A 144179-nucleotide genomic window follows, 5' to 3' on the forward strand; every position below is an offset into this window, starting at 1 on the left:
CAATCAATACTTAACAAAGTTGAATGTTGGGAATGGAGTTTCTATCACTTGCAATGGGTGGAGGAACCTATTTTCTATCGAAGAACCGGTCTATACAGAACTTTGTGTTGAATTCTTTGCAACGGTTAGCTTTGTGGAGTATACAGAGGATCCATAATATGAAAAATTTATTGTATTCCGGCTTGGAGTTAAATACAAGGAATGTATCTTGGTTGAATTGGCTTGGATAATGGGGTTATACAAACGAAATGAAGCCAAGTCACCATAATTCGGCATGTTCTTACCAGAAGGGGCTAGAAACTATTGTGAAGGAGTAAACAATTATGGATTTTGGACCACTATTGCGAGTGGTAACTAAAATCGGGGGAATTATCAAGAAAGTTAAATTCGGTCTTCGATCCATCGCTTTATCCACCATCATGTCACATTTAGCATTGACCATTTAGGGATGTGCGTTTGGACCGAATACCCGAACCGAAACCGAAACCCATATCGGACCCACCCGAATTAGGACCGAATAAGTTATTTGGGTCGGTTCTCAGGTATCTATTTTTGCCCAATTCGGGTTTCGGGTTATTCGGTCCGGGTTACCTGAATAAAGGTCTAATCGACCAAAAAAAGACCGACCTGAAAAGTGAATAGTCACTTGTACCGAATAACCCAAATTAACCGAAATGACCCGAATAACCCAAATAAACCGAAATGGTCCGAACAACCCAAATAAGGAAATTATATATCTAGTTCAAGAAAAAAAATATTAAATTAATTTTTTTTTCTTGAACTAGATATAGAATTTCCTTATTTGGGTTGTTCGGGCCATTTCAGTTTATTTGGGTTATTCGGGTCATTTCGGTTTATTTGGGTTATTCGGTTCAAAAGCATAGTGTAAATGTTTATTTGAGTTATTTCGGCCTTTTCGGGTTAATAACCGAACCGAAACCCGTATTATCTGAACCGAACCGCTCCCGTATTAGTATAATCGGTTCGGGTTTCGATTCCCACTTTTCATCCAATTTGGGTTTCGGGTTATTCGGGTCGGTCCGGCCTGAAGCATATCCTTATTGACCATAAAAAGCATGGGGATAAAGTCACAAGAATTAATTTGTTTTATCTATGGAGTATCTTGACACCGGGGTTTTCTGAAATATTCCCTACTTCCTTGGTAGATTTTTATGGGAAAAAACAGTTAGTTTACGAGCGGGAAGCCCAATGGCGGGTGGGCATTTTGTGATCCGCCTAGCAAGATCATATGGTGTTCTTATTCTGGGCATGGTTCGTTTGTTGACTTGTATTGTGGGTATTGATCTTACCTTGAATTTTTTAGAGACTATGCGGGTGTCGGTGAACATAGGAGGTATATATGGAATACCACCTGATCACCCGAAATTACCAATGGAGGATGTAGAGGAACCGAGACCCCGAGAAAGAAGGAATGTATGACCAAGAGATGGATAACAATCACAACCTCCTCCACAAGATGTATATATAAGAGGAGTCCCGAATGACCCATTTCAAAACCGGTTTGGCACATATTTGGATAATCTTCACATGTGAGTAAACTACCTTGGTCAATCTATGGATACATTATTCACCGATTTCCACATTGAGCGTCCGGAAAATATGCCGCAACGATTACCGTATATTCCAACTTGGGAAGAATTATAGGCGACTATAGATTTTGGAGCTGGGACGAGTGGTGCTCGAGACGAGGAGGACGAGTGATTATCCTTTTTATTATTATTATTTTATTTTTGTGTTTGTTTTTTTAGAGTGTCTAATTTTATTTTGATTTGAACTTGTAATCGAATGATTATGTTTATTGTATGAGTATTATTCTAGTGGTTTTGTTTTATTTTTGTTGTCGCAAAAACTAAAATGATTTTTAAGAGAACCGAAAGTCGTGATCATTTGTAGGTTATAATCGAGAACCATAACTTTCGATAAGTGTGGGGTGCCTATCGAGTGAGGAAGAGATTTAGAGAGCATCTACATAAAACGAGGACTTAGAAAGAGCCCAATGTCATTTAGAAGTGAATTGAAGACATATCAAATAAATGCATTTTGGCACCACCTCTTTCTGAAAAGCACCAGTTTTCACGACGTGACCAACATTATATCACGTCATGGTGATTCATTCCATTGCAAAGCAGTTTTTTAAGCTTACATTCTCATGATGTGGTGACTATTTTGCCACATCGTGAGCATCAATTTATCGTGATTTAGATAATCTCACATGCGATCACACGACATGGTGCTTACTTTCCCACGTTAGAATGAACTGATTATATGTATATGTCAGCTATTTGATCATGATAACTGAGAATGCTATATTTACACTTATATTAATGCATTATTTTAATACGTTTGAGCTATATTTTGGTAAAATGTAAAGATATTTGGTACTTATAATGTTTAAATTCTGTTTTGTAGCCAAAAAGGACATTCCCGAGAAAAAAGGACTAAAATTGAAGAAAGCTGAAAACTTGGAGGATTAGAGCTTAAATTAAGAAGAAAATTAAGCATATTGAAGTTCCCACGACATGGAAAATTACATCCCACGATGTGGCATTTGGAATCTTCTTGATTATTGCATGAAGAGCTTCTCACGACATGAACAACTAGTGGTCACGACGTGACCACGTGTCTAAAATAGAATCTTCTCTGGACATGAATGGAAGCCTTACGCATACATGGTTACCATGTTTCCCACAACATGGCATCTATTTCCCATTTCGTGCGGCCAAAATTAGGCAAGTATATATTTTAGACCTTTTGACGAAATTAGAAGACTTAGAGCAGAGACCTTCGATTAAACGAAAACAATAACCCTTCCAAGAACCCTTGGAAGGAAGAATTCGACTGAAGAACAAGTCTTAGAGAGATTTAAGTGAAGAACTATCATTAATCACTCGTTTCGCTTAGATTTTATGATGTTTAATCTAGTTTTCTATTTGATTATGAGTTTTTCCGATGTAATCATTGGCTAATAACCCTTTACTTTCGTTTATATTAGATGAACTCCTAATACTATGTGTTGATTTCATAATTGATGGATCTATGAAGTTAGTTTTTGCTTTAAATATTGTTTGATAAATCTTAACCTAGCATGTTAAAATTTCTATTTTTATTTCCTTGTCTCAAGTTTTGTGTAGTTAAACTATAGTTGATTGCATGAACTTGGTTTACCTAGTTTTTTATGACCATTAAATTGCTAGAGCTAGAGATTAACCATATCCTACTATAGGTGTTAAAGTTAGATGTTTAACTATGTTAGAGAGTAGTATTTTACCATAATATTTTCTTGATTACTTGACTTGACCATATAATAGTAGTCTGTATATTTTATGAATGAGAGTCCAATTACCTTTAAAATCAATTTAGTGTTCATAAGTTGCATGGTCATTGGGTTTAAATTTCATGAATTGACTTATACTAGTTAGTGTAACCGTGATGACTAGTAATTTTTTATTTGGTAACTAACTGAATTAATCCATTGTCTTGAAATCAACCATAGGAAAAATGATGAATTCGAAGCTAAAAGGAAGTATCTTTTATACTTGGAAATAAATCTTTTTTTCCTAGTTGTTTACATTTTGTTTCGAGTAATTAATTAATTGTTTTAATTTAAGTTTTTCTAAACTTGTAAAATAAGACAAAAAAACCCCTTTAAAGTTTGTTTATTAGGTTTATTATTACTAATATTTTCTAAATTAGAATTTCGTTCCCCGTGTTTGACTCTTACTTACTTTACTTTACTATTACGCGACTAGGTACATTGCATATTGTGTTTTAGATGATTTAAATCATTAATATATAAATCTAAAGTTTTTTAAGTGATTACATAAAACCCATCAATGTTTTTGGCGTCGTTGTCGGGGAACGACTTATTTTAGTTGAAGATAATTGCTTTTAGTTAATCGATCCTTTTATGGGGTTAAAACCAGAAAAAGTTAATTTTTTTCCTTTATTTTGTTTTTCTATGTTTACAGGATCCACGACATGGCACCTTACTTGCCACAACGTGGGAACTGGTAGTTTTTAGTTTTTAGTTTTATTTTGTTTTTGTTCGTTTCATGCATGTTTTCTAGTTTTCTTTTGGTCGTATATGACCATGGGGGCATATCAAGGACGACCATGGAGGAGTACAACAGGAGGATGCATGATGACAATGGGTCGGGTCTTGTACCACGTGGAATTCCAACCAATACAAAGTTTGAGCTTTCGAGGCACATCCTTAGTATGCTAAAAGATATACCATTCTTTGGGAAGGACCACGAGGATGCATACAAGCACATTGACGAGGTGTTGGAAATCGAAAATTACGTTAATGTACCAAATGTTACACGTAATGCGGTATTGTTAATGATGCTTCCAGTTACATTTAAAGGGGAAGAAAAAGATTAGTTGAAACCAATTGTATGTGGAGCTATCATGACATGAGAAAAACTAAGAAACGAGTTTACTAAACAATTTAGTCCACCTACAAAAATTTCCAAGTTAAAGAAAAATATCCAAAACTTCCAACAATATGATGGGGAGTCGTTATACGGAGTATGGGAGCGTTACAAGGGAATGTTATGAAATTTCCCTCAACATATATTGAACATGCAACAGAAAATCACCATTTTTTATGATGGAATCAATATGAGCACCAATAAACTATTAGATTCCCAAGGACCTATGACGAAGAAAGCTCCTGCTACTAACAAAGCTCTTATTGAAGAATTTGCAAAGCATTCGAGAGAGTATCACAACCAAAGGGAGGATATTACTAGAGGAATATCAAATGGAGATGGGTGTCAAGATAGTATTGCTTCTATAATTGAAAAGCTCAATCCCATGAGTAATAGGATTACAAAGATGGGGGAATCAATTCATGCAATACAAGTTGGATGCAAAACTTTTGGCGAACCACATCTTACCAAGAATTGTGAATTGGATGAGAACGAGTACAAGAGGGCTCGAATATGCTATTCAAGTGGTGATATGAGGAAGAAAAGATGGAAACCTGTAGCATTCGGGATTTTCCAGGTATTATTATTGATCATCTTAATTGAAGTATGGAATGGTTTGGTTTGGGCTTTGACCTTTGGGCTTTATTAGTGGGCTGAGGAAGCTTCGTACGCGGGGCGTACATTGCCATGTACGCCCAGCGTACTCGTGAGAGTGAACCGCGGAGGCCATGCACGTATGCCCAACGTACGAGGAGTACGCCCAGCATACGTGTGCAGCTCCTTAAACCCTAAATTTTAGGGTTTACTCCCTATATAATGAACATTACCCCTGTTTGTTCATCCTCCCTTCACCCTTATACAACCTCCACGAAAACCCTAACCTACTTTTGTGTGTTCTTGTGATTTGAGAGCTATTTGAGAGTATTTTGGTGTAGTTTTGGTTCTTTGGAAGAGAAAGGAACTTGAAGAAGGAGCAAGGATCCACCAAGAGCTTGTAGATCCAGAAGATTAGCACCATTTCTGACTTATTTGAGGTATCAAGTTCCAACCTTGTCCATTATATTCTTAGATTTGTTTATGGGGGTGCTTAAGGTTACTTTTGGACTCCATTGTTGAGGCTTCTTGCATCTTAACGATTTCAGACCATAATAGCTGTCCTTTTGGGCTCGTAGAGGCACTAAGAGTCATAAAAATCGGACCTGATGGTTAAGCCTCAACCATGCAAGTGTTAGTGGGTCTTAAAGTTTGTCAAAAGGACCAAAATCATGTTTTAACCCCAACCATGCATGCAAGCACATAAAGTTCCTGACTTTATGGTTTAGGAGGTCTTAAAGGACCTGGATCTGCATTTTGGACGTAAAGAATTAATGGATTAAGTCATGAACGAAGTCCCAAAGAAGCTGGCCAGTACGTTGGGCGTACTCCTTGGTACGCCGCGCGTACCGCGTCAACTCCCCGTTTTGGTCAAGGCCAGCGTACGTTGGGCGTACGTGCCAAGTACGCCGCGCGTACGCATGCAGAATGGATGTTTTGGGATTTTGGGCCTTAAGAGAATGGGCCTGGACTTTTGGACCCCATGGCCCACTGTGAACTGTGAAGTATAAGTTTGGACTTGGGAATCTGGAATTAGAGTATTGGGCCTATTGGGCCATGATTGGACCCCTTTGGAATTATTATATTAGGACTTGGAACTTTTTGGGCCCATTTGGGGGTTAAGGCCCAATTCAGAAATTGGGCTAGTAGTGAGCCCTTAGGGAGTCCTTGATGGGCCGTAGGAGGGCTGGGATTAATAGGCTAGAATTAGGACTTATGAATGTTCCAATTGGACCAAGGGGTAAAATGGTCATTTTACCCTAAGTAGTGTTATAGATTCTGATTGAGTATTATTATGATTATGATAGCCGGGAGTTATCGGAGCAGTTGTTAGAGGTTACTCCCCGTGAGATTCGACACTCAGCTTTACGAGGTGAGTTACCTTCCAGTAGAAGTGGGTCTACGGCCACAATGCCGGCCCACTAGTAGGAGTTTTGCTAGATGATTGTCTTTGTGATAATTATCTAGGTTTGCTACTATCTGATATGCTTTATGTGTCATGATGCTCTATTATATGTGTTAGTAGTAGTAGGGGTGAAATAGTCCCCAGTGGTCGGTTGTGATAAAACCGACGGGTAAGTCAAGCACCCCAGAATGGCTTGACCAGGGTAAGTCAAGCACCCTAGAATGGCTTGACCAGGGTAAGTCAAGCACCCCAGAACAACTTGACGTGGGTAGGTCGGGCACCCCATAATTGCCTAGCAGTATGTATGATTGGTATGTGGTATGATGGGGGAACTCATTAAACTTTGTGCTTACGGTTTTCAGTTTTGGTTCAGGTACCTCTTCGTCGAAGGGGAAGGAGCCGGCACGGTAGCAGCGCATCGCACACACATGATTTCTGCATTTTGAGATCAATGGGATTTGTACTCTGACATTATTACTACTTTCTGTTATGATTTTAGGGACATGTGATGACTTGAAATGATGATGATGTTGTTTTTCAGTAAATGGCTTTATAAGTACTATAATTAAAAATGAAAATTTTTGGTCTTGAAAATTGGGATGTTACAAAACCACATGAATATTAACAACAAAATTGTGACCTTTACCAAACAGAACAAGTCCAATCCGAAAAGATAGTCGATCTTGAATCAATACTAATTAGATTCATGGAAGCTAGTGAGAAAAGACATGACACCACAGATGCAACACTTAGAGATCAACAAGCTTCTCTCCAAAATCAACAAGCATCTATTTTGAGCATCTAAACGCAAGTTGGTCGGTTAACAAGGCTTGTGCAAGAATGATTACCGGACACACTTTCAAGTAGAACCGAGACAGTCCTAAAATCTTATGTCATGGCCATATCCACAAAAGAAGAGGAGAAATTTGAACCTATGGTGGTCCTTGAAATAATAGAAAAGAAGTCCGATCAACCACCTAAAGAGAAAGAAAAGGAAGAAATGAATTGTGATAGTGCCCAAGAGCCACGACGTGGAGGTTACATTGTTACGTCTTGAAATCAACAATATGAAAAAAGAGGAATTCGAAGTTAAACGAAAATATCTTTTGTACTTGGATAAAACTCATTTTTTCTACTCATTTACCTTTTGTTTCGAGTAATTAATTAAGTGTTTTAATTTAAGTTCTTCTGAACTTGTAAAATCATATAAAAACCCCTTTAAAGTTTGTTTCTTAGGTTAATTATTAGTAATATTTACTAAATTAAAATTGTGTTGCCTGTGTTCGACTCTTACTTACTTTACATTACTATTACGTGACTAGCTACACTGCCTATTGTGTTTTAGCTTATTTAAATAAATAAGATATAAATTTAAAGCTTTTAAAGTGATTACATAAAACACATCAATAACCACAATAAAGTCTAACTAAACGAAATTCTATTTCACTTTAAAAATAATGTTTGTTCATAATGTTTTGGAATGTAGTGGTAGGAGAGAACTTAGCAAGAGCTTTATTGAAAGCATGATCGTTCTGAGAGAACAATTCAAAAAACTACAAGTTTCGACTGGATTGATCATTCTACGTGCAAATCCTTAATGAGGTTTTATGACAATTGATTTTAGTGGATTATTTTATTGACATCATACGATATCAATTACATTCTAGATTGATTTATCAATCCTTAGTATAATTATTAACCCTAAATGAATTAACGATTAAGACTAGGATCCATATTCCGCTATGCATTGTGTAAAGAGATGTCGTAAACACACCACCAATTTATTTAGGTAGGTAATGCAATTTACCAGTTTCAATCTTTTGAAACTCGTAGGTCATTTGAGATTCATTGACATTCAATGACATGTTAATCTCAATTGTGGTCATCTCGATTGAATGTCGGGGATGTCGCGGATTATTTATTAGATGGTGAATCAACCATGCAAAAACCATATGACACACTCGATGCGAAATTATTCACAACTTGACGTGTCGCTTAACCATACACACTCTTTCAACAAAATAATCTTACGATTGACACATCATATAAATTTAGATTTTCGCAAACGATGTGCCGGTTAACCACACATGCTCCATCACCAAAATATAAATAATATATGTATTTTCATGGATAATACACGACTCATGTTTTGGACATATAAAGTGAGAATTTTGTTTTATTACTTGATTAATAATTTCAATCTTGAATGACAAAACCCGATCAAATCCTTTTAGTTACTCCTCTCTCAAAATACGAAAGTCGGTGAGGGAGGTACACACGAAGCATATTAAAAACCGCAATCGTTAGAAATTATGGAGACCTCTTTAAACCAATATTAGAGTGGGTGCGCATAATCTTGATTAATAGATAATGTTTTTAATTAACATGTGATGACACATATGGTATAATCGTAATACGTATAGTAAATTATACCATATACTAAATTTAAACATTTTAAATTTATATTATCCTCTTTCTAATTTAATTCTCTAATTATATAAAGTTCAAGATAAATATTGAAATTTAAACTTCAAGTTTAAATAATATTCAAATTTATTTGACTTGATATTCATATTTAATTCATTATTAAATAATATTCAAAAGTTAATCTCTTATTTGAATATTCTGATTTAAACAATTAAAGTAATATTTAAGACAAATATTCAAGTTTTAAATTCAAGTTCATACAACATCCAAAATCAATTAATTTAATATTCATATTTAACCAACAATCAAATAATACTCTAAACTAGTCTCCTTATTCGAATATTCAGTTTTAAATAGTTAAAACTATATTTTAATCAAGAGGTCAATCCAAAAAGTTTTCCAAAAAAATCCGAAAACCTAAAATTTGCCAGATGCGTTGCGCCCAGCAAGGTTGCGCATCGCGCCTGCGATTCGCAGGCTTTTTCAATTTTGCGGTTTTACAAAGTTTTGTGCCAAAAACTAAAACTTATTGGCTCTGATACAATTGTTGGGAATTTATTGCATCAAGTACACAATCAAAAGGTAGCAGAATAATCAAAATATTTACCTAAGTATACATGCATCCTAAGATCTAGGTTTTACTAGTTTTAGCAACATACTTTAAAACCAACCTAAAAGAAAGATATAATACTTACCTCTTGATCCTTAGATTATGTGATGAACATCTCTTGCAAAGGATGAAGAGCCCAAAAGAGAGAACTCCTTTAATGTAGTCAGACCCAAGACTCCAAAAGCAAATAAGGATCAAAACCCTATTAGGGTTTATTCGAAAATCTAAACCATATAGAGAGGTTATAATTTTCGTATATGGAAAGAGAGGGGAGAAAGGAAAGCGAAATTTCAACGGAAAATCATCTAGGATTTGATCCCTAGCTCCCTATTTATATGCAACAGATAAATCATTTAAGGTTTTAAATTCTTGGATTATCCTTTCTTTATCTAAAACGTATCATATCCTTATCCAAGGATATGCAAAAAAAAATCTTCCATATCAAGGAGCTTTTGGAATATTTTAATTAATTTCCTGGATTAATTAATATTCAATCATTTTAATGAATTAAAATTTAATTAATTACCAAAATAATTTCTAATGATATATTAATTCCTTAATAAATTAACAAATTATTTTCTCAATTTATTTAATGTTGTTTGTGTCGTGAGGCCAACACAAAATGACCATGTTATCATTTAGAAATATTACCATATAGTAAATAACATTGGACACCATTTCCAACGGTCTATCCATTACACTCTTGGACATGTTGCATGATGCAAGCCTTCTGACGCCACAATGGTTGTAGGGTTGTGGTGGGATTCTTTGTGGCCGGCTTAAGGTATGTTGTTACTTGGTATCAATATTAGTATCGACCATTGCATTGAGGTGATGGGCCCTCTCCCCATTGTATAGTTTTTTCGGGTTGTTACTATGATATATATATATATATATATATATATATATATATATATATATATATATATATATATATATATATATATAGGTTCCAGTTCCGGTGTGTACTCAAAAAATGGTGGGGACTACGAGAACAATTCTCCACCACCCATTTCGTCAAGGGCACAAATGTCAAACGCAATACTTGGTCGTGGTGCGTTCGCATTCGACCCACGTCCATGGTAAGTAATACGGACTCGAGGATTTAATCACGTGCGACGAACGTTCATGAAACGTCATTTAAGCGAGTTTTATAATTTATTTTTGTTTATTTTTATTTTTATTTATTTTTTTAAAATTAAAATTTTGTTTAAACAAATATATGCTCGGTTTCAAAAATTTTATTTTATTTTTTGTTTATTTTATTTTTTTTGTTTTTTTTTAATTTTTAATTTTTAATTTTTTTGGTTTTTTTTCAAATTTTTTAATATCTTTACTACATACTTGAAGATACTTGTGTTTTTTTTGTTTATTTTTTTTTATCTTTTGATTTTTTTAGTTTTTTTTTATTTTTTAAACTAAATATCGGTTTGAGTTTTTAAAATTTAACAATTTTAAAACATTAAATAAGAAAAATATTAAGGATCACAATATTTCCCGTTCATACTTTTTTTTAATCATATTATTTTTAGATAATAAAATATTGATTCAAATTATTATGAATCATAGTATTTTGAATCAAATCATTTTTGAATCATGTGATTTTGGATCAATAGTATATTCAATTAAATAAAGTTTTTGTTCAAAAAAAATTATGGATTATTATATATTTTGAATTATTTAGTTTTGAATCATAAAAGATATAATTAAGGATTATAAAATATTTGACTCGAAATATTTTTAGATCACAACAAATTAAGGATCATAAACTGGTTGAATCAAAAGTTTTATTGAATCATAAGTATTTTGAATGATCACATTTTGGACCATATATATATATATATATATATATATATATATATATATATATATATATATATATATATATATATATATATATATATATATATATATATATATATATATATATATATATATATTAGAAACTAATAGTTCTTAAAATTAAAAATAAATACTTCAAAAACTTATTTTTGAATTTTTTTTTTACAAAGTCACTAGTATATTGAGTAGAAGTGTCCCTTAAATTTTTATGATTTTTGAAGAAATTTTTTTTCTGGATATTTTTTATAAAAAAAATAAAAAAATAATTGTTTTTTTTTTCATTTTTCATCTTCGTACTCATTTTGTAGAGAATTAAATTTTAAAAACTTTGGTTTTTTCAGATTACAAAGAAAAAAAAGTTATAGCTAAAAAACGAAGTAAATAAAAAAAAACCACCAAATGAGGGCTTGACATGTGACAGAGAAATGAAAAAAAAGATGGAGGGGGGGGAGGGGTGGGGATATATTTTGTTTTTTTTTTCTTTTTCCTTTCAATTTACTTATTTAATCTCCAAATAATTAACTTTTGCCGGAAAATACAAAAATCTCTCACATAATTACAAAGACACCATATTATCTCGCGATTTTGACAATAAATAAAATGAAATTTCCACATTTTATTTTTTCAATCCTGCATGAATGATTTGTCATCGCAGTCCTCACTTATTTTTTAGTACGCACTCGATCCAACTTTTATATATATATATATATATATATATATATATATATATATATATATATATATATATATAGAGAGAGAGAGAGAGAATAATCATAGCCATTTACTTTATAGATAAAAAAAAAACATTTTTAAAATGCAAAATAATTGAAAATTTTCGAATAAAAAAATTCAAATATTATTTTCGTCATTTATATTTTCCAAAAAAAAATAAAAAAATACCAAAAAAAAAAATAAAAAAAATACATTTTTTTACATATTCTAATAGAATATTAGAATATTTTACATATCTGACAAATCTATTAGAATATTCTAACATTCTAAAAATCATATTAGAATATTTACAGTGTAATATTTTATTAAAATATTTCACATATTTAAAAAAATAGGTAATTTTTTTATTTTATTTTTATTTTTTTCTAGGTAATTAAAGTGATGAAAAATAATAATTAAAAAAAGAATTTTCAGATTATTCTTTTTATTTTGCATTTTAAAATTATTTTTAAATTTGGTGTCACGGTCTCACAAAATTAACATGATCTCAAATGAACCTGAACATATATATATATATATATATATATATATATATATATATATATATATATATATATATATATATATATATATATCTTTTTCGTTGTATCTGAAATATACGACTAGTTGATATATATATATATATATATATATATATATATATATATATATATATATATATATATATATATTTCGTTGTATCTGAAATATACGAGTAGTTGATATATTAATTTTATATTATAAATATCTAATGTATTTAGATGTATGTTTCACTTGGAATAAACAACTAGGTGTATTAGATAGGTGTGATATTAAGAAAAAAAGTTTTTGTTAACTAAAAAGTTGAATCGATAATGATATCTATTTGTAGAGGATAAAAATTAATAAGATTACTATACTTTTTAAATTTTTTGACACCAGAACACATTTATAAATTAAAATAACTTAAAAAGGTTATAGTTTAATATATAATAAAACTATTATACAAACACGATTAACATACATTAATGTTGTTACTTTAAATTGATGGTTTGAATAAGTACCAAAATATCTTTAGGGCTTAAAATCCTTATCTAAAACTTCTGAACACGTGATAATATTGCTAATATGATTTAAGATGTATGAAATTTCCTTTAAACATAAGTAATCAAAAACTAATATTTAGCATTTATCATAATTCAATACTTATTTTTCTTATAATATTGAAGCATTATTTTACATATTATTTTATGTCATATTGCATTTATCACATAATTTATTGGCTGTATTTTACCAAGCAATAATTATTGTATTTTACCAAACGATAATTATTATCAAATATAGCTTAAAGACAAAGTGTTTGTAAATAAGAGTAGTTGAGTTGACATCCTAATTAAGTGAAAGATGCAAAACTACGAACAAAAGTCTACAATAGTCTAAAGTAGGATTTTCGACCAAAAATACTTCAAATAAATAATTTCTAAATGGAAAATAAAATAAAAATATATTTCCAAACCTTTTGATAAATCAAATGTCTCAAATTTTGTAAATTACTATCCGAACCAACATTTGAACAACTGGAATCTAAAGTTCGTAAATATGGTATTACAAATGATATAAAATTGGAGTTTTCAAATTCGTATATTTTTCAACACCCTTGCTAACTATCCTCCAAAACACCACAAATACATCATGAAATATCCCCAAACATATTATCTAAGCCAAAAGATTCTATATTTTTAGGGTGGGCTCCTTTCTGATGACATCTCTTTCCTTGGTTTTAATTATAAAAGAACAACATTTTATGAAAAATCTCTGTTAGTCCAAAAAGAGTTGACCTTCTCTATCAACTATCAAATATCATTAAATTCTTTTAAATCATTAGAAAGCATAGGTAACTTTGGGTAATTTATTACAAAAATTAAGTATCATAACTTTGACTTCATATTTTATGTATTTATATATTAGTCCATTGTAATTATTATATGGGTAAATTGTATCTAAAAATGTATCTTTTAGTTAATCTTATTTTGGAATATATATTTTTAAAATTAATAATAAAAAATATCAAGTTAAAATTTTATAAAATAAGAGACTTGATTATTTATGATAAATTTCTTTTGGTAGCCTGGGCCTTCATGCTAGAAAGTAGAAACCATAATTTACTTTTGTAATTTATGTTTTGTGGATTTGCGAGATGTGATTGTTTCAAAATTGAAAATAATGTCTCAGGTTTTATGACTTTGCTTCTTAAAACACCAAAATATATATATATATATATATATATATATATATATATATATATATATATATATATATATATATATATATATACTCGGATGTTGGTTGAATTTTAAATAGTCAAAATTGCCTTGGAATTTAAATTTATTTGTAATTGGGCTGTGGTGTAAATCAAGTAGAATTGGTTTAGAAGAAACAACTCCATTTTATAGAAAGATATAATCCAAAGTTTATTTTAAATACAATTGACTACTAAATTGTCTTCTTTGAAAAAAAAAAGTTGATTAATGTAAATAATAATAAAAACTATGATTCCATATTTATTTTTAAAACCATTCATAGATATGCATAGTTATTCCTGTACTATATATATATATATATATATATATATATATATATATATATATATATATATATATATATATATATATATATATATATATATAGAGGTTATAATCTGGATGAACAATTATTGTGCGGACGTGTGGATAATGTTATTCTATGAGAATTACTAAGATAATAAGTTGTTTAGTCATGCGAATACGTTAAATCTTACAAAAATATCATTATTTTCATGCATTCTCACTAATTCTTATTCATTTTTGTTTTTCAAACATCGTTTTTCACTTATTTTCATTCTGACAGAATACGACTCAATAAACATTCTGACAGAATGTGAATAGTAATAAAAAGTCTATAATAACGTTATAGACGATTTAATTAGTGAGAATGCGTGTTAATGACAATAGTTATGTAAGATTCAACGTATTCAGATTATCAAACAACTTATTTTCTTTGTCATTCTCATAGAATAACATTGTCCACACGACCACACAATAGATGTTAAATCCACATTTGAACCTAGCTATATATATATATATATATATATATATATATATATATATATATATATATGGCTAGGTTATAATGTGGATGAACAACTATTGTGCGGGCGTGTAGACAATGTTATTCAATGAGAATTACTAAGATAATAAGTTGTTTAGTAATGCAAATACGTTCAACCTCACACAACGATCGTCATTTTCATGCATTCTCACTAATTCTTATTCGTTTTTGTTCTCACACATCGTTTTTCACTCATTTCCATTCTTATAGAATACGACTCAATAAACATTTTGACAGAATGAGAATAATAATAATAAATCGATAATAACCTTATAGACGATTTAATTAGTGAGAATGTGTGATAATGACAATAGTTATGTAAGATTGAACATATTCATATTATCAAACAACATATTTTCTTTGTCATTCTCACAGAATAACATTATCCACACGTCTACACAATAGATGTCAATCCACATTTGAACCTAGCTCTCTCTCTCTCTCTCTATATATATATATATATATATATATATATATATATATATATATATATATATATATATTGATAGTGGTGCTGATATGAACTGTATACAAGAAGGTATATTTCCCACTCAATTTTATGAAAAAACTTCTTCTAGGCTTACTGGAGCTGAAGGAACCAGTTTAAAAATAAATTATAAAGTTTCCGATGTTCATATTTGTAACAATCAAGATTATTGTTATAAAACTCATTTAATTTTAGTAAAAAATCTTACTTCTCCTTTAATTTTAGGAACACCTTTTATTACCAAATTATATCCTTTTATGGTTCAAGATGATGGAATTATTACTAAAGTTTTTGGAAAAGAAATTATGTTTAAATTTTGTGAACCTCCGTCTTATTCAACCTTTAAATAAAGTTTTAGATTGGATTAGATATCCTATTCCTAATAAAAGAGATTTATTGAAAAAACTTTATGATTCAAAAATATTTTCAAAATTCGATATGAAATCTGGTTTTTGGCAAATTCAAATTCATGAAGAAGATAAATACAAAACAGGTTTTAATGTTCCTTTTGGACATTATGAGTGGAACGTTATGCCCTTTGGTTTAAAGAATGCTCCTTCTGAATTTCAAAACGTTATGAATGATATTATCATTCCTATAAATAGTTTTTCAATTGTTTATATTGATGATGTTCTTATTTTTTCAAAATCTATTGATCAACATTTCAAACATTTAAATCAGTTTTATGATTTAATTTATAAAAATGGCTTAGCTGTTTCAGCTAAGAAAATGCATTTATTTCAAAATGAAATTAGATTTTTAGGACATAACATTGTTAATAATACTATTAAACCTATTATAAGAAGTTTAGAATTTTCTAATAAATTTCCTGATGAAATTATAGATAAAAAACAACTTCAACGGTTTCTAGGATGTTTAAATTATATTCATGATTTTTTCAAAGATTTAGGAACTCTTTGCAAACCTCTTTATAATAGATTAAAAAACAATCCAGAACCTTGGACTCAAGAAGTAGATAGGAGAACACTTTTCTTAGACATGAACTAAACATTAGAGAGAAATTTAATGAAAGAAATTTTTAGAGAACCTAGAGATGATTCTAATTAAAACATATCTCCTCAATATATAGGAGTCTTGGAGTCTTGAAATATCTTGAAACGGGAAACCGAAGGATTACCGGATCAATCTTGAGAATTATTGAATCAACTTGCATTTGTCGGAGTGTAGATGTGGCAGACAAAACTGTAAAGCTTTTGACAAATTGGCATCATATTTTGTCATTTTTTGATAATGGAAAATCTTCTTTTGCGATAATGGAGCATCTTCTTTCATCTTTGTAAAAGTTGTTTGTTTTCTTGTAATAATTTAACATCTTATCTCTGCAGAGGATTTGATAATATTTTTGATAATTGATGTACTCACACAGTGTATAAATTTGATAACAGTAAATACTAACACACACAGTGTATAAATTTGATAACAGTTGAATAAATACTAAGACAATTATATATATATATATATATATATATATATATATATATATATATATATATATATATAGTGTTGCAGAAGACGCTAATCATTCTCATATCAATTGACTAGCGAGTAAGCAGAAGTCTGATTAGACGGGGAGTATTCAAATTGGGTAAATTATAAAAAAATAATTTTTGAGAAAATTATATATATGATAAATATCATAAGTTAATTAATTTTTATAACAAGTAGACTGAATATTAATAACAATTATAATTTTTTATAAAAAAAAAAAACAAAATTCCTGAGTTTGGTTGATTTAATCGAGATTCACCAAGGTTTTCCGAATTTGACTGAGTTTTTCCGAGTTTAACTAGTTTGACTGTTTCCAGGTTTTTTGTCCGATTTTTAGAAAACCGTCTCGGCATATACACAAGTCCAAGTACTCGGCTAAATACTCAAACTATCTGTTGACCATTTATATGAAATATATTGTAAAATAACCTCATTTAAACTTTTCAGTTTAAAAAAAAAAAAAAAAACTTTCAACTTTTTTAAATAAAATATTACAAGATTAAAATATTTAATTAAAAGAATATTATTAAATAGGGTAAATTACATCATTCGTCCTTCATACACATGTCAGAAAGCGTGTTTAGTCCTTATTTTCAAAAATTAACTCGGACCGTCCCTCTGTTTGTTTTTCCTTACACGCTTAGTCCCTATTGACATGAAATGACTTTTTAACCCTTAATAATTTATTTTTTTCATTTTATTTTGTTTATTTATCAGTTTTAAATTAAAAAAAAAATAAAAAAAATATCCCTACCCATCTATTTTCATTTCCCCATCTCAAGATTTTCCATAAACCACCCCATATAACCGCCAGCACCTCCAGCATCACCACCTACCGCCAACACCTCCGGCACCACCGCTTATCACCGCCAGCACCTCCACACCACCACCTACCACCCCACCATCTCAGTGGGTCCCACCACCTCACATACTCTCCTTTTCATCCTCTGTTTCCTTCTCTTATTCTGTCACCACCACCTCTTACTTATTCCGACAATACCACTGTATACCTATTCCGACACCACCAATCACCTCTAGACCACAATCCAGTAATATATCTTACATTTTATTTGAAACCCTCTCAGATTCGAACCTAGAGCTTCGTTCACTATGGTGGTCTGGTAGCTTTACATGAGTTTTAGCCCTAGAGCTCCAGTAAACACATACATATCAAAATTGGTGTTGAGATCCACACCATAAATTCCAAAATTGAAATCAATTATGAGAGAAAGAAATGGAAAACCACCCCTTGCATCTTTATGAGTTTGAAGTCCGGGAATTGATAAAACAAACAGAAAAGAAAGAAAGAAACTAGCGTTTAGATTTTATCATATCTGAAAGATCTCCACTTGGTGCCGATTTGAACAAATTTAAAATGGTCTTCAGCCCCTTTTAACTCTGTAACCATGTCGCCGGAGATACTGGCCGCCTCTGCCTCCGATTCGAACAAAGAAGAAAGAAAGAGTCTAACAGTTCTTGATTGAGACCGGAGAAGAAAGAGAGAGCGGTCGACGGTTCTTCATTTGGGGTGTCTTGATGCTCACCAGAAGAGATGAAATCGTTGAGGCGATGTTCCTCGACAAAAGATGAATCCAATGAAGTGATGGTGGGGTTTAGTAACCTAGACGAAGGAGGTAGAAGGAATGTAGAAGGAAAGGGGGAAAGGGAACGGGGAGGCTGGGTAGGGTATTTAATTTCTTTTTTTTTTAATATAAAATAATTTATGATTAATGTAATAATAAAATATTAAGGGCAATATAGTTATTTTATAGTTGGAAAGGGATACAACGTGAAAATTTAAATTAATGAGGGACGAAGCATGCAGGTATTAAAATAATAAGGGACGGTCCGAGTTAATTTTTGAAAATAGGGACTAAACACGCTTTCTGGCATGTGTACGAAGGACGAATGACGTAATTTACCCTATTAAATAAGTATTTCTAGAAACAGTATTGTTACAAAAATGCCAAAAATAAAAAATATAATTTTTTCAAGATCTATTTTCCGAACATACTATAGATGATAAAATTTTACATATATATAATTATAAAAAATATAAATATACTATATTATAATTAAAAAAGTAATATTTAATATCAAAGAAAATATCATTTAGTGTAATTTAAAAAGAATTAATTACTTAATAAATAAGAAAAATTAACTATGTTATTCTCCCAAAAACTACATTATATTTAATGGTAAAAAGTTAATTTTATAGTCGATGAGTATTCAACCTGTGGTTAACAACTAAGCCTGAGTTTCTATCCCATAATAAATGAAGATCCATTTTGCCACATGTCAATCTCCCATAAGTTTTGACATTTTTCTTTTTGTGGTATTTTTGAAATAAATAATATCGTAATATCTAACTTCTAGGTTTTTTTAATTTTTAAAATTAAAAAGCCACATAATACATATAACTATTTAAATAAAGTATTAAATGTAATAATTATGATCTTAAATTGTAATAAATAGGTTTTTTCCTTCCTCATTTTAAAATTTAATTTTAAAAAATACTTAATGTTTACATTTTGATATTTTAATTTTTTTTAGTTAACTCATTTAGTATAAGAGTTTCACACCTATTATATATATATATATATATATATATATATATATATATATATATAATAATCCGGCGATTAAAAAAAAGGATTTTTAAAAAAAAAAAAGCATATAAGTAAAAAAATATATATATAATAATAATAATAATAATAATAATAATAATAAATCTACACAACATGCTAGCCAGCTATACTAATTTGGACACGCTACAGAAACCATTCCAGGTGTCAACTGTAATGAAGACTATACGAAGACCGAAAGAGAAGTACAAAAGGTTGACTTTAGGGTAAAAAATGAAAAAGAAAAAAAAAAAGTAGTGGGGAAGTGTAATAAGTTGTAGGGTTATCCGTTTGGGAATTGTAATTTGTAAAATACAATTAAGACTCGTAGGACCAAAATTGATTAGAAAATTTAATGTGGAGGGAGACACGAATCAACGTTACCGACCTCCATGCTTTCTCGCTTGCTTTCTACTACATGGACGGTGTGTACGTTCTTGCTTCTACTTTCTTCTTTTTCAAACATATCTATTATACATAAACAACACATTACGTAATCATTTTACAATCCACCTTAAGGATTGCAATCGAGTATCTTTCAATAGGATATTCGGTTTAAATTTTTATAATCTCTCTCTATATATACATATATTATATATGGGATTTGATACAAAGACAGATATCAAGTACTATAACTTTTTATACCCAATACCAAATTATGGATAAAATGGGTTTTGTCATAATTTTTCATCCCATTAAACCATGAATGAAAAGACATCCATTATCTAATTAAAAAAAAATATTTTTTGAACGGAATTTTTTTTTTTTTTTTATTTCTAAACCACTCCTAAAACCATCTATACTCTTAACGAGACTTGAACCATTGACCTCAAGGAAAAAAGACAATATCAGATACCGTTAGGCTAAAAAACCTTTTGTTAATTTGATTTCATTTGACAAAACAAACATATATTTCCATTCTAATAGACAATTCATTTAGTTTTTTTTCTTTTTTTTAAGGCACAAAACAACTACACCGAGTATGTCGAAAAATAATTTGTACACATATTGAGTTTGACACGAGTGTTTGAGAACTTCTAGTTTCTAGCATTTGACAAAACGTTATGTTTTAAACAAAAAGTCTTGTTTGACACTAAAAGATTTTACCGTTTAGTTTAGACAAAACTGATAAGATTAAAACGATAAGATCGATAGATTTAAAACAGATAAAAGAATCAAACACAAAGAATGGAGATCAAAGTTGTGTTGAATGATTAAAAAGCACTGCCTTAGAAGAGCTCGATGAAGAACTTCTACTGTAAATGCAGTGTAGGGTTACAAGATCATTAATTCAAAACATGATGCATGCATGCACTATTTATACTCTAACCCTAGCACGATAAGGAACCAGGTGGACAGACCCAACCCGTTACAAAAGATTGAATAAATACAACACAATAATTGACATAACACAATATAACCCCAACAATCTCCCCCTTTGTGTCAATAAGGAAGGTATATCTTCATTGTTGTTGGCACTTCTGAACTTTAGACAGCTTCGGCATAATCCCCAGCAGAGTCTTGCGAACCAGGACGTACCAATTGATCATGTTAGAAAAACACTTCTTGTCCGCAACACTGTTCGCTTTATTCTGACTTACAAAATCCACAATATATTCTAGACAGGAGGAGGAGTATAGATGTTTGTCTGGAAAATAGAAGCAGACTCTATGAAAGTTCACATCTTGTTTTTCTCTTATCTGAAAAGCGACACTCCAATCCTTCTTTCGTATCCTCCCCAACTTCATCGTATCAAGATCCTTCCGAGGCTCCTTGGGGAGAATTGTAGGTTTCTTATTCAGAACAGAGGCAATCTCCACGTCCATCTTTCCAACCTCTTGGATGTAACAGACCAACATTCGTTTCAGATGTGCAATATGTGACAACCCGAAATTTCTATTCTGTACAACCACTCAATTCAATAGAAGTCAGAACATTTTCTGCTAACTTTCAAGCTTTTTGGAATAAGTTTGAGTGTTTTTAAGTTAGTACTTCGGGAGGTAACAGGAGAGAGGATGCTCTAGGGTTTATTGTGCAATAATAATGTCCCAAAACTCCAAGAGTTTGGAGTTTACGGCCTAAACAAAGGTGTTTACGGCCGTAAACCCTAAAAGGGGGTATAAATATGACACTTAGTCATTATTTACCACTTTTTCACATTTTCAAGATCCAAACTCAAATCCTCTCAAGTATCATCCAACTTTTCTTCTTGATCTTCAACTTTGTAAGTGTTTCTATCCCTAAAAAGTTGATATCTTACTTAATCTAGTGATCTTACATGATTTCATCCGTGAAATCATTCCAAAAGTGTAGATCTTCAAGTTTCACCAAGAACACCAAGAACACACACTAGTGTTCTTGGACTTTTAGCACCTTTTCAACCTTCTACCTAGTAAGTACTTCTATCCTAGTGTATTATAAGACTTGTTACACTTCTAATCATCAAGAAAACACCCAAGAATCAAAGGATCAAAGGTGTTTACGGTCCAAGAACACCTTGGACCGTAAACCCTAATAAAGGGGCCAAAGTGTGCCCTAGTCCCTACCAAGCCTTGTAAACTAGTTTAGATCTCATCCTTGATGTGCTTAGGACTTAAAAGATCAAAAAGACCATAAACCATAGGGGTTTACGGCCGTAAACACATGGAGAAGTGGTCCATGGGCCATAAACTCCATTTAGGAGTGAAATGATGCCACAAACACTTCCTAAGGCTTATACATGAAGTAGGATGCTTCCTTATGACTTGAAAAGCTTCAAATCGCAAAATGGTATAAGTACCATGAGTTTACGGCCGTAAACTCATGGGTTTACGACCGTAAACTCAAGGGGTGATGGTCACAAAACCGTAAACTCCAATAGAGGGTCCCCTTGAACCCTAAACTCAATAGCCATGTCCTACAACCCTTAGATGCAATCCTTAGGACTTATAGCACTTAAATCAAGTGTTTTACATGTCTTAGGATGTCTTAACTTGGTTAATTAGTTGTTTTATAACTAATTGGGTACATATATGTGTCATTATATGTTAACTAGGATCCTTGTGTGTGCTCAAGTCTTCACTTGACACTTAGCATCCTATATCAATCCGTTCATCCAAACCACTCACTACAGGTGAGTTCATACCCCTTAATTAACCTTTTAAATGTTTTTAAATGCTTTTATGGGGGGGGGGGATACAAGTTGATCTATTATAGCTATTATATCAATCACATGTGATTAATAACTACCAAACACGTGTATTTCTTACTTTTCAAACGGTTTTACAAGCTCTTTTACATATCAAATGGTTTTATTAAACTCTTTTACATATCAAATACTTTGCTTAAACTCTTTTACATATCAAATACTTTACTTAAACTCTTTTACATGCCAAATACTTTTACTTCAAATCTTTTACACTTATATTATGTTAAATGTATATCTTTATAGATATAGTTATATAAGTAGGATTGAAAGGACTTAGAACTGATAACTCACCCTACCTCCTGTTCCTCGTTTGATTGTCGACTTAGGGTATCGGTTATTTGTCCGAAGGTCGTTTGAATCCTAGTTATATATTATGTATATGTATATAGATATAAAAGTTCCTTCTTTCTATTCAAAACCTTTGGGTAGCAAAGGCATACATACATGTTTATACATTCAACTCATACTACTAGTAAGCTACTATAGGTGTAGTTTAGGGAGTTACTAATACTGTTACTAGAACAATGAATCATACAATGAGTCAGTTCATACATGAGTCAATACATAATACATAGTGATGATAAACAAACATAATACATAGTGATGAGAAACAAACATAATACATAGTGATGAGAAACAAACATAATACACAGTGATGAGAAACAAAACATACAGGCTAGACAGAGAAAGAACACACAATACAGCTAGCACATACATATACATATACATATACATATACATTACTTACAGTTATGTGAGCCACTTAACGGGGGCATGACACTACCTGTCATGACCCGTTTTGTATCCAGAATCTCCTTAAATGGGGAGCATATGAGTTTGTGTATAGATCTATACTGGATTGACTATCCTACACCTTGCTGCTCGCTACAGTGGGACTTGCAAGTCTACGGGTGCCAAACGTCATTTCTTACGACGTCTTACATCGTCGTTTTTCTATGAGTCGGTAGCAGGGTACAGGCCGATCACATGGTACTTTAAATAATAATTGGTTTAAGGTAGTCAGTACAACGGTAGTTACTTAATACAACACTACAGTACTATTTCATTTTCCCATTACATTCACTTTGTGAACATTCACACAATGCACTGTAATGTAAAAACTATATATTTTTGGTTAATGATAGTCAGATTTGGGAAAATACATGCTCTTACAAGAGACACACACACAGACACTAGATGCCTTGGTAGAAGGCTACTTTTAGTAGGAAACATAGGGTTTTCTAGGAGAGTTCAAAACGTCTTACAAAACATCTTACAAAACATCTTACAAATACTTTCGTACAAATACAGACACTAATATACTTATGATCTGACCAGCTTTAAAGCTGATAAACTCTTTGAAAATAACTTGTATTCTCAGGTCACTAGTAGACAGGTACCGGAGCCAGGTTTTGAGAAGATGGAGCTCATTCAAGACTCATCTTTCATTTTTGAATTATATTTTGGTGTCTATTAAATTTGGCAAGACATACTTGTATTAAAATTATATTATTAATGCAATGGATGATGTTGTTGCTTGTTTACTACTATTCATTGTTGTGATACTGTACATGACGTCCTCCGCCCCCGATCGTTTCCGCCGTTCTTGGTTTTGGGGTGTGAAAGATTGGTATCAGAGCATTGTTTATAGTGAATTGAGTATATCAACCCATAAAAGATATACAGACTATAAATACAATAGGGATTAAAATACTCTGATAAAGAGTTTATACTTTTAAATAATAAAATATTTAATTAAGTATACATGCCTGCATTCATACTAAAATCAGTGTCACTAGGACAGAACAAAAGTATTACGATTGTTGGCAGCACAAGTAGACTTAGAGACATATAGTCAAAACTGGGAAGATATAGCCTGATCAACTATATTATCCGAGGGTTGACTAGCATGTGCCTAAGTGTGGTTGTGAGGTTGCAACAAGTCTAAAAACTTACCCACAATACCACAATGAGAACAATAGAACATAAACCTAAAATACTATAAGAGTATTTTGTGTGTTACTATAAACTACTTATGTGCTAGATTCTTATATCCATTTTCTCGCGTAGATAACATGGCTGGATTCCATCCCCACGACAACTTGTACTTCCCTAACCAAGGTAATGATGGAAGGTTTGAAGCAGAGCCAGAAAATGATCACCTAATACCTATGGATGGTCACCAGGCTGAAGGCTTTGCAGATGGTTCTGACTCCGAGCCTGAAGTTGAGAACCTACCCCCAATGGCTCTTGTCCCAAATCCTAACCCTCGTCCGACTTTTCAAGGCCCGACGCCTCCGTGGGTGGAAAGCTTGGAAACATGGAGCCAAGGGCAAGATCAGCCCATGCCATTTAATGGAGACCGAAGCTTTTATGACCTGAGCGAAGGGGGCTCATCAGATAGAGTCTTGCCAATCCTGGTCCGCAGAGTGGCCCGAAATGAGATTCAAGGCAGGACAGCTCTCCATCAAATCACGGAAGTTGTCACCAATGCGAGAATGCATACCCTCCGCACCATTCGTCTGGAAGATGCTCGTGACAGATCTAGAGTAGACCATGAGACCCTGCAGCAAGAGCTAGCTGAAACTCGAGCTGAAGTCATAGAGCTCCGAGTACGCCAAAGGGTGTACGAAAGATACTTACTTGATATGGAGCGTCAGCTGGCTGAACTGAGGGTTCACCCAAGGGATAATCATACCCAGTAGGAGATATTCTACCTTGTCTCCCGGGTAGAAAGAATAGTCTTCCTATCTATGCTCCAAGTAGCACTTTTCTATGTAACTAACTTTGTACTGTAAGGGCTTTCTAGTTAGGCCAGTATGCCGTCAAAACTTTTGCTACTTCGGATATGATGTAAGACCTACTCCAAGGTCATTTTTCCCAAATATATTACATTTTAAATATCAATGATATTGTCAGTCGGCTAAATTCTATGCCAATCCCTGTTCAGATACTTTCGTTTTGCTATCGTTAGAATCCTATCTAAACCCTCACTTCGTCGAATTAATGAGCTATGGTGAATTAGCTCAAGGATTCCTTCCAATCCTTGTCAAAGGTTGGATAGCGATCATCTTATAACCATTCTAGGAACTTACTTCTACTCGTTACTAGGATTGCATCATAGGGATGTAGGTCAAAACCCCCGAGAACTTACTCCTACTCTTTATATGAATAGTCGAAATGCATCTAGGTTCAACCACAATCACTCACGAACTCATTTCCCTTTCCATAACAGAATCATGTCGTCACCCAAAAATAACAAGCCGAGCAACGAAACCCCTATCCTTCACATCGACGCCGCTACTTTCCAAGCCGCGGTATCAGCTGCCGTGGCAGCTGTCCTTGCAAACCTCAGCGCTAACAACGCAAGCAAGGCTGACAAAGGGGTGGACGAATCCAATCGTTGTATCAATCCGGGAAACCAACATATGATAACGGTCACAGACTCGCAAAGCAGTAAAACCGAGAAAAGAAAACGAAAGCGCCAAGCCCAAAAGGAGCGCAAGCGATCACAAAGACTTGCCATACAACAACAACAAGTGGCAACCCCTGCCATCCCAGTACCGATCAGACCATACGAGGGAAAGCTTCCAAAGTGTGACAAGTGTAGCTTTCATCATAATGGGGCTTGCCATGAAATGCAATGCTGCAATTGCCACAAAATAGGGCACCATGCTCGTAACTGTGGAGCACCGGCACGACCCATCACTCCAGTCCCTGACATCGGAGTCAGCCAGGCTTGCTATGGTGGCGGTAAAATCGGACACCTTAAGAGGAATTGTTCGAAAAGGAGGAGCAGCGAAAGCAACCGTGTCCACATAACTCTGACCCGACACATCACTCCCACCACCAATGCAGGTGCAAGCCAGATATGTCACCTATATGGTGAGATAGGACACCTCGAGGAGGATTGTCCAATAACAAAGAACTCTGGTGAAGACGAGAAGATACTAAGGATCACAGCCGCAGGAGAGACTACTCCGGACCCACGTTGAAATACTAGGGTGTTTCGTAATAGTAGACTTATAAACTGTTAAAAGCTAGTGCAAATCGAGTCTTATCTTTTGGCGAGACCCCGTTAGTCAAGGGACTCTCGTGCTGCGTATACTTGCTTTTGTAGTATACCCTGTTCGCAGCAGTAGTCTTATAGATAAATCTAAAATACTCAAAATCTGTAGAAGTTGCATTGTGATGTTTTGAAACACTTTTTTTATCCAGTCTAACGCCTTTTATTCCGAGTAGTCCGACATTAACGTTTAACTTGAGTAAATTCGATCCTCGCAATGCCAGTTTCATGCATAGATTCTTTTCTTCGAAATCGCCTTTCTAGCGAAGCCATCATTAACTCCGAGGTACTCATGCAGAGAGTACCTTATGTCTCGTATCCTTCCTGAAGACACTTCAGCAAAACTCCCCGGAGTACCACTCGTACAGTACGTCAAGTTCAACCCGAAGACCCATACGGTTTATCTATCGCTGAAGAAGGTATACGCAAGGGTGGTATAGTATCAAGGTTCTACAGGCTTAGAATTGGTAATTCCGCTTCAACTTCTTTTCCTTGTTTGGATGTGGGCTTGAAGAAGAATTATTTATTCGACTGCCTTTTCAGTCTTAATTATATACGACTCGTATACACGAAACTGTGATTGATGAACCAAATATGACTTTTGATATGAACTTTAGGACGAAGACTGCCCAAGACTACGAGTGATGGTACTGCCATGTGGATAAACTTAGAATCCAATCAAATGCCCTTCTCACCGATCGAGTTAATAGATCCAGATAGAAAAGAAAACCCCCAGGATTACCTCCGCAACGTCAAGTCGAGTTCAGAATCGACTTAGTTCTAGGGGCTACCCCAGTAGCCAAATCGCCCTATCGCCTAAAACCTGCAGAGATGCAAGGACTGTCCTGTAAACTTAACGAACTGCTCAGCAAGGGCTTTATAAGACCAAGCTTCTCACCCTGGGGAGCTCCAGTCTTATTCGTCAATAGGACAGCCTTCCGAACTCGTTACGGACGCAACGGGTTGGTAGTAGTACCATTCAGATTGACTAATGCGCCCGAAGTATTCATAAAGTTAATGAATAGGGTATGCCATCCTTACTTGGATCAGTAGTCATCGTCTTCTTAGATGACAAACTTATCTACTCTCGTAGTAAGAAAGAGCATAGTAAGCATCTACGTCAGGATCAGATAAGATATATATAGGTCTTAAAAAGCTATACTGGTGGCCTATCATGAAAGCAGAGATACTACCTTCGTGAGTAAATGTCCTACTTGCGTCAAGGTCGAGGTCGAATACCAGAAACCCTCAGGACCACTACAACAACCGGAGATACCGGAATGGAAGTGAGAGCGGATCACTATGGATTTCTGAACCAAGTTGCCCAAGACAACGAGTGGACTTGATACCATATGGGTCATCGTCGATAGATTGACCAAGTCCGCACACTTCCTGCCTACCAAAGAAACAGACAAGATGGAGAAGCTTACAAGAAGTTAACTTAACGTGCGAGCTCAGTAACGTACATTCTACTTTCCATGTCTCGAACTTAAAAAAGTGTCTGTCCGATGAGACTCTTGTAATCCCACTCGACGAGATCGAGATCAACGAGAGCCTCAACTCCGTGGAAGAACCTGTAGAGATCATGGACCAGGAGGTCAAGCAAACGAAACAAAGCCGTATCCCGATAGTGAAGGTTCGCTGGAACGCCAAGCGAGGACCTGAGTTCACTTGGGAGCGAGAGGATCAGATGAAACTGAAATATCCTCGTCTTTTTTACTTAGTTATTTGTAACTACTTATTTGCCTAAATTCTAATTTCGGGACGAAATTCCTTCTAACGGGGGGATGATGTGACAACCCGAAATTTCTATTCTGTACAACCACTCAATTCAATAGAAGTCAGAACAGTTTCTGCTAACTTTCAAGCTTTTTGGAATAAGTTTGAGTGTTTTTAAGTTAGTACTTCGAGAGGTAACAGGAGAGAGGATGCTCTAGGGTTTATTGTGCAACAATAATGTCCCAAAACTCCAAGAGTTTGGAGTTTACGGCCTAAACAAAGGTGTTTACGGCCGTAAACCCTAAAAGGGGGTGTAGTGCCTTAGACCCATGGGTATGGTGAGAAGACTCACCTCACAAAGCTGAACCGGCAACTGAATTCAGGTATGTCCTACGCTGCTCCTCCCAAACTGCCTATAACCAATAAATAAATAATCTTAACTCAGCCCCTAAGACTCCTCTGAGTCAAACCTGGTCAAAGTCTAGGTTTGCAGTCAAGGTCAACAGTCCATATTGACCTTGCCTCGTCGAGTGCAATAAGCCACTCATCAGGTTCCCTGCTTAACTCATCGACTCGCCGAGTCATCCGAGAGACTCATCGAGTTCCTTGATGTTTACGGCCGTAAACTCCCAACCGAACACCCTTGATCGTGAACCCTTGGCAGTGAACCCTTGGCCGTGAACCCTTGACCGTGAACGAGGAAACCCTCTCGACTCGCCGAGTCTCTTGCACGACTCGCCGAGTCCTCTTAGTCCATTATGTTTACGGCCTTTTCCAGTGGGACTCAAGGTCCTAAACTTCAGATCTATCCTCTACTAGTGTAGATAACATGTAAAGTTGCAAACTTTACGTGCATGCAAGGCCTCACATGGCCATAACACCAAGACTAACCTTCAAACAAGGTTTTCATGCATGGTGAGGGAATAAGATTAATAAAAGGTGCAAATTTATGATATTTGGGACCTAAGGAGGTACAGATCTGGAATCATATCCTTGTGATAGGTCCAGATCTAAGTTTGCTTCCATCTCCTCAAGGTTGGCCATAACCTCCAAAAAGAAATCAAAGCTTAAGGTAGCAGATTACTACCTCAGACGGATGCCTAACACGAAATAGATGCTTGATCTAATACTTCCCCCTTGATACTTCCTCTTCAAACTTGGAATCCTCCCCAAAATCTCAAAGATAAGCTCCTAATTGTTCTTAGTTCACACACAAGAGGGTTTGTGTCCGTGAACGTTATTCTATGGTGTTAAGGGAGGCTACAAGGGTTTATAACAATGTTTATATAGGGGGCAAACCCCGAAACTAGAGTTTTCTCTAAACAGCTCTGACTCGCCGAGTCAGGCCTTCCGACTCGCCGAGTCAGTTCCGACCCGCGTCCAAGATGCCACGACCCTACTCGACGAGTTGATCTCCCAACTCGCCGAGTCCAAGCATAAATCCTCCCCAAATTGGCAACTTTCTCACCAATACCCGAAACAGGTGTTACAAATCTCCCCCACTTGAACTAGAATTCGTCCTCGAAGTCTGGTGACCCAAATAAATCGGGGTAATGCTTTCGCATCTCCTCTTCCGGTTCCCAAGTCCACTCGAAACCCTTCCGATGCTGCCATTGCACTTTCACTAGTCTTACTTCCTTATTTCGAAGAACCTTTGTCTTCCTATCCAAAATGGCAACGGGCTTCTCAATGTAGTTCAAGCTCTCTTCCACCTGGATATCACCCAGTGAGACAATCGCGGCCTCGTCAACGATACATTTCCGAAGCTGAGAAACGTGGAAGGTGTTGTAAATCTGGTTAAGCTCTTCCGGCAAATCCAAGCGGTAGGCTACCTTGCCCACCCGAACCGAAATCCTGAACGGCCTAATATACCGAGATCCTAGCTTGCCCTTCTTCCGAAACCGGATAATCCCTTTCCAGGGAGACACCTTCAGCAACGCAAAATCCGAAAATGAATGAATTCCTTGCAACCTGATCACACCTGCTCCATCTGAAATCTGAAGTTTCGAGATGGGCTGTCTCCCTGACAGACTGCCCACAACGAATCATCATCAAACTGGTTCCACAAGAAAACCAGTCTAAATAGAATACTTCCCACTCGCAATACCTTGAGGCTTCCTAAAGAACAAAGTCACCGATCAACTGCGGCTAACGAATAACAAGCAAATCCATACACAGACCCCAAATCCCTGAATTCGCTCCTACTCCTCTTGCTGTCATATGACTGCTTTCCTGAAGAACAATCGGGGACCTCCCTGGCCCCAACCTGTCTACCAACTGTCCGGAACACCGTACACCTACCCGATTGCTGAGCCAAACCACAGTCAGCAGTCCCGTGCGACCTCTGAAGGATACCTCGTCTAATCACAACTGCCCTATCTCCTTCCATCCGACTGATCCATCCGATCGTGATAGGCTGACAACCTGTCGCCACTGAATCCGACGCAAAAAGGCGAATACTACCAGAATAGTTGTAGTCTTACATCATACCCCGTCTCCTTCGACCTACCGTTCCCTGATTCCGACATGTCGTGGCTCTATTACAACTAGAGCCACCCGAGACACATCACAATGACTTAAACCACCATCAAACCAACCCGTTCACCAACCTGGAATTCTACCCTCGATGCCCTTGTCATATAGATGCCCCACATCCCATCTCATTGAAACAAAATCCTGCACGAATTCTGATTTGGGTTCCTATCCAAATCCGAATTGTTACTCCGCTCCTATCAAGAGTTCCTCGAATCGGCATTTGCATAATGCCCCATGACTTCCCGTCATCCTTTACTCGACCGGTTAATAAATACCCTTAGCCGATTCCCTGAGACTTCCAGTCTTGCACCCGGTCCAACCACCAGGTTCTTATGAGATCCTATAATAGGGCTACCCAGCCGCAACCCTACAGAAACATGCACTAGTCGACCACAAGATCTTGTATCATAAAGTCCAACCCTTAGCTCAGCGGTCTCTACCGGTTCCAACCTGAACTCACATACACGTCCAGGCTCGCCCCCGGATAACTGATCGATCATTCACCTCCTCTCCTGATCCTAACTAAGTTGTGGCTCTCCCACAACCCTGCGAACTAGCCTACCCTAGTCCAGATCACCTGAAAGAATTCGTGAATGCTACGGCACCCCTACAGTCTTACAACACTCTCTACCGCTAGTGAATGCTATGGCTCCCCTGTAGTCTTACACCACTCTCTACTACTAGTGAATGCTACGGCTCATCCCGTAATCTTACAACACTATACCCTAACCGACCATTAGTGAATGTTACGGCTCCACCCGTAGTCTTACATCACTTTCACCCTTGCTTCTGACCTGGATACCTAGGAGGTTCTCCCCCACTTAGATTCAACTAAGTCCGCTCTGCACACGAAAATTGAAGGATTCCCAATCCTCATTACGTTCCAACGCTCATCTTGCTGACGACCAGTGCTTACCGAAGCTATAACACCATGAATAACCCTTTCAAAACAACACGATTCCCGAAAACCTACTAACACATATTGTGCCCCAACACTGCCAATGACTCTAGCTGTTCACACTGATATCACATTCAGATCTCGGAGTCCAACGGTCGGATGGTCCAATCAAAACTTCAGCAATAACTCTTTCTTCCTTTAACAACCCCAAAATCCTTTCCAAACATAATAACTAAGGTTACTGGAACCAAATCATAATTCCCTTGTACGAACCCTTGAACCAACCCCGACCATACTCAAAATGACACTCAAATGCTGGAAAATCCGCGATATATCAGGAGATTATCCCGTACTATTCCACCCACATTCACAATATGCAGATGGCATATAACTCTTCTTGAAGGTGCGTATAACTCAACCACCACCAGAGATAACAACCAACGATACGCCTATTCATGCTGATGGAAAATAATCGCTACTAAATACAGGTGACGCTGGTGGGGAGGCAAAAAGGGTACATACCTCGCACCCTTGTCTACTGGAGTTCCGATCTCCCTCCCTCTCGTCCAATGGTGATCCTCAAAATAGCCGGAGCGGATGCACTCACCGCCCCTCTCTGATTCTCAAACGGTCGACCACCTTGTCACCCTTCTGATTGCAACAAATATAACGGGCTTGCCCCCTGTGGGCAATCCCTGAAAACGTGACCAAACCTGCTACACCCGTAGCAACTCAGATCACAGAACATAATCCGACAACGACTCAGAGCAAACACGGTATACGCGGATTCCGCTCCGCGTGGTACATTCGTCTAAAGATCTCTCAAAGATTCCTCGACATGCTGAATGACATCTGACAACCCTTGCTATCCCAGACAATAGCAGAAAACCGACCTGAGATCCAACTTATCACGATACCCAAGTGATACAATTACCCAATATCCACCAGAAGTGGCCGAAATAGCATATCCACAACATCCGAAGGAATCCTGACCTCCTCCTCCTGTGATACCTTGACCACCCTGAGAACAAGATGAAACACCTCATTCCAATCCCAATGATAATCTACACCCTTGGAACGAAACTTCATCGCACAGTTCTGGAACCGTTGCACTGGATCCGACCTTGCTGGCCTCTCAAATGCTGATCCAAATCCTTGGGTCTCCGCCCGAGGCCCTCCAATAAATTCACCTGACCTGAACCTCTCTCTTTGAGGTACTCCTAATCAATCTTTCGTCCTCGGTTCTGAGATCCATACCATTCAGGGTCTCGCACCCTGACACCCTCACCAGTTCAATCGCCAACTGCTGAATTACAGTAGCTGGAGCTACCTCTGCTCTAAGCTGGCTATAAACTATTCCCTAGACATAGTTTCAAATCCCAAAACGCAATAAATCGCACGATCAACCCTTGCCGCCTGATACAAGAGATCTAAGGCGAACTCGAAATCCTGGCAGTCCTTCCACTAACTGGCTCACCACCGGAGCTGGGACCAAACCCTGGTCCCATCCCTGTGTGCTCCTCCTCATTCTGCAAAGCAGCTATTCCCACGATCAAGGCTTAACCAAGAATTATCTTTCCCATAAGCTTCTCAGATTCTCCAAGACTCTCACCGTTTCGAGTATAGATCCTGTGCTTTCAGTAGTACGGGCCCAATACTACCTTCCACACCTATCCATACTTTCCTCAGTAATCCTCCTGAATCCTTTGAGTCACTTACTCCTCAGATATACTAAATGTTTGCTAAACAACAAGATGATCTCTACTGCAGCAGCTCCTAGGCTCCCCCTAGGTTTCCAACTTCATCGAACCGCCCCACTGAGCTCACTGGAGCATATCCTAGGCTTTCCTAGGTTCCCAACCTCACCTTGCCCTCAGCTGCTGAAAGATTCCCATTAATGTCAACTAGCTACCTCATGAATATAGTCACATGTAGCAGAAATCAGATAATCCTTCAAGTAAAAGACTCATCCCTAGAACGGTTAGACTCAGACGAGAGCTGCACAATAGGGTTAAGTCCATCACTCTGAGATTATCCAGTCTGTGCTACATATGAATTAGCATATTCACTTAATAGCTAACTCACATTAATAAAAGTCATCCCGCAAGCAGGTAACACATGTCGCTAACCTCATCATAGGCTTCCCCTAGGATAATCTCCGACCCACAAACTATCATAGAACATTCGGCCCACATACCACAACCCATGATGTCCACATCCACCCTCGCTGCCGGCTGCCTTATGCATGCAAATTATACACAGAACATGATCTAATAGACTGTCGAATAATAGACTCTACCCTAAGACCATAGGAAATAAGGTCAAATCAGCTATTCTAAGGCTATAAGATCCTAACCGTATATAATTTTCAAAACATATGCATTGCAGTACAAATACCAACTATCATTCTCATTCCAGCATGACATCCAATATCCTCATGGCTACAAGTACCACATATCAGGCCAACCTATTTCTGACTACCCAGCACTAGCCTGCAAGTCTACCGGCTCATACAACATATACAGGCATCTCCCCTAGCCTTAACTAGCATGCGATTCACAGATTCATAATCAAATCATAACAGATAACAAATATGGGTATTCTGGGGAAACTTACTCGAGCTCGGTTGATTGCATGCACCACACCCTTTCTTGTCTTAAAAATTCTCTACTTAAAACATTTTCCTTTGAATTTTTTTTTGAAACCTTACAGATCCTTAGTTTGAGTTCGGAAACACCCGAAGGTATCCCCGAATCCCTCAAACCAAGGCTCTGATACCATCTTGTAACGACCTAAAAATCAAGGGTAAAAATTTCATTTTTAATATACCTAAAACATTAATACCATTTGTTTCAAACATTTCAATTCATCGATAAGTAAAAAATTTATCAGAGTTCATCCCAAAATCATTCATTGCGGAAATCTTAGGTGTGTGCTCTGCGATCAATCCGAGCTCTTCTTTTCCAAAACGTTGATACCTGAAACCAAAACTGTAAACCGTAAGCACAAAGCTTAGTGAGTCCCCCAGAGCATACCCCACACACAATCCACATAACATATCTTGTTAGCTAATTAAAGCTACATACATATCACATAAGCCATGCATACATAAAACCTGTAAGAATGCCATGGGCTAATCCACATGGTCTTTACCTATGACAACCATGGACTACCCCACATGGTCTTTACCTAGGACAGCCATGGGCTACCCCGCATGGTCTTACATCCAATGCCACGGGCTCCCCCCGAGGTCTTCCATGCAAAACACACATTCACATGACATACCAAAACACCTAATGACTAACACATATATCATAATCACATAATGGACCGGCCTTGGTGCCTCAGACCCATGGGTATGGTGAGAAGACTCACCTCACAAAGCTGAACCGGCAACTGAATTCAGGTATGTCCTACGCTGCTCCTCCCAAACTACCTATAGCCAATAAATAAATAATCTTAACTCAGCCCCTAAGACTCCTCTGAGTCAAACCTGGTCAAAGTCTAGGTCTGCAGTTAAGGTCAACAGTCCATATTGACCTTGCCTCGTCGAGTGCAATCAGCCACTCATCAGGTTCCTTGCTTAACTCATCGACTCGCCGAGTCATCCGAGAGACTCGTCGAGTTCCTTGATGTTTACGGCCGTAAACTCCCAACCGAACACCCTTGACCGTGAACCCTTGGCCACGAACCCTTGACTGTGAACGAGGAAACCCTCTCGACTCGCCGAGTCTCTTGCACGACTCGCCGAGTCCTCTTAGTCCATTATGTTTACGGCCTTTTCCAGTGGGACTCAAGGTCCTACACTTCATATCTATCCTCTACTAGTGTAGATAACACGTAAAGTTGCAAACTTTACGTGCATGCAAGGCCTCACATGGCCATAACACCAAGACTAACCTTCAAACAAGGTTTTCATGCATGGAGAGAGAATAAGCTTAATAAAAGGTGCAACTTTATGATATTTGGGACCTAAGGAGGTCTAGATCTGGAATCATATCCTTGTGATAGGTCCATATCTAAGTTTGCTTCCATCTCCTCAAGGTTGGCCATAACCTCCAAAAATAAATCAAAGCTTAAGGTAGCAGATTAATACCTCAGACGGATGCCCAACGCGAAATAGATGCTTGATCTAATACTTCCCCCTTGATACTTCCTCTTCAAACTTGGAATCCTCCCCAAAATCTCAAAGATAAGCTCCCAATTGTTCTTACTTTACACACAAGAGGGTTTACGGTCGTGAACGTTCTTCTATGGTGTTAAGGGAGGCTACAAGGGTTTATAACAATGTTTATATAGGGGGTAAACCCCGAAACTAGGGTTTTATCTAAACAGCTTTGACTCGCCGAGTCAGTTCTGACCCGTGTCCAAGACGCCACGACCCTACTCGACGAGTTGATCTCCCAACTCGCCGAGTCCAAGCATAAATCCTCCCCAAATTGGCAACTTTCCCAGCAATACCCGAACCAGGTGTTACAAAGGATTTCCAAAAAGAGAAAAGGGTGTGGTGCATGCAATCAGCCGAGCTCAAGTAAGTTCTCCCAAATTACCCATACATGCTTGTATGATATGATTATGAGAACTACATGCTAGATTAGGGCTAAGGATCTAGGAAGGATGCCTTGTATGCCTGTTATATGTGTATGAGAACTGCATGCTAGATTAGGGCTAAGGATCTAGGAAGGATGCCTTGTATGCCTGCTGTATGAGCTTATTGAACTGTATACTAGTACTAATTACATAGTAGTATGATGGCTTGATCAGAATATTCTTGGTTTGGTTTACTCAATTCATGAATGCTGCTTGCTTTGTGCTTTTAGGAGTTCTAGTTACCTTTAACTAACTAGTAAACGAATATGTTAAGATACATATTACGAGGACTAAATAATTTCAGAAGGTTAGGTTTAGCTCTATTTTGCAGCTCTTGTTTGAGTATAACCACTATAGGTAGGACCTATCATTCGAAGACTTATCTGGTCTTAGTGATATGTAATGGTATTTACGAGCTAGTTAGGGAAAGGTAGCAGGGACTTCTTATGCAGCTGATGGCGGAGAGTGGGTCGGAGATTACCCTAGGGCAAGCCTAGGATGAGATTAGCGTGAAGAGCAGTAGTAATAGAAGGGACTTGGTGGAGTCAATTCAATTCTTGGGGAAAGTACATATAGACGTGGAAGGTAGTATGGGCCCGTACTACTGAAAGCAGAGGATCCGTACTCGAATCAAGGAGGGATGAGATGAATCCAGGAACTTGTATTGTGTGTGATCCCTTGAGTTATGATGAGTATTCTGATGTTTGTTATGGTGTATTTTTAGTATGGTGACGCTACGCACTAGACCATTTGGCAATTCAGGTGCCGGTGAGGGATCAGGATCGGGCTCTGGAGCTGGGCAGCTCGATAACCAGATGAGAGAGTTTATTTCATCTGAGGTTGCGTGCAATATTCTTGACCAGACTCCAATGATCTTCGGTATGGTCAAGGAGGGTATTCTGGAGATTCTTGATGATAGGTTGGGTGTATTCCGCACCGAGATGCCGGCCATGATAGGGGCGCGTACGATGAAATTCAGGGAGTTCTGATCTTGTGGAGGTCCAGACTATCATGGGGCTCGGGACCCCATTGCTAGCAGCAGGTGGTTGGCTGATGTCACCAACGCCTTCCGTACGAGTCGATGTCCCAAGGGGGACAAGGTCCGACTTGCTTCCTGCCTTCTGAAGGACATGGCGTGTGATTGGTGGGAGGAGGTTGGACATGCTATTGGAGATGATGCCGCTCTTGATGCGATGACCTGGAGTGATTTATCGGCAAGGTTCAGGGCCGAGTTTGCACCTGTGATTGAGGTGCAACAGCTTGCGAGGGATTTCTAGGATCTCCAGCAGATACTGAGACGGTGACTGAGATCACCGCCATGTTCAGGGAGAGGGCCCTTCTTGTTCCGCAGTACGTGGCGGATGAGGAGATGAAAAAGGCCCTATATCATGAGATGACGAGGATGTACAGAAGACAGCCTTTCAGACTCGATATGGTCATTACGAGTTCGTGGTGATGCCGTTTGGGCTCACCAATGCTCCTATCGCGTTTATGGATCTCATGAACCGCATGTGTAGACCGATGTTGGACCGGTCTGTGATAGTCTTCATCAATGATATCTTGGTTTACTCCAAGACTCAGGAGCAGCACGAGGAGCACCTGAGGGAGGTGCTGGAGACACTGAGGAGGGAGAAAATTTTCACAAAGTTCTCCAAGTGCGAGTTCTAGTTGCGCGAGGTGTAGTTTCTGGGGCACCTTGTCAACCAGAAGGGTATTCTGGTCGACCCGGCCAAGGTAGAGGCTGTGATGTAGTGGGAGGTTCCGAGGTCTCCAACTGAGATTCAGAGTTTTCTTGGTTTAGCAGGTTACTATCGGAGATTCATACAGGATTTCTCCAAGATAGCGGTTCCTTTGACCCGACTAACCAAGAAGTCGATGACATTTTGCTGGGGGCCTGAGCAGCAGGCAACTTTCGAGACTCTCAGACAGCAGTTGTGCGAGGCATCGATTCTGACTTTGCCGGAGGGCGTCGACGATTTAGTGGTTTACTATGACGATTCGATCACGAGCATGGGTGCAGTGATGATGCAGCAGGGTCGCATGATAGCGTACGCTTCGAGGTAGTTGAAGCCTCATGAGGCGAACTATCCGACGCACGATTTGGAGTTGGGAGCTGTGGTTTTCGCCCTCAAGATTTGGTGGAACTACCTCTATGGGGTTCGTTGTACCATATACACGGACCACAAGAGCCTGAGGTATCTGATGGACCATCCAAATTTGAACATGAGACATCGTCGGTGGTTAGATGTGGTGAAGGACTACGATTGTGAGATCCTTTATCACCCAGGGAAGGCCAATGTGGTGGCTGATGCTCTCAGCCGTAATGCGGTTGCAGCTCCGATACGAGATATATGCTAGAGGATGACAGTGATTACTCCGTTGCTGGAACGGATTCGGGAGGCTCAGGTTGAGGGTATGAAGGAAGAGCACCGGAAGTGTGATTGGATCATAGGCCAGGTGACCTCGTTTGATTATGACAGTCGTGGATTGTTGACCCTGCATGGAGGGTCTGCGTTCCTTACCGGGGCGGTGTACGCCAGGTTCTGATGGATGAGGCTCACAAGTCGAGATTCTCCATCTATCCCGGGGCGACGAAGATGTATCGGGATCTTCAGCCTGATTATTGGTGGCCCTGCATGAAGCGGGACATAGCATGGTATGTGGAACAGTGCTTGTCTTACAGGAAAGTCTAGGCCGAGCACCAGCAACCTGACGACAAGATGCAGCCATTGGAGATTCCCGTGTGGAAATGGGAAGACATGACTATGGATTTCATCACGAAGCTTCCCATGACCGCACGTGGAGTGGATTCGATTTGGGCCATCATGGATAGGTTAACCAAGAGTGCTCATTTTATCCCGATCTAGGAGAGTATATCGGCGAAGAAGCTTGCCGAGATCTATGTATGCGAGGTAGTGGCATGTCATGGAGTGACGGTATCGGTTGTGTCAGACCGAGATGTTCGACTCACTTCCAGATTTTGGAAGCGGTTTCATGACGAGATGGGTACTCGTCTTAACTTCAGTACCGATTTTCACCCTCAGACGGATGGGCAGAGTGAGAGGATGATTCAGACTCTGGAGGATATGCTACGCGCATGGGTGTTGGATTTTAGTGGGAGTTGGGATACGTATCTTCCGTTAGCGGAATTTTCGTATAACAACAGTTATCATGCTAGCATAGATCGACCTCCCTTCGAGATGCTCTATGGGAGGAAATGTAGGACCCTAATCTGTTGGGGGCGAGGTAGGCCAGAGAGTCATGGGGAGTACCAAAGTGGTACTCAAGACTACTAAGATGATCCAGCAGGACTGGAGCAGGCTCCAGACTGCTCAGAGTCGGCAAAAGAGTTATGCCGACAAGCGCCGATCGGACTTAGAGTTTTAGGTAGGGGATATGGTTCTCCAGAAGGTGTCACCTTGGAAAGGTGTTTTTCGATTCAGGAAGCGGGGCAAGCTGGCCCCCAAGTACATCAGTCCGTTTAGGGTTTTGGCTCGGGTGGGCCGGTTTGCTTATCGTCTTGATCTTCCAGCCGAGCTTAGTCAGATCCACAGTACATTCCATGTCTCCCAGCTGCGAAAGTGCTTAGTGGATGATTCCACAGTTGTGCCTTTGGAGGATATTCAGGTGGAAGACCGCCTGAATTAAATTTAGAGACCAATAGCCATCCTCGACAGGAAGACGAAAACCTTGAGGAACAAGGTTGTAAAGTTGGTGAAGGTGCAGTGGCAGCACCGTAAGGGCTCGTGTTGAATCATGAAAAGTGACCCTCTTGAACTTCAGCTACCGTAGCCAACAAGCTATTGCAGTCAAGCTCCCTCTTCAGCATCCAAAGTCATCAAAGCCAACCGCAGTCACTCTTGTTACTTAGTTTATTTTGTCTTACTGTAATCCTCTCTATTGTCCAGTATGCCTTGCATGGCTACTCTTAGAGAGTGAATCTAATGTAACTCATTGAGTCTCTATAAATAGAGCTCATTCTCTTGTATTCATTACAGATCTATTATTCTGAACACACATCTCTGAAGTTATCTTTTTCTATCTCTCTATCTAATTACTCATCTCTTCTTACTCACAAATCTTACTAGAACATAACTGATTACAATCTCTCTTCGGAGCAAGTCTTTTGTGACTTAATCACTAAGTTTGATCTCACTTATTAACTTGGCTTGAATGCATTCCTTGTTATGAATCAACTTATGTGTATACTTGATATACCAATTGTTGTCATTTCCATGTCTTTACTTTTCCGCAACTAACTCTCTAACTATCTAACTCTAAATATTATTGTTAAGCTTTTAGATCCTTCGAGATTAACTATTCTGCAATATACTTGTTCTAACGTTTGTTCAAGTGTGTTTCAAAGTTTTTCTCTCAACAATTGGTATCAGAGCCATAGTGGTTGCTTTTTGAAAACGGAACTCTGATTTTCAAAGGGCCTTCTATACCACTAAAGCTCATTTCTTAAAAAAAACTTCAAAAAATATGGCACAATCGTTATCTCTGAATGTTTCCAACAGTGTTGGTGGTTCTAATCGAGCCCCAATACTGGTAGCAAATGAATATCATCACTAGTCCCAAAGAATGGAAAGATACTTAAGGAGACTTGGTAGAGATGTGTGACGAGCCGTAGAAGAAGGACCACATGTCCTAGTCCTTACACCAGTCCAAACTGACGGCGCTACAACCAGACTAGGAGGAGGTCAACCAGTCATGAACCATCCAACCAAGGATGATCTCGATAAAATGGAAAATGATACTGTTGCTTTTTATGAAATCTCCTGTAGAGTTGCTCCTGACAACTTCGATATTATCATAAATTGCAAATCAGCAAAAGAGATCTGGGAAGTTCTCAAGAATTTGTACGAAGGCTCAGAACAAGCACAAGACAAGAAGCTTACTACCGCACTCAATGAGTTCAACAACTTCAAAGCTCATACTGGCGAAAGCTTGGAAGACTCCTTCAAAAGGTTCAACCTGATAGTCACCAAGTTATCCAATGCGGGCACCATCCGCAGTAACCATGAAACAAATCTTCAGTTTCTTAATGGTTTGGGAAGACATTGGACTACGACCAAGATGATAGTCCAAGGCGATAGAAAGATTCATTCTTTGTCACTCTACAAGCTCTATGGAGAACTGCAAGCACAAGAATCCACCGTACTCAAAGACTGTGCTGACTTCGGAGGACCACTTGCTCTCATAGCACAAGCTCCGCATAATCAATCTTACTCTCCCTTGTATGACACACCACCGCAGTCATACGAAGCTGACTCAGAGTATGACGATGAAGAAGAATTTCAGAAGGCTATTGCTCTGGTTAGCCAACAGTTCAACCGTTTACCACCTCCTTCCTTCCGCAAGAATCAACAGTTCAACAAACCTCCATTCAACCGTAACTTCAGTCCCCAGAATAACCATTCTCGATATCCCAAAAGTTCTCATCCACCACCGCAATCTCAAAATAATCAACCAAAGGAGGCACCACAGTCTACTCAAAGCACTGACTCCGGTACTCCCTCAGAAGACAAGACGGATGTTGTAATTTGTCACAAATGCAACAAAGAGAATCACTTTGCAAGAGATTGTAAGGCCAATGTAGTAAAAGACAGAGCATTCTACCTTAGAATGGCTCAAGAATTGGAAGATAAGGAAAAGGCAAGGGCATACGTCGCCCATGTCAAAAGAGACCATCAAGTTTGGTCATCCGGAGACGAAGATGAAGCCATCAGCAGTGTCAAAGGAAAAGGGAAAATCTGCATGCTGGCAACTGCGGATGATGATGGGTCTACAAAGCTGGACAAGAACTACTGCTACATGGTAAAGGATGGAACTCTAAGCATCGTCGAACAGGTAAAACTCATGATCCAAACTCTAAACTATAGCATGCATGACTGTCAACCTTACATAGATGATCTTAATGACACTTGTGCTGCCGTCCTTACAGACTATAACAAAGCCTTAGATGAGAAGAACATTGCGTCCCAAGAGATGTTCTATGTGAAACGACGACTGGATAACAAAAGACTCAAAATGGCTATGTTAGAAAAGGACTTAAAGTTGGAAAAAGATGCAAGAATGTTGAGTGAAACACAATTAGAGATAGCTTTGAACCAGAGAGATTTAGCTCAGAGTGAAATTGTACGCTTAAATCTCTTAATCGAAAAATTGTTTAATGAAAGTGAAGCTATTGAAAATTTGGTAAACAATGGAACCGTGGACAATACATACAATTGGGGTTGGTCAAATGGATATCCTACCGCAGTGGATTCCTCACCCCGGTTCAACAAAGACAGACTGTATGTCCCTCCAGACCGAGAATTTCATTTCCCAGTCAATGACAAGACCTTTCCCGAAGACATCAAAACTCACTTCGGTAGACTGCATAATCTAAGCAATAATTGTGTCATTGAGGAAATTGTGCCTGAGGTTTCGGGTCACACATGTGATCAAATTCCTATCTGTGGCACCATTTACCAAAATTCTCAAACCTCATCCGTAGTTGATGAAGAAATTGTCATTGAGGGCCCCGAAGTCTCGAAAGACTTTCCATCTCTGTCCTCAGACCGTAGTATCTCACATTGTAGTCAAAAGTCCCACAAAAGTCCCACTGAAGTCCCAACTCAGACTTACTCTGCAGTAGTCAAATCATCACTACCGCAGTCATCAGTAAAAGGAACTGTGACTCTTCAGCCAATTCATCATGAATTACCCATAAGAAACTTTGAAGTAGGTCAATGCTCTCAAACCCCTGAATCTTCAAGTTTGGATGACTCAAGCCCACGTTTTCAAAATTTTTCTAAGAATTCCAGGAAACCGCAGTTGAACATCAAGGACTGCGGTTCTCCAAAAAATTTAGCAAAAAAGGCTTTCAAAGAGGAAATTTGCTCCCGAGGCACAAATAGACAAATCTTTTCGAAAAACAAGAAGCATGTCAGACTTCCAAAGTCCAAAAGTCCAGAAAAATTTGTTTTCTCACACTACTTTTTGAAAAACTCTCCCATCAAGAAAACATACAAAAAGGAATGTACAGTTTCAACAGTCATTCCTATTTCATCTGACACAACCCAAAAAGGTGTAAAATCTTTTCGAAACAATGGTTTTCAAATCTATTCCTCACATGATCCGAAATGGAAATGTATTTTACCCACTCCAACACTTTTAAAGTCAAATCAAAATTTTAATAAGTGGAAGGGTATTCTACCAAATCCAACAAAAAGAACACAAAGATCTACACGTGCTAAACCTTTTTCAAAACAAACTTTTCAGAAACCAAACAACACTCCTGTCAGATCTTTTCAACCTCGGACCGGTCACAAGCCCAACTCATCCTTTAGACCGCTGACCAAACGTGGTGTCAAAACAAAAGACAAAATCTCAACCTGCAAATGTCAGTGTAGTTGCCAAAAAGATTCATCATAGGTCAAATCTAGTTGGAGTCAGAAACCTCGTAACTTTTCAAAAACACACAACACTCCAAAAATACACAAACACCGAGGACTAGGATTAAAAGTTGACAAGAAACCTGTCCCTGCAACCTCGGTCCATGCATCATTCAGAAACTCATCTGTTGTCCCAGGCTCCAAACTAGTTTGGATGCCTAAACTAACCGTGTAATTCTCAGGCTTTGTGCAAGGAGGAACAAGAAGAAGAATGGTTAATCGACAGTGCCTGCTCCTTGCACATGACCGGAAGGTTAGAATACCTTCGGGATTTCAGGCCAATTTGCAACGGTGGAAATGTTACATTCGGCAACAATGCGAATGGGATCATCCGAGGTTATGGTGTTCTCACTACGGGGAACTTCTCTATTCAAAAGGTTGCTTATGTAGATAGCCTTAAACACAATCTCATCAGTGTTGGCCAACTATGTAAGGCAGGCCATCGAGTTGAATTTGATGATCAATTTTGTTATGTAATGACAAGTGATAGGAGCACATGTTTGATCAAATCACGATCTGAAGGTACTATGTATCCTCTGGATGTATCTCTAATGATAGGCAAACCGCAGTTATGTTTCCTATCCAAAGCAGTATCCAAAGTCAGCTGGCTATGGCACCGCAAGCTAGCTCATCTCAACTTCAGATACATCAACAATTTGGTCACTGGAGAACTAGTCAGAGGACTCCATATTCTCAAGTTCAGCAATGATACTCTCTGCCCTGCATGTGAATGTGGGACGCAATCCAAAGCAAGTCATCCCATGGTGATTGACTCTTCAATTTCTGAACCACTAGAGCTCCTTCACATTGATCTCTGCGGTCCATCAACCGTAGCCAGTCTCCATCACAAGAAGTACATACTGGTTATAGTAGATGACTTCACACGCTTCACATGGGTTTTCTTCCTCAGACTCAAGTCAGAAACACCGCAGATTCTCATCAATTTCATCAAGGAAATAGAACTTCAGATAAAGCTGCCAGTACGACGCATCCGTAGTGATAATGGCACCGAGTTTACTAATCATCTCCTCAACAGTTTCTTGGTGTCCAAGGGTATCACTCACAACTTCTCAGCTCCCTACACACCGCAGCAAAATGGGGTAGTAGAGAGAAGGAACCGCACTCTAGTAGAAGCAGCCAGATCCATGCTCAACTTCGCACACCTTCCTCCTACTTTGGGTTGAAGCTGTAGCCACCGCTTGCTTTGTTCAAAACCGAAGCATTGTGTGCAAATGTCTCCACAAAACACCGTATGAGGGCCTCAACAACAGAAAGCCAAATGTCCGCTTCTTTCATATCTTTGGGTGTAGATGTTTTGTGATCAACAACCGCGATCATCTTAACAAGTTTGCACTGAAGTCTGATGAAGGCATCTTCCTTGGCTATTCCACTAACAAAGTTGCTTACAGGGTCCTCATCAGACGTACAAGGCTAATCATTGAAAGCTTCGATGTGAAATTTGATGATTCTCACATCCGCAACACCCCTCCATCCACTGAAATCACAGTAATCCTGGAAAGTGATATTCCTGCCTCTTCGGGTCCATTAAATCTTGTTGAAGTCAATTATGATGATCTCTTCGACCCTGTAGAAACAGCCAAGTTATCCGAAGTTCTTTTGTCTCAAGAAGCTCAACAGCAGCACGCTGATGTATCTGGTCCTTCACTATCCGAAGTAGCATCTCTCAATACTTCCACCTCTCCGGTTGAGGGGGAAAGCTCTACTCCGGATCAAGCAACAACCATCGAGGTTCCAGTACTTGATACAACTCTAGTTCCCATCCGTAGAGAATCATTACCATCCATCGTTTCTTCTGACTCGGATGATGAAAACATAGAAAACATCGACACAAGAACAGACTCTAGGATTATCACTCTTCCATCCGCAGTCCAGGGGGAACCTTCTCAGGTTCCAGAGGAACTCCCATCAGCAATCCAGGGGGAACCTCTTCCAACTGCTCAAGAAAATTCCATTCTCGTTCCAACAAACCAAGATGATTCCGCAGGATGTTCTCAAGTCCAGGGGGAACTGCCATCTCCAACCACAGAATCTTCTGATATTGAAGATATTCCTTCTACCGCAGCTGCTGATCATCTACAACCCCGTCTACACGTATGGACGAAGGACCACCCACCAGGTCAAATCATTGGCAACCCATCCGCAGGTATCTAGACTCGATCTTCCAAGGACTTGTCTGATCATTGTCACTACGCAGCCTTTATGTCCTCGGTCGAGCCTCGAACGATCAAAGAAGCATTACTAGAACCTGATTGGATATCCGCAATGCAACAAGAGCTTGAAGAATTCAAAAGAAATAAAGAGTGGAAGCTCATCCCGAAGCCACACGGTCACACCATTGTTGGTACTAGATGGGTATTCAAAAATAAGCTGGATGAATCTGGTGCGGTAGTCAGAAACGAGGCAAGGTTAGTTGCAAAGGGCTACAGTCAACTTGAAGGTGTTGACTATGATGAAACGTATGCTCCGGTGGCACGAATGGAAGCCATCCGAATCTTCTTAGCATACGCAGCCCACAAGAACGTCAAGGTACACCAAATGGAATTCCTAGACCACTGCTACAAACTTCAGCAACCTCCAGGCTTTAAAAGTATTGAATTCCTAGACCACTGCTACAAACTTGAAAAAGCAGTCTACGGTCTGAAACAAGCCCCAAGAGCATGGTACGAGACTCTCTCTAAATTTCTTGTCTCGTCCGGATACAAAAGAGGAGTGATTGATCCCATTTTATTTAGAAAAGCAAATGGTGACAACCTTATGCTTGTACAAATATATGTGGATGATATCATCTTCGGATCGACTGATCAAGGAATGGTGGATAAATTTGCTAAGCTCATGACCAACAAGTTCAAAATGAGTATGAATAGAGAGATTAACTTCTTTCTAGGACTTCAAGTGAAACAAGTTCCGCAAGGGATATTCATTCATCAAGAGAAATACACCACTGAACTGTTAAAGAAATATTCTATGGACAACTGTTCTTCGGCTAAGGTCCCCATGGCCTTCGGATATAAGATCTCTGCTGATCCCTCAGGCGAATCTGTGGATCACAAGACTTATAGAGGTATCATAGGCTCTTTGATGTACCTCACCGCAAGTAGGCCAGACATTGTCTTTGCAACAGGTGTATGCGCAAGGTATCAGGCTGACCCAAAAGTGTCACATATGACCGCAGCCAAACAGATACTACGGTACCTGAAAGGAAGCAAGTGTCTTGGATTATGGTACCCCGCAGGCAATGATTTCAGCCTTCAAGCATTCACAGATGCGGATCATGCCGGATGCAGACTAGATCGAAAAAGCACCTCAGGTGGATGTCAATTTCTGGGTGGAAGACTCGTCAGCTGGTCATCAAGGAAACAAAGTTGTGTATCTCTGTCTACCGCAGAAGCTGAATATGTGGCCGCAGCCAGATATTGTTCACAAGTCCTATGGATGAAGACACAACTTATGGACTACGGATACAGAATGTTGCGGATACCAATTTACTGTGACTCTGAAAGTGCTATAGCAATTTCTCATAATCCTATTCAGCACTCCAAGACCAAACATATTGAACTACGGTATCACTTCATCAAAGACCATATCCTGAAAGGTAACATTGAACTCATATTTGTCCATACTCATGAAGAGATTGCTGATGTATTCACAAAGGCACTTGACTCTTCAAAGCTCAACACTTTCTTACAAATGTTAGGAGTGATGAATCCGGGCCCACAATTTTTATTGAATTGATAGGCACCGCAGACCATCCTTGGTCTCTGTTGCGGTCCTAACTGAAAGTTACTTATGATAGATGGTTTTGGTATATCCTGTGTACCGCAGTCTATGTACCGCAACCATATATCATATTTATCCTTCACTGGTCCTTCTTGTTTGTTATTACTAACTTATTGTACAAGTGCTCTCCTCAGTTCTTCTACCGCAGTCTATGTACCACACATCTACCCATCCGCAATAGCAAAGGATCCATCCGCAATGAAGTTTCTATCCGCAATCACATTGATAATTTCTCAACTGTTTCATTAATCCTTGAATCATGGTGTGCTATTTAATGATCCTTCATTAAATAAAACATTAAATAAAAACATTCCTTGAGAAACTGTCTCATTCTCTTTTTGAATAAACCTTGTGTCAGACCTATTTTAGGCATGATGACAAAAAGAACGTTTTTCCATAAACACATCCTACTGGTTCAGACTCTGCTTCACGTCATCTCACACCTTCGATTGCTTCAAGCAATTTCAGAGCCGTGTTCGAAGATCATTCATCCTACAATGCTCCGATCAAGCTGATGATCAAGTTTCTGAAAAATCACCCCCTGTTTGACCCCTTCGATGCTTTCACAGACGTTGTCCCACTCTCAACCCTATTCAAATGTGCCTTTTCAGCCTATCGACCACTCGAAAATACACAAGAAGTACATCTAAACCTAGTTAACGATTCTTTAGTCATCCTGTCTAAAGAAAAGTTTCTTTCTGCCATTAACCTCCTTGTTCATCCCTCCATCAAGATTTTCACCCCATCCATGGCGGACATCACTTCTGCACTTTACCAAATGGGATATCAGAAGAAGATTAAAGGGATTGGGGAATTCAAGAAAAACCAACTGCCTGCGGTCTGGCAATCGTTTGCCATTTCGTCATCCGCAGTCTATCCGGTAGAACCAGAGGCACGGATAATATGGGACTCAAACTTCTAGAGCTGGTGTGGAGTATCTTCACAGGTCATGACGTGAACTACGGTCAGATTCTATGGGACGACTTTCTGCAATACATTCCCAAGGAGAACCCAAGGGAGAACCCAACCGAACTCACTTTTGCAAGGTTCTGGTCCCTCTGCATTTCAGACCTCCATGCGGATGCAGGGATCAACATGGGCAACGACATCGACTTCTTTGTCACCAAGGATCTCAAAAGGTACAATCCCTCATCTGATCAATCTATCTTTGGACCAATTAGAAGACTTCCTACCTACATTCTCACCACTCTTGGTCTTGAGACTGCTGATGTCTCAGATCATATTGAGGCTACGGAAGGTATTGCCCCATACCTTCCTACCCCGCCTCTTCAAACCCCATCCGCAATCATTACCCCTGGAAGTACTGCAGTCCCTTCCTCCACTACTCTCTCAAATCTTTCTCAAAGAAGAAATAAATTGGCCTCAACTCATCAAGGCCCCCGCAATGTCTCAAAGAAACAAAGAACCCCTAAGAAAGATGCTCCCAAACCAACCGCACCCTCCAAGAAACGCAAAACCAAACCAACCACACATGATAGTGACTCTGATGAGGATGCGCAACCAATTGCCATCCTTAAGAAAAGAAAAACCAATCCCAGTGGCCATATGCGTGACCGGACTGATACCTTAGCCTCTCAAAAGGCTCCGGTAGTCCTTGGGGTGGCCGCAGACCCATTCAACACCACCATCGAATACCACTCAAGCTCAGACAGTGAGTCTGTTTCATCACCTCGTGGAGACTCCCCCCCAGTTCATTCCCAAGAGGATAACACTGGTTCTCGCCCTAAGGTCTCCAGGGCTTCCCGACTGCATTTCTTTTCCCCTGAGGAGTTGAACTCCATCCTCTTGAACGTAACCTATACACTTCAAACACCTTCCCAACCGCAGGGCACTTCTTCCGCCCTAGCCAGAACTGAGCCGAGGCCAAACTTGACTACGGGTCAAGGAGACCAAGGAAGCTCAGGAAATCCTACTCTGCTTACATCTGTAACAGGTGGTTTAGGCACGGTGAGCACAAATGTGCAAGGATCCGTGGACCCGAAGGACACTTCGGTGCGATACCAAGGATTTGACGGTGATAACTCTAATGACTCATGGTTGAACTACACTCCGGTGACTGAGTCAGACATCAAGAAATATGACGCTTTCAGGAGGGCATTCCAAGCACGTAAGGAACAACAGATCAAGCAACAACAACAGAAGGAACAAGAAATCCAATCAGTGGCTATGTATTGGGCAGATGCAATCAATAATGCCAATACCATAGCCACCATACTGAAGGTTCAAGACAGGATGACAGAGATGGCTGAGACAATCCTCAAGGCTCAAGAAGCAACTGCTAATCAAAATGTTTCCAAAGTCCCTCCAACTCCCACTGTCCAAGAATCACAAGACGAAGGAACCGCAGTAGAAGTCAGCTCTGCTCCCACCTTCGGTTTTGATGATGTTGATCTACAAGAGGTAAACAAACCCTCTCCCTCTGATGATGATCTTATGATGTTTGTGTTGGATATAGTGTCTAAGTCCATAACTATATTTGGTATGTACTTGACCCGACCCGGCATGGTCCATTTGGGTTGCACTTCACCCGAACAATTTATGGATAATCGTTTGAGAATAGTATAAGTTATGATTTATTAATATATTATAAGTTCTAATATATTAATATAAAATCATATTATTTAATTAGTGTTGATCTATAATTAATTTAGAATTAATTTAGAGATCAAAAGTATGACTAATTAAATATGGGCTCTTGTATTTATATAGTGTGGGCTAATGCTTATTTGGAATGGGCTAGGCTTGCATGGAAAGTCCATGGATACTCCATGGAGCTTTAACCCATGGATCTCATGGAAATGAAAAGACATGGGTATTAGGGTTTACATGGATGTAACCCTAATCCACCACATTATATAAATGAGGCTTTGGTTATTGAAATTGCACTAGTTGATGTGTGTAAACTAAGAGGGCCGATTTCAAGAAGTTTGTGACTATTCTCTCAAGTTTTCCAAGTTTGTGGTGATTTGTGACTTCCATTTGAGGCATCCACATTATTGGTGCTAGGCTCTCAAACTCCAAGCAATCAACTACTACTACAAGGTAAGTAATTCTACTAGTTTTATTTGATTCAAGTACCCCATGCCATGCTAGTTAGGATAAGAACCTTGGAAAAATAATTATTTGCATGTATCTTAGTCAAACATAGATCCAAGGTTTCTAGGGTTGCATGTACACCATAGGAGTGTTAGAATGCTCAAAACCCATCAGTGGTGTCAGAGCCTGGTTTGGTTATTTGATACTTGATGCAAAAAAAAAAAAAAACTTGAAAATCGAAGTTTTGTTCAAAAGCTCGTATCAAAATTTCAAGTTTTGTATATGTACTTACGATTCTTGAAATTTTTGATATGAACATTCATAAACATATGAGTTTAGAAGATCATAGAAATTATGTGCTAATAATTGATTAGATTAATTCTTGATCTTTATGTGTTTTAATGGAGTCCATAACTAGTTCTTAAGTTATGGATAACCAAAAGTCACATTTATAAATAACCATTAAAAGAACACATAGGTTACAAAAAATGAAGAGTCTTCATTTTTAATAGCCATTAACTCATAAGTTATGAGAAATGAAAAGTTTTGAAAATTTACAAAACTTGCCCTCAAGTTTTGGAACATGTAAAGTCATATTAAAAACTTTAGTTGCAACCCCTAGAATTTTAAAAGTTAAAATTCAACCCTTATACTTTATAATATTATAAGTTTAATAATATTTATATATGTATAAGATCAAGTCGTCTTACCGCTAGTACGCCTCATTCACGAAGCCGGTCTATAAGGGGGGTATAAGGTTGTTGCCTATAAAATGGCAACTTAATGGGTGTCCACTCTCACCCACCGCTTCCTTGATCGGTGGAGGGTCGTTAGCCGAACGGGTAGGACAAGGACTTATAAATTCTCATTAAAAGTATAATGATAATACTAAAGTAACTAAACTTTATTGAATTCCCAATCTTAGTTATTTTAGGAAAATGTGAATAAGGTGTTAATACATGAAATTACACTTTATACTTTGTTCAAGTCGTTAGTGGAGCGTGTGTGGTTAACCGACACACTAACTTGAACTTAACAAGGTAGGTAAAGGGTGACTTAATGTTTATCATAGTATCGATGGAGCGTGTGTGGTTAACCGGCACATCGATTGAGGGGTAATACATTAAGGGTACCAAGTAATTTGCATGGTTACTTCACACCTTGTTTTGTGATCCTCGGCATCCCAGTCACAAAACTTGAAAGGCACACTCGAGATTGAAACATGCCATTGAAGAAAGTTCAATGAATCTCAAAGAATCTAGGAGTTTCTAAACCAACTAAAACCTAATTAAATATTTCGTTTTTCATGGTGGAAATTGGTGAATCGTCATTCACCTACCTTCAAATATCTTATAGCTTAGATTACGGCATCCCTCTTCTAAGTTATAAAATATTGTGTTGGGTCCTAGCCTTAATATTACATTTGGGTGTTTTGTTAAGGACTATCTCTATATCTAATCTAAACTATTCCCTCTTCTTTTCAGATGTCTTCCAATAACAATGCTTCTGGCTCAAACCCTACTAGCTCCTTCTCTCTCATGAATCTTTGTGGGAGAGTCATCTTTGATGGGTCCAACTTTACAGATTGGATCAGAAACATCAGGATGGTCACTCGGTATGAGAACAAAGAATATGTTCTCGACAAGGAGCTGAAGGTACCCGAGCCAACTGCTACTCCTAAAGAGCTTGCTGAATATGAGGTACATGAAAGAGATGCTACAAAAGTGGCATGCATCATGATGGCCACCATGACAGCCGAGCTCCAAAAGTCCTATAAGGACTATTATCCTTTTGAGATGCACTAGGACTTGATGGACCGCTACCATCAAAGTGCTCGTCAAGAGCGATATGAAATAATCTCCTTCATGATTACAACCCGAATGAAGGATGGTGAACCCATCACGGGCCACATGCAGAAAATGCAAAGGTATGTGGACCGTTTACTGAAGCTGAATGTGAACTTCCCTGAGGAGTTAGCAATAGACATCATTTTGCACTCCTTGCCATCGTGTTATGATCAATTCCGCATGACATATCACATTAACAAGGAAGAAGTCACCCTCATCAAACTTCAAGGACTCTTGAAGACCGCCGAAAGTGGTCTAAAGGGTAAGTCGGTTGTTACTACTCCTACTCCTACTCCAACTGCGGCCAATGTCTTGGCAATCAGGCATGGCAAAGGGAAGAAGAGAAAGAACCCTTCTAAGGGTACCAAGGGTAAGACCCTTGAAGGCTCCTCTTCAAGCAAAACCAAGAAAGGTTTTGTCACTCCTTCTGCTAACCCTAATGAGGCTGAATGCTTCTATTGCCATGAAAAGTCGCACTGGAAGCGAAACTGCCCAAAGTACCAGCAAGATTTGAAGGATGGGAAAGTAAAACCCAACCATGCATGTATATACACTATATTGTCTAATAACTCACCTCATTCTAAGTCTTAGGTCCTTGATACAGGTTGTGGTATTCACATATGTTGTGATTTGCAGGGACTAAAAAGAAGTGAGAATGTGGAGCAGGGAAAGATAAACTTGATCATGGGAAACAGGAAAGCTTCACCTGTCACCAAGATAGGAGTTTATTCCTTAGTGCTAAATAGTGGGTTTACATTAGATTTGAATAAATGTTATTATTCGCCAGAAATGGCAAGAAATGTTATTTCCTTTCATGCATTGTATAAACAAGGTTTTACCTTTTATTTTATAATAATAATGGTAGTATTGAGGCTTTCTTTAATAATGTTCTTTATTTTAAAGCATTACATTGTGATGGCGTGTATGAAACTGTATCTGTTGTAGATAATCTAGGAAAGAATGTATTGTGTATTAACTCTTCCACTAGCTTAGATAAAGCATCCTTATGGCATTGTCGTCTTGGACATGTAAGCAAGAAATGCATAGGCCAACTCCAAAAGGATGGAGTCTTGGAGTCATTTGACCTAAAGTCAGATGATAGTTGTGAATCTTGTTTGCTTGGTAAAATGACAAAGTCACCTTTTAATGGCACTTGTGCTAGGGGTGAAGGTTTGTTGGACCTCATACACACAGATGTGCGTGGACCCTTCAGAACCGCCACAAGAGATGCTAATCGGTTCTATGTGACTTTTACTGATGATTTTAGTAGATATGGATATGTCTACCTAATCAAGCATTAGTCAGAAACCTTTGAGAAATTCAAAGAGTTTAAGCAAGAAGTGGAGAATCAGTTGGGCATGAACATTAAGATGCTTCGATCCAATCGTGGTGGTGAGTATCTTAGTACTGAGTTCCTTGACCATCTTAAGGAATGTGGGATTGTCTCACAATTGACACCTCCTAGGACACCACAGTTGAATGGTGTAGCAGAGAGGCACAATCGGACCTTGTTGGACATGGTTCGTTCCATGATGAGTCGAGCTTCGCTATCAATCTCATTTTGGGGGTATGCCTTAGAGACTGCCGCCCATATCCTTAATCTAGTCCCTACAAAAAAGGTTGCCAAAACACCTCACGAGTTGTGGACTGGAAAAGTTCCAAATCTAGACCACATCAAGATTTGGGGTTGCGAGGCTTTCGTGAGACGCGAGACTCACGATAAGCTCGAACCCCGAAGCGAAAGGTGTATTTTCATCGGCTACCCACAGAAATCCTTTGGTTACATCTTCTACAGACCCAGTGATAATGTGGTCTTTGTAGCAAGAAGAGGATTCTTTCGAGAGAGAGAATTCATGAGCCAAGGAGACAGTGGGAGGCAAATTGACCTTGAGGAAATTCAAGAGTCAAGTGGTGAAGGAACCTCAAACCCTAGCCCTCAACCTGAGGAGGAAACTCCTGTTGAGCCGGCTGAAGAATCTATACCTCTGAGGCGTTCCACCAGAGTTAGGAGTGCACCTGAGCATTATTATGGTTTTCATATTAGTGCAGAAGGTGAGACACTTATCAGTGATAACACACTGGTAAATCTGGATGAGCCTAACAGCTACACGGAAGCCATGGCAGGCCCTGAGGCTGCTAAATGGAAAGAGGCTATGGATAGCGAGATACAGTCCATGTATGACAATCAAGTTTGGAACTTGGTTGACAATGTACCTGATCGTAAGATAGTTGGGTGCAAATGGATCTTCAAGAAGAAGACCGACATGGATGGTAATGTACACACTTATAAGGCACGCCTGGTTGCAAAGGGTTATTCTCAAACTCCGGGAGTTGATTATGATGAGACCTTTTCACCAGTGGCCAAGATTAAGTCTATTAGGGTTCTGTTAGCCATTGCTGCATTTCATGATTATGAAATATGGCAAATGGATGTCAAAACCGCTTTCCTTAATGGAAAGTTGGCTGAAGATGTTTACATGGTTCAGCCAGAGGGTTTTGTCAGTACAGAGTACCCCAGTAGAGTGTGTAAGCTCGAGAAATCCATTTATGGATTAAAACAGGCACCTCGCAGATGGAATCTTTTCTTTGATGAGAAAGTCAAAGAATTTAGCTTTTCAAGGAGTGAAGATGAATCTTGTGTCTATCTTAAGGCTAGTGGGAGTATAGTCAGCTTTTTGGTACTGTATGTGGATGACATACTACTCATAGGAAATGACATCCCAACCCTGCAGGAAGTAAAGTCCTGGCTTGGGAAGTGTTTCGCTATGAAGGACCTTGGAGAAGCTGCCTATATCCTAGGGATAAGGATTTTGAGAAACAGGAGTAAAAGACTAATTGGACTTAGTCAAAGCACCTATGTGGACAAAGTGTTGAAAAGGTTCAACATGCATAACTCCAAGAAAGGAGATTTACCCATCTAGAGTAACGCCAGATTGAGTAAGACACAAAGCCCTAGTACTAAGGCTGAGATAGCAGAAATGAGTCGAATACCTTATGCTTCAGCTGTAGGATCGATCATGTATGTTATGACGTGTACTCGACCTGATGTAGCCTTTGCTTTGAGCATGGTTAGCAGGTATCAGGGGAACCCTGGCAAGGCACACTGGACTGCGGTAAAGAATATCCTCAAGTACCTACGGAGGACTAAGGACTGGGTCCTTACCCTCGGTGGAAGTGAGGACTTGAGAGTTGTAGGGTATAGTGATGCTAGCTTTCAGACCGACAGGGATAATTTTCGCTCTCAGTTGGGTTGGGTCTTTACTCTAAACGGAGGGGCAATTACTTGGAAAAGTTCCAAGCAGGAGACAGTGGCTGATTCCACTTGTGAATCAGAGTATATAGCAGCAAGCGAGGCAACAAAGGAGGCTATATGGCTAAAGAACTTCATCGGAGACCTTGGAGTTGTACCAGCTATAAAGGAGCCAATGGAGATTTTCTGTGATAGAAATAGTGCGGTTGCCTTAGCCAAGGAACCAAGAGATCATGGGAGATCCAGACACATTGACAGAAAATATCACTTCATCAGACATCGAATAGAAGAAGGAATCCTCGTGGCAAAGAGGGTATCATCGGATGAGAACCCAGCAGATCCCCTCACGAAGGGACTGACTCGGGCTAAGCATCTCCAGCATGCTCGGAGCATAGGGCTGAAGGATGATATTAGTTTTAGTAGTTAGATAATCTTGAAATTTGTAAAATGTAATTGACATTTGATGATAAATAAAAGCTGTTATTTATGAGTAAAGTGTTGCTATCTCTTGTCAATCGTTTACTATTATTTCTTTTTGCATGTTTTGACTTCCAGAATAATTATGTTATGGTTTATATCATATTATTCAAACTCTCCACAGTCGGTCATATGTTGGAAGTAGATATGAATCAAGACTGTCATGGGTTGGCTTGTAGAGGTCTAAGATGTTAGACAAAGTGGGGCTACAACACTCATGAGTACTCATAAGTTCTGAGTAGTGGATTCAACCCACGCTCACTTGTATCACTTCATGGAATTTATCTCGAGTGATCGTGAGACGGTAATATCATATAAGTCTTCAAACCTAGAGATATGATTTGTTGCTTATGAGTTGGTTATGCATTGATTGCACGAAAACGCATTGGTAACTCGATGTTATAAACCTTGCTTTTGTGTGTAATTCAACAAGTAGTAGAGCAAACATATGAGTCGAAGTTTATCTGTTCCTTCTAGGACTAGAAGCGATATCTGGGCCCCTCGATGATTTTGTTTTGACCTATGTACCGGGCCCGGTCAGAACTAAATTGATGTGTTCAGTTAAGTTCTATGTCAAACAAATCGGAAATCGGGAAACAAATGCTGGACAATAAGCAAGACCATGTTCCATGTATTTGTCTGGCTGATATCTACAACAGAGGATTATATGATCACTTATCTAAAATGGCGCTTCATAGTTCAACAGAGTTTAAAGAGCTACGATTGCTGATCGGTTCCTGAAGTCATACTTGCAACTATAGTTATTAGACTTATCCAAGTGGGAGACTGTTGGATATAGTGTCTAAGTCCATAACTATATTTGGTATGTACTTGACCCGACCCGGCATGGTCCATTTGGGTTGCACTTCACCCGAACAATTTATGGATAATCGTTTGAGAATAGTATAAGTTATGATTTATTAATATATTATAAGTTCTAATATATTAATATAAAATCATATTATTTAATTAGTGTTGATCTATAATTAATTTAGAATTAATTTAGAGATCAAAAGTATGACTAATTAAATATGGGCTCTTGTATTTATATAGTGTGGGCTAATGCTTATTTGGAATGGGCTAGGCTTGCATGGAAAGTCCATGGATACTCCATGGAGCTTTAACCCATGTATCTCATGGAAATGAAAAGACATGGGTATTACGGTTTACATGGATGTAACCCTAATCCACCACACTATATAAAAGAGGCTTTGGTTCTTGAAATTGCACTAGTTGATGTGTGTTAACTAAGAGGGCCGATTTCAAGAAGTTTGTGACTATTCTCTCAAGTTTCCAAGTTTGTGGTGATTTGTGACTTCCATTTGAGGCATCCACATTATTGGTGCTAGGCTCTCAAACTCCAAGCAATCAACTACTACTACAAGGTAAGTAATGTTGGATATAGTGTCTAAGTCCATAACTATATTTGGTATGTACTTGACCCGATCTGGCATGGTCCATTTGGGTTGCATGGCATCATGCACTTGGATAGACTAAATGAGAGAAATAAGACACTTATGGTTTATTAATATATTATAAGTTCTAATATATTAATAATAAGAATAATAATATTTAGTTAGTATTGATCAATAATTAATTTAGAATTAATTATGTGATCAAAAGAAGACTAATTAAATATATGGGTTGCTTGTGTCAATCATCCATAACTTATATAGTGGGCCAAGGCTCCATGGATTATCAAGTTGGGTTAAACCCATAAGATGCTCCATGGATGCTCCATGGGGGTTACATAACCCATGGGTCATGGAAATGAAAGGTCATGAAAATTAGGGTTTACATGGTGTAACCCTAATTGTAACATACTATATAAAGAAGCTATTATTCACCATTTTCGACTACTAGTGTGAATCAAAGAGGGCTAGCCGAAAATCCAAGTGTTCTTATTCTCTTAGAGTTTATTCCAAGTGTACTTGGTGTTGTGTGAAGCATTTGAGGCATCACACTTGAGGTGCTAGGCTCACAAGGTTTCAAGGAATCATAACAACAACAAGGTATGTATTTCTAGCTATCTCTTTTATTATAAAGTTCCCCATGTATGCTAGATAGGTTTATGAACCTTGGAAAAAGTATTTTGCATGTATCTTAGACAAACATAGATCCAAGGTTTTTCTAGGGTTGCATGTTCACTTAGGAGTGTTAGAATTGCTCAAAACCCAACAGTGGTATCAGAGCCTAGGCTTGCTTGTTTGATACTTGATGCAAAATAGTGAAAAAAGTCGATTTTGTGCTGTCTGCATGATGAACTCGCCAAGTCCATGGGGGGACTCGCCGAGTTCATGTGAAAACTCATCCTACTCGTCGAGTAGGTTCGTGCACTCGACGAGTAGGAGCCTCAGAATGCAGTTTTTCGACTTTTGCTGCTGGAAATGGACTAGAAACATTACCCTAAACTGTTTTGGTGTTATTAAACTTGTTTTAGATGGTGTAATGGTTGTTCTAATCTATTTACAATGGCCAATATCAAAATTCCATGATGTTATGATTCTTGAAATTCTTGATAATCATGTTCTTGAACTTATGAATTTAGATGATCATAGAAATTATTTGTAACCTCCATGTTAGTTAATTCTTGATCATTATGTGTTTTAATGGAGTCCATAACTTGTCCTCAAGTTATGGAAAACCAAGAGTCACACTTGAATTAAAACCATTAAAAGAACACAAGAGTTATGAAAATGAAGAGTCTTTATTTTAATACACTAATAAAATCATAAGTTATGAGAAATGAAAAGTTTTGAAAGTTTACAAAACTTGCCCTCAAGTTTTGGAACAAGTAAAGTCATAATTAAAACTTTAGTTCCAACCCTTAGAATTTTAAATATTAAAATTCAACCCTTATACTTTATAATATTATAAGTGAATAATAATTATATATGTATAAGATAAAAGTCGTTTTACCATTAGTAGGCCTCATTCACGAAGCCGGTCTATAAGGGGGGTATAAGGTTGTTGCCTATAAAATGGCAGCTTAATGGGTGTCCATTCTCACCCACCGCTTCCTTGATCGGTGGAGGGTCGTTAGCCGAAAAGGTAGAACAAGGACTTATAAATTCTCATAATAAGTATTATGAATATACTAAAGTAACTAAACATTTATAAATTCCCAATCTTAGTTACTTTAGGAAAATGTGAATAAGGTGCTAATCCATGAAATTACACTTTACACTTTGTTTAAGTCGTTAGTGGAGCGTGTGTGGTTAACCGGCACACTAACTTGAACTTAACAAGGTAGGTAAAGGGTGACTTAATGTTTATCATAGTATCGATGGAGCGTGTGTGGTTAACCGGCACATCGATTGAGGGGTAATACATTAAGGGTACCAAGTAATTTGCATGGTTACTTCACACCTTGTTTTGTGATCCTCGGCATCCCAGTCACAAAACTTGAAGGGCACACTCGAGATTGAAACATGCCATTGAAAAGTTCAATGAATCTCAAAGAACCTAGGAATTTCTAAACCAATTAAAACCTAATAAGATTTATTCCGTTTTATGGTGGAAATCGGTGAATCGTCATTCACCTACCTTCAAATATTTTATAGCTTGGATTACGTCATCCCTCTTCTAAGTTATAAAATATTGTGTTGGGTCCTAGCCTTAATATAGCATTTGGGTGCTTTATTAAGGACTTTCCTGAAATCTAATCTAAACTTATTCTTTCATTTCAGATGTCTTCCAAAAACAATCCTTCTGGCTCAAACCCTACTGGCTCCTTCTCTCTCATGAACCTTTGTGGGAGAGTCATCTTTGATGGATCCAATTTTATGGATTGGATCAGAAACATCAGGATGGTCACTCGCTATGAGGACAAAGAATATGTCCTTGATAAGGAGCTGAAGGAGATTGATGAGTCAACTGCTACCCCAGAGGAGATTGCTGCATTTCAGGCACATGAAAGGGATGCTACCAAAGTAGCATGTATCATGACTGCCACAATGACAGCTGGCCTCCAAAAGTCCTATGAGGACTATTACCCTTTTGAGATGCACATGGACTTGATGGAGCGATACCATCAAAGTGCTCGTCAAGAGAGGTATGAAATAATCTCCTCCATGATAACCACCCAAATGAAGGACAATGAGTCCCTCACGACCCACATGCAGAAAATGCAAAGATCTGTGGATCGCTTGAAGAAACTGAATGTTGACTTTCCTGAGGAGCTAGCAATAGATATCATTTTGCACCCCTTACCTTCATGTTATGATCAATTTAGAATGACATGCCACATGAATAAGGAAGAAGTTACACTTAGTAAACTTCAAGGACTCTTAAAGACTACATAAAGTAGTCTTAAGGGTAAGTCGGGTGTTACTACTCCTCCTACTCCTACTGCGGCTAATGTCTTGGCAATCGGGCATGGCAAAGGTAAGAAGAGAAAGAACCCTTCTAAGGGTACCAAGGGTAAGACCCTTGAAGGCTCCTCTTCAAGCAAAACCAAGAAAGGTTTTTTCACTCCTTCTGCTAACCCTAATGAGGCTGAATGCTTCTATTGCCATGAAAAGTCGCACTGGAAGCGAAACTGCCCTAAATACCAGCAAGATCTTAAGGATGGGAAAGTAAAACCCAACCATGCAGGTATATACACAATATTGTCTAATAACTCACCTCATTCTAAGTCTTGGGTCCTTGATACAGGTTGTGGAATTCACATATGTTCTGATCTGCAGGGACTAAGAAGAAGTGAGGATTTGGAGCATGGAAAGATAAACCTCATCATGGCGAACAGGAAAGTTTCACCTGTCACCAAGATTGGAGTTTATTCCTTGTTACTAGATAGTGGGTTTACATTAGACTTGAATAAATGTTGTTATTCGCCAGAAATGGCAAGAAATGTTATTTCCTTTCATGCATTGTATAAACAAGGTTTCACCTTTTATTTTGATAATAAAAGTGGTGGTATTGATGCTTTCTATAATAGTGTTCTTTATTTTAAAGCATTACCTTGTGATGGTGTGTATGAAACTGTATCTGTTGAAGATAACTTAGGAAATAATGTATTGTGTATTGATTCTTCCACTAGCTTAGATAAAGCATCTTTATGGCATTGTCGTCTTGGACATGTAAGCAAGAAACGCATAGGACAACTCCAAAAGGATGGAGTCTTGGAATCATTTGACCTAAAGTCGGATGATAGTTGTGAATCTTGTCTACTTGGAAAAATGACAAAGTCACCTTTTACTGGCACTTGTGCTAGGGGTGAAGGTGTGTTGGATCTCATACACACAGATGTGTGTGGACCCTTCAGAACCGCCACTAGAGATGCTAATCGCTTTTAGGTGACTTTTATTGATGATTTTAGTAGATATGGATATGTCTACTTAATCAAACATAAGTCGGAAACCTTTGATAAATTCAAAGAGTTTAAGCAAGAAGTGGAAAATCAGTTGGGCAGGAACATTAAGATGCTTCGATACGATCGAGGTGGTGAGTATCTTAGTACCGAGTTCCTTGAATATCTTAAGGAATGTGGGATAGTCTCACAATTGACACCTCCCAGAACACCACAGTTGAATGGTGTAGATGAGAGGCGCAATCGAACCTTGTTGGACATGGTTCGTTCCATGATGAGTCGAGTTTCGCTACCAATCTCATTTTGGGGGTATGCCTTAGAAACTGCCGCCCATATCCTTAATCTAGTCCTTACAAAGAAGGTTGCCAAAACACCTCACGAGATTTGGACTGGAAAAGTTCCAAATCTAGACCACATCAAGGTTTGGGGTTGTGAGGCTTTCGTGAGACGCGAGACTCACGACAAACTCGAACCTCGAAGTGAGAGGTGTATTTTCATCGGCTACCCACAGAAATCCTTTGGTTATATCTTCTACAGACCCAGTGACAATGTGGTCTTTGTAGCAAGAAGAGGAGTATTTCGAGAGAGAGAGAACTCATAAGCCAAGGAGACAGTGGGAGGCAAGTTGACCTTGAAGAAATTCAAGAGTCAAGCGGTGAAGGAACCTCAAACCCTAGCCCTCAACCTGAGGAGGAAACTCCTGTTGAGCCGACTGAAGAGTCCATACCTCTGAGGCGTTCCACCAGAGTTAGGAATGCACCTGAACATTATTATGGTTTCCATATTACTGCAGAAGGTGATACCCTTATCAGTGATAATACACTGATAAATCTGGAAGAGCCTAATAGCTACACGGAAGCCATGGTAGGCCCTGAGTCTGCTAAATGGAAAGAGGCTATGGATAGCGAGATACAATCCATGTATGACAATCAAGTTTGGAACTTGGTTGACAATGTACCAGGTTGTAAGACAGTAGGGTGCAAATGGATCTTCAAGAAGAAGACCGACATGGATGGTAATGTACACACTTATAAGGCACGACTGGTGGCAAAGGGTTATTCTCAAACTCCGGGAGTTGATTATGATGAGACCTTTGCACCAGTGGCCAAGATTAAGTCTATTAGGGTTCTGTTAGCCATTGCTGCATTTCATGATTATGAAATATGGCAAATGGATGTCAAAACCACTTTCCTTAATGGAAAGTTGGCTGAGGATGTTTACATGGTTCAGCCAGAGGGTTTTGTAAGTACAGAATACCCTAATAAAGTGTGTAATCTTGAAAAATCCATATATGGATTGAAACAAGCACCTCGCAGATGGAATCTTTGCTTCAATGAGAAAGTCAAAGAGTTTGGCTTTTCGAGATGTGAAGATGAATCATGTATTTATGTCAAGGCTAGTGGGAGTATAGTTAGCTTTTTGGTACTTTATGTGGATGACATACTGCTCATAGGAAATGACATCCCAAACTTGCAGGAAGTGAAATCCTGGCTTGGGAAGTGTTTCGCTATGAAAGACCTAGGAGAAGCTGCCTATATCCTCGGGATAAAGATTTTGAGAAACAGGAGTAAAAGACTAATTGGACTTAGTCAGAGTGCCTACTTGGACAAAGTGCTGAAGAGGTTCAGTATGGAAAATTCCAAGAAAGGAGATTTACCTATTCAGTGTAATGCCAGACTGAGTAAAACTCAAAGCCCGAGTACAGATGAAGAGATAGCTGAGATGAATCGAGTCCCATATGCTTCCGCTGTAGGCTCGATCATGTATGCTATGACTTGTACTCGTCCTGATGTTGCTTTTGCTTTAAGCATGGTTAGCAGATATCAGAGTAATCCTGGCAAAGCTCACTGGACTGCAGTAAAGAATATTCTCAAGTACCTGCGAAGGACTAAGGACTGGGTCCTTACCCTTGGTGGGAGTGATGACTTGAAAGTAGCAGGGTATAGTGATGCTAGCTTTGAGACTGATAGGGATAATTTTCGCTCTCAGTCGGGCTGGGTCTTTACTCTAAATGGAGGGGAAATTACTTGGAAAAGTTCCAAGCAAGATACAGTGGCTGATTCCACTTGTGAATTAGAGTATATAGCAACAAGTGAAGCAGCAAAGGAGGCTATATGGCTAAGGAACTTCATCGGAGACCTTGGAGTTGTACCAGCTATTAAGGAGCCCATGGAAATTTTCTGTGATAGTGAAAGTGCAGTTGCCTTAGCAAAGGAACCAAGGGATCACGGGAGATCCAGGCACATCGACAGAAAATATCATTTCATCAGACATCGAATAGAAGAAGGAATCCTCGTGGCAAAGAGGGTATCATCAGATGAGAACCCGACAGATCCCCTCATGAAAGGACTGAGTAGGGTTAAGCATCTTCAGCATGCTAGGTGCATAGGGCTAAGAGATGATATTAGTTTTTTAGAAGTTAGATAATTTTGAAATATGTAAAATGTAATTGACATTTGATGATAAATAAAAGTTGTTATTTATGAGTAAAGTGTTGCTATCTCTTGTCAATCATTTACTAGTATTTTTTTTTTTGCATGTTTTGACTTCCAGAATAATTATGTTATGGTATATTTCATATTATTCAAATTCTCCACAGTCAATCATATGTTGGAAGTACATATGAATCGAGACTGTCATGGGTTGGTTTGTAGAGCTCCAAGATGTTGGGCAAAGGGGGCTACAACACTCATGAGTGCTCATAAGTTCTGAGTATTGGATTCAACCCACGCTCACTGGTATCACTTCATGGAATTTATCTCGAGTGATCGTGAGACGGTAATATCATATAAGTCTTCAAACCTAGACATATGATTTGTTACCTATGAGTTGGTTATGCATTGATTGTACGAAAACGCATTGGTAACTCGATGTTATAAAACGTACCTTTGTGTGTAATTCAACAAGTAGTAGAGCAAACATATGAGTCGAAGTTTATCTGTGCCTTCTTGGATTAGAAGCGATATCTGGGCCCCTCGATGATTTTGTTTTGACCCATGTACCGGGCCCGGTCAGAACTAAATTGATGTGTTCAATTAAGTTCTACGTCAAACAAATCGAAATCGGGAAACAACTGCTAGACAATAGAAAGACATTGTTCCATGTGTTTGTCCGGCTGATATCTAGAATAGAGGATTATATGATCACTTATCTAAAATGGCACACCATCATCTTCTCAGTTCCGAGAGACCTTGAAAGAGCTACGATTGCTGATCGGTTCCTGAAGTCATACTTGCAACTATAGTTATTAGACTTATCCAAGTGGGAGACTGTTGGATATAGTGTCTAAGTCCATAACTATATTTGGTATGTACTTAACCCGACCCGGCATGGTCCATTTGGGTTGCATGGCATCATGCACTTGGATAGACTAAATGAGAGAAATAAGACACTTATGGTTTATTAATATATTATAAGTTCTAATATATTAATAATAAGAATAATAATATTTAGTTAGTATTGATCAATAATTAATTTAGAATTAATTATGTGATCAAAAGAAGACTAATTAAATATATGGGTTGATTGTGTCAATCATCCATAACTTATATAGTGGGCCAAGGCTCCATGGATTATCAAGTTGGGATAAACCCATAAGATGCTCCATGGATGCTCCATGGGGGTTACATAACCCATGGGTCATGGAAATGAAAGGTCATGAAAATTAGGGTTTACATGGTGTAACCCTAATTGTAACATATTATATAAAGAAGCTATTATTCACCATTTTCGACTACTAGTGTGAATCAAAGAGGGCTAGCCGAAAATCCAAGTGTTCTTATTCTCTTAGAGTTTATTCCAAGTGTACTTGGTGTTGTGTGAAGCATTTGAGGCATCACACTTGAGGTGCTAGGCTCACAAGGTTTCAAGGAATCATAACAACAACAAGGTATGTATTTCTAGCTATCTCTTTTATTATAAAGTTCCCCATGTATGCTAGATAGGTTTATGAACCTTGGAAAAAGTATTTTGCATGTATCTTAGACAAACATAGATCCAAGGTTTTTCTAGGGTTGCATGTACACTTAGGAGTGTTAGAATTGCTCAAAACCCAACAGTGGTATCAGAGCCTAGGCTTGCTTGTTTGATACTTGATGCAAAATAGTGAAAAAAGTCGATTTTGTGCTGTCTGCATGATGAACTCGCCGAGTCCATGGGGGGACTCGCCGAGTTCATGTGAAAACTCATCCTACTCGTCGAGTAGGTTCGTGCACTCGACGAGTAGGAGCCTCAGAATGCAGTTTTTCGACTTTTGCTGCTGGAAATGGACTAGAAACATTACGCTAAACTGTTTTGGTGTTATTAAACTTGTTTTAGATGGTGTAATGGTTGTTCTAATCTATTTACAATGGCCAATATCAAAATTCCATGATGTTATGATTCTTGAAATTCTTGATAATCATGTTCTTGAACTTATGAATTTAGATGATCATAGAAATTATTTGTAACCTCCATGTTAGTTAATTCTTGATCATTATGTGTTTTAATGGAGTCCATAACTTGTCCTCAAGTTATGGAAAACCAAGAGTCACACTTGAATTAAAACCATTAAAAGAACACAAGAGTTATGAAAATGAAGAGTCTTTATTTTAATACACTAATAAAATCATAAGTTATGAGAAATGAAAAGTTTTGAAAGTTTACAAAACTTGCCCTCAAGTTTTGGTACAAGTAAAGTCATAATTAAAACTTTAGTTCCAACCCTTAGAATTTTAAATATTAAAATTCAACCCTTATACTTTATAATATTATAAGTGAATAATAATTATATATGTATAAGATAAAAGTCGTTTTACCATTAGTAGGCCTCATTCACGAAGCCGGTCTATAAGGGGGGTATAAGGTTGTTGCCTATAAAATGGCAGCTTAATGGGTGTCCATTCTCACCCACCGCTTCCTTGATCGGTGGAGGGTCGTTAGCCGAAAAGGTAGAACAAGGACTTATAAATTCTCATAATAAGTATTATGAATATACTAAAGTAACTAAACATTTATAAATTCCCAATCTTAGTTACTTTAGGAAAATGTGAATAAGGTGCTAATCCATGAAATTACACTTTACACTTTGTTTAAGTCGTTAGTGGAGCGTGTGTGGTTAACCGGCACACTAACTTGAACTTAACAAGGTAGGTAAAGGGTGACTTAATGTTTATCATAGTATCGATGGAGCGTGTGTGGTTAACTGGCACATCGATTGAGGGGTAATACATTAAGGGTACCAAGTAATTTGCATGGTTACTTCACACCTTGTTTTGTGATCCTCGGCATCCCAGTCACAAAACTTGAAGGGCACACTCGAGATTGAAACATGCCATTGAAAAGTTCAATGAATCTCAAAGAACCTAGGAATTTCTAAACCAATTAAAACCTAATAAGATTTATTCCGTTTTATGGTGGAAATCGGTGAATCGTCATTCACATACCTTCAAATATTTTATAGCTTGGATTACGTCATCCCTCTTCTAAGTTATAAAATATTGTGTTGGGTCCTAGCCTTAATATAGCATTTGGGTGCTTTATTAAGGACTTTCCTGAAATCTAATCTAAACTTATTCTTTCATTTCAGATGTCTTCCAAAAACAATCCTTCTGGCTCAAACCCTACTGGCTCCTTCTCTCTCATGAACCTTTGTGGGAGAGTCATCTTTGATGGATCCAATTTTATGGATTGGATCAGAAACATCAGGATGGTCACTATTCTCTCAAGTTTCCAAGTTTGTGGTGATTTGTGACTTCCATTTGAGGCATCCACATTATTGGTGCTAGGCTCTCAAACTCCAAGCAATCAACTACTACTACAAGGTAAGTAATGTTGGATATAGTGTCTAAGTCCATAACTATATTTGGTATGTACTTGACCCGATCTGGCATGGTCCATTTGGGTTGCATGGCATCATGCACTTGGATAGACTAAATGAGAGAAATAAGACACTTATGGTTTATTAATATATTATAAGTTCTAATATATTAATAATAAGAATAATAATATTTAGTTAGTATTGATCAATAATTAATTTAGAATTAATTATGTGATCAAAAGAAGACTAATTAAATATATGGGTTGATTGTGTCAATCATCCATAACTTATATAGTGGGCCAAGGCTCCATGGATTATCAAGTTGGGTTAAACCCATAAGATGCTCCATGGATGCTCCATGGGGGTTACATAACCCATGGGTCATGGACATGAAAGGTCATGACAATTAGGGTTTACATGGTGTAACCCTAATTGTAACATACTATATAAAGAAGCTATTATTCACCATTTTCGACTACTAGTGTGAATCAAAGAGGGCTAGCCGAAAATCCAAGTGTTCTTATTCTCTTAGAGTTTATTCCAAGTATACTTGGTGTTGTGTGAAGCATTTGAGGAATCACACTTGAGGTGCTAGGCTCACAAGGTTTCAAGGAATCATAACAACAACAAGGTATGTATTTCTAGCTATCTCGTTTATTATAAAGTTCCCCATGTATGCTAGATAGGTTTATGAACCTTGGAAAAAGTATTTTGCATGTATCTTAGACAAACATAGATCCAAGGTTTTTCTAGGTTTGTATGTACACTTAGGAGTGTTAGAATTGCTCAAAACCCAACAAGTAATTCTACTAGTTTTATTTGATTCAGGTACCCCATGCCATGCTAGTTAGGATAAGAACCTTGGAAAAATAATTATTTGCATGTATCTTAGTCAAACATAGATCCAAGGTTTCTAGGGTTGCATGTACACAATAGGAGTGTTAGAATGCTCAAAACCCATCAGTTTGATGAAGAAGAAGAATCCAGCGGCTCTCACCATTCATCTTCTAAGCCCAAAGAGAAGAAGAAAAAGAAGAAGAATGCTGTCACACGGAAATAATTTTTGAGCCTGCAAGCAAAGGTTGATCAAATTCTCGCTGCGGTCAAGCCAACTCAACTGCAACCAGAAGACATGCCCGTACCGCAGTCCCTAATCGAAAGGATCGAAAGATTGGAAACGCGTGAGCGCTTGGCTGCTGAGAGAATTTCTCTCAAAGTCGAAATGGGAATCCGGTCCCTGGACAACAATCGCCAAGCAGATCAAAAGGCATTCATGGCCACTGCGGAACGCCTCATCTCTGAGGTGACCGCAATCAAGACAGATCTGCAAGCAGCAATTGCGGACCAAGCCACTCAGTCTCAAAAACTGATAGCTGAGACTTACACTGCGTATGAGTCCACTATCTCAGTTCTTCAAGCCACAATCCATCGACTGCAATGATCCCTATCCTCCAACTTCCACGGTCCTGAAATTCTTTAACTCACTAAGGATATTCACAGGCTGCTCTTCAACTCCACCATCCCCAACAATCAACAACTGGCAGATGCCCTTAAAGCTCAATTTCAAGAAGTTTTTGCCAAAGTTGATGGCCTTCGAAAATGGCTTGAGGAAGCTCCGGGGTTGCATTCCTCAAGAGGGGGAAGTGAAGAAGAAGTCCATCACTCCAATCACTCCATCTCACAACATCAAAGCCCCTCCATCATTACAGAAAAAATTCCTACACCACAAACCTCACCGCAACCATCTCATCATACTCCACCTCATCATACTCCACCTCATAACACTCCACCGCAAAAGGAGATCACTCCTGAGAAAGCAGAGACTCCCCCTCACTTCAAAAATCTGGTGGAGCACATGTCCTCTCCAAGCTCAAACGACTCCCCTGCCACTACCCAAATGCAAAAAGATTGGAAAGCAGCTAAACTTGCTGAGCTTATATGGAGAGAATGCGGTTTTGACACTATCATGGATGAATCCTTGATAAACTCCTGGATCAATCCTCACCGTAGACTGCTGGATGATGACTAGAAGCCATACCTCACATATGCTGAACCCCCCTCGGATGGCTACTAGGATGTTCCAATCTCCCCAAATGCTAAATACTTCACAGTATTTGAGCCATTTGACCGCAGCCTTCCAGACCACAAAAGACTGCCAATGGAATTTGAGAGACCTAACCATTTTTATGCTAAACGTTCCTCTTCCATTGAGAAAATCTGGTCTAACGACAGACCATCCGCAGTCAAAAACTACAAGCCTTAGAAGTTCATGAAGGCTGACTTCATCCAATACACTCTCACTAGAAGGGAACACGACTATGTCCGCACCCAAGCTGACTTCCCCTGCATGAATCCTGAAGAAGTCTTTCTCATAGGAAAGGTGTTCCAGAACAAGTCGGAGAAACACCCGAAGATGAAGATAGCTCTTGAAAGAGCTAGCATGTTTTTGAAAGAGACTGTTTGTGATTTTGCTAAAATCGACGCAGCCATTTACCCCACCATTGCCAAGAAGTTTGATCTACCACCACTCGATCCTGCACCAATGCCTACCGAAGGTTATCAAGAAAGATCCTTAGGTGCAACCAACTTCCCTGAACTCGGAGTCATTTTCAAAAGGTAGATCGATAAAGTCAAATACTTTATTCCTATGACTGCCATGAATCACCTCACCATGAAGCAACTTGAAATCTGCCAAACCGTAGTCGAAAGATCAAAGCATACAACTGCCGAAGTCAAGTTCGAGATTTTAAGGAGAATCACTTGGTTGTAAAACGTCAGGAAGTTTTGGTGGATCCTGATCAAGTTTCTTAGACTTGATAGCTGAACAAAAAGTTAAAGAGGTCACTTAGGGGGAAATTGTTGAATCATGAAAAGTGACCCTCTTGAACTTCAGCTACCGCAGTCAAGCTCCCTCTTCAGCATCCGAAGTCATCAAATCCAATCGCAGTCACTCTTTGTTACTTAGTTTATTTTGTCTTACTGTAATCCTCTCTATTGTCCAGTATGCCTTGCATGGCTACTCTTAGAGAGTGAATCTAATGTAACTCCTTGAGTCTCTATAAATAGAGCTCATTCTCTTGTATTCATTACGGATCTATTATTCTGAACACACATCTATGAAGTTATCTTTTCTATCTCTCTATCTAATTACTCATCTCTTCTTACTCATAAATCTTACTAGAACATAACTGATTACAATCTCTCTTCGGAGCAAGTCTTTTGTGACTTAATCACTAAGTTTGATCTCACTTATTAACTTGGCTTGAATGCATTCCTTGTTATGAATCAACTTATATGTATACTTGATATAACAATTGTTGTCATTTCCATTTCTTTACTTTTCCGCAACTAACTCTCTAACTATCTAACTCTAAATATTATTGTTGAGCTTTTAGATCCTTCGAGATTAACTATTCCGCAATATACTTGTTCTAACGTTTGTTCAAGTGTGTCTCAAAGTTTTTCTCTCAACAGCTCGGAATGGACTTGGGAGCCAGAGGAGGAGATGAGGGAACATTATCCAAAGTTATTTGAGGTAGCAGACTTCGAGGACGAAGTCTGAGACAAGTGGAGGAGAAATGTAACGCCAGGTTCCTGGTACGTATTTAATCTATTAATTATTCAATTTATGAGAGCAAATCGACGAGTTGGAAGCCCCAAACTCGTCGAGTAGAGATCATATGGGCCACGTGATTTAAGTAACCTACTCGACGAGTTGAGAGGCCTCACCTCGACGAGTAGGCTGGCATATATGAAACCCTAATTTCCGAGGTTTTCACCCTATTTAAACGTCTTAAACCTTTCATGTTGGCCTCATTTCCAGCCTCCCAGTCCCAAAGCCTAAATCTCGAAGCCCTAATGCTATTGTGAGTGTTTGTGAGCTATTTCAAGTGATTTAGTGTAACACCTGTTTTACGTATTATTTAATTGTATAAGCTTTTAGGGTTTTGTACTGGGACTCGGCGAGTTGGGGAGCTCCAACTCGTTGAGTAGAGATCATTATGAGGATGCAGATTTTAAATCCTACTCGGCGAGTCGGAAGGCCCCGACTCGACGCGTAGGCCCTGTAAAGGAAAACCCTAATTTTTAGGGTTTGAACCCTATTTAATGGACTTAATCCGCATCTTGTGGCCTCCTTTACCACTTCACTACCCAGAGAAGAAACCCTAGCCGTTTCTTGCTATTTCCTTGAGATTGAGAAGCTAAAAGAGAGTTTTGGTGCACTTAGTTGAAGGAATTTTAAGATTGAGAAGCTTGGAGCAGGAAGGAGACTCTAGATCCAACATCTACAATGTTTGGATATCCTTTTAAAGGTAACAAGTTGTTACCTTGATCATTCTAGCATTAGATCCCCTTTTCTTGAACTTTTGGGTCATTTCTTGTATATTGGTGGAGCATTTTGGGTGTTGGGTAAGACCTGGAGTTGCAACTCCATATCTGGACTCCTTTAAGCCCTTAGAGTCATAAAGTTACAGAAAGCATCAAGCTTTGGCCCTTCTCTTTGGTTTAAACCCCTCCTTTAGCTTGGTATTGGCATTAAGAGCTGCATGCACGTAAAGTTTGCAACTTTACGTGGAAAGCATGCCTTAGGAGGCTAGATCTGCAATCTGGAGCTTTGGGGTAGCTTAAAAACGTCGGATCACATGAAGGACTGAAGGAACTCGTCGAGTCCCTTAGTTGACTCGACGAGTCGGGTAGGGTTTACCTGTTTTCAAGATTCTGAATGAGTGCAGTGAAGGATTAGGGTCTTGGGACTGCATGAACTTTTAGTTTTCTGGACATTTGATGAACCCAGCGAGTTACTTAGGTGACTCAGCGAGTTGACATGGGATTCCATGGAATGGAATCGGGAGGAACTCGACGAGTTGCTAGGATACACTCGACGAGTTGAGGTCAACATGGATTGTTGACCTTGACTGCTGACCTTGACGTTGACCAGGGTTGACTTTGAGGGTATTTATGGGATTGTGACAAGTTAATCACATGTTGATTATAGGAAGCTGAGTTGGAGCAGTGTGTGGGATATATCTGATCTTAGCTTGTCAGTTCAGCTTTCGAGAGGTGAGTCTTCTCACCATACCAATGGGTCTAAGGCACCAAGGTCGGCCCATTTTATTATATGTGGATTGTCGATTGATTATGTGTTATGTTAGTATGACATTTGCATGGAAGACCCCGGGGGGTTCCCGTGGAAGTAGACTGAGACCACGTGGGGGTTCCCGTGGCATTTGGTATAAGACCTTGGAGGGTTTCCATGGCATCTTAGTATATTTTCATGTTTAGTTTGTATAGTATTTGTTTGGTAATGAAGACCTTGTGGGGGTTCCCATGGCAGTTAGAGAAGACCATATGGGGGTTCCCATGGCAGGAAGACCAAGTGGGGGTTCCCATGACAGGTAATTAAGACCACGTGGGGGTGCCATTGGCACTAGGTGTAAGACCTTGGAGAGTTTCCATGGCTTCCTTATATGTTGTATGCATGGCTTATGTGATATATGTAGCTTTTATAGCTAATATGATATACGTTATGTGGATTGTGTGTGGGGTATGCTCTGGGGGACTCACTAAGCATTAGCTTACTGTTTGTGGATTTGTTTCAGGTACATCTGAGCCCAAGGGCAAGGGAAAGGCTTGATGGTGCGGCGTGCACTCTCTCTCAAGCGTTTTTATGGGACACTCTGATGATTTCGAATAAAATTGTATTTGATATGAATTTTGAAAACAATTGTATTTGGGATTTCATGGTTTGTGGAAAGTATTTTGGTTCATCAAAAATGAAAAAAAATCTTTTGAAAATTGGGTCATTACAAGTTGGTATCAGAGCCTTGGTTTGAGGGATTCGGGCACACTCTCGGGTGTGTCAGGACTCAAACTAAGGAAATGGTAAAAATGTTTTCAAAAATAAAATAAAAGTTAAAACATTTAAAGAATGGAAAAGAGGAGAGTGCAACGCGTGTTATCGGCCGAGCCAAGTAAGTAGTTCCCCAATATGTTAGCCATGTATTACTGATATTTGAGCTATGATAATCGTATGGATCTTGCTATGTGTATGCTTTTAAAATTGTATACAATTAGGAGCTTATAGCCTTAGAATGATTGATTTGGCCTTATTTCCTGTTCCTTGTCTGGTTGTGGTCCTAGGGTAGAATCTCTTATTCGAAAGTCTGTTTGATCCTTTTCTATGTATAATTTGCATGCATAAAGGAAACCTGTTATGATTGGTCTGATTGATGTGGGTAAAGCAAATCTTAGGACAACCTAGGATTTGAGATATGCGGTAGTCTGTGAGATATGATTTATTTTGGGACGAATTGGAGTTATGAGGTAGAGCCTTGGGGAAGGTACAGGTAGGTGTGGAAGGTAGTATTGGGCCCGTACTACTGAAAGCACAGGACCTGTACCCGAACCAATGTTAGATATGAAAGCTCTAAGGAGGACATGTGTGGGAAGATCCCCTACACGGATATCCTGATCATTATGATTTATGACATTTCAGTTCAGCATGGTGGTGACACGATTGGGAGCAGGGGGATCAGGATCGGGATCTGGATCCGGGACGGGCATCGATACTGAGCCCGTTGATGAGAGGCTACGCGAGCTCATTGCAACCGAGGTGACGAGGGGCATCCTTGACGCTACCACAATGATCTTTAGGACGGTCACGGAGGGTATGATGGAGATTATAGAGGAGAGGCTCAGGTCATTCAGAGTCGAGATTGTTGCGGGCCAGGTCGGGGCCCGAACTCCCTCGTTCCGGGAGTTCAAGGCGTGCGGGGCACCAGAGTTTTTTGGGGTCAGGGACCCCATTGTTAGCCGACGCTGGGTGGCGGATATAAAGAACGCCCAGCGCACGAGTTCTTGCCCTGACGCGACAAATGTGGGATTTGCTTCATGTATGCTGGGAGACAGAGCCCGAGACTGGTGGGGAGAGGTGACTAGTCAGGTGGGAGCATCCGGTGTGGCTGAGATGACCTGGGCCGAGCTTGTCTGACGATTTGATTTGGAGTTTGCACCAGCTATTGAGGTGCAACGGTTGGTGAGGGAGTTCCAGGAGCTCCAGCAGATCACCGAGACTGTGGCGGAGATCACCGCCAAGTTTTGCGAATGAGCATTGTTGATCCCACAGTATGCTACCGATGAGGATATGAGGAGGACGAGGTATCATTCCATGCTGAGGGATGATATCCGGGAGTTTGTAAGCTTCACATGGTGCAAAAACCTGAATGAGATGGTGGAGAAGGCCCGTGAGCGGGAGATGGAGTTGGACTTCCGCACCAAGAGGAAGCCTGAGCAGGCACAGACAACAATAGGTCAGGCTAAAAAGCCTAAGAACTCGGATTCATCTAGTAGGGGCCAGCAGGGCCGTGGCCGGTGTGCCAAGTGTGGGAGATCTCATGGTGGAGTTTGTTGGGGGACGGGCCTGGTATGTTATACGTGTGGTCAGTAGGGCCACGTGAGCACGGATTGCCCCTAGAGGGGCTTGCTTTGTTTCCCCTGCAACCATACTGGCCATAAAAAGGTCGATTGTCCGAGGTTATAGGGAGGGGGAGGAGTAGTGGCGGCGAATGTGCCCGCCATAATGAGGATTACTGATGGCCGCCCCGCTAAGGCGGATGCTCCAGCGGTGAAAAGTCGCGCATTTCAGTTGACTATCGAGGAGGCTCGGGCAGCGCCAGACGTTGTGGCTAGTACGTGTTTATTCTTTCCTACTCTAGATTTATTGCATTGCTTATGTGTATATTGTGCTTGTGTATAGGAACCTTTTTGGTCAATGGTATGTCTGCTCACGTTTGTTCGATTCGGGAGCTACACGATCGTTTGTGTCTCTTGCGCTTAGAAAGAAGTTTCGGGATGCGCTAGGAACTTTGGATTTCCCGCTTGAGGTGGAGATTGCGGACGATCGCATCGTGAGTGCTGTGAGGGTGTATCGGGACTGTGTCCTGAATGTTCTTAGGGAGAGGTTTCGTGTTGATCTAGTCCCGACACCGTTACGAGGGTTGAAGGTGATTATCGGGATGGACTGGTTGGGGCCAAAGGGGCCATGATCGATTGCGAGTGCTAGTTGATGAGGGTTCGAACCGCAAGTGGGGGAGAACTAGTTATTCATGGTGAGAGGGCCTAGCAGGGGCCAACCCTATGTTCAGCTGCGATAGCTAGGAGATTTCTGCAGCAGGGTTGTACGCGATTTCTGGCATATATCTCGGATACGAGGGTTGAGACCATGGCGAATGTGGGAAGTGTGCCGGTGGTACAGGAGTTTCGGGATGTCTTTCCAGAGGAGTTACCGGGAGTGCCTCCGGAGAGGCAAGTGGAGTTTTACATTGATTTGGTGTCGGGTGCCGCTCCGATAGCGAAGGCACCGTACCGGCTAGCACCGCCCGAGATGCAGGAGCTATCTACGCAACTTCAGGAGCTGCTAGACCGAGGGTTTATCTGTCCGAGTAGTTCCCCGTGGGGAGCTCCGATCCTGTTCGTGAAAAAAGAAGGCTGGATCACACAGGATGTGCATTGATTATCGAGAGCTGAACAAACTAACAACATAGAACCGTTATCCGTTACCGAGGATCGATGATTTGTTCGATCAGCTGCAGGGTGCATCTTGGTTTTCCAAGATTGATCTTCAATTGGGATACCATCAGATGAGGATTCGGGATGAGGATATACCGAAGACAGCTTTCAGGAATCGGTATGGGCACTATGAGTTTGTGGTTATGCGATTCGGGCTCACTAATGCCCCAGCAGCATTCATGGATCTCATGAACAGAGTGCGCAGACCGATGCTGGATCGGTCGGTGAACGTTTTTATTGATGATATCCTGGTCCATTCTAAAACCAAGGAGCAACATGAGCAGCATCTGAGGGAGGTATTGGAGACACTAAGGGTGGAGAGACTGTATGCTAAGTTCTCCAAGTGTGATTTCTGGCTGCGAGAGGTGCAATTTTTGGGGCACATCATCAACCAGGAGGGCATTTTGGTTGATCCAGCCAAGGTTGAGGCAGTGATGCGGTGGGAAGTACCGAAGAACGCATCCGATATCCGTAGCTTTTAAGGTTTAACGGGCTATTATCGGAGATTCATCCAGGATTTCTCCAAGATTACTGTGCCTTTGACCCGCTTGACCAAGAAGAATGTGACATTTCGATGGGGGCACAGATCAGCAGTTGGCTTTTGAGACCCTGAGACGGAGGTTATGCGAGGCTCCGATTCTAGTACTACCTGAGGGGTTAGATGATTCGGTGGTGTACTGTGATGCATCGATCTCAGGGTTAAGCACGGTTCTAATGCAGAGGGGGCATGTGATAGCTTACGCCTCGAGGCAATTGAAGCCTCATGAGGCGAATTACCTCACTCACGACCTGTAATTTGAAGCAGTGGTGTTTGCCCTCAACATTTGGAGGCACTACTTGTATGGAGTACGGTGCACGATTTATACTGATCACAAGAGTTTGAAGTATTTGATGGATCAGCAGAACCTCAACATACGGTAGATGAGGTGGTTGGACGTGCTGAAGGACTATGACTGTGAGATCTTATACCATCCAGGGAAGGCCAACGTGGTGGCCGGTGCTTTTAGCCGCAAGATGGCAGGTTCCCTGATTGGGAACGTTTGTTTAAGGATGACATTGTTCTCTCCATTGTTGGAGATGATCGAGGAGGCACATGTCGAGGGTGTGAAGAAAGAGAATTGGAAGATAGAGCGGATTCGGGGTCAGTATCCCTTGTTTGTTAGGGATAGCCGAGGTCTTCTGACACAGTGTGGCTGGGTATCGGTACCGGTGACTGGAGGAGTGAGACCGAAGATATTGGAGGAGGCACACACGTCTAAGTTCTCTATACATCCGGGGGCTACGAAAATGTATAGGGATCTGAGACTGAGCTATGGGTGGCCCTGCATGAAGCGAGAGATCGCCTGGTTTGTGGAGCGGTGCTTGACCTGCAGGAAGGTTAAGGCTGAGCATCAACAACCTCATGGAAAGGTTCAGCCGCTACCCATTCCCATGTGGAAGTGGGAAGAGATCACTATGGACTTCATCACGAAGTTACCGAGGACAACGAGAGGTGTGGACGCCATATGGGTGGTTGTGGACAGGTTGACTAAGAGTTCCCACTTTATTCCGATCTCTGAGAGTATATCCGCTGAGAAATTGGCGGATATTTATGTGCGAGAGGTGGTGGCTAGACATGGGGTTCTAGTGTTAGTAGTCTCTGACAGAGATGTTCGATTTACATCTAGATTATGGAAGAAGTTCCACGAGGAACTGGGCACTCAGTTGCATTTTAGCATGACGTACCACCCCTAGACAGATGGCCAGAGTGAGAGGACGATCCAGACAATTAAGGATATGCTTCGGGCATGTGTGTTGGATTTTAGAGGGAGTTGGGATACATACCTCCCATTGGTGGAGTTTTCTTACAACAACAGTTACCATGCTAGTATTGACCGACCACCGTTTGAGATGTTGTATGGTCGGAGGTGTAGGACACATGTCTGTTGGGGCGAGGTAGGGCACCGGGTCATAGGGAGCACCGAGGTGGCGCTCATGACGACCGAGTTGATTCAGCAGTTGCATGACAGGCTACGAGTCGCGCAGAGCCGTCAGAAAAGCTATGCTAACCGGCGGCGATCAGATATTGAGTTCCAGGTAGGGGACTTTGTGTTGCTAAAGGTGTCGCCATGGAAGGGAGTCATCAGGTTTTGGAGGAGAGGCAAGTTGGGGCCACGATATATTGGCTCATTCAGGATTTCGGTCCGAGTAGGCAAGGTAGCCTATCGTTTGGATCTGCCGGATGAGCTTAGCCAGATTCACAACACCATCCATGTGTTACAGCTTCGGAAGTGTGTCACCGACGAGGCCGTGGTCGTTTCTTTGGACGACATTCAGGTGGATGAGTGTCTGAACTATATTGAGAGGCATGTTGCGATTTTAGATAGAAAGACCAAGGTTCTTCGAAACAAGGAGGTGAAGCTAGTGAAGGTGCAATGGCAGCACCGAAGGGGCTCCGAATGGACATGGGAGCCGGAAGATGAGATGCGAGATCACTATCCGGACTTGTTTGGAATAGCAGACTTCGAGGACCAAGTCTAGTTCAAGTGGGGGAGATTTGTAACACCTATTCCAGGTATTATTTAATTGTATAAGTTTTTAGGGTTTTATACTTGGACTCGGCGAGTTGGGGAGATCCAACTCGTCGAGTAGAGATCATTATGAGGACGCGGATTTTAAATCCTAATCGACGAGTCGGAAGGCCCCGACTCGACGAGAACGCGTTGTAAAGGAAAACCCTAATTTTTAGGGTTTGCACCCTATTTAATGGACTTAATCCGCCTCTTGTGGCCTCCTTTACCACTTCACTACCCAGAGAAGAAACCCTAGCCGTTCCTTTCTATTTCCTTGAGATTGAGAGGCTAAGAGAGAGTTTTGGTGCACTTAGTTGAATGAATTTGAAGATTGAGAAGCTTGGAGCAGGAAGGAGACTGTAGATCCAACATCTACAATGTTTGAACATCCTTTTGAAGGTAACAAGTTGTTACCTTGATCATTCTAGAATTAGATCCCCTTTTCTTGAACTTTTGGGCCATTTCTTGTATATTGGTGGAGCATTTTAGGTGTTGGGTAAGATCTGGAGTTGCAACTCCAGATCTAGACTTCTTTAAGCCCTTAGAGTTTATAAAGTTACAGAAAGCATCAAGCTTTGGCCCTTCTCTTTGGTTTAAACCCCTCCCTTAGCTTGGTATTGGCATTAAGAACTTGCATGCGCGTAAAGTTTGCAACTTTACGTGGAAACCATGCCTTATAAGGCTAGATATGCAATCTGGAGCTTTGGGGTAGCTTACAAACATCGGATCACGTGAAGGACTGAAGGAACTCGTCGAGTCACTTAGTTGACTCGACGAGTCGGGTAGGGTTTACCTGTTTTCGAGATTTTGAATGAGTGGAGTGAAGGATTAGGGTCTTGGGTCTGCATGAACTTTTAGTTTTCTGGACATTTGATGAACTTGACGAGTCACTTAGGTGACTCGGCGAGTTGACATGGGATTCAGTGGAATGGACTCGGGAGGAACTCGATGAGTTGCTAGGATGCACTCGACGAGTTGAGGTCAACATGGACTCTTGACCTTGACTGTTGACCTTGACTTTGACCAGGGTTGACTTTGAGGGTATTTATGGGATTGTGACAAGTTAATCACATGTTGATTATAGGAAGTTGAGTTGGAGCAGTGCGTGTGATATATCTGATCTTAGCTTTTCAGTTCAACATTCGAGAGGTGAGTCTTCTCACCATACCAATGGGTCTAAGGCACCAAGGCCGGCCCATTTTATGATGTGGATTGTCGATTGATTATGCGTTATGTTAGTATGACATTTGCATGGAAGACCTCGGGGGGGGGGGGGTTCCCTTGGCAGTAGACTGAGACCACGTGGGGGTTCCCGTGGCATTTGGTATAAGACCTTGGAGGGTTTCCATGGCATCCTAGTATATTTCCATGTTTAGTTTGTATGGTATTTGTTGGGTAATGAAGACCATGTGGGGGTTCCCATGGCTGTTAGAGAAGACCATCTGGAGTTCCAATGGCAGGAAGACCATGTGGGGGTTCCCATGGCAGGTAATTAAGACCACGTGGAGTTCCAGTGGCACTAGGTGTAAAACACTGAAGGGTTTCCATGGCTTCCTTATATGTTGTATGCATGGCTTATGTGATATGTGTAGCTTTTATAACTAATATGATATACGTTATGTGCACTCTCTCTCAAGCGTTTTTATGGGACACTCTAATCATTTGGAATAAAATTTGATATGAATTTTGAAAACAATTGTATTTGAGATTTCATGTTTTGTGGAAAGTATTTTGGTTCATCAAAAATGAAATGTTTTTTTGAAAATTAGGTCGTTACATTTAGTGTGTGTTTTGAAGCTATTGGAAGAAGGAGAAGCTTGAGGACGCAAGAAGGAGTTTATAGATCCAGAACCCTTGTTTCATCCACGACATTTTGCTGGTATAAAGCTTGAACCTTGCTTTGTAGTTATTTAGATCTTCTTTTGGGGTGGTTTTGCTTAGTTTGGTTCAAATGACATGGTTTTTGGGAATTCGACGTCCCAAATGCATTTACACTTCAGATCTAAGGTCTTGAGGGGTTTTCATGGCATAAAGGTGCCAACTTTATGGCCATGGAAGTCCCATCCAATCTCTAAGCTTTTATTTTGGCCTTTCTAGCTCCAAATGGCCATGCATGTGGATAAAGTTTGAAGCTTTACATGATCTTGCTGTCCCTAGATTCCGGATCTATGATCTCAGGGTCTATCTCTTAGTTTTGATGGTGTTTGGATTAAGACCTTGACCTTTTTAGGTTAGGGATTGAGCTTAATTCATTTAGGAAATGTATCAAAGGGTAAAGTGGGAAACTTTACCCTTCTAGAGACATTTTTAGTCGAGATCTGAAGTTTAGGGTTCAGATCTGAAGGACAATGGCTTAATGAGTTAAGAAGGGGTTAACAGACTGAGGAAATCGACGACTTCAAGGATGGACTTGACGAGTTGAAGTGAAGTGTCCCGATTCGATTGAAAGGAAGAACTCGACGAGTTCAATCACGAAATCATGATTTTTTCATTCATAGGAACTCGACGAGTTGAAGGATAAACTCGACAAGTTGGGTCAACTCGGAGCGTTGACTTTGACTTTGACCATAGTTGACCCAAAAAGGGGCATGAGTATAGATGGTATCTAAGGGGTTGTTTGGATTCAGGGAGTGTGTAGAGCTGATTTCGAGACAGAGACGTTTCAGCTATCATTCAACATTGGAGGTGAGTTTCCTCCAGTATAAACGGGTCGAAGGCACCAATGGCCGCCCGTATATGTATGTTAGTATGTACCGGACTAAGGTCCGATGTCGGGCAATGCCCGATGTAGGTTTATCTGTTTCCGGATTACGATCTGATGCGGGACGGTGCCCGAGGAATGTTTGCATGCTTGATGTCTTCGTGATTCTTGCATGTGCCTGTATTGTATGTTCCGGATTACGGTCCAATGTCGGGCAATGCCTAAGGAATGTTAGTATGTTTCCGGATTTCGTTCTGATGCCGGGCGGGACCCGAGGAATTTTTATATGTTTATGTTTATGCTATGTGAATATTTTATGTGTATTTGTTGATATGTTTATATATATACCGAGCTTGCTCGATGCCGGGCGGGACCCGATGCCGGACTCTGTCCGATGCCAAGCGGCGCTCGATGACGAGCGGGGCTCGATGTCGGGTGGGGCCCGATGAAGCGGGCGGGGCCCATGATATGTTATTATGTGATTATGTGATATGTGTATGGTATGTGGTCGTTTAGGGAGACTAAGTAAGCTTAGTGCTTACAGTTTTCAGTTTTGGTTTCAGGTACTTCTGGTAGCAAAGGGAAGAGCTCGGGATAACTGCATTGCACACACCATGATGTTTAGACTGGAATGTTTTACTCTGATATATTGACATGTGTTTTTGATATGATGTTTTGAGATACTATGACTTATATTTTGATGGGATGATTTTGATAACTATGGTTTATTTAGAGATTTAAAAACGAAATTTTTGGACCGTATTTTATGGGTGTTTCACCTTAGTAAGTGTTTCAAGGAAGGATTTGACAGAGGCCTAGGAGTATTCATTACTTGTAGAGTCTTTGGTGAAATCAAGTAAAGAATACGAGTCGGAATTCAGTGCCTTGAACTACTTTGTGGTTATAGGAGCATCATCTTCGTCACTCTCTGGTTGGATATTAAAAGGACTATAATGAAAATCCTCAAAAGTGTGCCGATCATCACCAAATACAGTATCTGGATCATCTTGACGAAGTGGTGAGATGGAAGTGGACTTTGTACCAACAGAAATACCAGAAGCCCTTGTCCTCGTATCAGATACGTTGGCAATGACTGGTGGCGAAGGTGTGGTTGTTGTTGAGTCCGTGAACAGTGGAGTAGTGTGAGTAGTGGAAATCTGTGGTTGCGAAATTCCAACAAATACAAGTGGACATGGAGCGATTGTGATAGGTGTTGTAGTAGAAGGAGGAGGAGAAAGTGGAGCAAAATCCTGGAAAAAATTATCTGTAATTGGAACAGAAGTTGGAATAGAGATTGATACCTCAGGATTGGTTTGAGTAGGAGTGGGCTGCGAGTCGATAGGTTGCGAAGTCACTGCAGTTTCCTCATGTTCGTGCTGGTCCTGGTCTGGTATGCGAACGTCATAGATGGTATGGGATTGCGAATCCTCCTTATCACTCGGAGTGGGAGTTCTTGGCCTGCGAGCGGCTCGGTTAATTTTCTTCTTCTTTGGAGTCTGAGCAGGTTCGGAGGGTCCAACCTTCGCTTTTCGCTTACCCCTTTCTTAGTGTTGTCTGCTTCTTCTAAAGCCTTTTGCATCTCCGCGGTTAAAGGACGAGGACCGGATGCTGGTCGTCTGCGATATTCAACGATAATTTCACTGCTTGCTGGAATATTGCGAATCATGGTCTCTGGAATAGAACTGATGAAGGTGAATCTTGAACTGTCAGACACTATAACATTTGAAGTTTGAAACATAGGAATTGCTGCAACCGCTGAGCCCTCAATCACCGAAATGTTGTGACGATTGATTGCTCGCTGAACGATAATGGCCCAAAAACGAGCACATGATATCTCGTTGTGCCTTGTAACAGAGAGAGTGCTCTGAACAAGTTGAGCCCAAAGCACTGACCCATAATCCAAATTTACCCCAGAATAGACACCGTACATAATCGTAAGAAAGAGCTTACTTGCACAATCAGATCTAGTCACTCTCTCTGAGCAGCTCTTGAAAAGCAGGCTAAACAGACCATTCCACATAGGAGGAAGGTTAGCCTTCTTGAACTTAGATAAAATTGCAAGATGTTCTTTGTAGCCCATTCGGTAGGACATCTCTAGAATTGCTGAAGAGGAGATAGATTCAGGATCGACTAAATAATGAGAATCAGAAAGTCCTAGCAACCAACTAAAACGGGCCTTGGTGATGGTGGTTTTGACAGAACCAACCTCAAACATAATAATCGGTCCACTTTCTTCATAACGAGTAGTAGAGTAAGCTTTGGATAGAAGAGCCAAAGGAACGTTCTCTGTCTTCGATAGAACACTAACCAGAGGAGAATATCGTATGGATTCAATCAGTGGTTGGAGAAAAGCATCATACTTGGATGGATCAAGTTGCAAGATGAGATGTTGGTTAGCCTTAATGCCCAATAATGTTGATTGAGCCATTTGTTTCTCAACTAAAGAAGAAGCAGCTAGTGATCCAGTGGAGAAGATGATGAACAGTGCTTGAGAGAGAAAAGGGTTTTCTTGCGCCGGAAGGATAATTACTTTGAAATCGGTGAGTAAAAGTGAGGCGTCAAATTTCCTTATATACGGTACGATTGGTGAGAAAAAATCGACGTTTGGCGCTCCAAAATCCCGATAAAGTAGCCTTGAAAAGTGTGACAGGCAGGCGTGTGACAGGCGTGTGTCAGGCGGCGTGATGTCAGCCTCGGTTTGAAATTCCCACGTGCAATGATCGCAATCTTATCCATTAAATATCGCCGTTTCAGTTGCTCATTTTCGCAGTTGCTCACTTTCGCAGTTGCTTACTTTCACAATTGGTCTCCATTTCCTGTACTCCAAATCTGAAAGTAACCATTAGGATAACGAACCAAATTTTTTGAAAATCACAAAGATCTTCATGTAAGAGTGTGCCAACTTAAGGAAATAAAGCAAGTTTTCAATGGGATTCTAGTGATGTCATTAAAGACATGAAACAGTTGGGTCCCGAGCAATGATCTCTTCCTTTTGAGTCAAGAGAGACTCTGAAGTGCCTGTGTGGTGTCCCGTTGAATTACGATCATCTGTTTGTTGAGAAACAGTGAAAGGCATCTTTTCATTAAATCTTATGGGTGGCTTCATCTTCAACTAAGTCCGAAACTAAATATAAGTTTGAACGTTCGTATGAAGTACTTGTCTGACCAGTGTAGCCATAAGAACAAGTATGCTTTGAAATTTTTTAAGTGGCTGGATAAAGATAGAAATCTCAAAAAAATAAAAACCGAATCTTATGGGAAGAAACATCTTAGGTCTAGAACATTTCATTAAGATCCCGCAAAAATAAAAAGAGATTTCATAGTACAAACCACGAATGTGGATTCACATCAATTCCTTGGTGAACAGCTAGAACATTTCAATTGTTCACCGTCAATTCTAAGATATGTGTTGGATTGTGGGTTTCACTCAATTCGTGGTAATAACGAATTTAAGATCATAAACACAGAGATTGTGTAACCATAAACCTAGTGACAGTTTCTGAGAGTCTCAAGGGTTACTAGTGTGAATACGAATGTGATGGAGAAATATTGGAGATGGTTCCGAAGAGAAATGTACCTCTGCTATACGAAAGTGACCAAGCAGTCAACTCTTAACTCAATGTGATAAGAGTAAGGTAGCTCAATGACTTATGTGAATATTAGCCTGAATGGAAAGAAATGATTGGTATTATCGATTCATTAAGGCTTCAAACATAGAGTCTCAGAGGCTTCAGACTACATGCAACAATATGCTTCTAGGGACACTTAACTAGGGTAAAGATTAGTAATTCAATACATGCCCCATCATTCGTAATTTGAGAGTATAATGATATCTTTTGTCAATCTTGCTCAATTATCTATTATTTTTGATGATTTTAAGAGAAAAATAAAAATGGAAAATATTTTTGAAAATTTGATTTTTGAAAAAGAAATAAAAACAGAAACAACTAAAATATTTTTGGATTTTGAATTTTCTGAGAAAGAAATAAAAACAGACACAAATAAAAATATTTTGGATTTTGATTTTCTGAAAAAGAAATAAAAACATAAACAAATAAAATATTTTTGGATTTTGAAGTTTCTGAAAAAAGAAATAAAAACGGAAACACATAAAATGTTTTTGGATTTTGAATTTTCTGAAAAAGAAATAAAAACAGAAAAATTAAATAAGTAGATACAAACAAAATACACAAAAGTATACAAGAAGTTCCGAACCTCCGAATGAACAGTGGACTGCGACCCACTACGAGCGTTTGCAGATGAACAATATACTACGAATGATCAGTTGACTGCGAAACACTACGTGCATTCGTGGATGAACAATAGACTACGAGTCACTACGAGCTTTCGCACCCATTCGCAGTGTGAACAATACTTTCTTAGTGCGAAGGTGGTTTCGGAACTGATTCAGCTTCTATCATTCCTAAGCCTTGAAGAATGCGATTAAAGGATTGTTCGGGTAAGGCTTTTGTAAAGATGTCGGCCAGCTGATCAGTGGATCTAACAATGTAGATTTCGACATTTCCATCTTCCACATGATCTTTTATGAAGTGGCACCTAAGTGCGATGTGTTTGGTCTTGGAGTGCTGCACTGGGTTGTCACAGATACGACTGGCGCTTTCGGAATCGCAGTATAAGGGGATTCATTTCATATTAATCCCATAGTCACGAAGCTGACTTTGTATCCAAATTACTTGTGAGGTACAAGAGGCTGCTGCAATGTACTCAGCTTCAGAGGTAGAGAGGGAGACGGAAGTTTGCTTTTTCGATTGCCAACTTACGAGTTTGCCATCAAGAAATTGACATCCTCCCGTTGTGCTTTTTCGATCTAGACCGCAACCTCCGATATCAGTGTCAGAGAACGCTTGAACAAAGAATCCGGAGCTTGAAGGGTACCAAATTCCGAGCGAGGTAGTTTGTTTAAGATATCTGAAGATGTTCTTCACAACGGTCATGTGGGGTTCGCGAGGATTCGCTTGAAACCTGACACAATAGCAAACGGAAAATATGACGTCTGGACGACTAGCAGTTAGATACATCAATGAACCCATCATTTGACGATAGAGTGTCATATCAGCAGCTGGTTTGTCCAATGATGGTTTTAGTTTTGTTCCGAATGCCATTCGAACATTCACCTTCGAATCTCCCACCATTCCAAACTTTGCAAGTAAGGTCTTCGTATAAGCTTCCTGTTCCGAAGCTCCCACCATTCCAAACTTTGTAAGCAAGTAAGGTCTTCGTATAAGCTTTCGGAACTCAACAGTTAATCTAGGATTAGTAGATCTGAAAATGATGTCATCAACATAGATGTGGACGATCATCAAATAGTCATCATCTTTCTTGCGAAAGAAGGTTGGGTCGACCGAGCCTTGTTTAAATTTAGACTGTTTTAAAAATATAGTAAGAGCTTCATACCAGGCTCGTGGAGCTTGCTTCAGACCATAAAATGCTTTGTCCAGAATGTAACAGTGGTTTGGATATATTTCGTTTACGAATCCAGGTGGTTGTTCCATATACACTGTTTCTTCTAATTCCCCGTTCAGAAAGGCACACTTGGCGTCCATTTGATAGACTTCAAAGTTCTTGTGTGCTGCCTATGCCAGAAAGATGCGAACTAACTGCAACCTTGCTACTGGTGCGAAATTTTCCTCGTAGTCAATCCCTTATTCTTGGCAATACCCTTTTACAACTAACCAAACCTTGTTTCGGATCACATTGCCCTCTTTGTCAAGCTTATTTCGGAACACTCATTTAAGACCAACGACAGAAGCATCCTTCGGAGTTGGACTTAACCTCCAAACCTTGTTTCGTTCAAACTTATTGAGCTCCTCCTGCATTGCTTGCACCCAATCAGAATGATCAAGAGCAATCTTAATGTTTTTGAGCTCAATTTTGGAAATAAACGAATTGAACATGCAAAATTCCATTTTGGAGAATAATGCAGACCGATTCGCCTTTTGTTGTTCTCTCGTAAGAACTCGTGCAGAGGCTTCTCCGATTACTTGTGTTTTGGGATGATCTTTGGTCCATTTGTTTAGAGGAGGGTAGTTTGGATCATAAGATGGATCCAGTTCAGCAGTTATTTCTTCAAATTCAAATTGTGCATCCGAATCATGATTTGTATCCGCATTCTCCCGCTCAAATGATGGATTTGGCTCTACATATGGAGTTGAATCCTCCCCCCTGGAATGGAGGTTCTAAGCTGATCTCAGGGGCTTCATTCTCCCCCTGAACAGGTGTGTTAGATGAAGAGGTTGATGTGAAACCCTCCCCCTAAGGTGGAGCATTCAAAGTTTTTGGTTGAGACGGAATGTCAGAGTCTTTCGGAGTGGGTGGCTCGTGTTCAAGATCATTCGCGGCATCAAAAATGATCTTTTTGAGCTCGTCTTCCTTATTATCTGCTGCTTTGGATTCTGAGGAGATTGCTTTGTCTGGTTCGTCAAAGAGGTTCATGAACTCCTTATAAAGGCTGGAGAGAGGAATTGTCATCGGATTTTTAATGGGAAAAATTTCCTCCGATTGAGAGTCAGTCTTCTGATACTTCTTCATATAAGTGTCATCAAAGGTGACATAGTAGGTCTCTTCGATTCTTCATGATTTCTTGTTGAGAACCCGGTATGCCTTCGAAGTTAGAGAATACCCCAAGAAAATTCATTCGTCAGCCTTCACATCAAATTTATTCCTTTGTTCTTTAGAATTAAAAATGAAGCACCTGGAGCCAAAGACATGAAAGAACTTAACATTAGGTTTTCTATTATTAAGAACTTCTTAAGGGGTGATGGAAAATCTTTTGTATAGGAAAGATTGGTTTTGTGTGAAACAGGTAGTGCCGATAGCTTCTGCCCAGAAATAGAGTGGCAGGTTCGCAAACGATAACATGGTTCTCACAGCTTCGCATATAGATCGGTTTCGCCTTTCAACGACCCCGTTCTGTTGAGGAGTGTAAGGAGCTGAAAAGTTGTGAGCTACTCCTTTTTCGGTCAGGAATTCTTCAAACACTTGGTTTTTGAACTCCGAACCATTGTCACTGCGAATGTTACAGACCAGCTTTCGCAGTTGAAGCTCTATCTGTTTTATAAAGTCCTTGAGCTTAGGAGTGGCTTCTGATTTCTGTTTAAGAAAATACACCCACGTAAATATTGAAAAATCATCAACAATAACTAAAATAAATTTGTTACCACCAATTCTTTCGATAGCAGATGGACCACAAAGATCTATATGTAAAATCTCAAGTGGCTCGATCACTTTGGTGTTTATGATTGTTGAATGACTCTTCCTGCTCTGTTTTCCAAGTTCGCAGGCGGCACAAAGATGTTCCTTCTCAAACTTCAGGAGTGGAAGTCCCCGTACATGATCACTAAGTATGAGTTTATTGATATCTTTGAAGTTGAGATGCGAGAGCCTTCGGTGCCATAGCCAACTATCATTCGAATGTGCTTTCGTAAGAAGGCATATAGCTGGCTTTCCTTTGATGGGATTCAGATTTAGTGGATACATCTCGCCTTTTCGCTTGGACTTCAGCAGCACTGTTTTGGATTTCTTCTCTATTATTTCAGATCCCACATCGTCGAACGACACTTTCAAGCCTGTACCTACAACTAATTGAGATACACCGATTAGGTTGTGTTGCAGACCTTCCACATAGGCTACCTTTCGAATAGAGAATTCTCCATTCATAATCATTCCATAGCCCTTAATTTCCCTAAGAGAGTTATTTCCGTTTTTGACTCTCTCTCCATCCTTTAGTGATCTGAACTCTCTCAATTCTTCCTTCCTTCCTATCATGTGATGCGAGGAGCCACTATTAATGTACCATTCGGAGTCAAACTGCTCGTCACACATCACCTACAAAAATCAAAGAGATTTAGGAACCCAAAGTTGTTTGGGTCTATGTGAGGTTTTTATAGACACAGTAAATGTTATTGCTTCATCAACCAAGTAGGATCGTTTAATCAGAGTGGAATTATCTTTCTTAGTTATTTTAAAAACAACGATCCTTTCATCTTTAGGATTCCTTTGAAAAGAGGTTTTTCTTTGCTTATCTTTGATTCGTTGCTTGACAACCTTTTTCTCAACCATCTTTTCCTTTTTCAAGTTTGATTTGGAGTTTTTGAAATGAATTTTTGACTCCGAAACAACCTTTCCTTTTCCCTTTATATCTTTCGATATTTTGGCAGATTGTGAAACATTAGATTTTTTAGAGAAATTTGGTTTTGTTTGCTCAAAAGATTTTGCTTGTTTTGAAAACGGGGGTTTTTGAGAAACTTTTGTTTTTGAAATCGGTGAAGAAGATGACTGAGTTTTTGAAAAAATTTTGGGACCCGGATTTGAAGAAACTTCTGCACTCAGATTTGTTGATCTTTCTTGATAAACGAAGTTGGAATTTCTGGATCTCCAGAAATGCTTTCTTTCTTTAAAATTTTTATTATATCTAGCATTTCTTTGATGTTTCTGAGCAGCAAATTGTTATGCAGACTTATGAAGATTAGCCCTAGGTTTTGGCTTTCTAATAGGGGTTTCGGACTTTTCAGATGACATATCAGTATGAACATTTTTAGTTCCACTTGGAATTCCCTTTTCGTAGCTAGAATTGACCTTGTTCAAAGGTTCTGCCACATATCTTCCTTCGTCTTCCAAAAGGTCATTTATGAGAGACCTTTGGTTGTACCTGCGTTGTCAATAGGGGCAGACCAGAAATATTCATCGCACCCATCATCGTTGTCTTATTCTACGAGGGACGATAGTGCTTTGGTCTGATTTTTGTTAAGTCCGGAAGTTGTGAAAACCTGGTTCGGAACAGTTTGACCCTTTAGGACAACTATTTCCTTTTCTTTTAAAACTTTTGAACCATTTTTAGAGATGCGAATGTACTCAACCGAATTTTCAGAAATCATATTTTTTTCAGGTTCAGGTTCGCTTTTGAAAAATTCTGATCAATCAACCTAATCCTCCACAAAGATATCACTCATGTCAGTATCATCATCAAATTCAGATACATTTTCAACGTCAAGTTTATTTTCTGAACTCAATTTAGTGCATAATGAGTCAAATTTCTATAAAGTATCAGATTTAATTTGCTCTTTATCTTTTTCGCTCAAAATCAGTTTTAGTATGTTCTTATGATCTTTGGACAATATATAAGATCCAATTTTGTAAGGATCAGAGACTGCGTCAGATGACACGATGGATTCGCATTTGAAACAGTCACCATCGATTTCGTCCTCTTTCAATTCTAGAAAGGGAAAAATCATTTTATGGATTTTCTTCCCTATTTCACAATCAATGTGCAGTTGAGTGATATTAGAATAAATACGCTTAGCAATCAAACAATTTTTTTTATTGTTTCAAAATCCCTAAATTGTCTCGCTGTGAATAAATTAAATCATCCCTAGATCTAGATAACTCTAACTCTAACTTCTCAATCCACATCCGCCTTTCTTCACTTTTTGATGTTATCCTACTGATTTGATCAGTTAAGTTAGTATTACTTAAACAGGTTCTCTTTAAGCTATCACTTAAACTAGAAACTGTAATTTCAAATCATCTAACTCAGTTTCGTACCTAGAGACAGGAATATTTAAAGATTCGAAGATCGAATTTACCTTGCTTATCATTCTCTCACATTCGCTGATCTGCTTTGTGACTGGTTTCGCAGCGAACCAATTGTCCGAAGTATATCCCCTTTGCTCCGAAACATCATTGCTGACCATGAAGCATTTTCCCTCGTACTCCGAAACTCTAGCCTTAGCAACAAAGCACTTGCCATGTGTAGGTCTGCGAACCTCGTCATCCTCCGAGTCAGTTGACCAGACTTCAACTCTTCCAAACTCGTCATCATCTTCCTGCACAATCAAAGCAGGCTTAGCGTTACCAGCATTCTTCTTTTTCTTAAGCTCCTCTTTCTTCCGAAGATAGTAGGTTTCATCTTTTTCTTCCCCGTCCTTCTTCTCATTCATTCTTTTCAACATACACTCCTTCGCCAAATGATTCTTCCCATGACAATAATTACAGTCATAGCCAGAATCTCCCACTAGCTTGCTATCTTTCTTCACTTATTCCTTTGGCGAGTTATTGAAGCTTTCATCCTTTGCCTTTTCGGAACTATAGTTCCCTTGCCAATTCCTATTTTTGGAACGTCCAAAGTTCTTCTTTGCAAATTTCCTGGGGTTTGACACCATGAGTGTATATTCCTCTTTCGTGAGTTTGCAATCTGAGAGGTCTGTCTCCCAACCTTCTTCTTCTACAACCTGCTTGCCTTTTGCAACTAGGGCCAAAGAACCCATTCCATAAACAATATTCGCTTCTTTTTCCACTTCATCCTCGTGGGACCTAAGAATCCCTACAAGTTTTGCTAATGAGTAACTTTTAAACTGTTCGTGTGCTTTAACAATTGACACCACAACTTTCCATTCTAACTTCAAGCTGTTCATGAACGTGACCTTTTGTTCAATTAGTTCATGTCCTATCTTATGCTTCATCATCCTACTTAAAAGATTATTGTACCGGTTGAATGTCTGGTCCAGTTTTTCCTCAGGCTTCTGGACAAAGGCTCCAAATTATGACAGGAGTAGCGTCTGAATAGAATGCTCAAGATCAGCATCACTCGAGTAGAGTTCTTTCAGTCTGTCCCATATTTCTTTCGCAGTTTCGCAGGAACTCACTAGACGAAACGTGTCTGGTGGCAAAGCAAACCTAATAATCCTCATTGCCTTGACATTACTGATTAACTTTTCTTTTTCATCCTGTGGAACGTCTTTTTCTTGGAGAAGAAGATGGTTGTAGTCGGCTTGAGTTTTAACAACTCTTCTTGTATCTGTATGTTCGAACGTCTGCACAGTCATGGCTTGCCATATCCAAGAACCATTATCTTCAAGACCTTGGACGTAATCTTCAAAATGCAACGCCCATACTTCATAGTCTTGAGGGAAGAGAATGGGGATCCTGGTAGTGGATCCGATGTTGCTTGAGAGATTAAAAGAAAGCGTATGTGGATCTTCAGGCTGCATGTTGTCGATTCAGTTAAAACATGTGAAGAATCAGATGTGTAAACTAGAAACAAGATTAGGGGGTAATAAGGATCAAGATCCAATGTCAACAATCGATCAAAACGATGAAGACGGCTAGAACAAATCCTATAAAAGCGGAAAAACCCTAATAACACTTCAACATAAGAGTTGAGTATGATTTACACAATCTCGTGCTCTGATACCAATTGATAAGATTAAAACGATAAGATCGATAGATTCAAAGCAGGTAAAAGAATCAAACACAAAGAATGGAGATCAAAGTTGTGTTGAATGATTAAAAAGCACTGCCTTAGAATAGCTCGATGAAGAACTTCTACTGTAAAGGCAGTGTAGGGTTACAAGATCATTAATTCAAAACACGATGCATGCATGCACTATTTATATTCTAACCCTAGCACAATAAGGAACCGAGTGGACAGGCCCAACCCGTTACAAAAGATTGAATAAATACAACACAGTAATTGACACAACACAATATAACCCAACAAAAACGCTTCAAATTTAAAAGTTATCTCAAATAGCATTTAACAAAAGTACAAAACGTTACCAGCTACTTTTGCTCAACGTGTCTATAATATCTTTTAATTTAAATAACAATTTATGTTTTGGAGGGGATATATATATATATATATATATATATATATATATATATATATATATATATATATATATATATATATATATCACTTCATTAGCATGTCTCTTCTAAACATTTTGTCTAGAGATGACAAATTGGACAATCGGGTCGTATTGTTGTCTGACACGACCCAACACGATAATGTTTTATGTAACACGAACATGAACACGCCACGACACGATATCATGTTTTTTTTAAAATAATATAAAAAAGAACCAATTAGAAAAGGAAAAACATGACATGACGTGACAAATATAATATAAAATAATAATTTGTTTATTTAATTAATACCTAATCATACATACAAGGGTGGACCTAAGAATGTTCGAAGAGGGGGCAAATATTTTTGAAGAGTCAAAATATAATTTTGGAGGGTTAAAATATAATATATTTTTTTTTTTGAGAAAACCTTATTTTTTTAATTATTTTTTTTGTTGTGCCCCCACTGTAGGACCGTCAGTCCGCCACTGCATACATAGCGTAATAAACACGACAAACAAATGCTAAATAATGTCAGTTTCGTATGGAACTTGAACATGAACATGACACGATACGACATCGTGTTTTTTACACTTGACACGAACACGAATTTAAATTTCAGTATCATCCAATTTCGTTCGTGTCGTATACTTTTGTTGTGTATTGTTATTAATTACCATCCTTTAATTTCGTCCTCAACAATTCTCTTCTAGACATTTTGTCCTTGAACGCTATGCCAATTCGAAAATGTTAGCTGACCCAACATTTAAAAAGCACTATATTCAAACATTTATTTTTCTTAAACTTTCACTTGCATATGCATCCTATCCGAAAACATTTCTTTTGAAAAATCAAATCACTTCATTTGAGGCACATGAATCAACATATTTCGTTTTGTTCAAGATTGTTCTTTTTTGGATATACCGATTAAAAGTGTATTTTGTCGATCAAGACGTATTTTAGCTAATGATTATCAGTTATTTTTTTGTTTATTGTCAATTTTTTTTCCAAATTTTGTTGTACCTATCAAAACTATGAGTTACTTTAAAAATATATTCTTTTTGAAAGACTAAGGATTAATTTTATTAGGATCCTAGTGCTAGAAAATGATCCAATGGATCAATTACAAAAAAAGGAAAACATATGAGTGAACAATTGAAACATGGGAAACGCACAAAGTACTCTTAATGAGTAATCGATATACCCCTATTTTTTTTATCGAAAAAAAAAATGTTTTTATCTCATCAATCACGGTAGTAGTAGAAAAGAATTTGTTGTCGAACCATATGGTTGATAGGAAGAATCGATATACCCCTTTTTTTTTATCGAAAAAAAGAATTTGTTTTTATCTCATCAATCACAGTAGTAGTAGAAAAGAATTTCTTGTTGAACCATATGGTTGATACTTGATAGGAAGAATTTGTTGATTTTGTCTCATTAATTTTCCTGGAGTGAGATGATCTCCCGATGTGATTTTCTTTTCGATACTGAATTTTATTAAAGAAACAGTAAAAACCTAGCAAAGAAACAATTACAAGAAAATAGCTAAAAGATGATTTTGAAGCCAAACACTCCCAAAAAAACGCTTATCTTTTTGTGTCTATTGACATACCACAAAAAAGAGAACTCCACTGTACTATCAAATTACAATTCTTTAAAGAAATATTTATCATTAAAAACAATGTTATTCCGATACTTCCACAACACCCATATCGTCATACAAGAAATCACTTTCAAGACAGTCTTCTTAGCTGACGGAACACAAACCTCATCAATCCAAGCATACACATCAACAAACATGTCCTTATCAGGAGGAAATAAATTTGTCGATATGATTAAAAGCTGTTAACACCTCATCAACAGTTGCAAATTGAACGTGATTCAATTAACACCAAGTAAAATTCTGATTCCATGTTTTAGTGGCAAAGCTACAGGAGATAGCAGATTATTTCATAATAAAGTATTTTGGGTTTATTTTATCTTTAAATAATTAGTTAGGTTAACCCGAGATTGCTTTTTTATTTATAGTCTTATTTCTATTTCTTTGTAATTTACAATTTTCATTTCCATAATAAAACCCTAGCGTTTTCTCTTTATAGTAGTTTGCATGGAATCAGAGCGTTATCTGGTCCATATATATATTTTTTTATTTTATGATTGTAGATCGATTTGTTAGTGTCCGTTCAAAGATCAAAAGAAAATCGATATTGCTCATCGATTGCCAGTGTTCATCACCTGCTACCATGCTTCGAAGCATACTGTTCCTGTTCATTGAATCGGTACTGCTCATCGGGGAAAAAGTGTTATATTCATTTGTTTGCATTTGCTACTGGTACATTTTTGGTCATTGTTCATCGATGTTCTGGTAATTTGTGTCATCTTTTTGTGTTCGTTTGATTATTGTTTGTTCGTTTTGTTTATAGTTGACATTTGTTCGTTGTGGTTATTGTAAGTATTTATCTTATTCAATATTGTTTGTTGGATGTAGAAGTGAATGTCATATTATCTTATCCCTATATGTAGATGATATGATTATTACGTACTACCGATGACTATGATGGTATTGTGTCTTAAGTAGTGATTTGGCTCACTAGTTTGCTATGAAAGACTTAGGAATTTTGTGTTATTTTTTTGGTATTGAGGTTGCTCAATCTTCATAGGGTTATCTTATGTCTCAGTCGAAATACATATTCGATCTATTTGGACATGTTCTTCTTACTAAAAACAAGACTATTGGCACAATCCTTGAAACTAATGTTCAAATTTTTATGACTAATTGTGTTCCTTTATTAGATTCGAGCTTATACCGTACTAATAGGGGTGATCATTTAGACCGAACAATATCAAACTAGACTGACTCTTTGTACTGTATTAGTTTGCCAGAAATTGGTAGACCTTAGACCAGACCTGTTGACTTTTATCGGGTCCAGCTTTGAGTTTTCGCGTTCTTGTACCCGTTGGATCGATACAACTTTAGGTTCATACATTACCACTCGTTGAAGAAATATCAAAAGTTAGTTTATCTATTACGACGATACTAATATGGGCAGTCTAGTTTACTTTCCAGTCGCTTGCCTCTCGCTTGCCTCGATATAATTCATGCATGTCATGTGGTTAGTCAGTTTGTTACTGCTCCAACTACTGTTCATTGGGGAGTTTTTCTTCATATCTTGATATGTGACAACAGTCAAATTAAGTCAACAATTGCCACTCATGAACGAGATGAACGTCAAATGTAATAGGCTTGATTTGTAGTATTTGACAATTCTTAATGAAAATACGATGTTGTACTTTAATATATTAAGAAAAATGAGTATGTAATATTTGTAAGGAATCTTATTAAAAATTTATCGTCAAGCGAAAATAACAATTTTCAAATAGAAGATAATTTATATTAAATAATCTAAATGAAAGTCGCAGTAATCATGACTACAAACTCGTGTATATAAAAGCTCCTAAATTAGACTTCCTATGAAGAATTTATAATTTTTCGAAGTTTCGCGTCCAGCCCTACACATCAATATGTGTCATAAAAAATGAAAGAGATCACATGCTGTTAACGTATCCCTCTAGGAATACGTCAAAGATAACAGAACAAATATCCAAAGGACGACCTAGCTAACGGTCAATACTCAATGTAAGTGCTAGACCCGGGCCCTCGCCCTCGATGCCTTGCACTTAGGCCCCAACGTTTTAACGCTAAGATCCATAATAGGCCAAAACAGTACCAACCACTCCCCAGAGCGACAAGAGTAGTGCTCAGAGTGTTGCTCCTCGATGATTTTGCACCAATAACAGATAACTGTTGGTGGTGCACGATCCGCCAATAGGACGCCTCCACGTCTTGACGGTCCAGACAAAACAAAAGGTACTGTCAGGGACATGCTCCCTCGACGACATGTATAAAAGAGATCCTTCTTCTCTAGAAGAAAGGATCGCCCCTCTCTCTCTGTCTCCATCTAAAATAAAACCATAATTCTTCCATACAGCTACTGACTAGACCGTCAGAGTCTTGTTTCAGGACCCCCTCCCGGAGGACGACTAACTTCAACCCTTTGTTTGCTGTAATTCTCAGGCTTAACCAGACGAAGCAATCCACAAACGACATTAAGCTCGAAGACATATCACAACATTTGGCGCCATCCGAGCATGTACTCGGAGTTACACAACCTTAAAACGACCTTAGATGGAGGCAATGACGGGAAAGGCAGCTGCAACGTCCGTCGGGGGAGAAACGAGCCCACTCAGAACAATACCGTCGCTCGATGGCACACAACCATCTGCATCAGATGGAAAAGCCTCCACCCACACGCCATAAACATATACATCAGGCCTAATAATGGGAACCGCATTGGCAGCAATCGCCGCCCTATGGCGACCGTCGCCCATCACAATAGAGCATCTAGTTACAATCGTGACCGTAGCGCCTCAGTCGACAGCGACACACCGGTCACAACCACTGACCCATAAGTCACAACTGTCGACCCAACAGTCACAACTGTCGACTCAGCCGTCTCAACCGACAATTTCTCAGCTGCAATCGCTACCGCAGCAGGCGGGGACGAACACTTGGTCCCCAGGGACCATACTGTCCTCTACACAATACCCAATGTCAAGCTATCAGTTCTCTCCAATAGTAGGAATCTCGCATATCCCGCTTTTCGCTCAACAAACTCCAATGTTCAACCCCTATTTCCAGCAGTTGCACAGATCCAACCACCAAACACCGCCTTTGCAAGAGTACTTGGAACATTTGTTGCAATCAAAGAACCTCTGGGGTCAATTCCAAACATAATCCAACAGCCAGAACAAAGCTCGCAACTGTAGCAAAGTACACAATCGAGCTCTCAGCAACAACCATACATCTTGCAAGCAACAATGTACAACCAAGCATATGGGAACCCGTACTATGCTCAACAATTTAAGATGTACGATGGTTTTCCATACTCTCGCATGGAAAACCCGGTGAGAAGCACCAGTTCTGCCTTTTTCCAGGAGCTATTGCAGTATGAGATCCCACATTCGGCGATGATACCTAGTATCCCCAAGTATGAGAGAACGACTAACCCCGACGAATGCATCGACACCTATGAGTGGACGATGACTTCACTGAGGATGGAAAAGCGGTTCATGTGTACATATTTCCCTGTTACGTTATCCAGAAACGCCGAATAGTGGTTCATGACAATGAAACAAGACATCATCGCGAGTTTCGAACAACTAAGATACTTTTTCCTCAACAATTTCATGCAACTGAGGAATGGGAAGGGAGATGCAAACTCCATAACGACATGAAATCAAAAAGATGGAGATTCGATACATGTATATTACGATAGATTCACGCTGGCGACACTCAACGTCTCGGGCCATGAAGAGTTCCTTGTAATTGGCGCCTTCCCCCAAGGTCTACTCCCTGGCCCTTGGTTAAAGAAAATGCAGGGGACGGTACCTTAGTCGAGAGACAAGCTCAAATACAGAGTTGAGAAATTCCTCTGACAGATCGAAGGTGAGGAATGGAAGGAGGACAACCTAAAGGCCATCACAAACACGTACATCAAGCAAGAGGAAGCAAACTCCCACACATCACCCAAGCACACGGATAACCATAAAAAAAAACCATGACAAAAGACATGAGAAGAACAACCAACACTCAAGACACCCAATTGATGTGAGTTAGAATCGAGAAACGAACACAAAATCAATCAAAGAAAGCAGTACAAACACATGATGTAAATATGATCTGATTGGTTCGTATTAGTCTGAAAAGAGTACAAGGTATTCGAGAGAGTTTACAAACTGATGAGCACAAAAGTTACTCTCGACTCAAGTACATACCCTATTTATAGGGAATAACAAACTCAAAAAAAAGTACAAGGACTATGCATTCTAGCATCGAATACAAAAAGTGCCTTGTAAATACATATAGAGTCGAAATCACTTGGATTGCGAACCCTTACAGACTCAACGTATTTCGACTCCACACTATCTACGTTTCGACCCTATAATCTCCCCCTTAATGAGAGTAGTCGAAACTATGCCATAAGCTTCAAAGTCTGAAGAAGTACATTGCAAACCTCCATATAACAAAAAATTGTCTTTCGAATCTCCGCCTTGTCTTCAAATTCATTCCTCTTTCAGTTGTTAATTCGAACAAGGAGATTGGTATATTGAGCATTCGTATACCTCTCTAAATCACTAACTTGAAACATAAATTTTTTCAACTTCCCATTCTTGTTCTTCCCTCGAAATACAATCCCAAGAGGCCGATGTATTATCTCCCAATCTTCATACTTATCAATATTAATCTTCCCTTTCAACAGAGATTGATGAACTTTTGAAGGCTTATTGACAGCTAAGGCAAGCTCAATATCTGTAATTTCTCGGAAATCATAATAGTTGTCTATGAAAACCTTGATATGAGAAAAACGAATGATGAAATCGTCCTTGTTGGTTTCAGTTAGCTTCGAAACATCCACATTACTTAATATCCTTGTGACAGTAACCAAGTCATTTAAGTTCATCAGTGGGAAATCTGCAATCAAGAACTCACAAACAACATTGTTCGCTCTTAAGACCACATAGCAAAAATTTTGTAGAAGACCTTCAAATAAGTTTTCTCGCATTATAGTCATCATCTTCACAATCTTCATAGATGACCATACTTTTTCTTCGCTTTTCCCAAAGACTGCATGGAAACGTATCTTCAGTCTTTTGAACTCATCTTTATCATTGAAATTTTCAACAATATTGAACTGGGAAGATGTGAACAACATGTGGTTAATTCGGAACTCAAGCTGATTGAAATCAGAATACTCAATATCATAGCTCTTCTTAGGCACCTTGCGAAAGTAGTCATTCAGCCCAATCTAAACAATATCCTCAATTGTTTCGTAACACCACTGCTTGTTGGGATCACCCTTGTTCAAGCCAGGTGGGTCTTTTTCTTTTCACCTCATGATACTGTTGATTTGCCTTTGCTTCTCGATTTCAAGAGCTTGTTGCTTTTTCTTCTCTTCTTCTGAAAGATACACAGAGATAGCTTACCCTTTATTGCTTTGATCATCTTTCGAAGTTGGTGGTACTGAACTTGAACTTGAACCTCCAGCTCCTTCGTTTATTGTGATCCCTTTTGTCAATGGTCTTGTTGTTATTCTTGTAGAAGTTGTGGTCAGCGATATGGGAAGTGAAGTCGGAATTTGAGTTGAACTTACTCTCCTTACAACAACCTCTTTCTCAGAATCTTTTGACGAACCAAATCCTCCACATCCTTTCTTTCCCCCTTGTGACACTTGCACCGCACGTGGATTATTTGTTGGCAATCAAAGAACCAAATCAAGGATGGGAGCAAGCTCTACTTTGATATTGGTCTCAATAGTCAAAATCAATTGAGAAATTGACTCTTGAGAAACTGATGATTGATTCGAAAGATCAGCTTTCGAAATAGACTCCTTGATACTAGATAAAAACTCTTCCAACTTTTCAAACACCTGGGAATCCTTTTCCGACTATGCTTCAAGCTTGTTCGAATAATCAGTGTTGAAATCAACCAACTTTGTGATAACAGTCACAACGACATCAACTTTGCTATGCAACAAGGTGTAATTTTTCTCCGTTTTTTCAACCTCTTTGGACATCTCCGATTTGAGTTCGGCCACTTTCAGATCCAGTGACTCCTTCATTTGCGTCACTTGCTCAACAAAAATTTCATGACGCTCCTTTGCTACGTCATGAAGCTACTGAATCTCATATTCGAAGCTTTTGGAATGAACTGCCAACCTTTCAACTTGTTTCTGCTGAATGCTTTCTACCAAACTTCGAAAGTGATTCTCTTGAGATTTCAAAAAATACTCCATCTTGACCCCGGTCTCAAAATACCTTCACGCGGTATCAGCTTGTGTTTGAAGAAGAGAATTAATTTTGGAGTTGAGGGTTTTGAATTGTTTGCCTGACATAATCATCTCATCAGGAACATTTTCCTTCGCAGGATTGAATTGAAGATCAGCAAATGATACCAGGATTTCATCATCATTTGGTTCTTCATCATGGATCAGTCTCTCAGTTTCAGTAGATTGAGAATAGAACAAAGTGGCGATTGGTTCATGCACGATTGTTGAGTAAGTTGGTGAGACGGTCGAAACTGGAATTGAAGTTCTGATAGGTGATGAAATAGGTGGAAAAGTTGTGAAGGTTTCAACTATAGAAGTTTTGATAGAAAATGAAATGATGGTGGAAGTAGGAATAGTTGATGTTTCAAAAGTAGAAGTAACAAAGGATTCTTTTTTCTGCACCCCTTCACCTATGTTGACGTTTGTGTCCTAATCAGATTAGTCCACAGGGATGTCTGGAGTTCGAACCTCCTTCGTATTGGACTCAGTATGCAAAACCCCGGGTGGTATGACCATAGTATTCTCATGGGTGGATGTTCTTGTTTGATCATTCGAATTGATGTATGTATCCGTATTAGATACGTATACAGTAACATCAGGATCCCCTGTTGCCTCGAATTTCGACTTGAGTGGAGAATCCCTTCGAGGTGATCCAAGCGCAGAATCTTCAATGCGAATATCTGATCGTCCACTATCACTGTCATTATTAGTTTCAACAGTGACTTGGTCATGTGGATCCTGGTGCTTTTTTTTTCTTCTATTACAACTTCTGAGCCATATCCATGGCTTGACGCTTCTTTGAGGCAGGTGAGACAGAAAAAGTTAATTCTCTAAAAGAGACACCTCTCTTGTTGAACTGAGGCTTTCGAATCTTCTTGATACCCTTCGGAGAAGAATGAGTATGTGAAGAGTCGACGTGCGTTTCCTCAGTAGTTTCGATTTCTGGTTCTTGAACAGATTGCCTGAATGGAGAATCACAAGGTTTCTTTGCTGGTTTCTTGGTATGCTTGAGAATGCCTGATTTTGATGGTATAATTTCTTTCGTAACCTCCTCCGCCACATTTGGTGGTTTCTCAGCTTGTTTTTTCTTGTTTGGAACTTTAGAAGCTTTCGAAGAACCCTCAGTCCCTTTCGATGGAAGAACACCAATAGAAACACTAGAGTCAATTGAAGCCAAATATTGTATAAGAAGCAGATTTTTAGGATCATCAGGCCTGAGCATCACATCTGGAATACGAGAAACATTAGGAAATACATTTGGATCATTAACAACAATCCTTGGAGCAGCCATAGTAAAAAACTCAGCAGATTTGACATCAAAAGGAACCAAAATTCCCTCTTGTTGATAGACCTCCTTCAGAATTAGACTCCAAAAACGAGTACACGAAACACCATTAGTCAGATTGGTGTGAGAAATTGTTGTTCCAAATTCCTCCTAGATATGTGTGGCATAATCGACATCTAGAACATAGTACATCCCATTAATAACTGAATAGATTTCCAGTTTAGCTTTGTCTAACCCTTCGACCTGTCAAGCATTGTAACACGATTCCGAAAAGAAAACTCCATATGCAGGGAAGACGCAACTTTTTTAAAGTGACTTATTCCAGTCAAAACTAGTTGATGCCCCATTTAATTGAACAAGTGAAGAACTTGATCAGTAGAAACTTCATAGAAAGTACACGAGACCGGAAATTTCATGATTTGGGAAACCTACTTACTCCTAAGCTTTCTCGTCTTTGAGTTCGTCAATTGAAACGTAACAACCTTCATTGTTTTGTTGAACACCGCAGTGGAACCATCAAGAGAAATCCATGACATTGGAACCACAAATGAAGAAGACAAAGCTGTGGATAGAACGAAGTTATATAGGGTTTGAATCACCATTCGTAATTGCTCTGGATACGGATCAATCATTGGAAACAATAGAAGATTAGTATTCTGAATCTTCATTATAGGCTGTGAGACTTTTTCTTCATTAGTTGTGGTTATTGGATCAACAGTTGTTTGAGGATCATCCATTGCAGTAATTCCATAAGTGTTTGAAGATAACGAACAGTTGGTGATTTTGGGAAATTTGATCTGAGAGCATAAAGTCTGAGAATGAAATCACAAATTACCTTTTATAATCGACGGTATTTTTGAATTTGAACCGGTAACCAATAATAAAATGCCACGTATTCTGTTGGTTACTTAACCGACATCGTAAGAAGCTCCACATCATAAAACTGATCATCACGTTTTCCTTGAGGATATGAAGGAGGCTACTAAGGATATGAGGCATGAAGTAATAATGGTGCTTATATTGGGCCAAAACCGTAAAAATTATGGTTTGGACATGCTTGCGTACGCCCTGCGTACGAGGTGTACGCCCAACGTACTAGGGTCCGCCCTAATATGCTCAACGTACGCTTCGTACACCCAACATACTAACCCAAACCCAAATTAACACAATGCCACTAAGGGCCAATCTTGAAATCTTTTCAACTTCAAGGGGGTCAATACGTAATATTACTCAAATATAGGGTCAAAATGAGAAGTACCTCATCATTGGGATGTTACGATTCTCCCCCACTTGAACTAGCCTTCGTCCTCAAAGTCGGCTGCGGCGAATAACACAGGATAACGTTCCCATATCTCCACCTCGGGCCATTCAGACGGTCCTCCCCGGAACACGATACGAACTAAAATTCGGCTCATTTAGGCGACCAATTTCCCATACTATCCTCAACCCAATCTTAACGAAAATCACACACCTCGACTAATAACGAATGCTTGGCCCGCTAACTTTTACCACTGAAGAAAACCATCACAATTCTCCCACATTTCGGAAATCCAATACCTCGACTGACTCTTAAGCAAGCCAACTATCTCGGAATGTAGCTATTAGGACATCTCTTTACAATCCGAATAATACAGAACCCTTCCGATCCTGACTTACCTTGCTGATACCGCTTGGAATCAGGACTCCTGACCATTCACTGCTGATGAACCCTTCATCGGAAAACAAGGCGACTCCTGACACGAGCCTCAATTAGATAACCACTGAAAACAAATATATACAACCCCAACATATTCCACAACTTCCTAGCTATAGAACCGAACTTATAGTGAGAACCACAGAGCTGGGTACTTACAAAACTACAACCACTTAAACGACCCATCATTCCCGGGACTGGGAACCCATCAGTCCTAAACTTCTAAACCCAAATTCCAGGACTAATATTCATCCATTCACTGGACCTACCCCTTATCTTTGAGTAAGAACACCACCAAACACGCGAAACTAAATACTCAAAACACTCTAACTGCGAATTTTGCCAAATCCCAAACCATAAGTTGTATCAAAGTCTTAAATACACCCTTGTTTCCCTGAGACGTCAATACCAATACACTACTCCTACGAACAAGGATGATCAATCCAATTTTTTTATGTTGCATCCAACCCTTATCAGCTCAGGTGTACCCCCACCTAGAAAATCACTCGAGACATTCAAAATGAACTTCATGACTCGAGACTCCATGACCGATACCCAACCTTGGTAACCAAACCCCTAATAACAGCTCACGAACAACGAGATTTTTAATGCAAACAGTCCGCAAGAGACTTTATGATGCACGACTGATACTCCCAGTAACCCTTAACTACTCACTTTATTCAAAACCGGCTGGTCACCGAGTCTCCCGACTCCCAGGAAAAATGCACTGACATCCACCCATACCAATAAGACTAACGATTTGAGACTTAAGAGTCTCAACCAAATGACTTACCGAGTTTTAAAGATACTCAACCATCAACCCATTGTTTTGTAGAAAACCCATTCAATATTCCTTTCGATGCTAACCAAACACAGCCTAGGGCATATCTTTTTTCGCGTACAATTCCTTGCACAGTATAGGATGCCATCGATGCAAAATCCGACGAAAACATGGTCGCACACGAGCCAAGAATGGGATAAATGGTCGTACTCTTGTTCCAATTCAAAGGCTATATCCCAATTAAGAACCATGCATATGATTCGAACCACGTGCTCCATTGCTATCTTGTCCAACCCACATACACCCCCTCACAACAATATCTAATGAACTTATCCCAACACACACACACTTGGGGAACCCATAACCTTACCCAAAAGCGGCGAAGTACCAGAGTTCAAACGAAATGAAGAACCTCAATCATTAATAGAAGACATCCTTATGAACGATCAGAACAAGATCCCAAATCTTGATTGAGACTGAACAGACCCCATTAATACGCAACTATCTCAATAAAACTTTGAAGGTTATCCATAAATGCTGCTAAAACTCTAGTTGGATCCATCCAAACCAATCCTGCCAGCACGACATGAGAAAAAATTTAGATTCCATGTAGATCTAATGTCCCTACTGGATAACTAAGCAACACTGTCCGAAATTCTAGACTCCCAAAAATCAAGGACATGTTCCAAACTTGAACCGAACTTGACGATAGATCGATGAATCCATTGAACTTTAACTGATACAACTCAAATCTTCCGAATAATCTCCGCTTTGATGATGTATGAAATGACCAATGATTGAGAATGCATTGACACCTAATCTAGTGGACCAAAACAAATGCGGAGCTGAACGTACCCATCTATGAAACTGATTTACCGATCGATAGCTGCCCAATCTAATCTGTAAATAGCAATCGATACAACGAGTTGACAAGTCCCTCAATAACCGATACTCAACCAAAGCGATCCTAGTGCCTCCTCATCTATTTATTGGCATCCCAAAAAGGAACCAATAGCTACAACGATTTCCTTGACCAACTACTTTCTGCTAAGAGACAACTCATGTATCTCTTGAATAAATGCATCCGGTATCCACTTACTCCACACCCCTGACTTGACCAAATCTTGAGCCAAGATTCCACATACCCACACCGTAGATCCCTATGAGCATTCTTCCAACATCACGAACTCAAACAGATTGATGATCCTCCAAGCAGAATACCCAATTTTTCCCCACTTAGGGTTCGAACTACGACCCACTAGTGTTGCAACTCAACCATATCTCAAACTGGCTCAACCAAGAACAAACCATCTATGACCCTTGGATGGTGTAACACACGCAAGACGATTTTCTAGATAAGGACCAAGCAAACCCTAATAGATTCTGATTTTCAGATGAAGACCTCATCAAAATTTCAAATCATAACTATCTTTAACATTAAGGATTTCATGTAAATGCATAAGCAAACACCAACTTACTATCCAAAGAAAATAGACCCTTGATTGCATCTCTAATCATCCATACCACATCAATCCTCATGCACACTCCGACGCTGTCATACTGCCATGAACACCGCGTCCAACTGGCCCCATGATGGGTTTAAATCCTAACTCCGAAAATCACAAGCCTGCTCATTTCTCCTACAAACTCGGAAAAACTGAAAGGACATAATTCTCGTTATAGATAGAGACATTCCAATCTATCAGTCTACCACTTAGGTCCCAGTTGCAATCCTCAATCCGATCATAACAATTGTTTCCTCCTTGAATCTCGCGACTCAAATGCACGACCTCGAGCAAAGCCCTCGATACCTCAAAATCAACAAACTCATCTAGATCTGCACCATTCAACCCAAACTGTCATCGCCACCGAGTCCCAAAACAATTACCAGACCCATCCTCATGTCTGAACAACTATAACCAGAAGATCGACAGATACAGAACCACTGCCACGAATCATGGTATCAAACCATGCTATCCTCCCCGACCGGCCTTTAGAATCCCCATAAATTTTCCTCGATTGGAGTATGGATCCTGTGCTTCCAGTACTACGGGCCTAATACTACCTTCCACACCTATCCATATTTTGCTCGTGACTCATCTCGGGTCCTCTAATACACCTACTCATAATATTACTCCCAATACCCGCTCAATAGCGTAGCAACCTCACTAAAATACTTCATAGGCTTCCCTAGTATTCCCCTACCTCCCCTTCCAAATGACCCCAATTGGTGCTAGTTAACTACTGCATGAATACAATCACATGCAACATACCTTAAATAATCTTAGATTAAAAGATTCAACCCTACCACGGTTAGACTTGATGGATTAGGTGTCTAAGCCCATAAATATAATTGGAATATACTTAAATTGACAGTAGCACAGTCCTTTTGGGTTGCTCTCAAAATTAGCAAAATTGATAGATGATTTTGGAGAAAGAGGTTAATTTATTATTTTATGAATAAATTGGAATAAATGATTTGTTAATATATTATGAGAATAATATATTAATTTGAAAAAATAATATTTAATTAATATTTAATCAGAAATTAATTGGAATTAATTTTGGGATTAAAGGAATTAATTAAAAGTGTAGGGACTAAATTATAATCGTTTAATAGTTGAGCAAGAGGCAATCTAGAACCATCCATATGGTGGGGACGATTTCTTGGAGCTTAAGGGTTCTAGAATAATCCCTAATGGATAATTAGGAAAGTAGATAATTACCCGGTTTAAGTTAATTTTGGATTTGGGCTTATCTAGGGTTTCATGACTACATTATAAATAGGGTTATAACCCAAGAATTTTCGGCCATCACTTCTTTTGAATCACTAGCCGAAATTTGCAACCTCCCTCCTATTTCTCAATCATCTTCCATAGCTAGTGTTGGGTGTGAACCACTAGAGGCGCGACATTTGTGGTGCTTGCTTTCAAGGCTTCAACAACACATTGGTTTCATTGTTATTACTACATAATAATTGAGGTATGATTTTCTTAACCTTAATTGTGTATTTTAATTATATACTAGTGTACTAGGGTTTTCTACTTTGTTGCTCAATATGTATGTTCAGTTAGAGAAAACATAGATCAAATTATTTAGGGTTGCATGCACACATAGGATTGTTTGTTAGGCTCAAAACCCATCAATGGTATCATAGTATAGGTTTATTTTTCTATTGAATTGATACAATGGTGAACTTGAACAAGGAGGAGAAAACAGAATCGTCATTCTAAACGGTACGACATCCAATGAAGCGCCGTGAGGGGCAACAACTCGTCAGCAGCTCGATTATAACAACTCAATGTAACATTGATAAACACACCTAAAAGATAATAAACATAAAAGTTTAAATAGTACTTATATAAATTACAACGCTACTTTTGGGTAGAAAGTACACATTTTTTTAGAAGTTTGAAATACTTATATACGATACAACAAATACTTTTAGTATGAAATGTACTTTCGATTCAATCACTATAAACTTGTGAACTTACCGACCTTATGTTCACGTTTTTAAAATAACATATATTCTTAGGAAACTAAGAGTCAGGCGTATCAATCTTTTAGGAAACATTCATGGAATCATCGTGGTACTATTTATCTTCATTGTTCAATATGTATGTTCAATTAGAGAAAACATAGATCAAATTATTTAGGGTTGCATGCACACATGTGATTGTTTGTTATGCTCAAAACCCATCAGTTGTATCAGAGTATGGGTTTAGTTTTCTATTGAATTGATACAATGGTGATCTTGAACAAGGAGGAGAAAACATAATCGTCATTCTAAACAGTACGACATCCAATGAAGCGCCGTGAGGAGCAACAACTCGTCATCAACTCGATTATAGAAACTCATTGTAGCATCGATAAACACACCTAAAAGATAATACACATATAAGTTTAAATAGTACTTATATAGAGTATAACGCTACTTTTGGGTAAAAAGTACACATATTTATAGAAGTTTGAAATACTTATATACGATACAACAAATACTTTTCGTATTAAATGTACTTTCAATTCAATCACTATAAACCTGTGAACTTACCGACCTTATGTTCACGTTTTTTAAATCACATATATTCTTAGGAAACTAAGAGTCAGACATATCAATCTTTTAGGAAACATTCATGGAATCTTCGTAGTACTATTTATCTTTATTGTTATCATTTTTATTTCGTCTATCTGATAAGGCAGTTCTTGTACTTTAGTTTCCCATATTCTAGAAACTTAGTACGATATGCAATATATTATTTTGTAATGAAAGTGATATGTACGTTATACTTTTACGTATTGTTCAATGTAATCGATATCTATGATCCACGACGACGTAGCAACCAGACGTTTCCGCTGACGGCAGGGGGATTGAAAGATTTCTATCAGAGGTATTGTCTTTGGCGAACTAGTATTTTCTAAGGATATTACAAATATAGATTTAGGGTCACTACCCTGATTAGGTTTATCCCTTAAACCTAGGGATAAAAAGTATTATACACAGAAATGATCCTACCATTGGACTGTCTTGACTGGCTGATCATTACTTGATACTCTTTAAGTACTAAATAAAAATTAATAAAACACACGAACAAACATCATATATAGAGCTATATATATAAACTCAGAACCACGACGGGAACAATTATATATATATATATATATATATATATATATATATATATATATATATATATATATATATATATATATATATATATATATATATATAGCATACAACAAAATCCATCGGAACACAAAATCAAGACTTTAGGCCAAATACATTATCTAATGTCAGTTGGTACATCGGTCGGACCACAAATAGACCTAGATTGTGCACTTAAGTTTTATTATGGTCCAACTGATGCACGAATGAACTTGGATACATTAGTTGGAAATTTAAAACTTGAGGGTTCTTTGGATTGGAGACATAGTTCCAAATTACATATCCGTTATACACTATGTTGGGATTCACTGGAAAAGTCAGTAAAATCTATAACATACTTATAATTGATGATTATTTGTATATAGATCCTCCCCCTGTCACTCATAAAAAATCTATCATGTTTGATGTCTTATGAATGACCACAACATTTTTATGGCATACCTTGGAGTATGGATGACGACACCATGAGGATCAGGTGGTGCCCCACTCACCTGAACCTAAGGATACTCATTTTCCTGAGGTTCTGGTACCACTGTCTCCCTTGACCTCCGACAAGGTGCCGTAGGAGGATGACGATTCCTTAAAGCCACCAGATGAGCCAAAGAAGCCATCATATGAGCCTTTCGAGGACCCTTCAGAGTCCTCCAAGGGAGGCGACCCAGCTGAGGAAGAGGAAGATCTCGTTAAGGTTGATGACGTCGATTACTCTGAGTGGGAGGACCAGGAGGTTGAGGGTCGTGATGAGCAGGATGAGGAGAAACTAGAGGTAGAGGAGACAGAGCACATCACTGAGAAGTAGGATCCCCTACAACCACCATTAGGAAAATCATGTCGACTCTTTCAAGGTTGTCCCGACGTGAAACATACTCCACAAAACACCAGGTCCCTTTGTAATCTGAAGCGAAGCACGCCACTAACCGCATCTGTAGTGGCCCCAAAGAGGTCGTGTCGGACCGCAAATTCAATTATACAGCTGCAAGAATGGAAATTCGAGGATGAGATACCATCCTAGATTGAGGTTGGGGTGTCATCACAGGCTCCACCACCTACTCCTCCCCTCGAGGAATCTTCTGATCCCACTATACCTACCTTGGTTGCTCACACCGCTCGCCATGCCCAATTTATTCACACGGTTAATGATGAGTCTTAGGAAGTAAAGCAGAAAACAAGAAAAGCAAAAAATACACACAAGATACAATATTTACGTGGTTCGGTCAAGGTGATATACATCTATGGGTATGAGGGGATCATTATTTATTTATGAGCTCTTAAACAGAGTTTATAAGTATAAATTCAACATAATTCACTTATCACTCTAGAATACCGGAAAATTCAAATGACTAGGAGACATTCCTATATATAGTGAGGGGATCAGACCTAATCCCTAATGGTCCAAGCCTATTGGCCCATAGGCCCATGAATGATGTCAACCAATAGAAATTCATCATGCATCAACTTCTAGAACATTCATACATGACACACAACACATGAGCATCAGTAATGCACATGATGGAGCATAATGATCCATAGTGGAACATTATCATGTACAAGTGACGCATCATGAACACTAGTGGCCCATCATCCATCATGGTGGCGCATCATGGTGTATTCATTGATCAACTTCAACTTCTGAGCATCCTTGAACAGTCTTAAGTGTCATAGAGGACTTCATAGCATACATGGCTCATCAAGGACACAAGTGGCACATCATTACACCAAGATGGTGAGTCATCCTTGAGGATGGACCACCTTATGCAAGGGATATTGCATCCTTTCCAAGAATGGCACACGCTCCTCACAAATGGCACGTGAGGCTTCAAGGTGGTGCATCCTCTTTCCAAAGTGCCACATATTCTTCCATAGTGGCACATCTTCTTCTCAAGTTGCACATCTGGCTTGCCAATGGCACATCACTCTTTCAAATGGTGCACCATGCTTTAAGACCGGTGCACCTTGAGCATTGTTAGCGCATACATGCACCAAGGTGCTATATTCCACTCCCAAGCGCTCCATACCCCCTTGTAGAAGATCCATTCCTTTGTCACTTGATCTGTTTCTTTGTCACATCCTCCATGAGCCCCAAGTGATGCATTGAACTCAAATGCTCCATGAGAATGCTGCAAATTCTCAAATCACATTTAACAATCTCCGCCTTGACTTCAACATCTTCTGAACTTCACCTTAAACAAGAATGTCATCTCCCTTCCTTTCAAACATCCCCGAAGGGTTTACCACGTGTGAACATTAAGCAATTCCAAGAAAAGCTTGAACTTCTCCATGGGCAAATACTTTGTCAACATATATATGCTGGATTCACCTTGGTATCAATCTTCAGTATTGAAAACTTGTCTTCTTATAGAATATACCGAATAAAATTCAGCTTGATATCAATGTAATTTGTCTTCTCGTGATACACAAGAGTCTTCGCAAGACTCAATGCACTCTGACTATCATAATACAATACATGCTTCTCCACCTTCAGACCAAGACTCTGAATAAGCCTGTACAACCATATATCTTCCTTTATTCCATCTGTAATAAACATGTTCTCATATTCAGTTGTAGACAAAGCAACGGTATCGTATAAAGTTGACTTCCAACTGATGGCAAATCTAAAAAAAATGAATATGTAACATGTACGTAACCTGCGTTTCAGTAAATCACCACCATGATCAAAGTCAACTTATCCAACCAAATCACTTTTCATATTAGCTCCATACACCAAGAAAATTTATGTCGTTCCCTTTAAGTATCGTAGGATCCACTTGATTGCTTCTCAACGAGCCTTCCCTGGATTGCTCATAAACATGCTTACCACACTAACTGAATGAGCCAATTTAGTTATGGTATAGACCACTGCATACATGAGACTTACAACAACACTAGAGTACGGAAACCTGTTTATGTACTTCCTTTCTTCATTATTTTTGGGTACAGTATCTTTACCAAGTTTAAAGTTAGCCGCCAAAGGACTATCAGCTGGTTTGGACTGATCACAATAGAATGACTATAGAAATTTCTCAGTATACCTTTGTTGAGAAATACAAAACTTCCCTACTATTCTATCCCTTTCAATCTCCATTTCAAGTATCTTCTTTTTTGCTCCCAAATCCTTCATCTCAAACTCATTCTTTTGGGTCGCCTTTAAGTCATTTGTTCTAGCCATGTCCTTGGTTACAATGAGCATGTCATCAACATATAGCCACATATATGTAGGAATACGATGATTATTCCTTTAAGTAAACACAATTGTTAAACTAGTTTTTACTATACTCATGTGAGATCATGAATGAATAAAATCTCTTGTACCATTTCCTTGGAGACTGGTTCAAAACACACAAGGATTTCTTTACCAAACATACATGATACTTCTTATAATCAAGGAACCCTTTTGGCTGGGACATATGAATCTTCTATTCTAAGTTCCCATGAAGAAATGCAGCTTTCATGTCAAGTTGTTCAAGCTCCAGATCAAATGCTCTCACAATGGCCAAAAGAACCCAAATTGTCTTGTGCTTCACGACCGGTGAGAACACCTCGTGATAATCAATTCTTTCTTTCTGAGAGAACCCTTTTGCCACCAACCTTGCCTTCAACCTAGTTGGTTCAACTCCTGGTATCCCTTCATTCTTCTTAAAAATCCATTTGCATCCCATTGGTTTTGCTCCCTTTGGTAATGGAACTAGATCCCATGTTTCATTCTTCTCCAATGAGTTCATTTCTTCATTCATCACCATCAACTAATTTGATGCTTCTTTGCTCACCACTGCCTCTTTATACGATTGCGGCTCCTTAGTGTCAATGCCTTCTGTAGTTGCTAAAGCAAAAGCAATGGACTCAAGTTCACTAGAATTGAAACATACCACATATCTATCAATTTGTTGAATAACCCTCTTTGATATCCTCCTTGATATACTTTCTTTCCCATCATCCCTTCCAACATCAGCACCACCAGATGCGGATCCCATAGGTTGCTCTTGGGGTTCTCTTGTCTAGGATGTTCACTGTCATCTTTCTCTTCATCACTTATCACAACTCTTTTTGAAGTTTGATATGTAAAGTCCAACTTCTGGTTAGCACCATGATCTTTGTTTCCTACTTGACTTGTATCACCTCCACTTTGGTTACCCATGTAAAATTCATCAACGGTAACATATCTGCTCATAATAAATTTAGGAGTTCTTCCTTCTTCTTTACGCTAAAGTTGATAACCTTTTACTCTTGTCACATATCCTAGAAATATGCACTTCATTACCCTTGGCTCAAGTTTACCATCATTCACATAGCATATATTGGGCATCCAAATATACATAAGCCAGAATAGTCATAGGGCTTTCTTGGCCATAACTCTTGAGGAGTCTTCAAGTCTATAGAAGTTGGTGGTGATCTGTTCACCAGATAGCAAACAGTGTTAACTGCTTCCACCCAGAATTGCTTAGATAAGTTAGCAAATATATGCATGCACCTTACACATTACATGAGTGTCTGGTTCATCCTATCTGCCACTCCATTTTGCTATGGTATATGTCGTATAGTGCGATGCCTCACTATACCTTCTATCTTGCAGAAGTTATCAAATGGATCCTTGTAGAACTCAAACGCATTGTCAGTCCTCAGAGTCTTGACTTGTTTTCCACTCCTTTTCTCAACCATGGTTTTCCACTCCTTGAAATTCTCAAACAACTCATCTTTTCTCTTTAGAAAGTACACCCAAACCTTCCTTGAGTAATTGTCAATGATCGTCACAAAGTATGAAAATCCACCATGAGACTTCACTAGAGCTAGACCGCATAGGTCCGAGTGAATATATTCCAAGATGTCCTTGTTTGTGTGTTAACTGGTACCAAACTTCACTTTGTGATGCTTTCCTTTGACGCAAGCTTCACAAAACTTTATCTTTCTACTAACCTGCCCACTAAACAACGCTTCTTTACTTAGAAATGACATGCCCTTCTTACTCATATGTCCCGACCTACGATGCCACAACTCTGTCTTGTCACCACCTTCATTCAAGGATTAGGAGATAACCATTGTTCTCATAACTGTGCTGCTTTCCAGGATATAAATCCCTCCACGATTCATTTTTCCCTTCATTATAACCAGAAAACTAAAGGTTTTAACCCAGTCACCATCACCAACATATCTCATCCCATTCTTAGCCAAAGTGCCAAGAGAAATTAAATTATTCCGAAGTTCCTGAACGTATTAATAATGTAACTGTCTTACCATACCATCATGCATCTTGATACGCGTAGTGCCACTACCCTTGAGATTGCTCACCCTATCATCACTCATCTTGACTGTGCATTTCCACTCTTTGAAGGAGTTGAACCGGTCATGTAATAGGATGCTACAGAATCCAAGACCCAAGCATCTGCAGAACTAGATGTACTTACAGTCAGTACATCACCATCGTACCCTTCATTAGAACTCTCCCGAACCATGACAACAATGTTATTTTTTGTCACACCCCCAAACCGGAACGGCGGAAACGTTCGGGGGCGGAGGACTTCAGGTAAGTATCATAACACATGCAATATAGTAATCAAAGTACAAACAACCATTGCATTAATAAGTATAAGTTTTACATAAGTGTTTAAACATTACATATTCAAACACCAAAGTAGGTACAGTAGAAGACAAGAGACGCGGTACGGTACTAGGTAGTCTTCTCAAAAGCATCGGGAGTGTACCTATCTACTGGATTCCTGAGAATACAAGTTATTTGGAAAGAGTATATCAGCATTTAAGCTGGTGAGTTCATAAGTATTATAGTTCTGTTAAGTATACTCTAAGTTCTTTGGAAAAGTTCACTGGTTCCTCCAGAAAATTGTATATTTCCTGAGGTGATAGATTGATAACGTCAATAGTTTCCCTCTGTAATTACTTAGTTTATACTAATTATATATAACCCAATATCGAATGGACAGTTAAATGGGTGTATCTGCCCTAAGCCCACAACCAAACAAGGAACAGGAAGTAAGGCGGAAGTCATACATTGCACTCTCAATCGAATATTACTTATGCATAAATCTGATGTAAAAACTAAGGAATTATAGAATTAACCACTAAATGTCCTTTTTGTTATACTAGTTTACAGAAAGTGAATGAGTAAGTTCCCATTTGTAAAAGTGGTTTAATCCCATAAACCGTTTCATTTGTAAAAGTGGTTTAATCCCATAAACCGTTTCCTTTGTAAAAGTGGTTTAATCCCATAAACCGTTTCCTTTGTAAGAGTAGTTTAATTCCATAAACTGTTTCATTTGTAAAAGTGGTTTAATCCCATAAACCTTTTCATTTGTAAAAGTATTCTTAGTTATATCCGTTCTACAGTAAAAACCTTAGTATTAATCCTGCAAAATATTATATTATCCATAATACTGCCTTGTGGTTTTAAATGTTCAAAAGCAGAAGTACAAGTATATTTACCATACTTGATTTCATGATACGTAGTTTTTACTGTAAGTAAAAACTAACAGAAGGTATATTTGGTCAGGATGTAATTATCTTTTCTTACTTTTTAAGAGAAGTATATTACTTAGTAATTCACTCGTTGTTTTATCCATGTGAGTTCTATTAACCATACTAATATGACTGATATGCCTGTGGCGACGTTCTTCATCCAGCTTCTTACAAATTAAGAAGGTCGACTATGATTACAAAGGGGGAGATTGTAAGGGTCAAAATGTTGTAATTAGTCGAGGTGTATTTTGCACTCTTCGAATATTTTGTAATCTATTTTACTAAGGTGCTTTTATTCGAAGCTTAAGTGTCTATGCCTTAGTATATTTTTTGTACGCTTTCTGTTCCCTATAAATAGGGATATTTACTAGAGTTAGATAAGTGTTTTTTTACAGACCTGTCTTTGTACTCTGTAAACATTCGAAAGCATAATAGAGCTGATACAAGATTATATTTACATCCGGTGTTCAATCTCGCATTCTTACTTGATTTTATACTCTGATTCATTTTATACTCGATTCATTAATTCATCAATTGGTATCAGAGCAGGAATCACATATGTGATCTGATTTTCGCCTATTCAAAAAGTTTTTGAATCAACTTTTTGGTTCAAAAGTTGTCGCGCTTTTTGATAGTGAAAAATTTGTCTAGATTTTAGTTTGTGATTCGATTCTGCATTTGAATTGTTGAATCGAGTGTTCTTCTTGAAATTCCGATTTGATTCAACTAGTTTGTTTTCAAATTTCCAAATTTTCTTCAAAATTTTCAAAATCATCTTCCGTACAACAATGGCGAGCTTCAATCTCAATTCAATGACATCGTTTTCTCATATGTTAGGATCATCGACCAAAATTCCAATGCTAATCCCTGAATATTATGATCAGTGGGCTGATCGTATGCAGGATTATCTGAATGGTCTTGATGAAGAATTATGGTCATGTATCACTGGAAATGTCGATGTTCCAGTGAATGTTCAAGCAACTGGATCATCTTCTGCAAGTTCTGGAGTTGAAAATCAAACTGATCGTCTGAAGAAACTGGAGAAGAGATGTATGAGGGAATTGCGAGGAGCTTTATCTCCAGTTGTGTACAATTACGTAAGGAGTTGTACAACTGCTAAGGAGATCTGGAACAATCTGAAAGATAAGTTTCAAGGAAGTGAAAAGACGAAAATCAATTCAGTCAAACAGTGTTTGGTCGAACTGAAAGATTTCAGACAAAAAGAAGGTGAAACAATTGAAGTTTACTATGATCATCTGAACGAGTTAATCTATCGATGCAACCGCTATGGAATTACCAGGACTTCAATGGAATTCAATCTCATCTTTGTGATGGGTCTTCGAAAAGAATGGAGAAGCGTGAGTATGATGGTGAAGAATCAACAAAGTTTTGATACATCAACTCTCAATGATTTGTACAATCAGTTGAAGACACACGAAATTGAGGTTAATGAAATAGCTGAGGAATCGAAGCTAAATTTGGGAGGTCTATTGGCACTTGTGTCCAAGATATCTGAGAAAGAACCTGAAAATGGTGATTCAGAGGAAGAAGAGGGATTCATCATGAGTTCGGATGATGAGGCAATAGCATTTTACTCGAATAATCGTGTTAAGAAGTTTTTCAAAAAGCCATTCAATGCGAATGCTAAGCTTGCTGAGGTAAAAGGAAGTGCTGTGAGTAAAACTGTTGTTGAGGAGAAAAAGAAGGATGTGAAGAAAGATTCGAAGGTGTCTGAAGGAAAGAGTGAGAAGAAACTGAAAGGTGATGCTGGAATAGATTGTCATTATTGCAATGGAGCCAATCATCTTGCGAATGATTGTATGCTTCGGAAGAAGGATGAGAGGAAGAATAAAGTAAAAGATGAGGCTTATTATGCAGAGATGCTTGTGGAGGTTCGTGCGAAAGCTAAGAATTTGTCACTGGTCGCAAAGGGTGAACAGGAGGAGGATGGAACTTATCAAATCTGGTCATCCGGATTAGACGATGAAGAAATGAAGAATCCAACACATGGAGCAATGTATGCGAAGATGGTGGAGGACTCAGATGAAGAGGAATTCAGAGTGAAAGGAAGATGCTTCGTATCCAAGGCAGCAGACAAATCTCTAATGACAACAAAGGTACGTAATATTCTCGAATCTTTTAATATTCCTACAAATGCTTATGACTCTGAACTAATATCTTTTGATGAGACTGTTACTTATTTTGATTCAATTATTGTGTCTGCTAGCAATGAGGCCAACAAGTTGTCCATGGAGTTATTAGAGACCAGAAAGAGATTAGACATGAAAATAAGTAAAGTTGATTGTTTGGAATTACAGATAACGAATATTATGTGTGATAGGGATACTTTATCAAATGAAGTCAAACTTTTACTAGCACAAAGAAACATATATTTTAATTCTGCTAAGAGACTTTATGGCAAATTAACTAATTTACATCATTCTTGTGAAATAAGTAAAGAGCAACATAGAAAATTATTACCTTTTCTAACATACGAAAGAGCTAAGGTAGATAATATTTCGTATGATTGTGAGAAGATAATAGCTGAATTTGACAAAGTTCCTGATGACAGATATAAATATGGAATTGTCAAAATTGATGAATGTCTTGATACGAATGAATTAGTTAACATAGTGAATGATACTTTGACTAAATCTGAACAAATTCAAATTTTGAAAAAGACTGAGAATTCAACATCTGATTCTCAATCTAATTTTGCCGATATTGAAGATAATTCTGACAATATTAGTGAAATTAGTGATCTTGAGGATGTTGATTGTTCCCAGTTGTCTATTGTTAATGTTGCATCAACATTTAAAGGGAAAGAAAAAGTTAAGGACTTGATGGTTACGAAAGAAACTGATATACCCTCAACTTCGAAAGTTTGTGATTTGGACTTCGTGGATATCAGAGATAGTCAAACTGATGGTAGCGATGATGAAAATGAAGAGCAAATTTCGAAGAAAAAGAAATTTTCAAAGGAAGAAGAAATTCCTCGAATTGTGGTTGATCAAGTGTATGGTGATACACAGAAGTTCGAAAAAGTAATGAATGAACAAGGTGTTCACTATCTTGAAACGAATACTGTGGTTTATCCAAATTTCAAGTGTACAGATGATATCATTTTTCCAAATCAAGTATTCGTAACTATTGGAAATGTTGAGAATATCAAAACAGAATTAAAGAAGTTAGTTGAAGAAGATAATTTGAAAACAACTGATGAAAGTTTCTTTGCAAATCAAAGCACAGTTGAAAACAATCTAACAAAGAGTGGAAAAATCAAAAATTGAAAAAGAGATTTCAAAACGAGTTGTAATGGAAAATGAAAATGTTGTCAAATTAAACTCCAAGGAATTCAAAGATCAAATTGACAAATTTTCGAAGGAAAATAACATTTCAAAAAGACAAGCTAGGAAGAAAATATTTTGGCAGATTATTGAGTCTCAAAAGATGTCAGATGAAATGACAAAAACAGATTCAACAACTTTTTCAAACAAAAAGAAAAATCCCGCTCAAACAAATAAATACTTGTCTGAATCACAATCACACAAAAATGTTTTCAAAGCTAAAAATTCCTCTTTTTCATCAAATAATCAACCTTCATCACAATCAAATCATTCAAGGTCTGAAGTGAATAAACAACCAAAGTTTTCGAAAGTTTCAGAAACTAATCTTCCAAGAAAATTTTCAAATAAATCAAAGACAACTCAAAAATTCTCTCAACGTCAACATTTTAAATCAACTGTTGATACATCTTATGCTCAATCTTTTCTAACCAATCCAAAAGTTGATTTTGTTCCTCAAAAGCCAAATTTTCCTAATCATACGAAGAAACAAACTTTGAAAATTTCACATGAAAAAGGGATAACTTCAAGGAAGAACATTGATCATTGGCTTGAAGGCAAAGGAAAAATGTATCAGTCGAGTACATTTTCAAAGGAGCAAATTCACAAAGCCTATGAGAAGTATGTGAATACTTCATCAAACGGCAGTTCATCTTCTAAGGATTCGAACATATCAGTCAAAACATGGAAACCAGTAATGAAAGCAAAGAATGTACAATCACAAAATCAGAGTACGAAGGTTAATGTCAGTAAACATCCAAAACCATCAAAATCTTATGTTTCAGTTCCTATAAATGATGATGTGAACTTAATTGATAGTCTCAAAACCAAAGTTTGTGATTGGGTTAAAAGTTCTTCATTACATTCGAAATTGAAGTCTAATTTCCAAGGACCCAAAAAGCCTTGGGTACCTAAATTTTTCCACTGATTGTAGGTACTATGTGACAAGCAATATGATAATAAATGATACATTGATAGTGGTTGCTCTCGTCACATGACTGGGAAGAAAGAGAATTTACGTGATTTTTGAAGCCTAAAGAATGCTGGAGTAGTGAAGTTTGGTAACAATAAAAAATGTCAAGTCAAAGGATATGGGAAGATCACGAACGGACAATTCACAGTGAATCGTGTTGCTTATGTTGAAGGTCTTCAACATAACTTGATAAGTGTCTCACAACTTGTTGTGGGCACTAGCAATCAAGTTCTTTTTGATGAAGAAGGAAGCATTATTTCGAATGTCAACACTAAAGAAGTTTTGCGTAAATAAAAAAGGAAAGGTGACATGTTCACTTTGGACATCAATCCGATAGTAGGCAAACCTGCTATATGTTTTCTTTCGAAAGCTGCATCAGACTTAAGTTGGCTTTGGCATCGACGACTTTCTCATCTCAACTTTTGAAACATTAACAAACTTGTTGTACAAGATTTGGTAAGAGGTTTACCTGTACTTAAATTTGATAATGATTCTTTATGTGCAGCTTGTGAAGTTGGCAAGCAATATAAACAAGGTCATCCGATTACGATAGATTCGAAAATTGTCGCACCTCTGGAGCTCTTACATATTGATTTGTGTGGTCCATCAACAGTTTCAACACTCAACAAGAAATGGTACATTTTAGTAATTGTTGATGACTTTTCAAGATTTACGTGGGTTTATTTTCTCAGGCTTAAATCCGAAGTTGCACAAATCATGATTGACTTTATCAAAAAGATGGAAACAACATTGAAGAGGATTGTTCGAAAAATTAAGAGTGATCATGGAACTGAATTTAAGAACAATGTTCTTGATTCGTTTTTGGTGGACAAAGGGATTCCACATAATTTTTCATCTCCATACACACCACAACAAAATGGTGTCGTTGAACGAAGAAATAGATCTCTATGCGAAGCAGCAAGGACTATGCTGGCATATGCGAATCTTCCACAATACCTTTGGGCTGAAGCAATATCCACCGCATGTTTTACTCAAAACAGATCTTTCATCCATCGTCGTTTTAACATCACTCCATATGAAATACTCAACAATCGAAAACCTAATGGTAAAATTTTCCATGTTTTCGGATGCAGGTGTTTCATTATGAATCTCAAGGATAATCTTACAAAATTTCAAGCTAAAGCAGATGTAGGGATTTTCTTGGGATATTCACATAATTCAGTTGCATATCGTGTGTTGAACAAAAGAACATGAAAATTTGAAGAAACTTTTAATCTTACATTCGATGATTGCTATATTAAACAAACTGAAACGCATTTTGAAAATCATCCTATTCTAAAAGAAATACAAGATGAATCTGAACCTTCACAAACATTGGATATTGATTATGATTTAATTTTTGGTATTTCAGATCATGTTGTTGATGCTGAAATTAATGCAAAAGATAATCATCTCTCTGAATTAATGAAGTTTACTGATGATTCAACATCCACATCTCCAGAAATAGGCAAAAGTATGCAAAATAATCCAGTGGAGGGGGAGAACTTGGATTCGAACAATTTAGTTGAGGGGGAGCATTCTTTCGAGGGGGAGAATGAGAGATTGAATGCTGATGTTGAGGGGGAGCATAATGTTGAGGGGGAGCATTTAGAAAACATTGAGAATAATAATGATTTTGATGATGTTTGTTCGATTGCAGGTTCAAAAAATGATGATTTATACGAAGATGCACCTTTGGAATTTGATCCAGCTTATCCGCCAATGGAAAAGTGGACAAGAGATCATCCGAAGGATCAAGTAATTGGGAATCCACAAGAGGGTGTTTTAACAAGAGCTCAAATTCGTGCAAAGAATGAGGTATTGAATACTCATCAAGAATTTTGCATGTTTAATGTTTTCATCTCTAAAATTGAACCAAAAACAGGTAAGGTTGCAATGGAACACTCAGATTGGGTTGTTGCGATGCAATATGAATTGTCTGAATTAAAAAGAAACAAGGTTTGGAGATTAATTCCTAAACCTGAAAATGTTTCGATTGTCGGGTTAAAATGGATTTTCAAAAACAAAACCGACAAAGATGGAAATATCGTTCGAAACAATGCCAGACTTGTTGTTAAAGGATATTCACAACAAGAAGGTATTGACTATGAAGATACTTTTGCCCCTGTCGCAAGACTCGAGGTTGTTCGTATATTTCTGGCTTATGCAGCTCACAAAGACTTTGATGTTTATCAAATGGACGTGAAGTTTGCATTTTTAAATGGAGAGCTTGAAGAAATAGTTTACGTGGAACAACCCCCAGGTTTTATTAACGAAGAACATCCTGATCATGTTTATATTTTAGATAAGGCAGTTTATGGTTTAAAACAAGCACCACGAGCATGGTATGCAACTCTTACTTCATTTTTGAAGCAATCTAAATTTAAACAAGGATCTGTTGACCCCACATTATTTCGAAAGAAAGTTGGGAATCATCTCATGCTTGTTCAAATTTATGTTGATGATATTATTTTTGGCTCAACTGACCCTGCCTTGTCTAGAGAATTCGAAGATCTGATGAAAAGTAAGTTCGAAATAAGCATGATGGGAAAAATCAATAATTTTCTTGGACTGAATATTCGTCAAAGCAGAGAAGGAATTTTTATTAATCAAGAAAAATATACGAAGAATCTGCTAGAGAAGTTTGGATTGACGAATAGCACAAAGTTACGAGTTCCTATGGCAACTGGCATAAAGTTGACACCTTCGTTAGATAAACCTGCAGTTGACCTAAGTCTTTACAGGAGCATGATTGGTTCATTACTTTATCTAACAACAAGTAGACCTGATATCATGTTCTCTGTGTTTAATTTTGCTAGGTATCAATCAAATCCACGAGAACCACATCTCAAAGCTGTGAAGAATATCTTTCGTTATCTTAAAGGAACAATTTCGTTAGGATTGTGGTATCCTTCGAAAACTGGGTTCTTTGTACAAGCGTATTCGGATGCAGACTTGGGTGGTTGTAATCTTGATAGAAAAAGCACAAGTGGCGGATGTCAATTTCTCGATGGCAAATTGGTGAGCTGGCAGTCGAAAAAGCAAACATGTGTATCAATTTCAACAGCTGAAGCAGAATATGTGGTTGCTGCTGCTTGCACATCACATATTATATGGATTCAAAGTCAATTGCGTGATTATGCAATTAATATGAAAAAGATTCCATTATATTGTGATTCTCAAAGTGCAATAAGAATTTGTCGTAATCCTGTGCAGCATTCGAAGACTAAACATATAGCTCTTCGTTATCATTTCATCAAGGATCACGTGGAGGATGGAAATATTGAAGTGCATTTCGTGAAAACAACTGATCAGTTAGCTGATATTTTCACGAAACCTTTAGATGAAAAATCCTTTGTAAAAATTTTAGAAGGACTTGGAATGATCGATGGAAATTCTGTTCCATGCGAAAAAGGAGAATGATGGTTGACCAGGAATGATTCAGAGGCGCTGAATAAAAGACAATGCAAGGTCATTCAACGTTCAGAAGTTACTGTTCATAGTCAACGCTTCGACCCCTTCGAATTCGTAGATTTATCATTTTTCAAGGGTTGATAAAATTTCGTCTATTTGCAACAAGTACATTTTGTTTGTCATTTAATTTTCGAAAAATTAAAAATACAAAAAGATTTTCGTTTGTTTTGTCATTTAGTTTTAGAAAAATTAAAAATCCAAAAAGATTTTTGTTTATTTTGTCTTAATTTTCGAAAAATCAAAAACATCAAAAATATTTTCTCTTTATTTTCGAAAAATGAAAACAACAAAAATATATTGTTTCTTATTTCTTTTAGTACTTTGTTCCAGATATTCATGATGATAAACAGTGGATAATACCTGCAGTACTAGGTCAGGTAAATTTATCTTACGAATCTTTAAATTTTTGAACTAGTTAAGTTGTCCCTAGAAGCATGCTGCTGCATGTTGTCCAAAGCCTCCAATGACTCAATGTGTGTGTACGAAAGCCTTAATGAAATATTTCATACGAAAATTTCTTCCAAATCAGGCTTGTATTCACATTAATCTCCTGAGCTACCTGACTCTTCTTACAATGAGTTAAGAGTTTACTGTTTTGTCCAAATATAACAGAGGTACATTCCATGTCTTTTATCCATATTTTTCATCCAAAAAGTTCTTACACGATCACACACGAAGACATATGTCCGAGAGGTCTCTGAACACACCAATCGAGACTTAGACATACCAAAAATCTGTGTTCATGATCTGATATCATGAGACTGTGATGAATGGAAACCCAATAATCTAAACTTTTAAGGAATTGCCGGGGAACTATGTTCCAGATTTTCACGAAACCTTTGTTTCAGTACCCACATTCGAAACTCAAAATCATATTCTGTTCATATGAGTGATCTTGATCAAACATTCGAAACCCATGATGTTTGTTACCCAACAAGATCCAGCATAATTTTTTTTTCTGGTGAATATGCTTTCCGTGTGAGTTTCATTCGAAATCCAAAGTCACTTAAAATTTTTCAAAGCAAACTTGTCACTGATTACAATGGTCAAACAAGTAATTTCTGTTACAATTTATCACCTTATGTTTAGGATGATATGTAACGAAATTTTTATAACTACCCATGAACCCGTATAAAAGAAGCCCTTCGGTACTTCTCTTCAAGTATTCGATTGTATTTCACGGGAACACACACAAGCTGTTGATCAGCTCTCTTGGTGATTAACGAAGAAATCTTTGCCCTGGGTTATATCAGGCTTCGTGTCAAATTGATATTTTGACATCACAGTATCCCAAATTTTTCTTTTTATTGCTTCTCGTCTAAATTTTTTTTGGAACACTGCACTCACGAAATCCTTGAGGTTCTGAGTAATACCAACTCAGGCTAATGATTTCAAACATCTGGCATATGACTTCGCTTTTCATCCCAAAAGTGAAAGAGCCTTTCCTCCATCCGAAGGATGCTGACGATTACTATTCCTTGACGAGACACGAACATACTGTGGGAGGAGACGTTTCCTTGTTTCAAGGCGATGTGACAGTTACTTTTTGACACCTGGACATTTTTTGGCAGACTGATGCGACTTTTAAGGTGCCACGTTGGATAACATTAATTGCACATCCCGCTTCAAATTCAAATTCTAGGGTTACATATAAAATGGGATTCCAAGGTCTCTTATCAGTTCACGTGTTCATAGTAAAAAAATCCCAATTTTCTCTCATCATCAAAGGTTTCAAACTCTAACAATGGCGACTTATGTTCATGTTGATGTTGATCCTTCTCACACCACTGAAGATGTGACTTCATTACCGATTATGAAGATTCAAGGGACTAATTATCAATTGGATGTTGATGTTTCTCAATACCCTGAAGAATTGAAGATGTTAATTGTTGCTTTAAAGAGTTCTGTTCTGTCAAAGGCTATGTTCAGTTCGTTTTCAGTTCCGATGTCATGGCTTTCTCAAGCAGGATTAACGGCTACATACAACAAAGCTTTTGATCCTATTACTTTTAATCTGGTTAATGACAAAAAGGTCAGATTGTCAAAGAAACTCTTTTGCCAAATTCTTGAAATTACAAATTCACCACCTTATGTTGATTTCACTTTCCCTCAAATTGTTCATATGTTCAATGAGATGGGTTATCAACCACAACTAACTAAGATCAATGATTTTAAGAAATCTGGTCTTCCTAGTATCTTGAATTTTCTATTTGGTATTTTTCTGAGGTGTTTAACTGGTAGAACTGTGGGTCTCGATAAAGGACGAATGAAGGTATATGCCATGGTTGCTGGGCTATACTATGATCTTCAAGTGGACTATTCTACACAGTTATGGAAGGAATTTCAAAAGAGTGTAGAACACACAGATGTTCTTCATGGAATTTCATGTGCGAGGTACTGGAGCTTGATTATCCAATATTTTTACAACAAGGAGGGAATTTTGGTACCCAATGATGAAGAAAAAGCTGTTTTCCAGACATTTCACAGTCCGAAGGATGTCACAGATAATGTAGAAGATTTTCCATTTGTGGCTCGTATTCCTGATGCTATGCTAAAACGAGTTGATCCTTCGAATTCTGTCTTGGTGGCTTATTTGAAAACTATTGATTCTACTGTAGAAACTGGGACAGATGATCTAGAGCATGCCAATAGTGGTTCAACCTATACCAGAAGTATCCCCCAATAGTCACAAGATCTCGAGGTTTATTCCATCAAAACCTGACTATCATAGGGTTAATTTACTTGACGATGAAGGAGATAAGGATGAATTCCCCAAGATCACTGACTAGAGCATGCCAATAGTGGTTCAACCTATACCAGAAGTATCCCCCAATAGTCACAAGATCTCGAGGTTTATTCCATCAAAACCTGACTATCATAGGGTTAATTTACTTGACGATGAAGGAGATAAGGATGAATTCCCCAAGATCACTGACTATTCAATTTATGTGGATGTTTCAGGTCTGATCTTCGCTATGCAAGATCTTGGCAATAAAGCAAAGTGGACAAGGAAAGGAGAAAAATCAACTAGCTGGAAAGACAAATCTATGTGGTGTACATACCATGAAGATTTTTGCCACAATACTGAGGTGTTGGAACCTGAAAGTGAACCTCTACCAATCTCTAACCTTTGGAAGTTCCAAAGTTAGTCTTATGTCCGAAGTGGAATATGGTCTGGAGTCAGTCTATGGTTAGAAATGAAGTTAGTGTCCGGAGTAGAGAGTATGTTCGAAGAGAAAATGTTCCGAGATTGTGTATCCGTGTGCATTAATTGTTCTTGTCGCTTTGCTTGATGTAACTTTACATAGGACTTAGTTTATTTTGTCAAAATGGATAATCAGAGTGTGAGAAGTAACTCCTTTATCCGCTTATATATATGTAACTTGGTTTGTACGATGTACCTCTTACTCCTACATAAGGAGTGTTTAATGACAAGAATAAATGATGAATTGTTCCACCAAAGATTGCTATATTTCAATTTACTTCACTTGCATCTTTCTCTCAAATCAAAACTCTTTCAAACATTCTACTTGTTTATTTATTGTCTTTACTTTGATTATACTCATTACTCCATATTCAATACTTGAATTACTTTGTTGATTCTCATCTTCAGTCTCGACTGGTCTTTCCAGACTTGACTGGAACAATTAATCCGAAGCAGACATTGATCTTAAGCATTGACTCAAGGTTTGAGTTTTCGAGCCTTGTCCCTGCGCAATCAGATCCTTGTTCTCACAATTGGTATCAGAGCCTATGTGGTTTTCCTTTGAGTCCATAAGAACAAATTATAGTTGATTCGAGATTACCTTGGTATTTCGATCATGACTATGTTCAGGATAAAAGTTTTTCTATATACCACTTTCGCTCAAGATATCTTAACTTCAATGGATTCTTCTAATTCTCAACAAATGTATTCAATGCAAATAGAAAATAGTGTGGGTTGCCCTACCCATGCCCCACTGCTAGTTGTTGAAGAGTATGATCACTGGAAAGTCAGAATGGAAATATTTTTACTTGGAAAAGAAAAAGGTGAAGCTATCTGGAGATCTGTTAAAGAAGGTACTCATGTTCCAATTCGAACCATTGTTAGAGATGCTGCTGCAGCTCTCATGGGACAGGATGATCAACGTCAAGCACCTCTCACTACTAATGACATTGAAATGCTACATGCAGATCCAGTTGCCTTATCCGAAATGGTGTTTGGTGTTCCACCTTCTCTCTTTGAGCACATTAAACTGTGCAAATCTGCTAAAGAGATTTGGGACACCCTTCAAGACTTGTTCAAAGGATCAGAGAACATGAAGGATAAGCGCCTAACATCCGTTGTCAATGAGTTCAACACCTTTACTACAACTCCTTGTGAATCTGTTGCCTCAACCTCAAACACATAACAAATCAACCTGAACAACATGACAGCTCATGGGATAGTCCGAACCCCACTCGAATACAACCTCAAGTTCATTAACAGCCTCAGAAAGGGATGGGGAAATGTGAAATCATGTATTCAGAGGAATGGATCTCTGAAAAAGCTGAAGCTCTACCAATTGTTCGATAAGCTTCAAGGTCATGAATCAAATGTTGCACAAACCCTACGTGAACTCACTGGAGGTCCTCTAGCTTTACTCAGTTCCTATGATCCACAAACTCCGAACCTGATCGTATCGGACCCTTTCACTGCTATTGTTCCGTATATCCCTCCTGTTCAACCCTCACCTCCAATCATACCTACTCCCACAAACACCAAATATCAATCAGTGGTTGACCTTAACCCTGAATAAGTGAACTCCGAACTCTGTTTCCAACAAGAGTTTTCTTTGCTTTCCATGAGATGCAATCGTCCTTTTAACAATCCATATAACAACCGTTTCCAGGCTCCTCACCAAAATAGCCGTTTCCAGGCTCCTCACTAAAATAACCCTCAACCATTCAAAAAACCTTGAGAAAACCCACCTTCTTACAAACCTAACCTTCCTACACCAAATCACACCTCAGAATCTTCACAGACTCCAAAGTCAGACAAACCCAAAATTATATGTCACAAATGTGGTCATGCAAATCACTTTGCCAAAGACTTCTTAGCTGAAGTCCTATACAACCCAATATCAAGGATTATGCTTACTATGCACTCTGAGCTCAAGAAATGGCAGAGAGTGAAAAGGCTTTTGTTACAACTGTATCAAGAGATGTGGGAGGATATTGGTCTTCTAGAGATGATGATGATGTGTGTACTGGAAAGAACATGTGCATTATGGCTAGACAAACAATTGCATGTGATGTAGGATACTGGTTGTCCGGATCAGAGGATGACTATGAAGATGCTAAACCAAACTACTGCTACATGGATACCAACGACCCACCAAGTAGAAGCATCGTTCAACAGGTAAAATCTATGATTATTGATAATAAATTTGATTTGTCCCTTTGCGAACCACATCTAACCCAGATTCAATCAGATATGAACATCATTTACAAAGCTTATGAGTCATCCATAGAAGCCAGTGAGAAGACGGAGGGTGAATTAAGTCGTCTTAGATTACGTTTTGAGGATAAGAAGTTAAAAATAGAGTCTTTAGAACGAGAGCTTGTAATGTCAAAAGATGAATGTATCATTCTTAAAGAGAAATGTGAAATCACTTATTCTGAAAGAAATGTTTTAATTTTTGATAACAAACGTCTCAATGCTAAAATATATGCCTTGCATAATTCCATTGGCATTCTTGAAGCAAATGAACGGATGACTCACAATTTTCGTCATCCTTGGTTAAAAGCTCTTGGTCTCGGAAGCGAGTTTCCGAAACCTATTGCTCGTCCCTTGAAGGAGTTGCAAAACCTAACTTTTATGGGAGACATTCCGAACATCAAACATTTGGACACCCCTGTCTCGCCTTTGTCACCCCTTCTTGAGACTTCTGAACAATTTGCATAATTAATTCCTGAGTTTCAACCTATAGTGTTCAAGTGTCCTGATTCCACGCATTTTCCGCCTCTGACAAACCTGGACCTAAATCAGACCCCAGAAACTCACTCTAGTATTCCAAACACTGTCGTTCAAATTCTGAATCACAACCCTCCTAACAATTGTGTTTTTGAGGAAATCTCTCCGGAGACAACTGGACCTAATTCCTCTAAGTGTGTTTGGGCATCCTTAGATAGTGACATTGATGATTCATCAAATTCATTTGATTCTGATCCACAAGTGATTTCCAAAAAAATCTTGTGCCAATCAATCTTTTGTTTAACAATCCTTCTGTAGGAAAAACTTCCAAATCTTCATTTCATTCCAAAAAGAAACCCATGCTGAATAGGAAAGATGCTGTTGATCCTAAGGTAGAAGCCTGAAATGCTCACAAAAAGGAAGTTAAGTCGAGACAAAGTTCTAGATTCACTGAGAACTCAAAAAGAGTGTATCTCAGACTACCAACCCACTCACAAAGAATCACAAAACCTTTTCACCCACTAAGATTCTCAAAAGGCCATCTAATCCTCCCAATACCGTAGAACATAAGAAAGTGGTCAGTCCTACCCCGAAAAATCCCATTGTAGGTATTAAATCTGTTCGAACTAACTCTCATCAGACTGTTTCATTTGTTTTCATAGCCAAACCTGATGGTACAATTTTCAAACCTCAACAACTTTCAAAACCAAATGTGTCATCAACCAAAGAACAAGTTGTTAAGAAAACAGTTTCTCAAAAATCTTCAAAACAAAATCTTGTATGGAAAGTAAAAAATCACAAAGATGAAACTAGAACTCCAAGAGACACAGTGTTTCCCACTGCTCCGGAAGTTGAGTGTCTGAGAAAAGTTGTTCCGAACCCTCGTGTCATTGAGTATGATTATTGGATAGATGAAAAAACCGTGGCCTTCTGTTTGTTTTCTAAGGAATCTCAAGACAAACCTTCCAAACCACCTGTTGCTCAAAAGTCACAACCGAAGCTTAAGACTCATGCCTTTGTCCCAAAATCGAACTCGGAGCCTAAAAACTCCACAACTCACTAATTTTTCAGGCACTCTATGCTTCAGAGTAAGAAAGAATATGGTATATTAGTAGTGCTTGCTCCGTGCATATGACGGGGCAGAAGGACTTTCTGCGAGATCTCAAAATTTCACCAAATGCTGGCTATGTGACGTATGGCAACAACTCCAACTCTCAGATCAGAGGTTATAGCATCCTTATAAATGGCAACTTCTCCATTTCGAACGTGGCAGATGTAGCTGACTTGAAGCGTAATTTGATAAGTGTGGCTTAACTCATTAATGCAAATCAATGAGTTGAATTCTGCAAGAAACACATCTATGTCATGTCAGAAGACCGGGGGAATGTTTAATCAAGTCAAATTGCAACAAGAACATGTATCCTCTTGACATCAACATGATCATTGGCAAGCCCCAGCTCTGCTTACTCTTAAAAGCTGTTCGTGACCTCATTTGGTTATTGCATAGGAGGCTTGCTCATCTGAACTTTAGATATATGAATGATCTTGTTTCCGGTGGAATGGTAATAGGATTTCCACTCCTCAAATTCGAAAATGATCATTTATGTGCTGCATGTGAGTGTGGAAAGCAATCGAATAAGGGTCATCCCATTATCATTGAAAAATCCATCTCGGAGCCGTTAGAACTTTTGCAAATTGATCTGTGTGGATCCTCAACAGTAGAGAGTTTGCATCACAAAAAATACATTCTTGTGATTGTGGATGACTTTACTAGGTTCACGTGGGTCTTCTTCCTAAGGCTCAAGTCAGAATCAGCCTCCGAACTCATCAACTTTATCAAAGGAATTGAAGTTCTCATCAAACTTCCAGTAAGACGAATCCGAAGTGACAATGGTTTGGAATTCACAAATTCCACCATTGAGAACATTCTCACCGAAAAGGGTATTGACCACAACTTTTCTACTCCTTACACTCCACAACAAAATGATGTAGTCAAACGTCGCAACAGAACACTTGTTGAAGCTGCTCGATCCATGCTTAACTTTGCAAATCTTCCACTCTATCTTTGGGCTGAAGCTGTTTCAACTGCATGCTTTACTCAAAATAGGAGTATCATCAATCGACGCCTCAATAAGACACCGTATGAAGCCATGAACGGTGGGAAGCCAAGTATCTTTTTTCTTCAGATTTTTGGATGTAGATGCTTCATAAAGAACAATCGTGATCAGCTTAAAAAGTTCCAACCCAAAGATGACGGGGCTATCTTTCTTGGATACTCTGCTAAATCAAAGTCTTATCGAGTTCTTAATCGGCGAAATCGTGTTCTGGAAAAAAGCTTTGATGTTACCTTTGATGAAAATTTCGTTCGGAGTTATGGCCCAACCCATGTTACAACTCATATCATTGAATCCAATGCTCCAGCGCCAGGATGTCCGAACCAACAAAAAATCTATGGAGTTGACTTTGAAACCTTGTTCGGACCCTTAGAAACAACTCTTGATTCTAAATCTCGAACAAGACAAACCTCATCAATCGAAGCTCCGGTTTCCCAAAATTTTTCAGGTCCGACACCCAGTTTTCCTCTATTTGATTCCGAACCGTTTCAACCTTCTCAGGTTGAGAGGGAGAATGGTCAACCTTCCCTTGAATCAAATGTGGATGGATTCCAAGATGCAGTTGCTGAATTCGACTCTAATCCTATCAACACCGATGATGATCTAAATTTCTTCCAATTTCCACCCGATGATGATGTCAACCTATCCGGTTCAGAAGTTCAGGGGGAGCATCATCCACATGTTCAAACTATTCAGGGGGAGCAACACAACCCCATTGTTGATATAGGATCCTCTACTGCACATGAGCTCCTGAGACTACATTTTTGGACTAAGGATCATCCTCCGAACCAAGTTATTGGAAATCGAAACGCTGGTGTACAAACTCGCTCTGCCACAGGTGTTCAAAATGAATGTCATTTCTCGGCATTTATCTCAATGGTTGAACCCAAATCCATCAAAGAAGCACTAGCACATGTTGATTGGATTACAGCCATACAAGACGAATTAGGAGAATTCGATAGAAATGAAGTATGGACTCTTGTCCCTCCTCCTCAGAATCATCCCATTGTTGGTACTAGATGGGTGTTTCGGAACAAAGTAGACGAAACAGGAGTCATCATTCGGAATAAGGAAAGATTGGTGGCCAAAGGATTCACACAGATCGAAGGGCTTGACTACGATGAGACCTTTGCACCTGTTGCCCGTCTTGAAGCCATCAGAATCTTTCTTGCTTATGCTGCTCACAAAGGCTTTAAGGTTTACCAGATGGATGTCAAAAGTGCTTTCTTGAATGGTGAACTTGATACTGAAGTGTATCTCCAACAGCCACCCAGTTTTGTCAACCTCTCATATCCGAACTACTACTACAACATCCAAAAAGCTGTTTATGGCCTCAAGCAAGCTCCTCGCGCCTGGTACGAAACCTTCACCGAATTTCTCAAGCGTACAGGTTTTCAAAGAGGTATTCTCGATCCTACTCTGTTCCGAAGGTTAAATGAAAAACATCTCATGCTTATCCAAATTTATGTTGACGACATCATTTTTGGATTAACCGATTCATCAATGGTTGCCGACTTTGCTAAGTTAATGGTTAGTCGATTCCAAATGAGCATGAATCGTGAACTAAGCTTCTTCCTAGGTCTCCAAGTTAAACATACCAACAGAGGAATGTTCATTCACCAAGAAAAGTACATCTCAGAACTTCTTAAGAAATATTCAATGGACGCCTGTGCCTCGACAAAGGTACCTATGGGTTTCAGACACACGATCTTTTCGGACCCTTCAGGTGTTGCTGTTGATGAAAAAAAGTATACATGAATGATTGGATCACTACTCTACCTTACAGCAAGTCGTACGGACATCATGTTTTCAACATGTTTGTGTGTCGGACTTCAAGTCAATCTAAAGATGTCTCATCTATTGGCTGTTAAGCAAGTATTCTGGTACCTCTAAGGTACAAAGAATCTCGGAATCTGGTACCCAACAAATGAGAGATTCCTCCTTCAAGCATATTTCGATTCAGACTATGTCGGTCTTCAAGTAGATAGAAAAAGCACATCTGGTGGCTGTCAAATTTTAGGTGGTCGATTGGTTAGCTGGTCATATAAGAACCAGAACTGCATTGCACTCTCAACAGCTGAAGTGGAATACATTGTTCCTGCCAGCTGCACATCTCAAGTTCTTTGGATGAAATTTCATATCTTGGATTATGGTTACCAGTTTCAACAAATCCCAATCTATTGTGATTATCAAAGTGCCATTGTAATTTCACACAATCCAATTCAACACTCTATGACAAAGCACATCGACATACGATACCATTTCATTAAAGATCATGTTTTAAATGGTAACATCAAACTTATTTTTGTTCCATTTGATGATGAAATTGCTGATGTCTTTACTAAGGCGTTAGACGAAACCAAATTCAATGGTTTTCTGAACAAAATGCGTATGATGATGCCTGATCCTCAGTTCTTTCAAGAGGTATGCACTCTCTGATGGTAACATCAGAAAGTAGATCAGTTCCGGAGTAAAATTTTCTCTCATCTCGGAACTATTGCCTCTCGGAATAAATAAGGTCATTTTACATGTCTTTTTATCTGACCACCTCTTGTAGTTTTAAGTTGTACAACTCATTTCATCATATGAAGTCCATGACCAATATAGTCACATTGGTACTAATCTCACCTTGGAACTCAATTCATAAGATCATCCCGGAATTCAAGTCCGGAACGGTATTGAACTCCCATTCCTTGTCTAAGATCAGATTCTTATTGTCTTTGGAACTTTTCAAAATTTCACTCCAGAATCTTTTCAAAATTCACTAGGAAATCTTTTCAAAATTCACTCCAGAATTTCATAAAATTTTTCTCTCCAGACTCTTGGCTCGGGAATCCTTAAAAATTCAATCCGGAGCTTATGAATAAAATGCTTCATTCCGGAATCTCTCTCGGATTTTTCTCATGTTCCGAGATCATTCAATTTTTTTTTCGGAATCTTCATGATCAGAAATTGTTTTCAAATTATTCCGGAACCCTATGGTTCCGAAATCCAATCACATGATAAAGTCCAAAAGGTTTTTAGGTGAAACGTTTTTTAACGGTTACTTTTTAATGATGATTATCTTTTCACCCTCGAAACTCGATCCATGTTGCACACGTCTCTGTAAAGTAAACATCACATCAACCAAGTGACGGTTTCTATTTTTCACTTCTAGCCAATGGGATTTTTAGTCATTGCATGTCAACTCACCTGAAAATGGCAACATAATTAATGTGATCTGTTTCCATTTTCGGATTTGATCATTACCTTTCCGACCCGACCCATTTTCCTGACCTATATAAACCCTCCTTATATCCCCTTTTACCCTTTACGTGCATAAAAGAGCCAAAATTATTCTTATTCCTTCTCTCTCAACTGTGTTCTTCAAACGTTGAACTCCTTTAACAATGGCGTCTTCATCTCCTTCCAAAATCTCCCAAACTGCTCCTGAAGTCACTCAAACCGTTCCCAAAGTCCCCAAAACTGCTGCGAAAAAGAAATCTTCCAAGGGATCATTGTCTTCACAGTCCAATGAACCTTTTCTCAGAGACACGATGCAACTGTTCTCCCTTGCCCCATGGATTTCGACGAGCCCATTCGATTCATGACTGAGTTCATTGGTCATCATCCCATCGCCATTCTACTCACCAAGATACCAAACCCACCAATACCACTTCCTCTTCTTAATACAACGTTCGAGCGTATCAAGATCAAAAATGATGTTCTTGAGACGAAGATCATAGGTGATCGCATCGTACCTGTCCATAAGTCCACATTTCTCAAGGTGATTGGAATAGCAGAAAACCGTTGAAACTTCAAGGTATAAGAACCCACAATAGAAGAATTCCAACTGTTTCTCACTCACATCGGCTATGGCCAAGACAACAAAGAAAAGAAGTTCAAGAAGTTAGCTGTCTCAGGCCTCTAGACCATTCTGATGCACTTCATTGTTAGGGGATTTTCCGACAAACATGGAGGTACAGATACTCTAAGCAAAGACTGGTTGTACGTGGTCTATAGTATCTTCTCTGGCAAGAGCAACGCCGTTGATCTTCCTGAAATCTTGTGGCAAGATTTTTAGAAATTTTCCATAAAAAAGCCCAATGAGATTTCAAGCCCTAGATTGTGGGCCCTGACAATTCAACAAATATTCCGTGAAAGGTCTGAACCAATTCTGGTGGATACGACTTCGAAAGAGTTATTTATTTCTTTCAAAACTGTTAGACATTATCGTATTCTGGACCAAACCGCCTTCGGACCAATTAGACGCTTAGCGGAACATATGCTGGCCATCCTACCTTCCAGATCCATTCACTTGAAACATCATATGGAGACCTCGATTGTGTATAGCACTACACAATCTGCTCCGGTCCCCATTGAGCCCACTCCGGAAGTGGCCAAGACTGTTCCCTCAGGTGGTAAAAAGAAGAAATCTGCCAAGAGAAAATCCTCTCCCTCAAAGCGTAAAGCAAAAAATAGAACTAAAGTCGGTTCCTCGTCTCAATAGGTAGGAGCCAAAGACATTCCGGCTGACTCTGGCCATCCTTTTACCACACCTACCCACTCTTCCGAAGTTCCCTTCGGAGTTTCAAAATCACAAGCACACACACGCACGGGGAGTCTCCATGCAATCCACCCTCACCTTCCCAACAAGGTGCCGATGGTGTTGACAAAAGTTCCTTGCCCCTGGAACAAACCCACGAGTCTCATTGGAAAACCCAGTTCTTTCTACACAAGCACGGTCCGAAACCCCTATTCCGAACCCCAAGAATTCCAAGGCTGGACTAGTCCCTCCAACTTTAGGTGCCTCAACCGGTCTGATACCCGATAAGGGTACATGATGACCAGGTGTTAACGATCCTTTGTGAGAAGATGATGTTGACAGAGATCATACAAGGCATCCGGAACTCACCGGGTCACAAGTCGAAGAAACTCTCATCTCTATGAGGAATAGGGCCATTCAAAGCAACCTGCCCTTCGTTGCCCCTACAGATGAATTCACAGATCTGGAGTTTTCTTCCGAAGAAACGCCAAAGACTCATCTTCATGATGCTATGCACTCCGATCCAAATGAAGAACTCTCCGATGAAATCATGTTCGATCATGATGGCGATTCAATTGTTGATCCTCAGTTGTTCTCCTTATTTCCCTTTCATATAAAGCCATCCTCATCAAGGCCGGATTTCAACTTCGGACTCTTGTCATCATCTTCAGAACTGGTTGACGAAGAAATCAACATTGATGACCAAGCTCACCGAACGCATTTTGGAGCCGAAACAGAATCCACTCCTCACCATGATGATCAGACAACCAATGTAACTCAGGCTGGTCCCTCCATTCCAGAAACTCAAGAAGATGACAGAAACAAGTCCCGGACTTCCACTTCGGACACATGATCATCCGAAGGCAATTACGTTGATCCTTTTTCCCTCCTGGAACTCCGAGACAATGTCTCTGACACCATGAAAAAGGTTGATGCCATGGAAACTTCTGTAGCCGGACTAAATACGAAGATCGATGAAAAGGTTTCCGGACTGGATTCCAAGCTTGATGCAATCCTCAAATCCCTGTCCGAAACCAACAAGTCCGGACCCACTATTGCTGAAAGAGAAGACCAGCTTGATCAACTCACTTCTCTATGCCTCAAGGATACTATCGAAGTAGTTGAACAAAAATATGATGCTTCTGTCGATCACTACCTCGACACAATCACGGAAATGCTCAACGTTCATGATGATTTGGTCAGTGCCATAAATGACCTCATCAAACAAATTAATGTTCGTCATGAGAAGCATATTCAGAGGTTAGAGAAGGAGATCCGGAAGAAAGTTGAGATGAATCTGATCATCGAACAAGTTCTTCTAAAGCTTCTCAGGGCATTTTGGAACATCGTGGATGTTCCGAACCACAAGTTTGACGAAATGCTCACCATACTTTCAGCCCTTTTCGATCATCTCAAAGCTCAGGCTCCCACAGCTGACGCTTATGATGCTGTGAATCTTCAGATGAATCAGAGTTTTCAGAAGGTGTTCGACCGCTTCTGGGAACTTAAAGCTTCTACAGTGCTTGCACCGGTTCCAGGATCCTCCGTTGCAAGAAGGGGAGAAGGACCTAGCTGGAGAAACCAACCATGGAATCCTGTCTCGGAGTTCAGACTCCGAGATGAAAACTCTGATGACTCTTTACAAATCCTTTCAGGTTCCCCAAGTGGTGATAATGATGATGATGACAATGATGATGATGATGATGATATGTACGTCAAGAATGTCATCATATGGATTCCAGCCCCCAAAAAGTTTCCAGCGAAGGTGCTCTCCGAGGAAGAGAAAAGGATTTGGTCAGCAGTATCATGGTCATGCACTCTGGCTGATGTTCTTCATCGAACTCAAGAAATGGCTAAGTCTAAAAACCAATAGTGGTTGACGCCTTTCGGGCCACAACATCAATGCTGCCTCCGATTCCTTCTCCAAAAATCGCTCCTATCGATGAAGGTTCTCCACTCCGGAAGTCGGACGATATTCCGGAACAGGCTCTGTCTTCCTCTCCTCCAAAGTTTGTTGTTGAAAAAAACATGCAACATATCCTATCCACCCTCCAAAAACAGAAAGACAAGGGAAAGAAGCCCATTTCAGACTTCTCCTACTTCACTCCTCCCTTGAAAGAAAAAAAGTGGTTGGGTTCAGGAAGAGATCATTCAAACACTTGAGGAAAGCATTTGGATCCAATCCTTCAAGGATGATAATCCTCTTTGCAGAGATGGAATATTGAAAGATGTAGACATAGTGCCCTCCATGTACTATGATCTTCCGAATCAAGACTCGGACTAGATCAACTTGCCTCTCTCTCCTTTCAGCAAGTTTTACATAAAGTTCGCTCATCTCCATCCGGAAGTTGATCCTCAAATGATCATCCGGACTGAACGTGAAAGATTGAAGAACTTTTTTCCAAGAATGCACTTCCTCAAAAAGAAGTCTGGTCTCGGAAAAGGATCACCAAAATTTCCGGATTTGGAAGGAAGATCTTAACCAAGTTCGAACTTAATTGTGTATTGTTCCGGTACCACATCTTACGAAGAAAACCAAATCAGGAAACCATTACTGAGGCCGACTTCCCTACAATCAACCCAAACGATATTCTCACGATTGCTGCTCACTTCAGAAGCCATCAAGCTGATGATCTTAGCATGACAGATTACCACGCTGCTTTGAGCTTCCTCAAAGATTATGTTGTAGAATTTTGTCGGTACAAATTTGAATTGGCCCATCTATTCGGAACCGAGAAATACTTGGCGAAAATCGAGTTCAAGATCCCAAAAGCTAAAATATTGGCAGAAGGACCCATTGATGAACCAGTGCTAGGATTTGTCTATCTTCAAAGAATATCAAACAAAAAGGACTTCTTCATGATCATAAATTGTTTTCAAATCATTCCGGAACCCTATGGTTCCGAAATCCAATCACATGATAAAGTCCAAAAGGTTTTTAGGTGAAACGTTTTTTAACGGTTACTTTTTAATGATGATTATCTTTTCACCCTCGAAACTCGATCCATGTTGCACACGTCTCTGTAAAGTAAACATCACATCAACCAAGTGACGGTTTCTATTTTTCACTTCTAGCCAATGGGATTTTTAGTCATTGCATGTCAACTCACCTGAAAATGGCAACATAATTAATGTGATCTGTTTCCATTTTCGGATTTGATCATTACCTTTCCGACCCGACCCATTTTCCTGACCTATATAAACCCTCCTTATATCCCCTTTTACCCTTTACGTGCATAAAAGAGCCAAAATTATTCTTATTCCTTCTCTCTCAACTGTGTTCTTCAAACGTTGAACTCCTTTAACAATGGCGTCTTCATCTCCTTCCAAAATCTCCCAAACTGCTCCTGAAGTCACTCAAACCGTTCCCAAAGTCCCCAAAACTGCTGCGAAAAAGAAATCTTCCAAGGGATCATTGTCTTCACAGTCCAATGAACCTTTTCTCAGAGACACGATGCAACTGTTCTCCCTTGCCCCATGGATTTCGACGAGCCCATTCGATTCATGACTGAGTTCATTGGTCATCATCCCATCGCCATTCTACTCACCAAGATACCAAACCCACCAATACCACTTCCTCTTCTTAATACAACGTTCGAGCGTATCAAGATCAAAAATGATGTTCTTGAGACGAAGATCATAGGTGATCGCATCGTACCTGTCCATAAGTCCACATTTCTCAAGGTGATTGGAATAGCAGAAAACCGTTGAAACTTCAAGGTATAAGAACCCACAATAGAAGAATTCCAACTGTTTCTCACTCACATCGGCTATGGCCAAGACAACAAAGAAAAGAAGTTCAAGAAGTCAGCTGTCTCAGGCCTCTAGACCATTCTGATGCACTTCATTGTTAGGGGATTTTCCGACAAACATGGAGGTACAGATACTCTAAGCAAAGACTGGTTGTACGTGGTCTATAGTATCTTCTCTGGCAAGAGCAACGCCGTTGATCTTCCTGAAATCTTGTGGCAAGATTTTTAGAAATTTTCCATAAAAAAGCCCAATGAGATTTCAAGCCCTAGATTGTGGGCCCTGACAATTCAACAATTATTCCGTGAAAGGTCTGAACCAATTCTGGTGGATACGACTTCGAAAGAGTTATTTATTTCTTTCAAAACTGTTAGACATTATCGTATTCTGGACCAAACCGCCTTCGAACCAATTAGACGCTTAGCGGAACATATGCTGGCCATCCTACCTTCCAGATCCATTCACTTGAAACATCATATGGAGACCTCGATTGTGTATAGCACTACACAATCTGCTCCGGTCCCCATTGAGCCCACTCCGGAAGTGGCCAAGACTGTTCCCTCAGGTGGTAAAAAGAAGAAATCTGCCAAGAGAAAATCCTCTCCCTCAAAGCGTAAAGCAAAAAATAGAACTAAAGTCGGTTCCTCGTCTCAATAGGTAGGAGCCAAAGACATTCCGGCTGACTCTGGCCATCCTTTTACCACACCTACCCACTCTTCCGAAGTTCCCTTCGGAGTTTCAAAATCACAAGCACACACACGCACGGGGAGTCTCCATGCAATCCACCCTCACCTTCCCAACAAGGTGCCGATGGTGTTGACAAAAGTTCCTTGCCCCTGGAACAAACCCACGAGTCTCATTGGAAAACCCAGTTCTTTCTACACAAGCACGGTCCGAAACCCCTATTCCGAACCCCAAGAATTCCAAGGCTGGACTAGTCCCTCCAACTTTAGGTGCCTCAACCGGTCTGATACCCGATAAGGGTACATGATGACCAGGTGTTAACGATCCTTTGTGAGAAGATGATGTTGACAGAGATCATACAAGGCATCCGGAACTCACCGGGTCACAAGTCGAAGAAACTCTCATCTCTATGAGGAATAGGGCCATTCAAAGCAACCTGCCCTTCGTTGCCCCTACAGCTGAATTCACAGATCTGGAGTTTTCTTCCGAAGAAACGCCAAAGACTCATCTTCATGATGCTATGCACTCCGATCCAAATGAAGAACTCTCCGATGAAATCATGTTCGATCATGATGGCGATTCAATTGTTGATCCTCAGTTGTTCTCCTTATTTCCCTTTCATATAAAGCCATCCTCATCAAGGCCGGATTTCAACTTCGGACTCTTGTCATCATCTTCAGAACTGGTTGACGAAGAAATCAACATTGATGACCAAGCTCACCGAACGCATTTTGGAGCCGAAACAGAATCCACTCCTCACCATGATGATCAGACAACCAATGTAACTCAGGCTGGTCCCTCCATTCCAGAAACTCAAGAAGATGACAGAAACAAGTCCCGGACTTCCACTTCGGACACATGATCATCCGAAGGCAATTACGTTGATCCTTTTTCCCTCCTGGAACTCCGAGACAATGTCTCTGACACCATGAAAAAGGTTGATGCCATGGAAACTTCTGTAGCCGGACTAAATACGAAGATCGATGAAAAGGTTTCCGGACTGGATTCCAAGCTTGATGCAATCCTCAAATCCCTGTCCGAAACCAACAAGTCCGGACCCACTATTGCTGAAAGAGAAGACCAGCTTGATCAACTCACTTCTCTATGCCTCAAGGATACTATCGAAGTAGTTGAACAAAAATATGATGCTTCTGTCGATCACTACCTCGACACAATCACGGAAATGCTCAACGTTCATGATGATTTGGTCAGTGCCATAAATGACCTCATCAAACAAATTAATGTTCGTCATGAGAAGCATATTCAGAGGTTAGAGAAGGAGATCCGGAAGAAAGTTGAGATGAATCTGATCATCGAACAAGTTCTTCTAAAGCTTCTCAGGGCATTTTGGAACATCGTGGATGTTCCGAACCACAAGTTTGACGAAATGCTCACCATACTTTCAGCCCTTTTCGATCATCTCAAAGCTCAGGCTCCCACAGCTGACGCTTATGATGCTGTGAATCTTCAGATGAATCAGAGTTTTCAGAAGGTGTTCGACCGCTTCTGGGAACTTAAAGCTTCTACAGTGCTTGCACCGGTTGCAGGATCCTCCGTTGCAAGAAGGGGAGAAGGACCTAGCTGGAGAAACCAACCATGGAATCCTGTCTCGGAGTTCAGACTCCGAGATGAAAACTCTGATGACTCTTTACAAATCCTTTCAGGTTCCCCAAGTGGTGATAATGATGATGATGACAATGATGATGATGATGATGATATGTACGTCAAGAATGTCATCATATGGATTCCAGCCCCCAAAAAGTTTCCAGCGAAGGTGCTCTCCGAGGAAGAGAAAAGGATTTGGTCAGCAGTATCATGGTCATGCACTCTGGCTGATGTTCTTCATCGAACTCAAGAAATGGCTAAGTCTAAAAACCAATAGTGGTTGACGCCTTTCGGGCCACAACATCAATGCTGCCTCCGATTCCTTCTCCAAAAATCGCTCCTATCGATGAAGGTTCTCCACTCCGGAAGTCGGACGATATTCCGGAACAGGCTCTGTCTTCCTCTCCTCCAAAGTTTGTTGTTGAAAAAAACATGCAACATATCCTATCCACCCTCCAAAAACAGAAAGACAAGGGAAAGAAGCCCATTTCAGACTTCTCCTACTTCACTCCTCCCTTGAAAGAAAAAAAGTGGTTGGGTTCAGGAAGAGATCATTCAAACACTTGAGGAAAGCATTTGGATCCAATCCTTCAAGGATGATAATCCTCTTTGCAGAGATGGAATATTGAAAGATGTAGACATAGTGCCCTCCATGTACTATGATCTTCCGAATCAAGACTCGGACTAGATCAACTTGCCTCTCTCTCCTTTCAGCAAGTTTTACATAAAGTTCGCTCATCTCCATCCGGAAGTTGATCCTCAAATGATCATCCGGACTGAACGTGAAAGATTGAAGAACTTTTTTCCAAGAATGCACTTCCTCAAAAAGAAGTCTGGTCTCGGAAAAGGATCACCAAAATTTCCGGATTTGGAAGGAAGATCTTAACCAAGTTCGAACTTAATTGTGTATTGTTCCGGTACCACATCTTACGAAGAAAACCAAATCAGGAAACCATTACTGAGGCCGACTTCCCTACAATCAACCCAAACGATATTCTCACGATTGCTGCTCACTTCAGAAGCCATCAAGCTGATGATCTTAGCATGACAGATTACCACGCTGCTTTGAGCTTCCTCAAAGATTATGTTGTAGAATTTTGTCGGTACAAATTTGAATTGGCCCATCTATTCGGAACCGAGAAATACTTGGCGAAAATCGAGTTCAAGATCCCAAAAGCTAAAATATTGGCAGAAGGACCCATTGATGAACCAGTGCTAGGATTTGTCTATCTTCAAAGAATATCAAACAAAAAGGACTTCTTCCGAGTCCTTGAAAAACATTTGGTTCCCACCAAGGCGCTTTAGAAATTCATCACTCGAGCATCAAAGTCCGACGCACCTGAGCATGTGAAGACCAGGTTCATAAGTCACCTGTAGTGGTATATCGGAGTCAGAGAATGGTTGTACAGAGCCTATGTGCTCATCAAGGAGTATTCGAACTAAGCTGACCGGATTGCTAAGTTCACTTAGGGGAGATTGTTGGAACCTAGAAATGCACCTATAACAATCTCTAACCTTCGGAAGTTCCAAAGTCAGTCTTATGTCCGAAGTGGAATTTGGTCCAGAGTCAGTCTATGGTCAGAAGTGAAGTTAGTGTCCGGAGTAGAGAGTATGTTCGAAGTGAAAATCTTCCGAGATTGTGTATCCGTCTGCATTAATTGTTATTGTCGTTTTGCTTGATGTAACTTTACATTGGACTTAGTTTATTTTGCGAAAATGGATAATCAGAGTGTCAGAAGTAACTCCTTTATCCGGTCCTGTATATGTAACTTGGTTTG

General features: G+C 39.0%; 1 non-coding gene across 1 annotated transcript; it reads right to left on the minus strand.

The window, feature by feature from the left end:
• Window positions 1-4494: 4494 nt before the first annotated feature.
• LOC145151831 (small nucleolar RNA R71) lies at window positions 4495-4601 on the minus strand. The gene has a single exon (XR_013732383.1). It is a non-coding gene; the product is annotated as a small nucleolar RNA R71 (small nucleolar RNA).
• Between the last annotated feature and the right edge of the window lie 139578 nt (window positions 4602-144179).

The sequence above is a fragment of the Lactuca virosa genome, chromosome 1 (assembly GCF_052849685.1).
Source record: "Lactuca virosa cultivar CGN04683 chromosome 1, Lactuca_virosa_CGN04683_v6, whole genome shotgun sequence".
Classification (NCBI taxonomy): Eukaryota; Viridiplantae; Streptophyta; class Magnoliopsida; order Asterales; family Asteraceae; genus Lactuca; species Lactuca virosa.